General features: G+C 39.2%; 5 protein-coding genes and 1 pseudogene across 16 annotated transcripts in view; 4 read left to right on the top strand and 2 right to left on the bottom strand.

Annotated features, from left to right (window-relative positions):
- Nucleotides 1–27648: 27648 nt before the first annotated feature.
- bag5 (BCL2 associated athanogene 5) lies at nucleotides 27649–47960 on the bottom strand. 3 transcript variants are annotated; one of them, XM_062996111.1, is made up of 5 exons: nucleotides 47908–47960; nucleotides 38669–38951; nucleotides 30312–30740; nucleotides 29976–30199; nucleotides 27649–28226 (listed from the first exon to the last, which is right to left on the bottom strand). In XM_062996111.1, exons 1-5 carry the CDS (start codon nucleotides 47928–47930, stop codon nucleotides 27701–27703), a joined length of 1485 nt encoding a protein of 494 aa, XP_062852181.1. In that variant the 5' UTR covers nucleotides 47931–47960; the 3' UTR covers nucleotides 27649–27700. The 3 variants fall into 3 exon arrangements, with proteins under 3 accessions (XP_062852181.1, XP_062852180.1, XP_062852182.1); XM_062996110.1 differs by lacking the exon at nucleotides 47908–47960 and adding an exon at nucleotides 44419–44555; XM_062996112.1 differs by lacking the exon at nucleotides 47908–47960 and adding an exon at nucleotides 41024–41070.
- LOC134315129 (cytochrome c oxidase assembly factor 8) lies at nucleotides 44486–52951 on the top strand. 2 transcript variants are annotated; one of them, XM_062996117.1, is made up of 5 exons: nucleotides 44486–44541; nucleotides 50877–51074; nucleotides 51185–51248; nucleotides 52243–52333; nucleotides 52637–52951. In XM_062996117.1, the coding sequence occupies exons 1-5, from the start codon at nucleotides 44536–44538 to the stop codon at nucleotides 52758–52760; spliced, it is 483 nt and encodes a 160-aa protein (XP_062852187.1). In that variant the 5' UTR covers nucleotides 44486–44535; the 3' UTR covers nucleotides 52761–52951. The 2 variants fall into 2 exon arrangements, with proteins under 2 accessions (XP_062852187.1, XP_062852186.1); XM_062996116.1 differs by lacking the exon at nucleotides 44486–44541 and adding an exon at nucleotides 49648–49843.
- Nucleotides 52952–58515: 5564 nt separating this feature from the next.
- klc1a (kinesin light chain 1a) lies at nucleotides 58516–108865 on the top strand. 7 transcript variants are annotated; one of them, XM_062996107.1, is made up of 17 exons: nucleotides 58516–58631; nucleotides 71124–71400; nucleotides 73787–73852; nucleotides 73984–74148; nucleotides 74253–74331; nucleotides 76479–76704; nucleotides 77713–77800; nucleotides 79668–79769; nucleotides 81011–81184; nucleotides 85876–85975; nucleotides 86301–86353; nucleotides 86536–86603; nucleotides 87239–87347; nucleotides 90925–91059; nucleotides 99341–99471; nucleotides 103786–103852; nucleotides 106679–108865. In XM_062996107.1, exons 2-17 carry the CDS (start codon nucleotides 71125–71127, stop codon nucleotides 106742–106744), a joined length of 1905 nt encoding a protein of 634 aa, XP_062852177.1. In that variant the 5' UTR covers nucleotides 58516–58631; nucleotide 71124; the 3' UTR covers nucleotides 106745–108865. The 7 variants fall into 7 exon arrangements, with proteins under 7 accessions (XP_062852177.1, XP_062852173.1, XP_062852176.1 ...); XM_062996103.1 differs by having other exon boundaries at nucleotides 103756–103852; XM_062996106.1 differs by having other exon boundaries at nucleotides 90925–91086.
- On the top strand, nucleotides 105494–105612 carry LOC134315424 (5S ribosomal RNA; annotated as a pseudogene).
- Nucleotides 108866–114548: 5683 nt separating the features above from the next.
- Nucleotides 114549–123987, bottom strand: ttl (tubulin tyrosine ligase). Of its 2 annotated transcripts, XM_062995155.1 has the most exons (7): nucleotides 123352–123987; nucleotides 120153–120231; nucleotides 118053–118285; nucleotides 117190–117325; nucleotides 116811–117080; nucleotides 115787–115930; nucleotides 114549–114842 (listed from the first exon to the last, which is right to left on the bottom strand). In XM_062995155.1, exons 1-7 carry the CDS (start codon nucleotides 123524–123526, stop codon nucleotides 114659–114661), a joined length of 1221 nt encoding a protein of 406 aa, XP_062851225.1. In that variant the 5' UTR covers nucleotides 123527–123987; the 3' UTR covers nucleotides 114549–114658. The 2 variants fall into 2 exon arrangements, with proteins under 2 accessions (XP_062851225.1, XP_062851226.1); XM_062995156.1 differs by lacking the exon at nucleotides 120153–120231 and having other exon boundaries at nucleotides 123352–123508.
- A 1632-nt stretch (nucleotides 123988–125619) lies between these two features.
- The window catches only part of fignl1 (fidgetin-like 1), a 4909-nt gene continuing 4540 nt past the window's right edge, over nucleotides 125620–125988 (top strand). For both annotated transcript variants that reach the window (XM_062995154.1, XM_062995153.1), the window contains exon 1: nucleotides 125620–125700. The gene's annotated coding sequence lies outside the window, so the exon portion shown is untranslated. The remainder of the gene's footprint in view (nucleotides 125701–125988) is intronic.

Below are 125988 nucleotides of genomic sequence, written 5' to 3'. Positions count from 1 at the left end.
TGGATATTTTTGGTTGGTGGACTATTCTCAGTCCAGCAGTGACAGTGAGGTGTTTAAAAACTCCATCAGCACTGCTGTGTCTGATCCACTCATACCAGCACAACACATACTAAAACACCACCACCATGTCAGTGTCATTGCAGTGCTGAGAATGATCCACCACCCAAATAATACCTGATCTGTGGTGGTCCTGTGGGGGTCCTGACCATTAAAGAACAGCATGAAAGGGGGCTAACAAAGCATGCAGAGAAACAGATGGACTACAGTCAGTAGTTCTATTTGGTAAGTGGAGCTGATAAAATGGACAGTGAGTGTAGAAACAAGGAGGTGGTTTTAATGTTATGGCTGATCAGTGTATATTAAATAGATCATATTTCAATATCCATACATATAAAATTGAAGTGTTTCTTTATTTCTTGTTATACACTGATTTAGCTGAAGCATAATGACCTCCCTCAAAATTAGAAATGGCAATGACTAATGTGCAACAATCGTGAATGATCTGGTCAGGGATATATTCAATGATAATAATACTACTTATATTGAATGTGACGGGTATAAGCAGATGTAAAGACTCAATGTGGCTTTAACAAGGGCCAAACTGTGATAGGTAAGCAATCAGAGAGGTGCTCGTGGGCAGCTGTGGTGACTGCCTACTGAAATTGGACCACTGTGTGTTGGGTGATCAAAAATGATTAATTCCAGAGGATAACGAAGGCTGTCCTCTCTGGTATGGTCAATTTAAATAGTGATGGGGAGGAGGGTCAACACACTGCATCAAACCCTTCTGTGTATGCAGCTGCATAATCATGGGCCAGTCAACCTCTGTCATCTGTCAAAAGTGGTGCAAACAGAGGTCAGTACTGGACATTGGATCAATAGAAGAAGGTCACTTGGTCCATTTATTTAATTTTATTTATTTATTAGGATTTTAACATCGTTTTACACACTTTGGTTACATTCAGGACGGGTAATTACTAGTAACACAACCAATTTCGTTCTCCAAGTCACCTCACTTGCATGTCTTTGGACTGTGGGAGGAAACCCACACAGACCTGGAGAGAACATGCATACTCTATGCAGAAAGGACCTGGACCACTTTACCTGAAAATCGAACCCAGGACCTTCTTGCTGTGAGGTGATAGTGCGACACACCAAGCCTCCAAAAAAAATCATGTTTTTCCCTAGATCAGGGGTGTCAAACTCGTGGCCCGCGAGAGGTTTAACGACTGTAGGATTGTTGTGATGGTTCGAGTCGTTACAGAGACGCGCTTATAATTTAATGCGCTCCTGCGCCTTTAAGAGACAACCGTGACATCGTAGTCATGGCAACTAACTTTAACCTTTCCTCAGAAGCCATGTGACTTTTACTGCAAAAGAACGCGGGGTAGCGTAGTCAGAAATGTAAACAATAATAAATAAATACAAATAATTATATTGCAGTATAATACAGAAGCATCGTCTGTAAGTAGTGGCGTTTATATTCTCATTTGTTAGTAAATGTTTAGTGAGTATATCACAGCGGTTTAGTTACAAATTTACCGTCATTAAATACAATTGTTACCGTTACTACTGCAATTAGTATCTGTACACAACATTTTAACTCGTTATTTTACGTTTGGTTAAATCTCATATTGTACCAGATGTAACACTTGACTACAGCTGTGTGCTTTTACTGTATTAAGTTCTTTATTGTTTTTATTGTTTGTATTTTTACTCTATTTTGATGCACACAGTGTATCACACAGCTGGGGAGCAAATAAAACCGACTGTGTTCTGAAGAGAGCTGTCTGTCTGTCTGTCTGTCTGTCTGTCTGTCTAGCTGAGAAAGGGGGATAAACTATTAGTGAGGGCAGAATGATTGTCTTAAAATACACTACATAGCCTGCAGTTCTCAAAATGCATGCTAATTTTATGAACTGCAAAGTGACACATCCCACCAGTAGATGATGTTAAGAAATATTTACACATAATCCCAAAATGTACAAGAAGATAATTAAGAAAATTAAGCATAAGGAGGAAATGTAATGAAAGTGAAAACAAGCTTGTGCTTCAGGAAGAAAAACCAGTGCGTCTCTTGTGTTATGAGGCCGTGTCTGTGGTAAAGTATAACAATATAAATGCAGAAATCAGCCTCCAAGAAAAACAACAGACTGAAATCACAGCAGGATACGTTACAATCGGCCCTTTGAGGGCCACAATAATGCCGATGTGGCCCTCGGTGAAAATGAGTTTGCAGTGTTGTGCGTGAACGAGTTCAAAAGAACGCGTTCATTGAACACGCTCATTTTTTCGTGAACGTTGAACTGAACGCAACACATTTTTAATAAAGAACTTGAACGTGAATTAGTTCACATTATGTGTCATGAACGGCAGACATCACTGTAAATGAACGTTGGAATTTGTTTTCCATTGAAAACTGAGTGACATCTGTTTTCTCTTTTGAAACGCAACGAGAGAAAGTTCCTCCCTCCTGTATTCTCGCTGGTGCCGCTTAAATCATGTATCACCAGACAGAAATGGTTTTGACATTGTGTGCGCAATGCATCGCAGTTTCCTTAAAAATAAAGTTTTTTGTGCCTTTGAGTTTTGCCTTCATTACCTTCATTCAAGAGTTTCATTTCATACACACACATATGTATATATAATATCATATATATCAAATAATATATACATATTTCATATTATATATTCTTTTTTTAATTAAATGCTGGTAGATTTCATTGCACTAAGTATAGAACTGGTCTACCTTGTCTGTACTGCTGCAAGTTTCATCACCTGGTAAGAAACCCACAATTGCAGTGTCATGAGCAAATGTCTACAATGAGCAGTTTCAAAGAACGTATAGTGATTTCTAGCTTGTAGTGTGAAAAAAAGTATTTATTTGAATATCTCACGAAAAAAGTAAAATGAACTGAACTTTGAACTAGTTCAGAATTAAAATTGTGAACTTTGAACGTGAACTGTTCACTTTGAGCATGTATGAACTGAACTTGAACTAGTTCAGAAAAGCTGTGAACTGGCACAACACTGTGAGTTTGACACCCCTGCCCTAGATCATGTGGATGACTGGGCACGTGTGTCATTCACCCGGGAAAAGATGGCACTAGGGTGCACTGCAGGAAGGTCCATACAACCGAAATTTCTTAAAGGTCCTAATAGAAACGTCAAAGTTCCATATGCCATAGGACATCATAAAGGTCTTGTAATGTCCATGCATTGATGGGTCCAAGTTGTATTACATCGTAATAGGCAGGTGGTCATAATGTTTTAGCTTACCACGGTAATGGCTTCCAAGTGTTCTTGTAAGTCTTCCCACAAAATTTTGCAATGAGTGGAATTTGCTGATCTTACTTGGAAGTGCTTTATTCTCTAGACTGTCTTTGTATCGTGAAATGGGCGGCCTAGCCCAAACTATTAGTAACAGTCCATTATTTTTCCTCTGTCAAGCTGTACAGTTGGCACTCTGCATTCAGGCTGGCAGTGTTTTCTTAAGACATAATTTATTACTTCAAAATAATTTTAACTGCTTCAGATCCTATTACCAGTGTGCTTTATACACTCTGCATTATTATATTGGTTGTGTGTAAATGCTCAGCCCTAAGGTGTTGCCAGATTTGTGAACATCATACAAAGATCACAGCCCTCTGTGGTCTGGTTCAGTAAGCTTGTGACCTATCACTTTTCTACAGATGAGCTCTTGTTGCTCCTAGACATTTACTTTTCACTGTGAGATGCTTCTGCTGGAGATTGTACATGGAGATTGTGTGGCTGTATGCCTGACGTGAGGATCTTAGCAGTGGCTGTTGCTGTGTAGCCAAATACACTAGTTATAAAGGCTGTGGAGCTATAAACACACTGTAAAGCACATTCCTGAACTAGTTTATAATACAGTGGTACCTTGGAATACCGTTTCCATTCAGTAAAGGTGCATTCACATGAGAAGCGGCAAAATAGCTTTTGCGCTGGCTGTACTAAAACGAGCAAGGAATTTAATTACTGGAGAGAAGTTGTGAGCAGTACTAATTAAGAGAGGTTTAGTGTTTCTATGTCGTTCTTTTAATACATTGTCATGTTTAGCTTTTTTTTTTTTTTTTTTTTACCAATTTTTCTCCCACTTTTAGTGCATCCAATTTCTACCCGTCAATCATCCTCTCACTAATGCTGGTCCCTGCTCCTGATTGGGGAGGACGAGGTGTGCACAGCAATCGAACATCTTATCACCCACACTTGACAAGCGCAGTGCGGTACAGCACTGTGTACGGAGGGCCACACCCCCTACCACACTCCTTTCCCATCTTCGTGCAGGCGCCACCAACCTGCCAGCAGAGGTCGTAATCGCACTAGTCTGAGAGAGAGTCCCCATCCGGCTTTAATCCCTCCCCTTATCTGAACAACAGGCCAATTGTTGTTCATGTAGCCACTCAGCCGGCAAGGCAGAGCCGAGATTCGATACAATGTATTCGAGATCTCAGCTCTGGTGAACAGCGTGTGCTTTTACCGCTGCGCCACCTGAGCGGCGTTTAGCATTTTTTAATGATGTGTTTTAGACTCTCAAAATTCTTACAATTTGTAACGTCTTACTGCACCACTCAAGCCAAGCACTGAACAAAGCGGCTGTTTATTATTAATTTTTTTAATTAAATTAATACTTTTTTTTCTTTTCTTTTCTTTTTTTTTTTTTTTTTTTTTTTTAAAGCTGAGCACGTTGAGTTTAAGGTAAACGTCGAGTTTAAGGGTATAAATTCCTCCACAAAGTGTGTTGAGTTTCAAAGATTTTAAGTTTAGAGGACGTTGAGTTGCAAGGTACCACTGTATATTAACCCATCATCATGTCCAGTCTAATAACAATGGAGCTTGTCTTGCGTACTGGCCTCCTAATGGTTTGAGGCCAGTCCCGCATTTGTCAAAGTAGGGTTAGAGAAGAGGTGATCTTTGTGTCAGCACTTTTGGATTGAGTGGTAAACATGGTATGCCGAGATCCATTTACATCCATTTGTTCTTGAAATCTATAATCAGTGTTGACAGAAGGGTTTGAGATAGATGTAGCTAAAAGGGCCTGATATGTTTATTATGAATCATGTGCAGGTTGTCTGGTCTATTTTGGTGGGTGCTGTGTAGTCAGATGTCCCATAGATGGGTGTGTAAGGAGGAGGAGTGGATAAACCCCCCCCCCCTTTTACTCAAAAAAACTCAAGATAAAGCAAATTAGTCACCAGTCATATAGATATTAGAAGAAAAAATGACCTGGGTTTATATTGGTGTTACAGAAGTTTGTAGTATGTAAACCTTGCAGGGTACAGATGGTGGTTTGTGTTTTTATGTTAAATTTCATGAAATAATTAAATACCCAAGGAAGATGGGGTCCCTGCTGAGTCTGGTTCCTCTCAAGGTTTATTCCTGTAATTGCCTCTGTCACCCTTGGCTTGCTCAACAGGGGTTTTTGGTCTGTTGGTCCTGGATGCCGTAAAGTTGCTTTGAGGCAATGTCTATTATAAAAAGCGCTACACAAATAAATTTGACCCGACTAGACTCGAAATACTTGTGCATACCTTTCTAAACAGGGTTTAGCTATTTCAGCCACATACAGCTACAAAAATCAAACACACAGCAATGATATTGACCACAAAAAAATTATCCTGATGAGCTCATTGTAGCATTGTCATAAATTTACCCACCAAGATAGGTTATCAAATTTATGGCTTGTTAGAGCTGCCCCGGGAACTGTATTGCTTCTATTAAGAATTTTGGATATTCCGCTAGCACACCAGCGCCGAGATTCTGAACTCCTCGTTTAGAAACTCGGCATTGCCACCGGTCGGCTGGGTGCCATCTAGCGGGCATAATTGGCAGTGCCTGCAGCAGACACGGTTCTGCCAGGGCGGGATGACCAGACTATGTGGGTGGGGTCTTCAAACGCTGTGTAAGGACTGCACACGGTTCGGAGGAGGCGTGAGCAGCAATATACCCACCTCAACTGCAATCAGGGATCCCCCAGCAGCGGAAGACAAATTGACTATGCTAAATTGGGAGATAATGGGAGCAAAATGTAAATTACCCTGCTTTTCCCAGACGAAATATGGTGTTCTGATCCCCCCTTTTAATCAAAATAAAACAGCTGTTAAGCACAAGCGGCTGTGAGCTCATGAAAATAAAATAAGGCTGTTGGCAGCGGCGATTTAATGCACGGGCTTACCTGGGCTTCAGCCCAGGGGCCCCGAATAATTGAGGGCCCCGGATTGGCTGTTTTATGTTTTATTTATTTTGTTATGAATGGGGAAGCTTACAAAAGATTTTGTAAATCATTTACACGTTATTCATATTTCTGACTGTTGATTGGCCAGATAAACTCTAACGAGCTGCTATAATTCTGATTGGTGGTTTCAGTTAAGCAACGTGAACATTAGAGCTAGTATGTGAGTGACATTCAGCTCAGCCAATCAGAATGCAGCACCAGGTTTATACATGTGCATTCGGACGTTCTGTGGTTAGTTTTGTAAATGAGACTCGCATTATGGTCCCAGCATGGAAGTTGGGGTTCTGGAACTAGGCGATCTAAAGTGCTGTAACGCTCATTGAAGTCCTGACTAAACAGTTAAAGTGACTCTACCCTGTCGTGTGTGTTTATTCCCACACCTCCACCACCGCACAGCAAAAGACCCGTAACATCCCCACCGGACAGCGGCTAGGTGAGCCGACCCTCTACGGTAGCAAGTGGCTAATGCTAGCAGTAAAGTGCTGCGATAGCGAAAGTATAAACATGACAATATTTTCGTTAAGTAAAATATAAAAATAACTAAAAGACAATGAAATATCAGAATATATGTAATCACAATACACAGTGAGTGCACAACCATACAACACCTATATACAGTGTATCACAAAAGTGAGTACACCCCTCACATTTCTGCAGATATTTAAGTATATCTTTTCATGGGACAACACTGACAAAATGACACTTTGACACAATGAAAAGTAGTCTGTGTGCAGCTTATATAACAGTGTAAATTTATTCTTCCCTCAAAATAACTCAATATACAGCCATTAATGTCTAAACCACCGGCAACAAAAGTGAGTACACCCCTAAGAGACTACACCCCTAAATGTCCAAATTGAGCACTGCTTGTCATTTTCCCTCAAAAATGTCATGTGATTTGTTAGTGTTACTAGGTCTCAGGTGTGCATAGGGAGCAGGTGTGTTCAATTTAGTAGTACAGCTCTCACACTCTCTCATACTGGTCACTGAAAGTTCCAACATGGCACCTCATGGCAAAGAACTCTCTGAGGATCTTAAAAGACGAATTGTTGCGCTACATGAAGATGGCCAAGGCTACAAGAAGATTGCCAACACCCTGAAACTGAGCTGCAGCACAGTGGCCAAGATCATCCAGCGTTTTTAAAGAGCAGGGTCCACTCAGAACAGACCTCGCGTTGGTCGTCCAAAGAAGCTGAGTGCACGTGCTCAGCGTCACATCCAACTGCTGTCTTTGAAAGATAGGCGCAGGAGTGCTGTCAGCATTGCTGCAGAGATTGAAAAGGTGGGGGGTCAGCCTGGCAGTGCTCAGACCATACGCCGCACACTACATCAAATTGGTCTGCATTGCTGTCACCCCAGAAGGAAGCCTTTTCTGAAGTCTCTACACAAGAAAGCCCGCAAACAGTTTGCTGAAGACATGTCAACAAAGGACATGGATTACTGGAACCATGTCCTATGGTCTGATGAGACCAAGATTAATTTGTTTGGTTCAGATGGTCTCAAGCATGAGTGGCGGCAATCAGGTGAGGAGTACAAAGATAAGTGTGTCATGCCTACAGTCAAGCATGGTGGTGGGAATGCCATGGTCTGGGGCTGCATGAGTGCAGCAGGTGTTGGGGAGTTACATTTCATTGAGGGACACATGAACTCCAATATGTACTGTGAAATACTGAAGCAGAGCATGATCCCCTCCCTCCGGAAACTGGGTCGCAGGGCAGTGTTCCAGCATGATAATGACCCCAAACACACCTCTAAGACGACCACTGCTTTATTGAAGAGGCTGAGGGTAAAGGTGATGGACTGGCCAAGCATGTTTCCAGACCTAAACCCAATAGAACATCTTTGGGGCATCCTCAAGCGGAAGGTGGAGGAGCGCAAAGTCTCGAATATCTGCCAGCTCCGTGATGTCGTCATGGAGGAGTGGAAAAGCATTCCAGTGGCAACCTGTGAAGCTCTGGTAAACTCCATGCCCAGGAGAGTTAAGGCAGTTCTGGGAAATAATGGTGGCCACACAAAATATTGACACTTCAGGACTTTTTACTAAGGGGTGTACTCACTTTTGTTGCCGGTGGTTTAGACATTAATGGCTGTATATTGAGTTATTTTGAGGAAAGAATAAATTTACACTGTTATATAAGCTGCACACAGACTACTTTTCATTGTGTCAAAGTGTCATTTTGTCAGTGTTGTCCCATGAAAAGATATACTTAAATATCTGCAGAAATGTGAGGGGTGTACTCACTTATGTGATACACTGTATATATATATATATATATATATATATATATATATATATACACACACACACACACACGTGGGGGCCCACAACCAGCCGTAGCCCCTGGGCCCACAGGCAGGTTAAATCGCCTCTGGCTGTTGGTGCTCTCCTCCAAGTGTGTTCAGCTGCTGTTAGGTTATACAATCAGCAGTTGGGGGTGACTGTCTTCACATGTTTTAAAAAAAAAAACGTGTTAGCACTTACCCCTCCAGACACAGTTGTTGCATGATAAAAGACTTGGCTGTTAGGTGTAGATTACAGAAAATGATACATATGTGTGAATTTCTGTCATTGTGTTTGATATTCTTTTAGTCTGGCACTTCCTGTCTATCCATTATTCAAGTTCTGCTCTAATTTCCCTTTACCCCATTTTCATTTCCTCTATCTCACAGCCCCAGTGAGAATTTTCTCCTTTTGCACAGTTGCTTAATAAGCAGAATATATCTAACCATCCCTCACTGACTTGGACTGAAATTGAAACAGCCTCAGCTGTAATGCTGCACTTGTAATTTATGTTTTAGCTTCAATTCAACAGGATTAGATCAGGTTTTTTTTGTTTACTTTCCAACTCATTTAGAAATCACTTCCCAGCTTTTACCCTGATGATCACCTACAAATAGCAGTATGTTCTCTCTCTCTCTCTCTCTCTCTCTCTCTCTCTCTCTCTCTCTCTCTCTCTCTCTCTCTCTCTCTTTGTGTTTATAGATATAGATATATAGACCACACTGATGCAAAGCCAACTGTTCAAACACCACTCAACAGCACAAAGTGCAACTCAGACGTGGTTTCTACTTCAATAAAACAATAACACTCAAGCCAGCCATTAGTAAGTGTAACGTTACAAAAGGGCACAAATACGAGAATGTGGGTAGAGGGGCAGAATTGTAACGCATGCTAATTTTTAGGACAGCTAACATAAACACACACATAAGCATTTAGAGGCTTGCAGAGCCAGACATGATTTTAGGAACACATGTCTGATTCACTCATGTCCTGTGTAGGTTTTCTTCTTATCATCAATAAATGTTAGTTACATTTTAATTATTTAGTTTTATATTAAAGTGGTAAAAATAATTTGTGAAACCTAAAAGAGAATCAAAATAATTTGAGGCTGCTTTGCTCCCTGGCCTAGAAGGTTTACTTTTATTTTTAAATCTCTTCACTATACGTCAACCAGCCTTTTAGGAGCTACAGGAAATGTTACATAATTTTTAGGACAACTGACATAAACACACACATAAGCATTTAGAGACTTGCAGAGCCAGACATGATTTTAGTAGCACATTGTCTGATTCCACTCATGTCCTGTGTAGCATCACTAAATGCTAGTTAAATCTAAATTAGTTCTAAATTAAAATGATAAAAATAATTAGTAATGTTAACATTTCAAACCTGAAATGTACAACCCCAGAATCAGAAAAAGTTGGGACAGTATGGAAAATGCAAATAAAAAAAAAATGCAGTGTTCCTTACATTTACTTTGACTTTAATTTGATTGCAGACAGTTTGAACCCAAGATATTTCATGTTTTGTCTTCATTTCATTTGTTAATAAACATCCATTTCTGCATATCAGGCCTGCAACACATTTCAAAAAAAGTTGGGACAGGGGCAATTTAGGGCTAGTAATGAAGTGACAAAATGAAATAATGATGTGATTCCCAACAGGTGATTGTAATCATGGTTTGGTAAAAAAAAAAAACAGCATCCAGGAAAGGCTGAGTCTTTGATGAGCGAAGATGATCAGAGGATCTCCAGCTTGTCAACAAATGCGTGAAAAAATGATTGAAATGTTTAAAAACAATGTACCTTAAAGAAGATTGCAAGGGATTTGCATATTTCTCCCTTTACAGTGCATAATATCATTAAACTATTCAAGGAATCAGGAGGAATTTCAGTGCGTAAAGGCCAAGGACGCAAGCTTAAGCTGAATGCCTGTGATCTTTGATCTCTTAGATGGCACTGCATCAAGAACCACCACTCAACAATAGCTGATATAACCGCATGGGTGAGGGATTACTTTGGCAAACCTTTGTCAAGCACTACAATACAGAGTTACATGCACAAATGCCACTTTTTTTTGCACTTTACTGTGCAAAGAAGAAGCCTTATGTTAACCATGTCCAGAAGCGGCGTCGACTTCTCTGGGCTCGGAGGCATCTAGGATGGACATTTTTGAAATGTGTTGCAGGTCTGAAATGCAGGAATGGATGTTTATTAATAAAAGAAATAAACTTGAGCAGACAAAACATAACATATCTCAGGTTCATCCTGTCTGCAGTCAAATAAAAGTCAAAGTAAATGTTTTTGGCATTTTCCATGCTGTCCCAACTTTTTCTTTAGGGGTTGTTTTTACTTCACAAACATTGTACACATTTTAATTACAAGCACCTTTTTAACCTTTCATTGGTCAGAAAGTATGATGTGTGCATGCAATCTCTGACACACAACCCCATCTCTCTTAAATATAATTTGAGTAAATCAGTTTTGCTTAATACATGTGGGATAAGCAAATGTGCTACCTGACCACACTATACAAGTGTACCAAGGTATTATGAGTAGACACATTTCTAACAATGCATGGTATACTGTATATAGCACCTGAATATAATTCAAATATTTTAGATGGTTATAATCTAAAGTTATTTTTCAGAATTATGTTACACTGTAAACTGCTCAACACTATGAGGGCTCTCGAGGTGCTCTTCAAAGCTAGCTGCAGATATGTTTGACGGCAGACACTGCTCTCCATAGTGGTTTCTAAAAATGAATACAGTGAATAATGGATGTGTGTATGTGGGTGGTCAGCCGAGTGCAGGATAAGGGAAGGGGTTTGTGGATGGCAAGATGAAGGCATAAAGCAACTGAGGGAGAAGGACAGGGCTTTTGTTATCTGCCATGAGAATGTCATTCACTCTGCGTTTGGAATGCTGCCCAACTGCCCAGCAGCATGCTAATGAGCTGAGCTTCTGCTGTCCCTTACATTTACATTGGATCCTTGCAGTTTAAAGGATTAAACCAAAGGCATGCTCAGGCTAAACTCATTCTAATTTTACATCAATATTAAGAGATTATCTACCTTCTCTATTATCTCATCAACTTACCTTTTTCAAAAACTGGGACTTAGGTAATTGAGTAACAAAAATGCATTAATATTACAATAACAATAATATGTAACATAATCTGTTCAAAATTAAGTTTATAAAAATGTAGGTTTCAAAAATCCAATATGCACAAATACTTAACACAAACAAACATATGCACTTTTTATTTTTTAACACATACATTTAAAATTCACAGTCCAGTCCTAGGTATGTGAAACCTGAAAGAGCAGCAAAATAATTTGAGGCTGCTTTGCTTTCTGGCCTAGAAGGTTTACTTTTATTTTTAGATCTCTTCACTATATGTCAACCAGCCTTTTAAGGAGCTACAGGAAATATTACTTCTGCTAAATAAGGTTCTACTAGTTTGTAAATGCAAGGGTTCAGATAATCTTTCCGGAGATGTGACTGATTAATTAATTTGTTGAAAAAGAACAAACATTGGTGTTTATTTTCATGGCTTTTATAAAGATCAGATGCAGAAGTCATTAATGCTGAATTTGGGTAATCCTGATGGTTCACAAACCTTTGCAAGCTTTTGTTATATAACAAAGGTAGGTATGAATAATATACTTTCCTTAGGCGTATGAATCATGACTCCCACATATGTATGTACTTTTAGGTTTTGTCCTGTTCTATTTAGTTTACTTATTTTGTCCTGTTCTAACAGTTATTTTAGGATTGCAGTAACCTTCATGCAGTACTATGGGACATCATGCAGACTGTCTGTTGCCCCCTTTATGGCTGATCTCATAATTGTGAGATAATAAATTCTATAAAACCCTTGAGAAATCTTATTCAAAGTAGGAAACACACAGTAAGAAAATTCAGTCACGTATTTCCTGGTTTATATGCAAACAACTGAATTTATGACCTTGTGTGTTTGCATGTAAGCACATGCCCGTGTGTACATAGCAAATCAAAAACAAATCAAAAACTCTGTGGCAGAAGTGGTGCTAAAACACACTGGGTAAAAATAGCTTCAGCTGGATGCTGAAGAAGGCAACCTTGGTTATTTTTTTATTTTCTACAAGGAGCAAACTTACATTATATTTTTCTCCACATCTGAATGTCCATTTCATTTTTATTTGCTCAATTTGATTCTTTAAAAAAGATAAATTGTGCAAAAACTTGGTAACCGTCTAGTTTATCAACAATTGCGACTTTTTGTGCTATGATTGATACACCAGGCTAATGACAATTCCAGATATAAAACAAATTTTCAGAATGCCACTGAATGTAAAATATAAATGGCTTTAATAAAGCAAAGCAAACGAATGTCAAAAAAGCTTTCTGCTTGTAATTTTGACTAACCAAATTGTCTTTAAAAATGAACATTTTGGGGGTCTGTTGAATCAAACCAACATTGTGGTTGTGTAGCAGCAGTTGCAAAGAAAACCCTTACAGAAAGAGGGAGGGCTAAGTACCAACAAGTTCTTTTTTTATGCATTTTCTCCCCATTTTCCTCCCGATTTAGCGCACTACATTTTTTCCTCTGCTGCTGAGAGATACCAGATTGCATCCAAGTGTACACGTGCACAGCCCTCCTCTTTTTGCCCCTGCATTCTGCACAGGCATCTCTTCCGCCAATCAGGGTCCTTACACAGCATATGAAGACCCACCCACCCACACATAGTCCGGCCCCCACCCTGCAGATATGGTGGCCAATTATGCCCGCCAGATGGTGCCCAGCCAACCGGTGGCAACACCGGGTTTTGAACCGAGGAGTTCAGAAACTCTTAGACATAAATGTTTGCATATGGCATATCTGCTGTTTGATGTGTTAAGTTCAGCAAATATTAAATTTCCTTGGGGGGGATTAATAAATTATGTCTTATCTTACTAAATGTTATAATGTTTACGTTTTCTCCCTGCAAAAAAAATGTCAGACATTATTATTGGGAAATAACCACATTGTGATTTTACCACATTTTTGCTGCTATGCAGAGCAGCTTTATGCAGATTTTTAAAACTAACACTTGGTAAGATTCATACGTGGACAAACGCAGACTTCTCTTTTTTGCTGGCTCTGTGACTCTGGTGTCACGCGGCTATTTGGAGTAGATAAGCTTAGTTGCGTTAGTGTTAGGCTTTGACCTTCACTCTCTGGTGCCTGGCACGTACAACCACAGTCAGAGTTTACAGTATTTGACTCAACTCAGCCCATTAAACAAAATAACTGTTATTGGATGTTGTATTGTCTTTTTACTTGTATTTTTATAGAATTCAGTTCAAATATACAGTAGTTTTAGATTAAAATGATCTTTACATATTTCAAAGAATGCGTTAGTATATATTTCACATCATGTAACATCTTTTAAATATACTGTATAAAACATATTTCAAGAGTCAGTAATAGTCTACAAGTAAACAGTAAATGCTTTATTTGGTTAAATTTGAGGCAGTAAAACATTCTGTTATTTCATTCACTCATTCGTCTTTAGTAACAGCTTTCCAGAGTGATTAGATTCTATCCTAATTTAATCCTGATGACAATGTGGTAGGTCAAAAGTCATCTATAAACACTGTGCTCCAGGCAGTGCTTTGCATGCCATCAGACACTCATCCATTCAGTACTCACACCTAGATGCAATTTAAAGCAGCCAATCCCCTTTCTGCAGGTTTTGGAAAAGTGGAGGATAACAAGGAAAATGCTACATCAACATAAAGAATTAAAAATCAAAGGTCCTCAATATTGGTTTTTGACCTTTACTGTCTCTGGATTGTCAAAAATGTGTAATTACGTTATGGAATGTAGATAGTAAAATCCCTACATTTCATGAAACAGGGCATTAAGAAACATTAAATTGTTTGAGCATTCATCCAAGCAGTTTTTAAAGTTGTGAACCTCGCCTCATCCTAGTTGTAATGACTAAACCTTTTATTAATGTTCCTTTAACAAATTCCTTTTCCTACCCTTCTCCCCTTCCCCCAGAGCGCATGCAGAATGAGAACAGGCAGTGTTATGCTGAAATAACCAGGGACTTCAGAGGAGAAGGAGTGACCTTGAAGGCAGCTTATGTCTCTCTAAAATCTCTATATACTCCTCTGCGTCATCAGTACCCTTTATGTGTATGCAAGTCACACATGCTGTGGGCACTGAAACACTCCCATACCATTACAGATGTTGGATTTTGCACCTTTGCTCATAAAAGTCTGGATTGTCATTTTTTTCATCTTTGGCGTGGTGAGCTCACATTTTAAGTGCTGAGTTGCTTAGTACATAAAAGTCTCCAATGCTCTGCTGACTCAATAACTGCAGAGTTCGTCTGGCATGAATATCAGCACAAAAAACGTGCACCAGGAGCTTCATGGCATGGGTTTTCATTGCAGAGCAACTGCAAGCCTTACATTGCCAAACAACGAATTATGTGGTGTAGAAGAAGATATAGAAGATATACTTTATTTGTCATATATACATATGTACAGTACAATGAAATTCTTTCTTCAGTTATCCCAGCTTGTTTAGAAGGGGGGGTCAGAGTGCAGGGTCAGCCATCGTACGGCGACCCTGGAGCCGACAGGGTTAAGGGCCTTGCTCAAGGACCCAACAGTGGCTGCATAGCAGAGCCTGGATTTGAACTGCACATTGAAAAGCTCTACACATTAGGCTGGAGCACTGAAAATGTGTTCTGTGGAGGGATGTATTATGCTTCTCTATCTGGCAGTCTGATGGACGAGTCTTGGTTAGGTGAATACCAGGAAAACATTACCTTCCTGACAGCATTGTGCCAGCTGTAAAGTCTTGTAGATGAGCGTAATGCTATGGGGTTGTTTTTTAGAGGTTGGCCTGTAAGGTCTCTTAGTTCCAGTAAAAGGACATTTTAATGCTGCAGTATAGCATTTTGGACAATTTTGCTTCCATCTTTGTGGAATAGTTTAGGGAAGACCTATTTCTTTTCCAGCATGACTACTGTACCCTAGTGCACAAAGCAAGGTTTGGCATGGTTGGGTGATTTTGGTGTGAAAGAACTCACACCCACACCGAGCCCTGACCTCAATCCCATCAGACACCTTTTGGATGATTTAGAATGTACGTAGATTCCAAGCCAATCTGTCTTGTCCAACATCAGTGTCTGATTACTTATTGTACTCTAGATTTGCTGTTCTACAAAATATACATTTTGCACCCACAGACTGGTCTGTGGATCCCAAAAGGTTAAAATGAAACAGAAACAAGACTTTCTGTACAAAATCAGGGAGTGGATAGTAACTTTTGCAGCTGTCTGGTCTGAATGATGTAATCAGCTGGCTAAAGTTGAGCTTCGGCTTGCCATAACCGACATTCCAGCAGCTGTTGTGGCGACATCAGTACATTCTAAATACAGACCTGTGCAAGCCAAGCCTTTGTGGAATTTCATTGTTTGAAGGACAGAGAATTTTTTTTAAATAACCTTAAACACAGTGTGCTTTATAAAATACTGAAAATGATAATCAATTACCTAATATATTTATTCATAGTTGTAACAGATTAAGAATTAAAAATGGTGTATTAATCATGTATGAAAATAATGCACTGACCTGCTTCTTGTGAAGCTTTTAGAAAAAGATGCTTGACGGTAAGTCCTATCTCCCTTCCCTGATTTGTGTCTGTGTTTGTGAGATACACAGTAATGGAGGCAGGGAGAATAGTGTTGCATAACCCCTTTGTAATACCCTGCACATGATAGAACACATATTCTCTTTTCCTGGGACACAGGAGGAAAGGATAGAAGACTGTATTAGTGGTGAGCTGAGTGGGGGTTGGGGTGAGAATATATTTAGTCATACAAGGGAAGGAGTAAAATAGGCCATATCATTACAGGTGACCTTCAAACATTTAAAGGTATGCCCTTTGTGTCCTGCATACACTTTTAAATAATAATGTCTTAATCTGTAGAAAAATGGATAATGAGTATATTGGCATATTATGGAACAGATACATAATAATGCATGACTGAGGGATTACATTAAAAATTTATTTATTCTTCTTCATCAACTGTTTCTATTAACTAATCCTGATCAGGGTTCCATTGGGCCCAGTGTTACCCTAGATAAAAGACAGCATAAGGCATTCATCTAGACAAGGCATTTATTTTTTGTCATGCGCAACACAAATTTGCAAATTGCATGTGTAAAGCCTGAACCAAATCTAGTGTCAAGCAGGAGGTGGAACAGCTGGTGTGGTGATGCAGTCGAACAGGAGATAAGGGCTGTGGATTATTGACTTTAGGAGAAAACCCAATCTCTGCTCCATATAACACTCACTGGTTCAGCTGTCACCATACTACAGTTTTTTACATTCTTTAAAGACATCTCCTGGGATGTCAAATGGGGGGGCACAGATACAGTCATGAAGGCAATGCTGCAGAAAATGTCTACAACTTTCTACAGCATTAAAAAATTCAAGCATCAGCAGATATGCCCTTCAGACTTCTACTGAGCCTTTACAGTGTCTGTTCTGACATAATTTCTCAATGTCTGGTAACAGTCAGTAATAAAGGTTGTCATATTAACTATACATTGTACTTCTGTAAACCCCAGTAGGAACAGTATAGCTTCCTCCTGCGTTCTTACCCTTAGAGTCTAGAGTCAAGACAACAGACAGTCAAGACAAAACCAGGAAATTTACAGGAACAGTTGCTTCCTCTAACATTTCAACCTTTGCAAGCAACAACTGATTAAAAAGACCTTTAGTGTTAACAGCACAACATACACTGATCAGCCATAACTGTCCATTTTATCAGCTCCACTTACCATATAGAAGCACTTTGTAGTTCTACAATCACTGACTGTAGTCCATCTGTTGCTCCACGTACTTTTTAAGCCTGTTTTCACCCTGTTCTTTAATAGTCAGGGCCCCCTTAGGACCACCACAGAGCAGGTATTATTTAGGTGTTGAATCATTCTCAGCACTGGTGGTGTGTTAGTGTGTGTTGTGCTGTTATGAGTGGATCAGATACAGCAATGCTGCTGGAGTTTTTAATTACCGTGTCCACTCACTGTCCACTCTATTAGACACTCCTACTTAGTTGGTCCACCTTGTAGATGTAAAGTCAGAGACGATCGCTCATCCATTGCTGCTGTTTGAGTTGGTCATCTTCTAGACCGTCATCAGTGGTCACAGGACGCTGCCCATGGGGCGCTGTTGGCTGAATATATTTGGTTGGTGGACTATTCTCAGTCTAGCAGTGACAGTGAGGTGTTTAAAAACTCCAGCAATGCTGCTGTGTCTTATCCACTCATACCAGCACAACACACACTAACTAACACACCACCACCATGTCAGTGTCACTGTAGTGCTGAGAATGACCCATCACCCAAACATGCCTGTTTTTTGCATGCCTGTTGGAGCTTATATCTGTTACTTTTAACTGATTGGTGTGATGTAATGAGACAGTGAGAGACAGTGTATCAAAGCATGTGACCAAAGATAATCTGATAAAAAAAAGCTCTCAGAATGTCCTTTTTCAGTACAGCACACCAGGCAATGTTACCATGTCATTCCTACTGTAAAAGCATCTGTAGATGTAAGCAAGTACGTAAACACGTGAGTACATGTTGCTCTGTTATGGATTGTCATTACTTGTTCGCTGTATTTCCAGCTGGCAACAGACCCACCACAACCTTGAGCATGATAATGTGATTAGCAAAGTAAATAAATGATAATGTTCTCGTTCTTACATTAGGCCCCAAACACTGCTTTTAATTTTGGTCACCTCAACACAGGAACTCACCCTGGACAGGACACCAGTGTATACCAGGGTAAAAAACACACACATACACTCATCTAGAAGTTATTCACAGTAGTCAGTTTACCACTGCATGTTTTTGAGACGTGACAGAAAACCGAAGAACCCACAACAAATGGAAAGAACCAAAACCCAGGTTTTTAGGAACTGGGCCACAATGGTTTTCTTATTTATGTGTCTTTTTACGGTATATTCTCTATTAATTCTAAATATGTAACTCTTTTTGCATTTCAAATGAATACTTTTTACATTCATGACTTTGTATTTAGAATGTAGCAACAAAGAAATGGGGGGTTTGCCCATTCCTGAATAGAACAGATGGCATGACGTGTTCATAACGCTTGGGCGTTGGTGTCAGTTAAGTCTATCGGTATTTGCTGCCATCTACTGGTCAGGAAAAAAAAACCGTAGCATAAGTTTACAGTCTAGGTCTATGAGCATAAAACAGATTAATAATAATAATAATAATAATAATAACAATAACAACAATAATAATAATAACAATAATAACAATAACAATTATAATAATAATAATAACAATAATAATAATAATAATAATATTTTAAAAAGATGCCTGGTGAGAAGCCCCCCACTCCCCCAAAACAACCCTAAAAATAGTTTTTAGTCAACAGAATTTAGTCAACCTTGTACATAAATAAATTAATCACACTCATTTTATTCATTTACTATAAACTTGGGTGGCACAGTAATGCCAGCAGGCAGTGTGGGTGCTGCACAGCCCCTGGCTACACTGAATTGCCCCTAAGTGGGTAAATAGGTGAGTGTGTGATATCCCGCTCTGTACAGGGTATATTTCTGTCTTGCACCAAGTGTTTCCAGGTGTGAATTATTATTATGTTTGCTTACATAAGTTTATTAGGTAACCTATAGAGAAAAAAAACTTTTTCAATGTAGCAATAAAAGTGGTAGATTTGAAAAGGTCTATGGTATACATACAACAACTAAAGTGGGTTTTACTTCTTTACCAGCCTGAGAATGGATTTCTGTTGTATGCTACATAAATCTATTAAATACGTGGGGGTATCTGTGTAAACCTTCAGAATATGACTTGTTTTCTTCTTATCTAACAGAACTCAGTGCTCTTGTCTCAGAGCACTGGTTTTTCTGTGAATATATACTGTACATGTACGGGGCAGTGGTAGCCTAGTGGATAGGGATTTGGGCTATCAATGAAAGGTTGAGAGTTTGAACCCCCGCTCTGACATGCAGCCACTGTTGGGCCCTTGAGCAAGGCCCTTAACCCTCTCTGCTCCAGAGGCACTGTACAATGGCTGACCCTGCGCTAACCCCAGGTTCCAAACAAGCTAGGATATGTGAAAAAAGATTTCATTGTACTGTACACCTGTATATACAGTATATGTATGACAAATAAATGTATTCAGTTCTAATTAGTCAGATTTCTGGGCAGTTGTAGCCTAGTGGTTAAGGTACTGGACTAGTAACCGAAAGGTTGCTGATTCAAGCCCCAGGTTGCCACTGTTGGGCCCTTGAGCAAGGCCCTTAACCCTCAATTGCTTAGACTGTATACTGTCACAGTATTTGGATAAAAGCATAATTGTGTGTGTGTTCATATCTGCATATAAACATGCATTTGAGTGTCATTTCAAGTTGTGTGTCGGATGATAAATCCAACCACTCCCGCAATTTCGTGCTCAGGAATTTGGCGAGAGTCATGGTTCCCTCAGCTTTCTCTGGTATGCCCACGATTCTAATATTTTTGTGATGTCCTCTGTTTTCCATATCATCAAGTTTAGCCTGTAGCTGTGTGATGTGGTTTTTCATTGCAGAGAGTTGTCCCTCGTGAACTTGTGTAGTATCTTCAGTCGCCGAAACTCTGGCCTCGGCTTCCGTTAGCCTAGCTTCGTTCGACGCTACTCTCTCGGACAATCCGTTAAGTGATATTTGCACAGATGATACAGACGATTTGAAATGGTACTCAATCGGGAGCTGACCTCCTGTATTTCGGTGAGGAAGTCGCTGGAAACTGTAGGTTGCGGCGCGGCCTCTTCGTGGTCAGCGATCTTTTTTTGGTACTTCTTTGAGGTGTGGAGGATGTAAAACATGGAGAATCTTGTGTCTCTTGTGTGTCCGACATATTGGCTTTACATTAGTTGGAGAACAACTTATAATAAAAAGATTGCAACAGGGATTTAACTAAGAAATAAAAGTTAACTGGAGCGTGGCTCGCGTTTAGGCAGCCATTTCTCACATGGTCACATGACACCCCCTGCATTTGAGTGTTATTATATGTATAATATTATTACTTATAACTAATACACAATTATAATTAATTTTTGCAGCATTGCGATACTGCCTCACTCCTGTACACAAATTAATTTACCGAGGTAACGAGGGTCTCTCTGATGGACTTTTAAAATTCTCTGATGAATTTTAAAACCCTTTATAAATTTTCATTAGGATCTAAGTCAGGAAATTGTCTAGGCCATAGAGGCAACTTTAATTTCTATTTAGAAACCAGTCGTGGGTTGCATTAGCTTTATGTTTGTCTTGTTAAAAAGTCTGTTTTCTCCTTAAAATCAGCCGCATATCATGATGCTCCCACCTTTATATATTTTTTTGTTTGTTTTTTTATTAGGATTTTAACGTCATGTTTTACACTTTGGTTACATTCATGACAAGAACGGTAGTTACTCATTACACAAGGTTCATCACTTCACACAAGGTTATATCGAACACAGTCATGGTAACAATCTAGTATCCCTAATTCACCTCACTTGCATGTCTTTGGACTGTTGGAGGAAACCGAAGCTCCCGTAGGAAACCCACGCAGACATGGGGAGAACATGCAAACTCCACACAGAAAGGACCCGGACAGCCCCACCTGGGGATCGAACCCAGGACCTTCTTGCTGTGAGGAGACAGTGCTACCCACTTAGCCACCATGCTGCCCACCTTTATACGTATTTCATGGTGGGTATGACGTGTTTCTAGGTATTATGACAGTGTGGTAAGCCATCAAGTTTTACTGATGCATCACCTAATCACCCTGTAAATTTACGATTTAGACCTACATTTGCATACTGAATTTGCAAATGATAAATTTGTAATATTGTTTAGTACCGTTTTGTAGCTTTTTGCCGTTAACAATACCTTAAATAGGACAGTACATTATCAATTTTCTAGATGTATAATTTTAGGGTGTATTAGTAGGCCAGTGAAAATACTTTAAAACCTATTGGAAGCACATAGTTCTTTAATTACTCTTACTGACTAAAATAATGTAGTCTGCCATGTGTAAACATCACCTCCTTATCAGTGCACTGACAGGCTGTACCAGGGTGCAACAGATTAAGAGAAGTATGAGTACAGCACTGGAAAATTTCAGTTCCATGCTGGTAATCCTACGGTTCTAATATACTGAAACTGTTGGCATCTTTTCTTTTAACACTGTACCTGCGATTATATTTCCAAAGGGAAGCATTGCCATAGAAACAAGCTTATCGAGGTACAAATGAACAACTCATCAAGCATAGTAGTGCTATTCTAATTCACCTTTTATTCAGCGCTATAGAGATAAATGAAATGCAAAGGATGCAATCAATCCATACATTCGTACAGAAATTCAAAGTAAAGTGTTTTTTGTGTACATACTCCCAACGGCACAGAACGTAAGCCTGACACAATCCTATTACAAACTGTATGTGACATGTAAAAAAGGCATTCTGTAAACTTAATCACAGAAACATGTTTTTCAGCTGGTCTGACAAGTCAAAAGAGACAGAAGAGATTTTTTTTTAACCTTTTCATTAGTCTCTGCTTATCACACAATTAAATATTCAAGATTAATGACAGGGAAGACCCCAGGAAAACTTTGGTATGACAGAGAGATAGGACATTCTTCATTACATTCTAACTGTGAAATTCTTATTGTTGTTTATATAATGTACAGGTAAACATTTTCAGGTTGGTACTGGAGGTGGAAATGGACAAAATGAAACAAATACACTGAACACTGAATAGTTTTATAGATAATTTCATACTTTTGTTTTATTATTTAAAATATTATTGATTTGGTCAATTGAATGGTCAATCCACTACTGCTAGACAAACCAAAAATCTCTCACTGTATTGTAACGTAGCTCGTGTGACTTTCCAAATGTAAGATTTATAAAGGGTGGTTACCAGTCTTGTGTAAGCTAGCAATTAAGAGTTCTCTCATCTGGGAGTCTTTAACTGTACCTCAGACATATCGTCACTCCAGAGCACACCCACCATCCCCTGCTGCAAACCCAGGACTTAATTTGAGATTCCAGTGCTGCTTATCTACTTTAAATAAAGCAGACTGGCTGGATACTCTAACAGACATGATTGGCTGTGTCTGAGGGAGGCAAGGATAGAAGAGGTACCACTTCTGTAACGCTGCAAAAATACTACTACTGTCTTGTCAGGCTGCTGGCTTGAGTGGCAGGGGGAATAAAGACAGAAAGACATGGTCCATTGTACCTGCTGAGGACCAGGTTGTTAGGCTGCCAGTAGAGGCCCCTAGAGTACAAAGGGAAACTAAATATATCCAAATTGGAATAATGCAATAAAAGATGGAAACTCACAGAGACTAAGCAGAGTAATAAGTTGTTTCTTTTATATCCAAGACATTAAAGGGTATATCCGCCCACAAGTCCTGGAAATGGTTAGTTACATTCATTTATTTCATTATTCTGTTAGTTATGGTAATAGATTAAATAGATTATGAAAACATGTAAAACAATATTATCTGCCCAATTTTATTTTCTTCCTTACAGGTTTATTTGATTATTTTTTCTTTTGTTTCTGAAGTGACCATGTCCCAATTCTTTTTTTTTGTATTATATATATTATGTTTGTGCATTTTCTCCCCTTTTTCTCCCGACTTTTAGCGCATCCAATTGCCCGGTCACGCTTCCTCTCCACTAATTCCGGCCCCGGCTCTGATTGAGAAAAACGAAGAGAACCCACGCCCCCTCCGACATGTGGGCAGCAGCCGTATGCATTTTGTCACCCACACTAGACGAGATCAGCCGCGGACCAACTCTGTGTACGGCGACACACGACACACCCTGACGCACTCCTTCCCCGTCTCTGTGCAGGTGCCATCAACCAGCCAGCAGAGGTCGTAGTTGCATCAGCCATGAGAGAGTCCCTATCCAGCTTGATATCCCACCTCTATATGAACAAAGGCCAATCAATGTTCATGTGAGCTGAGACTCAATATGATGTATTCGAGACCCCAGCTCTGGTGTGCTAGTGTGTGTCTTCACCGCTGCGCCACCTGAGCGGCCCCATGCCCCAATTCTTTATGCAACAGGGTTGCATATCATCTCAAGTGTCAATTGAATAAACTGGACTGCAATTATTTAAAGTCAAAATTTGAAAAACAGACAGTTGAAAAAAAGAAAAAAAAGAAAGGAAAACATATTTCATATTCTTCCTCGAAACAGAAGTGGATTGCAGCCATGTCTAATTATAAAAATGAAGCACTAGGTTCATCTGATTTAAATGTTGTGGGTTGTTTGCTTTCAGAAGCAGTAACCTGATATAACCTTTCCAGCTGCTGGCACTGGATAGTTCTATCACATTTATATATGAGCAATAAGTGGTTCACTCAGACTCTCTAAACCTTTAACAACTTGCACATGCAAATATTAGTCTGCTAAATATTGGAGATTATAATTTATTAGAACTTTCCACAGCCCTGTTAACTATAACTTACTACAACAGAGTCTGCAGTTACTCGGCTCTAACCTTACTGACACCGCCACCGCAAACTACATCAGACAACACCCACAATGACAAAATGCCAATATGAGAAAAACAGACTACTAGACCACAACAAAGCCCAAGGGAGTTGCTTCATCTGACCTGTATTTCTTCCTTCTTCTGTAAAACATTTTTTCTTCTCTAAACTGTTTTTTGCTGTTCTGTTGTTTCATGGAATCAATTTCTGCTAAATGATTTGTGGATGCCCTTCAGCTACTCTTCATTATCATTTTAACTGCAAATGCTTTTGTAATTATTCTTGTTCTTTTTTTTAATACATAGTGCAAATCTTAAAAGCAACAGTCCTAATACAGTACACCCACCTTTGTGCTAGCTCATGGAGTGTCTGTTCTAAGGCTTAAGTCCAACTTGCTTCCAAATTATTAGCTATCATGTCATCCCAGTCTCATGAGTGTGATTAAAAATGGAAACTCATACAGCACAGTCATCTGTGATAATGTGATAATACCTCAAGATTCAAAGGTTTTCCGTATGCAATGTGAGTGTAGGTCAGGGCTATTTAGAGAGTTTACTGTGGGGGCCAGAATTTAAAAAGTTAAACCACCTTAGGGGCCACAAATACCCTAACCCTAATTTTCTGTCAAAGTAAACGTCTTAAAATGCCTTTAGAATAAGGGTTTACACCGATCAGCCATAACATTAAAACCACCTCCTTGTTTCTACACTTACTGTCTATTTTATCAGCTCCACTTACCATATAGAAGCACTTTGTAGTTCTACAATTACTGACTGTAGTCCACCTGTTTCTCCACAGGACCACCACAGAGCAGGTATTATTTGGGTGGTGGATCATTCTCAGCACTGCAGTGACACTGACATGGTGGTGGTGTGTTAGTGTGTGTTGTGCTGGTATGAGTGGATAAGACACAGCAGCACTGATTGAGTTTTTAAACACCTCACTGTCACTGCTGGACTGAGAATAGTCTACCAACCAAAAATATATCCAGCCGACAGCACCCTGTGGGCAGTGTCCTGTGACCACTGATGAAGGTCTCCGTCTCCGACTTTACATCTACAAGGTGGACCAACTAGGTAGAAGTGTCTAATAGAGTGGACGGTGAGTGGGCACGGTATTTAAAAACTCCTGCAGCACTGCCGTGTCTGATCCACTCATACCAGCACAACACACACTAACACACCACCACCATGTCATTGTCACTGCAGTACTGAGAATCGTCCACCACCTAAATAATACCTGCTCTGTGGTGGTCCTGTGGGGGTCCTGACCATTGAAGAACAGGGTGAAAGCAGGCTAAAAAGGTTTGTAGAGAAATAGATGAACTACAGTCAGTAATTGTAGAACTTCAAAGTGCATCTATATGGTAAGTGGAGCTGATTAAACTTTACAGTGAGTGTAGAAACAAGGAGGTGGTTTTAATGTTATGGCTGATCAGTGTATTTGTGACAAAGCACTATGATTTCATAGTAAACATGTGCTTTATTCCCTGGAACAAGAACATTCCCAAAGAGTTAATAAGAACCAGTCAGAGGCCAGTAAAATCACTAAGCGTCACTAATTAGACAGCCTGGTTTAGACAAAATTAACTGGGAGAAATGAGTGAGGAGTGTCTGAGTAAAAGATAGAAATGGAAAACAATGATGGAATGGAGAACTGTATAGTCTCAGTGAGAGACCAGAGCTGATGTTGATGATATTTTTTTTTACCTTCCTGTGCCTGTGTACTGTGTCTATGAAGAATGTTCTAGAAAGGCCTTGTCTACTCTAATAACAATCATGCCCAGAAATAAACACACACACACACACATCCTAAACGGCAGTGAGACACACTTTTCACCCTACACAGACAACCACAAAAATGAACCTTTACTCATCATGCTATTTCTTCACTAACTTGTTTGAAGACACAAAAAACAGCTTTTCAGGAGTTGACAGCTGAACAGATTGTTTAGCTCTCTCTACACTAATCATGCTGTAATTTAATTCAATTGCACTGTCTAAAGCTGTTCTTTCTGATGAACATCAGACAGCAATCATTCTACTCCCACACCACTAGTGGATTAGAAAACATTGTGTTTAATTAAAATTTCCCTGCTTACATCATATTGTATTTTCAGGGTGTTTGGATATGTAGTTTTTAATGTAGCTTGTATTCAACACCAGTACAGATACTGCAGCGTTTCCCAACCTTTTTTGCACCACGGACCAGTTTCATATAAGATATATATAGCCCGGTGGTTGGGGACCACTGAGATACTGCATATGCAGTGTGACGACAAAAATGGCAAAACTGCCCAAAATCCACATTTAAATGAATATTTACATTTAGCTACCTAATACAACTGTATTAAAACGTGTTTCTGCATTTTTCTATTTGACCAAATGATTCTTGCTATTAAAAAAGAGGTCTGAAACATGAGGTCTGAATTTGGTCATGTCATTTACAGACTAAATGTTTTATGCCTTTACTTTTTATTATAGAACACTATATGGATAAAAGTATTGTGACACATTCCTCATAATAATTGAATTCTGGTATTTCATTCAATCGCATCACCACAGGTGTATAAAATCAAGCACCCAGCCTGCATTAATTTAATTCGAGCGTGGTGCTGTAATAGGATGCCACCACTGCAACGAGTCAGTTTGTGAAATTTCTACGATCAACTGTGAGTGGTATTAAAATGTAAAAGCGTTTAGAAACCACAACAACTGGCAGACTATGGAAAGTTACAGAGATTGGTCATTAAGTGCTGAGGTGCATAGTGCATAAATGTCGCTCTGCTTTCCAAATCTCCTCTGACATTAACATTAGAACAACAACTGCACAGAGAGCTTAATGGCATGGGTTTCCATGGCCCACACAGAGCCCTGACTTCGACCAGTGTGTTTGTATACTTTTGCCTTTAGTGTAAACATAAAATTTTTGCATGATTTGGCCTTCAGATTTGGGTGACATTGGGTGGGTTATGGTTGGGACTGAACCGAACCTTGCAGGAGATCTTTATAATCCGACCAGAAAATTCAAATACGCACAATTTCTATCTTTCATTAGTTTTACATAACTGTGTAAATCACATAGTTAAGCACTTTTACACTAATGAGGGGAAGTCTACAGCCTGTTGTTGCAATCACACTGCACATCGACTTTTGGACATGCTCCACTCAGACAAGTGGTCCACTGAGTAGCAGGTTTTTGGCAGCAAAACAGGGTTCAGCACCACACCACACCGAGCACAATGTAAACTGAAAGGAAGATGCTTTCAAAAGCACGAAAGCAAATCTCGGAGTCACTACTCTAATTATAACACAAGAACGCAGTTTGCTTGCAGACAAATGTATTAAACATTAAAGCAGCTTATGGCCTAACTACTGGATTGATGACCACACACGCACACAAACAAAATGCAGCACTACCATTGCATGTAGGGTAAGAGTTCTACAATCAGGAACAAAGTATTGTATATACAACTATAAATATCACTTGTGCAAGTCCTCTCCATCATGCCACAAACTAGGCACAAAACAATTTTCAAAGCACTTAAAACTTTAATCACTTTCCACTGGTTTTCAACACTTTCTCAGTATTCCCACTCATCTGTTTTCATATCTAGGTAGCTCAAAATGTTCTGGGCATATTTGACCGCCTGTTTGCGAGCCATTTTAGTTCCCTGGTCCCCCTGAGGGTCCACAGCATCAAGAGCCAGAAGCTGTTTGGTTAGTAACTCCTCCAGAAGCATGTAGCTCTTATCGACTCTCTTTCCATCAAACCCAAGCACCTGAGAGTGCAGGTCGGAGAGGCTGGCGAGGACGTGCCACACAGCTGCATGAGGGAGTGGTTCATCTGGTCCAGGACTTCGGTGTCCTAGGGCTTCCCGGAGGTCCAGGTAGGTAATGACAGCCTGGATTTCCAGGACAGCCCTTCGTCTTGCTTCTCTGATGCAGGGGTTCCGCCCTGTGTCCACCTGGTCCAGACGAGTAAGAAGACTCTGCAGCTCTGGGCCCTGACCCACCACACCCTGTCTGAGTACCTCTCCCCGCAGCACAGACACACGTCCCCGGATGGTCTCAATCTCACGGATGGAATCATTGCGCGTCAAGTCATACCTGGAAATAAAAATACATTACATCCCTATGCATTTTACGAAGTATTTGTTTTGTACTTGAAGTTACAGTGTGGCAGATGGATACCATCATTACACCATCATTAATTCACACAGCTTGTTTTTCTGGTTTATTTACTTATAAATGGAGTAATCTACCATTGCATAAACAACAAAGCATCCACAAAATACATTTTATTTTATTTACAATGTTCCTGAAATACGTTTATTTGAATAATTTGCCAACATTTTGACAACTAATTAATATCTTATCATTCACTTCTATTTATAAGGCACAAGTATTTGTATTCAGGCTCATCGATCATATTCTCAAAATGTGTAGCAATGGTATGTGTTCCTTTATTAATTACATATAAAAAAAAGAAGATAAAGATTTTCTAGATTGAACTGATGTTAAGAATAATAACTTTTAACAAGTACTAATAAATCATCCTAATCTAAATGATATAAACTTTTTCTCCCAATTTAGTGTAGCCAAATCCACTGCTGGAAACCCTGATGGTGTCCAAGGAGGGTGTATATTCTCCCATAGATGCCTGAGCAGTCCACCAATCCCTTCTTATTTTCCCATACTTCAGTGGATTTGCATGTGAGGTCAGTTTCACACCCTGATATCTGCTCTCCTCCACTTCTTTACACGCGCACTGGGCAACCAAGGTTCTTACACAGCGTTGAAGACCCCAAGCCTTATTAGTCCTTTCTTTTCCCACACAGCAGACTAGAGGCCAATTTTGTCTGCAACAGGCACTTGCCTGTTAAGGAATGGCCAGCCGACCAGTAGCAGAGCTAAGATTCGAACTTGGCGAGTTCAGAATCCCAGCACTGGTGTGCTAGGAATATCCCGCCTCGCCACCTGAGAGCCTGATTTACACGTTCTTAAAAGTATTTAGGATTCCCCCTTAAACAATCTACTGAGTACAGACCTTCTACAACTACACAAATTTGTCTGATGGCAAACATATCAAGTTTCTAGACACTCTGATCAACTTAAAAAACTACAGATCAGCTAGTAATCTTATCTATTTTAATAATTTGTGAAACAATGCTCAACTTACATATTTGTGTAACAGCGTATCTATAGCTGTCAATTTTAAAAACAATAATTATTTTATGCATTTCCCCTTTTCCCCCATTCTAGTCCATTTACCTATCTAGTCAATATCGTATAGATGTATAGTAGCCAACTGCTTCTTTTCACCTGCACAAGGTGGGTTCACACAAAGATCATTGTTGTGTACAGAGTGTCGCACACTGCTCTCCATTATGCCTCAATTTCCTTCGGGATTAATAAAGTATCTATCTATCTATCTATCTATCTATCTATCTATCTATCTATCTATCTATCTATCTATCTATCTATCTATCTTTCTATCTATCTATCTATCTATCTATCTATCTATCTATCTATCTATCTATCTATTATTCACCATCTCTGTGCAGGCGGCATCAACCAGCCAGCAGCAACAAGGAACCCCTTTGGCCCGCCCTCCCTTAAACATAGCCAATGGTGTAAGTGTAGGTGCCCAGCCAGCCAATGGCACAGCCGAGATTCCAACGCTAGGGCTGCTCCACCCAAGCGCCGCACTTTTATTTAGATTTTTATGTAAATGTTCACATTATTTTAGCAACATTCTTATTAAGTATTTCTATTAAGTTGTATTTTCATATTTTTTAATTTGCCAATTTTTCCTTTGTAGATTTAAATCACTAAAATAACTGTACTGCGGGTTACCTGCGAGTGTCATCTCCTTCCCCCTCCAGGTCAATGTGTTTAAGAAGACCGTTGATCTCCTCTACCACCTGCTTTCTATAGTTCCTGACGGCTGAGTTACTGGAGACATCCAGAGAATCCAGCTCCACCAACAGCTCAGTGAGAACTCGAGCTAGGTGAGTGCAGCTGTCCCGTCCACTCAACCCCATCAGCAAAGCCACCAACTGGCAGCGAGCACCACTCACCTGAAAAACAACCATCAGTCAGTGACTTAATCTTCATGCTAATAAAAACAATTTAATTTTAAGCTTAATTATTGACAATTAATGAATGTCTCATCTTTCTGATATCACTGACCTGCACCATTACTTGATTAATGCGCTGCACGGCCTCATGGGTGTCATCCGACAGAGGCAATGCAAGTGTGTGTGTACGGACACGGCCCTCCAGCACTTCTTGTACAGCACAAACACGAGTAAGGGCACGGTAACGGGCCTTTCTGAGGGGCACGCTGCCTCCTGTCTTAACTTGGGCCAGACGCATGGCCACATCTTGCACAGCCTCCACCAGCTCCTCACCGGTCTCACCAGTATCCTCAGCCTGGCCCTGCCGAAATGGAGCCACCACCCCTGCCAGCAGGAGCTTTTGTGCCTCTTGTCTTAGCTCCTCTATCACTAATCGAGATGGGTGGGTGGCATTGCCCTCCATGTAGCGTAGCAACCCCTCGACCTCCCCTGCTGCCCGCTTTCGTGCTTGCTGCAGGTCGATGCGCCCCTCTGTCTCCACCTTGAGGTAACAGACACATATACATTAACCACTAATCAACATAAATAAACATGGTAGTAAAGCTGAAATAAGATTGAATAGTTTCATCCTAGAGCTTCCAAGGAAAGTCACTAACAAAGTTTGAAAATGGGTTTTTATGCTTTTAATTATTTTAACCACATTTCTATAAAAACAACATTAAAAGATAAAAATAAGATTAAAATGGAGGGGGGGGGGGGGGGGGGGGGTTATTAAATACAACTAACTTTTAAGTAAACAAAAAAGAACTTTAACACAAGTTCAAACATCACAATAAGGAATCTAAAAAACAATCATCAGCACATATACACTGATGAGGCATAACATTATGACCACCTCCTTGTTTCTACACTCACTGTCCATTTTATCAGCTCCACTCACCATATAGAAGCACCATATAGAAGCACCTTCTGTTTCTCTACATACCTTTTTAGCCTGCTTTTACCTTGTTCTTCAATGGTCAGGACCCCCACAGGACCACCACAGAGCAGGTATTATTTGGGTAGTGTATCATTCTCAGCACTGCAGTGACACTGACATGGTGGTGGTGTGTTAGTGTGTGTTGTGCTGGTATGAGTGGATAAGACACAGCAGAGCTGATGAAGTTTTTTAAACATCTCACTGTCACTGCTGGCCTGAGAATAGTCCACCATCCAAAAATATCCAGCCAACAGCGCCCTGTGGGCAGCGTCTTGTGACAACTGATGAAAAACTAGATCTACATCTACAAGGTGGACAACTAGGTAGAAGTGTCTAATAGAGTGGACAGTTAGTGGACACAGTATTTAAAAACCAGCAGTGCTGCTGTGTCTGATCCACTTACACCAGCACAACACACACTAACACACCACCACCATGCCATTGTCAAGTGTCTAATACAGTGGACAGTGAGTGGTCCTGTTGGGGTCCTGACCATTGGAAAAACAGGGTTAAAGCAGGCTAAGAAGGTATGTAGAGAAACAGATGGCCTACAGTTAGTAATTGTAGAACTACAAAGTGCTTTTATATGGTAAGTGGAGCTGATAAAATGGACAGTGAGTTTACAAACAAGGAGGTGGTTTTAATCTTATGACTGATCGGTGTATTTATAATTCTTCAGTTTGATTCTTGGCGAGTCACTGGTCTGGCCATGCACAACAGACACAACTGACAGTGACTGAAGGAGGGAAGGCGGGAAGTGAAGTTCATCATTTTGCTGCTGCATCAGTGACTCATACTGTTTGGTCGTGGCACCAGCGAGGAAATATTGGGTCCTTTGTACGTGCTCAGACTCTATGTAAGAATTCGGTAATGGTAGGCGGTCTAACTGGTCGGAAAAGAAAGGTGCCGTGCAACAATCGTCGCAAAGGTCTACCAATGCTGAGATTTGGAACTTAAATCTTAGCTTTGCTATCGACATGGCCGTCCGTCCAGTAGGCACAAGTAGCAAATCAGAAGAGCTTGGGTAATTTCTTTACTTAAATAATAATACATGCTATGCCTCCTAGCAAGCAGGGATGGTGACAGTGATATAAAGGTACTTAGACAGCGAGGCAAATAATTTATAATTCCTTACCAGACAAACTGAATGAGAGAGCAGGACCATAATGCATGTGTGTACTGCTTCACATTGCCAGACAGGTCCTATTTATGTTGATATGATGTTAAGATTTAACAGGTCTGGCAGTAATCATGTCATGTGAGTGAGTCATGAGTGTGGCTAAAGCAATTAAACCCAAGTGTCAATAAAATTTGGTTAACTAGTTAATTTAGTAGCTAAGGGAGCAATTACTTTTTTCATCACACAGTGCCAGGTAGAGCTAAACAGCATTTTCAGTCAATGAATACAATCAATAAAAGCATTTGTGTTTACTTGGTTTATCTTTTTTTTTTATATTTTGGTTTATGCATTTCCTTCCTCTTTTTTCCCCGACTTTTAGCGTATCCAATTACCCAATTGAATTACGCTTCCTCTCTACTGATGCTGATCCCTGTCCTAATTAAGGAGAGCAACACTGGCACTCCGTGCTGCCGACTGCATTTTTTCACCCGCACGAGGCGAGTTCATGTGCTTTGTGTACGGAGAGCCACATCCTTATCAATGCATTATCCCTCGACTCTGTGCAGGCATCAACAATCAGCCAGCAGAGGTCACAATTCCCTCAGTTATAAGGAGCCCCTACCTGGCTCCCACCCTGTATGAACAACAGCCAATCGTTGTTCATGTAGGCACCCAGCTACATGGCAGAGCTGAGTTTCGAACAGACGAGTTTGAAATGTCAGCTCTGGTTTGCTAGCGTGTTTTACCAGTGCGCCACCTGAGCACCTTACTTGGTTTATCTTTGTCTAATATATATATAAGTTTCTCCCACTTTAGCGCATCCAATTTCTACCCGTCAATCATCCTCTCACTAATGCTGGTCCCTGCTCCTGATTGGGGAGGACAAGGCTGCTCCACACCCCCTCAGAAAAGTGCATAGCAATCGAACATCTTATGACCTACACTTGACGAGCGCAGTGCGGTACAGCGCTGTGCACGGAGGGCCACACCCCCTACCGCACTCCTTCCCCATCTTCGTGCAGGCGCCACCAACCAGCCAGCAAAGGTCGTAATCGCACTAGTCTGAGAGAGAGTCCCCATCCGGCTTTAGTCCCGCCCAATCAGAACGTGCTCAATGAAATTATTTCTTTCAAGGGTAACCAATAATTTTGTCCAAGCTATATTCGAATACCTTTGTGGAATAGCCAAGAATACAGCAATTTTTAATTGGTTTAGATTGAAACCAATGCTAAACAAACACATTTTTATAGATAATAAAAAAATGCTTTAATTTTAACTCATGTGGAAGTAAACAGAGGTTTATTCAAATAAAATGCATGTTTTTTTAAACTACTTAGAGGCATTTCAGATCATTTTATCTTAAAATGTAATAAAAACATTTAAAAACACAATAGCAAATACTAAGGACCATCCTGTAATTCTAAGACAACAAAGTCCTGTTTTCTGTTTTCGGGCTACATATACCTACATAAATGGTATATAAAAATCCAGTTACACTATTTGTAAATTTAAAAAAACTTTGAATAATTTGATTAGATCTTACATAACCAGCTTTGAGCTGTAAGCTTTGTTAAAGTGAGTGACAAACTGGCCTCAGTAACTAGAGCTTAATTGGCCTACCACCCTGCACTGCAGCTCTGTCTTTCAGATTATAGGAAACTGCATTTTCTTATAAACCACCACCTCGTGCATTTATCAGATACACACACAGAGCGCTAAACGACATCAAGGAACACATGCAGAGATAATGTCAAGCCCCTGTAAAATTCTGGGGGGAAAAAACAGAGCCAGACACGGGTACGATACATACCAGACTAATAATACCATTCAACAATGCAAGGTATGAGACTCTCTAGGTACAGTTCAGCTTTACACATATTTAATCTGCTTATTTACATTAGTGAAATATCTGATTATAATATCTATGACCAAATCTAACACAGGGAACATGCAGAAATAGCAAAAGCTACAAAGATCAGGCATAATATTATGACCACCTCCTTGTTTCTACACTCACTGTCCATTTTATCAGCTCCACTTACCATAGAGAAGCACTTTGTAGTTCTACAATTACTGACTGTAGTCCATCTGGTTCTCTACATACCTTTGTCTCTGACTTTACATCTACAAGGTGGACCAACTAGGTAAGAGTGTCTAATAGAGTGGACAGTGAGCAGTGCTGAGAATGATCCATCTCTTAAAGGAATTAAGGATAACATTTTATGACAATATGTACACTGCTGAGCAAAGGTCGTAATCGCACTAGTCTGAGAGAGAGTCCCCATCCGGCTTTAGTCCCGCCCCTTATCTGAACAACCGGCCAATCGTTGCTCATGTAGCCACTCAGCCTCAGCCGGCAAGGCAGAGCCGAGATTCGATACGATGTGTTCAAGATCTCAGCTCTAGTGAACAGCGTCTTTGTCTACTATTAATATTAAGTAGTTTAATAATCTGAAACATGTAAGTGTGACAAATATGCAAAAATAAAAGAAGTTGAAAGAGGGACAAATACTTTGTACAGCACTGAGTCAATCACAGCTGTGTACACACCCGGCTAGCGGATAGCACAGCTGATGTTCAAACCTGGATCTCAGAGGTTGTGAGCTACCGTAATATAATGCTGCACCACCTGAAAGCCCTGATAACATTAGTGTATATATTAAGATAATAAGCAGATAGCACATAAAACAACCACAGCAAAATGTTTTATACAGATCCGCATGTGCGGAGTTTAACATGCAGTCAGTCTGACTCAAAACTGATGCAACTGGATTCAATGTTTGCGATTTTAAACCATAATAGTTCTGTCATTCATTATTTAAATATTATAAATGCATAAAATGTTTTCCTGTCTGGCTTGGAATTACAGAAAGCGGCTTGTAAACAGAGTTGGCGTGTGCACACTGAAGGTGGGTAGGAGTTTGTTTAAAATTGGCACTCATGCCTCTTTTCTGCTGCATTGTAAACTATGATATGTTTTTAAATCCATTATGCGACATGAAGTGGTTGTTTTCATTGCTAAGTCACCTGTAGTTGACCTACAAATGCGTACAAAATCGCATACTTAAACAGTACGTTCCAGATTCGAGGAAGTACGCACTGCTCAGCCGGTAAAACAGTAGTACACAAGTAGGCATACTTCAGACATACTACGTCTGCCATCCTACCAAAGTCACGTGATGCATTACATCACGCAGTTATAACAATTTTAAAAACAGACAAAATTAATTCTGTAGTTCTCCACGAAGCTACTAATAACGTTAATCAGGGTTGTATGCAATAATAACATTTTTAATTTTTGTCTTACTTACACTTGTAAACAGCCAACTCTCTGCTTTCCACCATCTATCAGCTCCAGTTGAATTATGGGATACATTAGCGGACCGCAAGTGTGCATGGTTTGCATACTCAAAAATGGCTGCCCATGAAGTAGGTCATCCGGGTACTCTTTAATGTATACTACGTATTTGGACATACTAGCCGCTCTCGCGTACTGCTTAGTATGGAAATATGCGATTTTGGACGCAGCTCAAGCGTACTAAAATAAATGAAACAATGATTTATTTGTATTGACATCCCTAGAAGACACATTAAAAATAATAAGTTAGACGGAAGCAAGGACGGGATGGTGGCACAGCAGAGGTAGTGCAGGTACACACAGCGTCAGGGTCCCAATGATTTGGATTTTAATCTCTCCTTTGGTTACCATCTGGGAAGAGGTGTTGGTTTTCCACAGGTTTACTCCCACATTCAAAACATGTTTGCAAAACATGCAAAAGGTGGATTCACTGACCTAAATTGTTCACTTTGGCTCCTCTTAAGTCAATATGTGAACTTTTGAGACACTTTTACAGATCTGTGTATTCATGTTGTTACTGCCAGCCCTTTCTGCATATGTCTTTTCTGTTGCAGGAACCAGTAACAATTAAATTCTTAGGAATGTTGCTAGGAACTATAAATTACTGGGGCAAAGTTTGTTGTTTTACATATCACTGGTCAAACAAAAGCTTTAGAAAGAGAGCAACCATCTTATTCTTTTATTTTAAAGTTTATTAGCAATTAGCCTGCCTGCTGCTGGTAGCCTGCCTACATGCTTTCCAACTCCTGTACATTCTATGCAGCTCACTGTAAACTTTGTAGCATGCTATAAAGCTAAACTGTTAGTTGAGTGCTAATTTAAATTTCATAAAATTGTGTGTATTATTAAAATATATTTACATTTTTTTTTATTATTATACTTATGCATGTTCTTTTTTTCTTACTATTTAGCTTAGCCAGTTGCATCCTAGGAGAGTATATTTGCCTGACACATGCTTCCTACAACTCACAGATTTCAGAATCCAAGCGCTGGACCTGCTGCACAACCCGGGCGCCCTATATTTATAGATCTGTAAATAATTTAACAGATAAGGGGAAAAAAATCAATGATTTAACTAGTTATGCCACTTGACCAGCAGCTCCAAAATGCAATGACAGTATTTTAACTTTATTGTGCCCTGAAGCAGCAAAGCAACCCCAAAACATCACGGAGACTCCTATATGTTTTATAAAGGACAGTGTACTGTAATAATGTACTACTGTGGCATAAAACCGCAGGGAGAGTTGTTCCCTTGTTTTAACCTTAACATAAGTGATAAGGCTGAAACCACTAAAAAAGCCCAATCAGAACGTGCTCAATGAAATTATTTCTTTCAAGGGTAACCAATAATTTTGTCCAAGCTATATTCGAATACCTTTGTGGAATAGCCAAGAATACAGCAATTTTTAATTGGTTTAGATTGAAACCAATGCTAAACAAACACATTTTTATAGATAATAAAAAAATGCTTTAATTTTAACTCATGTGGAAGTAAACAGAGGTTTATTCAAATAAAATGCATGTTTTTTTAAACTACTTAGAGGCATTTCAGATCATTTTATCTTAAAATGTAATAAAAACATTTAAAAACAAACAATAGCAAATACTAAGGACCATCCTGTAATTCTAAGACAACAAAGTCCTGTTTTCGGGCTACATATACCTACATAAATGGTATATAAAAATCCAGTTACACTATTTGTAAATTTAAAATAACTTTGAATAATTTGATTAGATCTTACATAACCAGCTTTGAGCTGTAAGCTTTGTTAAAGTGAGTGACAAACTGGCCTCAGTAACTAGAGCTTAATTGGCCTACCACCCTGCACTGCAGCTCTGTCTTTCAGATTATAGGAAACTGCATTTTCTTATAAACCACCACCTCGTGCATTTATCAGATACACACACAGAACGCTAAACGACATCAAGGAACACATGCAGAGATAATGTCAAGCCCCTGTAAAATTCTGGGGGGAAAAAACAGAGCCAGACACGGGTACGATACATACCAGACTAATAATACCATTCAACAATGCAAGGTATGAGACTCTCTAGGTACAGTTCAGCTTTACACATATTTAATCTGCTTATTTACATTAGTGAAATATCTGATTATAATATCTATGACCAAATCTAACACAGGGAACATGCAGAAATAGCAAAAGCTACAAAGATCAGGCATAATATTATGACCACCTCCTTGTTTCTACACTCACTGTCCATTTTATCAGCTCCACTTACCATAGAGAAGCACTTTGTAGTTCTACAATTACTGACTGTAGTCCATCTGGTTCTCTACATACCTTTTGAGCCTGCTTTTACCCTGTTCTTCAATGGTCAGGACCCCCCACAGGACCACTACAGAGTAGGTATTATTTCGGTGGTGGATCATTCTCAGCACTGCAGTGACACTGACATGGTGGTTGTGTGTTAGTGTGTGTTGTGCTGGTATCAGTGGATAAGACACAGCAATGCTGATGGAGTTATAAACACCTCACTGTCACTGCTGGACTGAGAATAGTCCGCCAACCAAAAATATCCAGCCAACAGCGCCCCATGGGCAGCATCCTGTGACCACTGATGAAGGTCTGGAAGATGACCAACTCAAACAGCAGCAATAGATGAGTGATCGTCTCTGACTTTACATCTACAAGGTGGACCAACTAGGTAAGAGTGTCTAATAGAGTGGACAGTGAGCAGTGCTGAGAATGATCCATCTCTTAAAGGAATTAAGGATAAAATTTTATGACAATATGTACACTGCTGGTGAGCTTAAAATTAATTTGCCTGAAATTAATAGCAACCAATATCAAGTAGTACTACAGAAAATGCACTTGCCACTAGGAAACCCAAGCCGCATCCCTGAGCGCCAGATATTATATAAAAATGTTAAAAATGGATGAAATATTTCGAAATAAATTAAATGAGCACATATTACATTGTAGCCTCAGGAAACTAAGCACTCAAAATAAAAATAAAATACTTTCAGTCTAATAAAAACACCCTGCCTACCTGATCCACCTCCAGCTGTAACTGTGCCAGGTCACGTTCCAGTCGTCTGTACTCTCTATCACTCTGCAAGCCGCTAAAAGAGCACACTTGCTGCCCCAGTGTCGCCAGCTCCCTCTGCAGCTCGTCAAGTCGCATCAGGGTGGGGTGGGGCCCAGGATATGGACCCTGGGGCCCCATGTAGGCCTGGAATGGCCCTGGCATGTACTGGGTCTGCTGCTGCTGTTGTTGCTGGCTGCCATGATCCATATTCCTCTTCCCACCATCAAAGGGCTTCCCAAAGAGGCTTTGAGAGAGAGAAAAGAGAAAGAGTGGGATTGTGTGGGTGAAAGACACAGAGCAAGAGAGAGAGCGAGAAAGACGTGGTGGTAGTACAATTATCAAAAGGCAAAAATATGACAGATATGACTGCAGTGATTAAACAGTGTTTGACTGAATACTAAATAAACTGTCTTGTCTAAGCAAAACTGAGCAAAATTTCACTTGTGTGCAAATGAGGTTCTCTCAATTAATAATGCGTTTGTTTATCTGGATTTTAACGTCATGTTTTACGCTCATGACAGACACGGTAGTTACTCATTACACAAGATTCACTCTCAATGAAAAAAGCAGATTACACTGTAACGTATCTGATGGCTTATGACAAATCCAAAGGCCCTGATTTAAAAGCAGTTTTTTTTCTTTCGATTGCCCCCATATTGTAGGGTCGTTACAGTGAATCTAGTCCGTTTACCTAATTTGCACAGTTTTTGTGCCGGATACCCTTCCTGACACAACCCATGTATTTTCATTTGAGCTTGGGACTAGCACTGAGAGTGCACTGACAGCTGCCTCCAACTGTCTAGGCTATCCTGACCAAACCAACTCCTCAAGGACATTAGCCAAACATTATTTCAGACGCTGAGATTCAAACCCCAGATCCTCAGATCTCAGTGGTAGTAGGCTAGTGTATTTTTCTGTGCACACAAAAATGTTTCTTTACATTTTTCAAAATGATCATATTCATATATTTATATTTATAGCACAGAGGCCAAGCATCATTAATTCTTTCAGTTTCTCTAAATAGTTAATTTACCAAAATCCTTGGTCTTAAACTATTATCTTTAAAAAAGAGTAGGATATGCGTATTATTATTATTAGTAGTAGTGGTGCTATGTCTATTAAAAAGTACCAACTATATACAATATATTTAAGCAGTGTTAGCAGTAACTGTGTAAAATGTAAACACAAATATATTGTTAATATCTGAATACTGCCTTTTCAAAACGTACACTACAATCAAATACTATATTACTACACAAACCCAAATTAAAGCCTGCACGACCTAAAATCGGGGCGGCACGGTGGGTAGCATTGTCGCCTCACATCAAGAAGGTTCTGAGTTCGATCCCCAGGTGGTGCGGTCCAGGTCCTTTCTGTGTGGCGTTTGCATGTTCTCCCTGTGTCTGCGTGGGTTTCCTCCGGGAGCTCCGGTTTCCTCCCACAGTCCAAAAACATGCAGTCAGGTTAATTGGAGACACTGAATTGCCCTATACGTGAATGTGTGTGTGTGTGTGTGTATGTGCATGTGTGTCTGCCCTGCGATGGACTGGTGCCCCGTCCAGGGTGTTACTGTCTGCCTTGCACCCACTGAAAAGCTGGAATAGGCTCAAGCACCCCCCCCCCCCCCCCCCCCCCCCCCCACGACCCTAATTGGATAAACTGAAAGTGAGTGAGAGTGAGTGAGTGACCTAAAATGTACTAAAAAAACTTCATTAGTCTTTAATCTTTAATTATTCTACATCGACAAAGGGTCATGACACAAACCCCAGTTTACAGGACAAGCTGTGACAGGATTTTTTGCATCTTTGTGGATTCTATGCATTGTAGCACAAAAGACTTCTGGGTCTTACAACCACCTGCTCTATTGTAAGACAAAAGCATAAATTTACAACAACACCGTAGTGGCATGAAGCATTCTCTGGGACTTTGGAATATAATCTATAAAAAAACAACTAAATGGGCTTGTAAACAGAACATCCGGACAGGCTGCGACCAAACAGCCAACATGAAAATAAGAGGGTTTAATGTTTAACTCTGACCTAAAGTTGTCTTCCAACTCCTGAGTTAAATCAATTAAGTTTATGAAATTAAATGACTACAAAGCTGTGTTAGATGTCTGACTGCAGGAGTCATAACATTGTATCTGGATCTCTGGTATCAAATGACTTTATATATCTTGTGTACACTGAAGAAAGCAAACACTTGCGTTATTTTAAAACAGCCACATCATTTAAAGAAAAAGGTTTTTAGTTGAGTTTGTTGCCTGAAGTCAGTGTACAATCTGATTTGATAAAATAATAGAGCAGAGGTACTTACAAGCCCGATGCAGTGGAGTAATTCAGTCAGAAATAAATGCCCTTAGGAATCAGCCTTGTTTACAGTGAAAATACAGCAGGTTTTGGTTTCTACACGCTTTCCACAGATTTTAAAAACCAGCAACAGCATTTGTTGGGCAGCAATGAGCTGCTGCTACTGTTCCACAGAGATGTGTGTGTGATCTCACGGTAGCAGACGCAGGTTAAATTCTGGAATGTTAAAGGGCCAGCGTCTTGCTCACGGTCTTGAAAAGTAACGTTACACATGAAACTATTTAAACTATCAACTCACTAAACTAATGTTCAGTAAAAAAAATCCTAAACACTTTGTGATAGTTTTGGTTTTATTGCAGAGAGATTTGGTTTTATTCTAAGTGCTATACAACTGTCTACATATACAGTGAATATAGAAGGTTTAGACCTCTTTTTTGCACTGAATTGTGTTGTGGAATTGATTTCGACTTGACTATACTGTTTGTTTTAAATAACCATGAAATTGATTGGACATTGTTACACAGGTGGATTTATAAGAATCCAAAATTTGGAGTCGCAGTTAAATATTAAGCCCTCTTATTTTCATATTGTAAATGACAACCTTGGAGTCTAACAAACTGACTGTGGATGTCAAATTGTGCAAAGTCAAAAGTAAAGCCAAGGACATAAAACCGTATCTTAGGCTTTTAATGTTCCCAGGACCACAGTGGCCACAATAATTTTGAGATAGAAGAAGCTTGGCATAACCTTAAACCTGTGTTGCTCACTCGTCCAAATTGGGCATCTGGTTAAGAAGAACCTTGGTCAGGGAGGTAGGAAACAATCTACTGGTCACTCTAAAAAAGCTCACCTGCTAGCAATGGGTGTGGATAAAACACCTGAACTCAACAATAATTAGAAAGGGGTCTCAACACACCCTTGACCAGATCATTGACCAGATTTTTTTTTCTATTTTATTTATGCATTTTCTCCCATTATTTTCCAATTTAGTGTAGTCAATTTGTCTTCTGTTGCTGGGGATCCCAGATTGCAGCTGAGGCGGGTATATTGCTGCTCGCGCCTCCTCCGACCCGCGTGCAGTCCTTAGCGGAATCCTTTTTCACCTATGCACTCTGCACAGGCGCCTCTCTATCTGCCAATCAGGGTCCTTACACAGCGTTTGAAGACCCCACCCACACAGTCCGGTCATCCCGCCCTAGCAGAACTGTGTCTGCTGTAGGCACTGCCAATTATACCCGCTAGATGGCACCCAGCCGACCAGAGGCAACGCAGAATTTTGAACTGAGGAGTTCAGAATCTCGGCACTGGTGTGCTAGCGGAATATCCTGCTGCGCCACCTGGGCACGAGCAGATTTTTAAAAATAAACTTGTATAGCAGATATGGCAACCGTATAAGGCTATTAAAAAGTTCTATAAGAATCTGTAAGAAAAATTATTCACATTTATGTAGTCTGGCTAACTATGTTTGTTAAAGATCTCAGATAGAAGCAGAGGGAAACCAGTGAAAACAAACTGCTATAACAAGCAACTCCTTCTGTTGGCTTAAGCAGTTATGACTATTACTAAGTAGGCGTCAGCTGGTAAACTCTGCTGCTCTGTCTTTAATATTTCCTCACATGATTTAATATCTATTGCAAGTGGTTTCGAATGCACATCAGAGATGTCTGGTCACCCTACATACACTGATGAGCCATAACATTAGAACCACTTGCCTAATACTGTGTAGGTCCCCCTTGTGCCAGCCAAACAGCTCTCATGCCTGGAGGCAAAGACTCCACAAGGCCTCTAAGGTGTTATGTGGTATCTGGCACCAAGAAGCAAATCATTTAAGACAGCGGTCCCCAACCTTTTTTGCACCACAAACCGGTTTCATATAAAATATTATTTCACAGACAAGCGGTGGTGGGAGGATTTAAAATAGAATAACTATACTGCTCACAAATGAGCTTTTTTCGCTGCAACAAGACACTGCTTCCACCTGGGGGTGATATGAGACGATAAACACCCGTGTGTTGGAAATGGAAGCAGTGTTTTCTTTGCTGATGTAGCAATCTGTAATTATTTGTTCTTTCTGTGCGGCCCAGTAATAAATGACCCACGGGCTAGTACCGGTCCGCGACCCGGTGGTTGGGGACCACTGCTTTAAGACATTACTGATGTTGAATTATTAGTTCCTCAAATCATTCCTGAACAATTTTGGAGTGTGGCATTAGGGAAAATTATATGCCATAAAGCGGTGTATTTAGTCTGCAAAAATGTTTGGGTAGGTGGTTCATGTCAACTATGCGCATCAGTTGGGCACCCATGACCCTAATGACAGTTCACCAGTTGTCATTCCTTCTAGGTACTAATCACTGCATGCTAGGAACATTTTTATTTATTAGGATTTTAATGCCATGTTGTACACACTTTGATTGCATTCATGACAAGACAGGTAGTTACCCATTACACAAGATTCATCAGTTCAAGTCTTTAAAGTCAAACACAGTCATGGACAATTTTGTATCTCCAGTTCACCTCACTTGCATGCCTTTGGACTGTGGGAGGAAACCGGAGCTCCCAGAGAAAACCTACACAAACACATGGAGAACATGCAAACTCCACACAGAAAAAGGGCCCAGACCGCCCCACCTGTGAGGCAACAGTGCTTCACACCAAGCCACACCCCCCAGGCGCAAGACATACTATTTTGGAGATGCAGTGACCCAGTTGTCTAGGTGTCACAATTAGGCTCTTGTCAAATTTGCTCAGATCTGTACAGCTGCCTGTTTTTCCTGTTTTAATTAACATAAAAGCGTGCAAAGAAATGTGCCAGTTTAGAAGAAAGATCTGACAGGCTTTTTACTTTTTTTTTTGCTTAAGGCCTTAACAAATGACAGCATGTGTTTGGTGTTTGACAATGCATGCACATAGGCTGCACTGATTACATACAATGACATGTGTCTGTTACTGGCATCAGATTATGAATGCACTATTGAACATGTGCACAATATGACAGCGTTGGTTATTTGCTGGCTTGGGCGAGGCTGCCAAAAATGCATGACATGCCCAAATGTGTTACTGAAAAGAGAACTGTACCTACATATCCCCTGGTGCTGGATATATTAAGCAATTGGGACTTAGCCCAAACCACAGTTGTATAATAATGTAAATTCAGTACAATCAACATTATCTGCAACATTAAATATGATCCACATGCCAACTACAATACAAACGACAGCGCATGGTCATACAAACACACCCTCAGTGGTCCTACCAGCTTTAGCATTAAGGTCTGGAGAGGAAGACATTGTGCCAGCTCATGCTCAGAAAATTAAACGATGGAGCATTTTATATATAGAGCTCAACGCTAGCCACGGCCAATGTCACACCATCTTCAGCGCCATGCAGCCTATTTCTCACCTTTTTAACATGCCGAAGACATTCGCACACATTTCTGCAGAGCTCCGTTTCCATAAGATAAGCTGCTAAAATAAACCGTTTCAGTACTTCAGTAATTAGCAGCAGACGTTGCCGCTGATGAAGGTATGTGCTTTAAGACGGACTGAGTCGATTCTTTTGACTCCACGTACTCCACAAATCGAGAGTCGACTTTAACTCTTTGGAGTCGATTCCTTACAATGAATAAACGAATTGAAGGTAAATAAAAAAAAAAAACCCGGATAAATACAATATGTTAATGAATAAAGAGAAAAGCAGTTTGAATTCCTGAAGCTCTCGGTAATGGTTTTATTCGTTTTGTTTTGTTTTTTTTTAAGTTGATTTTTGTTGCGACATGCAAATAGCATGGTCAGAATTAGCATAATATGCGCCCGTAGTGCCTTGTGTTAACTGTGCAGGCTGCTACTGATAAGGTAATGTGAGGTGAATATTTTCTTGGCACATATTCTGCCCTTTAATACCAGTAGCATTATCTAAATGCTACATTCACAAATATATATTGCTGATAACTATGAGATTCCTTTATGACACAATTAACTAACCAATCCAAAAATGGCAATTTCTAGCATGCCAATGTGTCATGTCACCAAGCCCATGTAATCTCAAATTGGGTTCATTTATTATTATTTTTTATTTATTAGGATTTTAATGTCATGTTTTACACACTTCGGTTACATTCATGACAGGAACGGTAGTTATTCATCACAAGATTAATCAGTTCACAAGGTTATATCAAACACGGACATGGACAATTTAGTGTCTCCAATTCACCTCACTTGCATGTCTTTGGACTGTGGGAGGAAACTCACGCAGACATGGGGAGAACATGCAAACTCCACACAGAAAGGACCCGGACCGGCCCACCTGGGGATCGAACCCAGGACCTTCTTGCTGTGTGGCGACAGTGCTACCCACTTAGCCACCGTGCCGCCCACCAAGCCCATGTAATCTCAAATTGGGTTCATTTATAATTATTATTTATTTATTAGGATTTTAATGTCATGTTTTTACACACTTTGGTTACATTCATGACAGGAACGGTAGTTACTCATTACACAAGATTAATCTCAAACACAGTCATGGACAATTTTGTATCTCTAGTTAACCTGACTGCATGTCTTTGGACTGTGGGAGGAAACTGAAGCTCCCAGAGGAAACTCACGCAGACACAGGGAGAACATGCAAACTCCACATAGAAAGGACCTGGACCGCCCCACCAGGGGATCGAACCCAGGACCTTCTTGTTACGAGGCGACAGTGCTACACACTGAGCCACAGTGCCGCCCCAATTAACTAACTAATCTTTAAATGGCTACTTCTAGCATGCCAATGTGTCGTGTCACCAAGCCCAATCTCAAATTGGGTTCATGATGATGATGACACTGAGGTCAGCGTACTTATTTAATACTTATTTTTATGGATCTTTCATTTATACCCAATCATGTTTCCCTCACCTTTTACCTATTCACCTGCTTATTGTGGAATGGAGTAACTTGAATATTCTATAAACTTTTCATTCTTATTTTGCTTCTGTTTTAACTTTTTTGTACAGTCAATGTGTTTACATTTACCAAATACAATGAAGCTGATCAGTGAAAACATTGGAAATCATTTCTTATTACTTTTGACATTTAAATACAGATTCAAGAGAATAAACAAATCACAGATTCTTTATTAGTGGGTTGTCCCACAGCCTGACCAGTATTCAAAACCCTACTTTTTAAACTGCTGTTCTATCAGCTAAAATTCTTCGGTTATATTACAAGTAGGGTTGCCATCCGTCCCATAAAAAACGGAATCGTTCCTTATTTGGAAACTAAATGTGGTGTTCTGTATTGAACCGATATGGAACGCGCTTTATTCTGTATCTTAATGGGAGAGAAATGCTGCAGATTAGACTGAGACTTCCACACTGGAACAAGCTGAACTACAGCAAAATTACCCTAAGAAGAAATCTAGTTTGGTTATCTAAAATTACTTTGTGGAAGAAAATATCAAATTGACAGTGATATGAAATTCTAACAAAATATAACACAAAAAAGTAACATGCCAGCAAAAGATGCCACACAGCTGAGTTTATTTCAAACAGTGCCCACTGTAATACATAAACTAAACAAGACAAAAAAAACCCCAAGTATTTATGAAAAATTGTGAGAAATGTTCAGCATTTTTTATAATACCAGGTCTGTTTTATTTTTTTTTTAAAGTGAAATTTGCAATAGATTGCACTATTGAGAAAAAATGTTACATGATGTTCTTCATGGATGTTGTTTTGCCTAAAATATGGTTCTGATTTATTATTATAAAGAGCAAAAATAATATATGTTAAACAGCCTATATTAAACATTTTGATAATGTTCCTATGACGGTGTAAGACCCGTAATATTTTTTATAGTTGTAAACACCTGCCTGAAAGTTGGCAACCCTAACTACAAGATTACACAGTGATGCAGCTGATAAAGTGGGCAACATAGCAACATTAGTCCTGAGGACCTAGGTTAAGCCTGGCTCTGTTAACTGGCCGTAGAATTTTGAATGTTCTGTTTCTTTCTAAATGTTTTATTCGTGTAGTCTTCTTATCTCCCAAAACATGCGTGAACTTGTCTTAAGCATATGTAAATTAACATGGGAGTGATTTGCCCTGTGATGAATTGGTGCCCAGTCCAAGGTGCATTCCTGCTTTGCAGTGTTTTCTGATACCCACCGCGATCCTGATCAGGATAAAGCGGTTATTAAGAAATAAGTTGGGTTTCTCATACTCTAAAGTGTTTTAAATTGCAAATTAATTTAAACAGTTTAAATAATTTGTGGAATCGACTTTTGGAGGTGACTCGATCGATTCCAGACACCTGGAATCAGAATGTGAGTCGATTCCGTAATTTCTGGAATCAAACCGATCCAGTTGAAGACAGCGCCCCTACCATCTAGCGGGGGAAACCAATGTACACAGAAGAGGAGAGCAGAAGAGTTAGTAAAGCCACTTGGATCTAGTCCTATTGATAAATAAAAAAAGCTAATGAAACAGCATGCCATGTTTCCTACGAATAAAAATGATTTGAACTAGTCAGAAAAATTCTCCTTCTAAAACAAAGTGCGTTTCTCTTAAAGGTACACAAGCTAGCTTAGCTAATATCTGTATTGTTAGACAGTTAGCTGTGTAGCTAGCAATGTATCCATCTCCTTAACGGTCTGAACGGACAATCTTGTATCTCAAACAAACATCACACATTCAAAATAATCCGCTTATCATAAAAAAATGAACAGTTTTAAAATCTACCTTTCACAAAAAAAGCTTTCACTCAGATGGGCCACCTTTGAAAGCGCATAAAGCTAAATCGTGCATAGTCAGCCACTGTACCAAATCCAACAATGTATTACTGATTTAAACAAAGTCTCAACATTTTAACACGACAGAGGATTTAAGCAATAATTCCGCTATTATGTACCTACCTGCATAACCATCGTACAGCCATCAGAGCGCCTGTAAATGAACACTGCCACAGACAAACTGAAGCCCAATACCAACTAACACCACCGGGGACATCATACACTTTACAGTACAGGGCACAAAACTGCTGGTTTTATAATGAACATGTAATAAAGCTGTTTTCCAGGCCTAATTCTTAAATAAAACTAGATTTTTCTTCACTACTTACTATGTGATCACTAATACATGTTTTGGTACTAATAAGGTGCAAGAAACACATCTCATGATACAATATCCAACCCTGTACAGTTGGGAATTTGGTACCAGAAACAATTGTACATCCTTTTTTGCAGTTTTTCAGGAGATTTTTTAGAAATAGTATGTTTTATTAATGTTTTTATACTGGACAAGTTGATGGTTTTGTTTCTTAAAGCTTGTGCTTGTGTTTTCCCCTTTATTTCCCTTTATTAATCCATTAGGCTTCTAGCACTATTTCACTTGCATAAAGCTAACTTTCAATTGCATAAAGTCAATTTAATCCCCCCTCAAACCTAGTTTTGTAGTATGTATTATATATTTAAAGCTCCTTCATGGATCCCTGTTTAACATTAAACAAAATTCAAAGATGACTGGACTGTTTGCATGGCAGCCTTTAGGTACATAGTGATGATGAGCATATTTGACCGTAAACAGTGAACTCTGGGTTCTAGCTGCTTCTAATTCAGACCACTGTTTGATGTGCTGTAATAGCCAAATTAGCCCTATTTTCATAGAAAAAGAGATGTTACAATCTATAGTCAAATATAATCACTAAAAGGAGTTAGGCTGCCATGCAACAAAGTTAAATAATATTATAGAACTAATTTGCTGCATACAGTTAATTCAGAAATTATTCAGATCCCTTGACTTTTTGTGCAGTTTTGTTGATTAGATTTTGAATGATTATATTTACCATTTATACATACATCTACATGCCATCAGTGATAAAGACAAAGTAAAAAGATTTTTAAAAATTAATAATTAAAAACCCTATTCTGTGCCATTCCAAATTGTAGTACATCTTATTTACAAACTCTAAAAACATACTTTCCTTTCGTGTGTGTGATTAAGTGTAGATTGATGGGTAAAAGGTAGTTATATTACAATGTGGGAGTACCTAATAAAGTGGTGGATATTTTGTTGCAAGAATGTGCCAGGTAGTATGGGTCCTGGAACCTGTTTTACACCCTTTGTGTTTGTGTGAGCTTTAGACCCACTGCAATCCAGCTCATGATGAAGCAGATATATATATTGTATATTAAAAAAAGATTTTATAGTTGCCCATTTCTAATTATGAATAAAATGAAATATATATATAAAAAAAATTTTTTGGAGATGATTACATAAATGATTTAAGATCCTAACAAGAATATGCATTATGAGCAGTACTGGGAAACTTGGTTTGATCCCTGCCTCCAGTCACCATCTCTAAGGAGTTTTGCATGTTCTCTTTGGGTTTCCTCCAGCCAATTCGTTGTAAAACATTGGCTACTCTACATTGCTCCAGGATGAGAATGTAATAGCATGCAGTGGATTGGTGCCCTGTCAACGGTGCATTTCCCACTTTGCTGAATGAATAACCTGTATATGAACTGTACATTAAAAAATGTGTTTAATTGTGTCCAATTGCTTTGCGGGACTTCAGCGAATTTGCAAGCAACATAAGACTTTTATTTTAAAATGTATACAGCACAGCATCATATAAACGGAAATGAGTTGATTCAAGCTTCGCTTTACCCCCCAGAGTACTTTGTAACTACCTACATAGTTGCAAATAATGATGATTTTCTAGGTGAATAATAGAAAATGAATATAAATATAGTAGGGTGTTTGTTACGTGGGGCTCAGTGTTGTACTCGTGGTTTTCTCACCGGTCCCCGGAACCACAGTGCGAACCAAACACCTTCAAATCTGCCCGAGGTTTGTAACTCTCAGTATTCTACACAGTTTTGTTTTGTTTTTATAAACATTTGACCTGTGTTATGATTTTTAACATTACTTGTATGCGGTTTTGTTTTTGCAAAATGTTTAAAAAGCTGTATGATTTGGTTTTATTTAGTAATGTATTTTGTTAAAATAGCCAAAGAGTGCCATTTATAAACATACATGAAATTATTCTGCCCTTAGCAGACGCTTTTATCCAAAGCGACTTACAGTACTGTGACAGTATACAATCTAAGCAATTGAAGGTTAAGGGCTCAACGGTTGAAACCTGGCAGAGGTGGGGCTTGAACCAGCAACCTTCTGATTACTAGTCCAGTATCTTACTCACTAGGCTACAGCTGCCCTGAAATTTTAACATTTACATTTTCAGCATACGCCTTTATCCAAAGCGATTTGCATTACAGTTACAGTATACAGTTTGAGCAATTGAGGGTTAAGGGCCTCGCTCAAGGGCCCAACAGCAGCAGCCTGGCAGTGGTGGGGCTTGAACCAGCAACCCTCTGATCACTGGTTCAGTACCTTAACCACTAGGCTACAGCTGGCCCTACTTATTGTTGGTAAGATGGGTGGCACGGTGGCTCGCAGCAAAAAGGTCCTGGGTTCGATTCCCAGGTGGAGCGGTCAGGGTCTTTTCTGTGTGGAGTTTGCATGTACTCTCCATGTCTGTGTGGGTTTCCTCCGGGGGCTCCGGTTTCCTCCCACAGTCCAAGGACATGCAAGTGAGGAGATACAAAATTGTCCATGACTGTGTTTGACATAAAAAAAAAACAACTGAACTGATGAATCTTGTGTAACCAGTAATTATCTGTCCTGTCATGAATGGAACCAAAGTGGGTAAAACATGACGTTAAAATCCTAATAAATAAATAATTGTTGGTAAGACAAATTTGTACCCCAAATATTAAATTACTGTATTTATTTTAGGACAAGTGATATAAAACATTTCAGGTGTTTGTCCAGTCTTCTGATTTAATGGTTTGTTTAATGTTTTTTTTTTATTATTATTTAGAACACCAGATTCAGCCCAGCTCCGACATCCAAATATGACTGGATTGGGCCACCAGACAGACTATCAAGTCTGCGCCCGATTATATATCACATCCCTGAGAATGAGACCCAGCTGGAGACGAAACTGAGACATCTGAGGCAGGAAACAGAGGACTGGAACCACGAGTTTTGGACCAGACAGAATGTTACATTTAGCAAGGTGAAGCAAGACAGATGAACCGATAGAGGGAGACATTACATCATACATTGAGTGATTACGAATAACGTGTACTGTATTTCTAAGGTCAAATTTCAATTATATGATTTCAGGAGAAAGACGAATACATACAATCACAGCTAAAAGCAAAGGGGTTTTCAGAAACAGACGAGAAAGGTAAGTCATCCAATTTAGTTTATCTGTGTATATATTCAAATTATAGCAGAATGTACACTGTATAGCCAGAAGTGTAGACATCCCTGTCATGTATTGAGTTTATGTGTTTTAGCCTCAATTAATGCTAACAGGTGTATAACATTATTTATTATTAGAAAAGTATTCCAACTTTATAGCAACAGTGTAAGGAAGGTCTGCTCCAGGTCCAGCAAGACTGTGCACCTGTGTATAAAGCAAGGTGTGTTTTGACAGATTGGGTGTAGGGACTCCTGTGGCCTGCTCAGAGCCTGAACATTATCCCTATTAAACAACTTTGGGATGAATTGGAAGGTGGATTGTGAGCCTAAAGCAGTCCCTGATCTCACAAATGCTCTTTTGATTAAATTGGCACACATTTCCACAGATACACTAAAGTGTACAGTGTATTACAATTTAAAAGAAACCCCTCCCAAACGAGTGGAGACTGTTCTAGTAGCAATTAGGTTGCGCAACTCCATAACAATGCCCATGGTTTTGTAATGGATGTGCAACTGGTTTGTTTGTGGTCAAATGTCAACATACTTGGTCTTAGGAAAGTGAAAGTAATAAATGCAATATGATATAGCATAAAGAGGAAAATCGCTGATTAGACACCAGAACAAAGATAATGCATATTTTTTCCATGTTGGAATGAACAAAACAACTGAAACGCTAATGCATTTACTTTTACTCTTGTCATTTTTGTGCGATCAGTTCAGCTGTGTATTAAGTTAGTAATTAAACTACAGCTTTTTATTCAAAAACTTCTATGAAATTAGAGACTTTGGCCCATGTTCGGGGTGGCATTTCTGTGCAGTGATAAAAGTATTAATTTAAGTATTTATTATTGTTATCTAAGTATCACTGACTTGACTTAAGCAAACCTGTATATATTTGCAATGGACAATTTTATCACATACAATTTGATTTGTTCTGTATTTATTAAGTTTTGTAACTGTGATGTTCTTTATTGCAGGAAGAAAACAAACTTTGACCAGTGAGGAAATGGCAGTGTTTTACAAATACTTTCTAGACAAAAACTTTAAGAAACATGCAAGCTATAACAAGTAAGTATACTTTGCTTTCTGCATTGTCTGTTTTTTAAGAGAATCAAAATTTCGAACAGGCAGTGACTGAAGGCAAGGTTTTATTTAATTCAGGACCATGGTGCTGTGTGGCACCTACAAAACATGCTGCACCAAACTGCCACTTTATTTATTGTTTTGTTCGTGACTTACCATTTATTAACATCACAATTAGCAAGTAAACAGAATAGTAACATTAATCAAAATGTTGTTGTTTACATCAACAGTTATATAAAGGTGCATCTTCACTGTCATTTTTCATCTTTAACCTTTTATTTTTTTTAGAGAATGGTACAGACGAAACTTCACCATCACAGTTCTGATGGCCAAAGTAACTCTGCAAAATGCCTGGAGGACACTAACTGGTCAAGCAAGAAGTAAAGGCAAACCCACGACAATGCCTAAATAAAAACACTGTGTAAATCAGTTGACTGTAATTCTCCCATTCAGCATGAAATGGTTTTTAACAAAATATTTCCACAACTATTTTGCCACTGTAAAGATTTAAAGATTTAAATTAAAATAAATATATCACATTGAATGTAATTGTGTGCAACTTGCCCTGTTTGAGTATTGTAAATAAAGAACAGTTAATATTTGGGTAAATGTCTTATTTTTATTTTATTCTACTCTATTTACTGTACTTACACTGTACTGGAGCTGCTTTAAAACTTGAATTTCCCCCATGGGGATTAATAAAGGAATCTTATCTTATCTTAAAACAAAACTAAAATTACAAAATAAAATTGTCATGCACAGTGTGGTTCACAATAATTTAAATTGATCCTGGTGCATCAAATGTAATTCTGTTACTATGCATGTATTATACAGTATATACACTGCTGCATAATATTTTGCTGCAGTACAGAGCATACTGCACAGGCCAATACTGGAACAGTATGTAATAGTACAGTCTATAACACAGTGCCAATATTTGGTTTTATTCTGATTGGTTGGAAGGTGTTGATTGTCTATAATACTATGATTATAGAGGTATGATACATATTGCTACAGTATACTTGAATAGTACATCTACAGTTACAGAAAAAATACTTACTGGTACAGTATATTACGATTATATGTATTGGTTTAGTATATAGTATATAGTAGGAGACGAACAGTTCATATTGATTCAATATACTAGAATAGTGAATATACTGCTACAGATGATGGTACATATTGGGATAGTACACACTAATTAAACAGGACATTGGTTAAGTATATTAGGATTGTACATACACAGTTACAGAAACGGCATACTGATACAGTATAATGGTTCAGTATACAGTATATTGTCATGGTACATATACTGCTACAGAAACAGGACATTGATAAGTTATATAGAAGATTGGGATAGTACATATATCACTGCATAAGGCAATATACTGTATACTGGTTCACTATACAGAAAATTAGGATATACAGGGGTTGGACAAAATAACTGAAACACCTGTCATTTTAGTGTGGGAGGTTTCATGGCTAAATTGGACCAGTCTGGTGACCAATCTTCATTAATTGCACATTGCACCAGTAAGAGCAGAGTGTGAAGGTTCAATTAGCAGGGTAAGAGCACAGTTTTGCTCAAAATATTGCAATGCACACAACATTATGGGTGACATACCAGAGTTCAAAAGAGGACAAATTGTTGGTGCACGTCTTGCTGGCGCATCTGTGACCAAGACAGCAAGTCTTTGTGATGTATCAAGAGCCACGGTATCCAGGGTAATGTCAGCATACCACCAAGAAGGACAAACCACATCCAACAGGATTAACTGTGGACGCAAGAGGAAGCTGTCTGAAAGGGATGTTCGGGTGCTAACCCGGATTGTATCCAAAAAACATAAAACCACGGCTGCCCAAATCACGGCAGAATTAAATGTGCACCTCAACTCTCCTGTTTCCACCAGAACTGTCCATCGGGAGCTCCACAGGGTCAATATACACGGCCGGGCTGCTATAGCCAAACCTTTGGTCACTCGTGCCAATGCCAAACGTCGGTTTCAATGGTGCAAGGAGCGCAAATCTTGGGCTGTGGACAATGTGAAACATGTATTGTTCTCTGATGAGTCCACCTTTACTGTTTTCCCCACATCCGGGAGAGTTACGGTGTGGAGAAGGCCCAAAGAAGCGTACCACCCAGACTGTTGCATGCCCAGAGTGAAGCATGGGGGTGGATCAGTGATGGTTTGGGCTGCCATATCATGGCATTCCCTTGGCCCAATACTTGTGCTAGATGGGCGCGTCACTGCCAAGGACTACCGAACCATTCTGGAGGACCATGTGCATCCAATGGCGGTGCCGTGTATCAGGATGACAATGCACCAATACACACAGCAAGACTGGTGAAAGATTGGTTTGATGAACATGAAAGTGAAGTTGAACATCTCCCATGGCCTGCACAGTCACCAGATCTAAATATTATTGAGCCACTTTGGGGTGTTTTGGAGAAGCGAGTCAGGAAACGTTTTCCTCCACCAGCATCACGTAGTGACCTGGCCACTATCCTGCAAGAAGAATGGCTTAAAATCCCTCTGACCACTGTGCAGGACTTGTACATGTCATTTCCAAGACGAATTGACGCTGTATTGGCCGCAAAAGGAGGCCCTACACCATACTAATAAATTATTGTGTTCTAAAACCAGGTGTTTCAGTTATTTTGTCCAACCCCTGTACATATAATCACTACAGGAGACAATATCAATTGATTCAGTATACAGTATAAATTAATACAGTACATTAACTGATTCAGTAGACATTGAATTTTAGTACAGTATGTTGGGATAGTACATACTGTATTGGTATAGTATACTCAGGTAGTACATATACTGCTTCCAAAAATTTACATATCTATACAATATATTGGGATGTACATATATTGCTGCAGATGACAGTGAATATTGGTATAGTATATTGATATAGTACATATTGGTACAGTTTATTGATAGAGAACATACACTGATGCAGAAAACAGTACATATTAGTAGAGTGTATTGATTATAGTATATATACTGCTACAGAAGACACATCGGATTATGAATTGTGTTATCAGGGGCTAGTCTGCTACAGGCAACACGAGACAGAGAGCATTGTAAAAAGCTGACCCATCAGTGCAGCCAGCCATTACAAAGCGTGACTGTGTATTTATGTGATGTGACATATACTGCTACAGAAGACAGTAAATATCATTTCACTGTACTGATACAGAATATTTACTGTTATAGAAGACAGTACATATTAATGTAATGTAGTGGGATAGAACGTATACTGTTACAGACGTCATTACATATTGATATAGTATACTGGGATAGTGCAGATACTGCTACAGAATACAGTACATATTGGTTCAGTATATTGATATAGTACATATACCGCTACAGAGGAGAGTACAGTATGTGTATATGTACTGGGATAGTATATATACTGCTATACTGCGACAGAATACAGTACATATTGGTTCAGTATATTGATATAGTACACATACTGCTACAGAAGACAGCACATATTAGTACAGCATATTAATATAGTACACATTCTGCTACAGAATACAGTACATATTGGTTCAGTATATTAATATGGTACACATACTGCAACAGAAGACAGCACATTTTAGTACAGCATATTGATATAGTACATATACTGCTACAAAGGACAGTAAAGTATGTGTACTTGGATAGTACACTTACTGGGTACACACTGTGATAGTACTGTAATAGTACATATACTGCTATACAGCTACAAAATACAGTACATTTGGTTCAGTATATCAATATAGTACACATACTGCGACAAAAGACAGTACATATTGGTTCAGTGTATTGATAAAGTACTTACACTACTACAGAAGACATCACATATTGGTACAGTATAATAATATAGTACATATACTGCTATACTGGTACAGAATGCAGTACGTATTGGTTCATTATATTGATATAGTACACATACTGCTACAGAAGACAACACATATTAGTACAGTATATTGATATAGTACACATACTGCTACAACAGACAGTACATATTAGAATCAGAATCAGAATCAGAATACTTTATTGATCCCAGAGGGAAATTGCAGACAGTATATTGATTAGTACAGTATATTGATATAGTACACATACTGCTACAACAGACAGTACATATTGGTACAGTATGTTGATATAGTACACATACTGCTACAACAGACAGTACATATTGGTACAGTATGTTGATATAGTACACATACTGCTACAAAAGACAGTACATATTGGTACAGTATGTTGATATAGTACACATACTGCTACAATAGACAGTACATATTGGTACAGTATGTTGATATATTACATATACTATTACAGACTACAGTACATATTGGTTCAGTGTATTGATATAGTACACATACAGAAGACAGCACATATTAGTACAGTATATTGATATAGTCCATACTGTATACTACTACAGAAGACAGTACATATTGGTTCAGTATACAGTACACTGGTATGTCACAGTATATACTGGTGCAGAACATGGTGCATCCATGGACCCTCTTCAGTTTGCTTACCAGCCTGGCGTTGGGGTGGATGATGCCATCATCCATCTGTTACACGGAGCTCTTTCTCACCTGGAGAAACCTGGGAGCACTGTGAGAATCACCTTCTTCGATTTCTCCAGTGCTTTTAACACAATACAGCCGGGGCTCCTGAAGGACAAACTGGATCATGTTGGAGTGGACAGTCACCTGTCCAATTGGATACTGGACTACCTCAGCAACCGACCACAGTATGTGAGGGCACGGGACTGTGTGTCTGATATGGTGGTCAGCAGCACAGGGGCCCCTCAGGGAACGGTCTTGGCACCATTCCTCTTCACCCTGTACACGGCTGACTTCATGTACAGATCACCGGACTGTCACCTCCAGAAGTTCTCTGATGACTCAGCAATTGTCGGACTTATAAACAATGACGAGGACAGCGAGTACAGAGGACTGATTCAGGACTTCGTGGACTGGTGTCTGCAGAATCACCTCCAGTTAAACGTGGGAAAGACCAAAGAACTGGTGGTGGATTTCCGCAGGTGCAGATCCACCTTGCCACCGGTGAACATCCAGGGAATGGACATTGAGAGAGTGGACTCTTATAAGTACCTGGGTGTTCATCTAAACAACAAACTGGACTGGTCAGTTAACACTAACGCACTTTATAAAAAAGGTCAGAGTAGACTCTACCTACTCAGGAGACTGAGGTCATTTGGAGTGCGGGGGGCACTCCTGAGGACTTTCTTTGATACAGTGGTGGCATCAGCCATCTTTTACGGAGTGGTATGCTGGGGCAGTAGCATCTCTACAACGGACAGGAAGAGACTGAACAAACTTATTAAGAGGGCCGGCTCTGTCCTGGGGAGCCCCTTAGACCCAGTGCAGGTGGTGGGAGACAGAAGGATGTTAGCCAAGCTGGCATCCATGCTGGAGAATGACTCCCACCCCATGCATGACACTCTGGCAGCACTGGGCAGCTCCTTCAGTGATAGACTGCTTCACCCTAAATGTGGGAAGGAGCGGTACCGCAGGTCCTTCCTTCCTGCTGCTGTTAGATTATACAACCAGCACTGCTCCAGATAGATCACACACACACTTTAAATCATTATTCATTACAATGTGCAATATTCTCACGTGCAGTTATTTGTAAATATTTGTAAATATTTTTCAGAGTTTTTCTGACTTTTTATTATTATTGTTATACATTGTACTATTTTTATTTTTTATTGTCTATTTTTTGTACTGAGTGCTGTACTATCCCTTTGCTGCTGCAACAATGTGAATTTCCACATTGTGGGACTAATAAAGGATTATCTTATCTTATCTTAATATAGTATATTGCTATAGTATGTAGTGTATGGTGGTAAATAAGACGCTGTTCAACTATATAATCACACTATAAAAGTGTATCATGGTAATCAAAGACTGTTTTGTGAATGTCACATTTGAAATCAACGTAGTCTAGGTTCGGGCAGATCACACAGACTGTTGAACCAGCTTCCTCTGTAAGAACACACACACACACACACACACACACACACACACACACACACACACACACACACACACACACACACACACACACACACACACACACACACACACACACACACACAGAGAGAGAGAGAGAGAGAGAGAGAGAGAGTGGTGTCTCACCGGATGGGCTGCCTACTCACAGTCCGACCTAAAACTACCATCTAAATATCTTCATTTAAAACAGCTTGCGCTGGTATTAAAGGAATCTACGGCGACGACTGGATGTTTTACATCACTGTAAGTGCTGTTTAATTAGTACGCTAATTGATTGTAATGTTAATTTGTGGTTTATAATCGCAGTTAAGCCACTGACTATGCTGAGTGACTGGGAGTGCCTGACTGCTCTCATGTCTAATGTCAAATCCCGAGCATTAGCTAGCGGTTTAAGTACGAATGCTAGGTCAGAGCTTAATTTAGCAATGTGCAGACAGTGAGATCTACTTACTGAGCACCAGCTAGGTTAGTTAACGTTAGTACGAGCACTGTAAACTAGTAACTGATAGAACTGGCTAAGCGAGAAGCTAGCAGATTTGGCTAGCCAGCTTGTTAGCCGCAATGCAATTCGTTCTGCCAGACTTGTTGGTTGATTGTGGTTACTTAGTTACTAGCACAGGATGTACCACTGACTTTGGGTGGAATTAAAGAAGGCAGGCTGCACTGTTTGTGGAAGTTATACTAAATTAATTTAATGTGTTCTTGGCTAAGTAAACATATTATCAGGGTAGGCTATAAAACCGTTCCCTAATTGGTAATTTAACTCAAAGCTGACTAGCCAACTAGATATATACCTATACATTGTTAAACCTTACATATCAACAACACTTTCCTGTTTATTTCATGTTTTATTCACGTTTGAATGTCTAATGCTGGTTGCCTGCAGACGTAAACAAGATCCACATGTTCTGTCTTCTTATATTAAATGAATTCTGCATATGGATGCATAGAAGATGTGGACACAGTTTTTACTCAAAGTCGAAATCATTTAATAAGCAAATTACACATAACAGAGCAAAGTTAGTTTAAGCACGTGTATCCATGTAACAACAACAACTGGCTGCTTTGGTTATACTGGTGCATAGTTAAATGGTGATGCAGTTCTGCAGTAGTCACTGTTATCTAACAGTTGTCTCTTTAAATTGGTGGATGATGATCTTATCTGGGTGGCACGGTGGCTCGGTGGGTGGCTCTGTTGCCTTACAGCAAGAAGGTCCTGGGTTTGATCCCCAGGCGAGGTGGTCCGGGTCCTATCTGTGTGGAGTTTGCATGTTCTCTCCGTGTCTGCGAGGGTTTCCTCCCACAGTCCAAAAACATGAGATTAATTGGAGACACTGAATTGCCCTGTAGGTGAATGGGTGTGTGTGTATGTGTGTCTGCCCTGCGATGGACTGGCATTTGACCTTTTTTCCATTCTGATTTGTGCTGTCATATGAGAAGCCTTTCTAACTTTAACACCTGGTCGTTTTACGCATCCTTAGTACCGGGATATTATTGAAATAATACACCGAATATTAGTTTTTGCAGCATTGTGTCTGTGTTAGTTCATTCCTTTTAGCATACTGTCTTTATTTCTCAATTCTTCCAATTAAAATACAATTTAAAAATGCTCCATTTATCTTTAATAAGAATCAAGTCAAGAGATTGGCTAGGCCTAGCACCTTCACCCTCTGTTGAGCAATCTTGAGTCTATACGCTCTTTTGCATATTGTGCCTCTGGTTTTCTTCACTGAGGAGTTTTCACCGCTGTATTATTACTGCTGTATTTTGGTCATCCTTTAACTCTTTTTGAGTTACTGCTCTGGAAGTACATTAAACAGAAAACGTAAAAGTGTTCCTCATTTTTGAATGTCTTAAACCTGTTCACCCTCTCGAGGTTAAAGACTGCAAGTCGAGACTGCTGTGCCAACAATGCTGTTCTACTAGATGTGATGGGATGTGGCATGTTTGCACCAAAAATGTCCAGAACTTACAATGGGCTTTATCACAGACTGGACTGAATAATGAAGAACTTATTTTTTTGCTAGTTATAACTTTCAGTTCAGTTTATAGATTTTTTTTATAAAATTTTGTGTTTGTATGATTTGTGTAAATCCTATTTATTTAAAGTATCCTCCAGGCCACCCAAGAAGAATGAAGGTCCCTGCTGAGTCTGGTTCCTCTTAAGGTTTCTTCCTGTAATTTTAAGTGAGTTTTTTCTTGCCACTGTCGCCCTCAGCTTGCTTAATAGGGGTTTTTGGTCTGTTGGTCCTGGATTCTGTAAAGTTGCTTTGAGACAATGTCCATTGTAAAATGCGCTACAGTGCCTTGCAAAAGTATTCAGCCCCCTTGAACTTTTCAACCTTTTGCCACATTTCAGGCTTCAAACATAACGATATGAAATTGTAATTTTTTGTGAAGAATCAACAACAAGTGGGACACAATCGTGAAGTAGAACGAAATTTATTGGATATTTTAAACTTTTTTTAGAAATAAAAAACTAAAAAGTGGGGCGTGCAATATTATTCAGCCCCTTTACTTTCAGTGCAGCAAACTCACTCCAGAAGTTCAGTGAGGATCTCTGAATGATCCAATGTTGACCTAAATGACTGATGGTGATAAATAGAATCCACCTGTGTGTAATCAAGTCTCCGTATAAATGCACCTGCTCTGTGACAGTCTCAGAGTTCTGTTTAAAGCGCAGAGAGCATCATGAAGACCAAGGAACACACCAGGCAGGTCCGAGATACTGTTGTGGAGAAGTTTAAAGCCGGATTTGGATACAAAAAGATTTCCCAAGCTTTAAACATCTCAAGGAGCACTGTGCAAGCGATCATATTGAAATGGAAGGAGTATCAGACCACTGCAAATCTACCAAGACCCGGCCGTCCCTCTAAACTTTCAGCTCAAACAAGGAGAAGACTGATCCGAGATGCAGCCAAGAGGCCCATGATCACTCTGAATGAACTGCAGAGATCTACAGCTGAGGTGGGAGACTCTGTCCATAGGACACAATCAGTCGTACACTGCACAAATCTGGCCTTTATGGAAGAGTGGCAAGAAGAAAGCCATTTCTCAAAGATATCTATAAAAAGTCACCTGGGAGACACACCAAACATGTGGAAGAAGGTGCTCTGGTCAGATGAAACCAAAATCGAACTTTTTGGCCACAATGCAAAACGTTATGTTTGGCGTAAAAGCAACACAGCTCATCACCCTGAACACACCATCCCCACTGTCAAACATGGTGGTGGCAGCATCATGGTTTGGGCCTGCTTTTCTTCAGCAGGGACAGGGAAGATGGTTAAAATTGATGGGAAGATGGATGGAGCCAAATACAGGACCATTCTGGAAGAAAACCTGTTGCAGTCTGCAAAAGACCTGAGACTGGGACGGAGATTTATCTTCCAACAAGACAATGATCCAAAACATAAAGCAAAATCTACAATGGAATGGTTCACAAATAAACGTATCCAGGTGTTAGAATGGCCAAGTCAAAGTCCAGACCTGAATCCCATCGAGAATCTGTGGAAAGAGCTGAAAACTGCTGTTCACAAACGCTCTCCATCCAACCTCACTGAGCTCGAGCTGTTTTGCAAGAAAGAATGGGCAAAAATGTCTGTCTCTCGATGTGCAAAACTGATAGAGACATACCCCAAGCGACTTGCAGCTGTAATCGCAGCAAAAGGTGGCGCTACAAAGTATTAACGCAAGGGGGCTGAATAATATTGCACGCCCCACTTTTCAGTTTTTTATTTCTAAAAAAAGTTTAAAATATCCAATAAATTTCGTTCCACTTCACGATTGTGTCCCGCTTGTTGTTGATTCTTCACAAAAAATTACAATTTCATATCTTTATGTTTAAAGCCTGAAATGTGGCAAAAGGTTGAAAAGTTCAAGGGGGCTGAATACTTTTGCAAGGCACTGTATATAAATACATTTGACTTGACTTATACATATTGAGTACCACAGTTGCATTAAGAGATTATTAACACAAACAGTGCATTTAACAGTGCTTTCTCAGCTCTACAGTCCAGATAAAGAGGACATAAACAAACAGGTCCTTTAATTCTTTCTCTGAACAGTCAGGTCAATATTCAGTTTTGACATGCTTCCTGTTTTTGCACTACCAGTAGCGTTGTTTTTTTTTTGCTTGCTGTTAGGAGTAGAGTCAGTTATAGGCGTTGAAAATGTAAACAGCATCACATACAAAAAGTCTGAAATACAGTTCTCATGTACATTTGTGTGTGGTGTACCTCTGAATTTAGTTCATTTAAGTAAAAAAAAAAAAACAATAGATAACCAGCATTGTATGTTTGTATCATTACAGATAGTGGAAGACTTGTTTCTGTTTGTCTTTTTTAAGTGGAGTTAAAATAATCCTAACCTATCAAGAACTTTTGTTGCATAAGATTTGTTACAAAAGAGGGCAATTCCAGAGTTGTGACAGGTAAACATGTATTGATTTGCGAAGTGTTTTACTGCCTACACAACCTCAGCATCAATAAGACAGTTTGCACATTGTGCCATGTGACCTTTTAGAGATAATTCAGGTTTTATTTTAAAAAGTACCATATTGCAGACATATGGATGAGTTTATCAGTATTCGTGACGTGGCTTCACATGGATTGAGTCAGTGGTATTACCACATGCTGGGATCTTTACTAAACACACATAATAAAAGAAAATTAAATAAACACGAAGCATAGTTTTAATAATAATACTGTTTGTATACCATCCAGAAATCTACTGTTATGTGACATTTTATTGATGAAGATTTGACATTCTGCAGAAGGCTTTTGGAAACACTGTCCTATGTAAATATAAAGGTACAAGCACCTGTCAAAGGTGCAAATTAGTATGTACTGCAATATGCAAATGATTAATGCACCAATGCAACACTTAGTATTGGGTTTAAAGAAGTGGAGAAAGTGGCTTTTAATGGTGCAGTATAGCACAGGAATTATGATTGTTTCCAAGTCCAGCAATACATTTTTCTCTTTAATACATTTCTGTACAAGGACCCTAATTGCATATTTCACATCAGTCACACTAAATGTATGTTAAAGGGGCAGTTAAGTAAGCTTACTGACAGTGGCAATCATCTTGGAAGAACATTTTAAAGTTAGAGCTTAAAATAAACCAACCATTCATGAATATAAAACTGAGGACTCACATATGAAGATAAATAAAACAAAAATGAAACAAGAAAGACTATGACTTGGAAAAATATATAAATAAATAAAAAACTTCAATGATCCTGCCATGAATGTAACCAATGTGTTAACATGGCGTTAAACCATAAAATACACAAACAAACAAAATTGCTTAAAATAAAAAGTGTGTATGTCCCAGAAAATCATACTTGGTTATAGAAGTATGCAGAAAATAGGCTTGATTGCTGTAGAAATCAAAACCTTATTTTAGTATCACAGTGAAATTAAAGGTAAATCCAGTAATGTTATGGCAACAGTTTGGGAAAGATCCTTTGCTGTAACAGCATGACTATGCCTTTGTGTACAAAGCAAGACCTTTAAAGACATGGTTTCACAAGTTTCTTATGAAGGAATTCTAGTAGCCTACACAGAGCCCTGACTTTAACCCCATTTATCACCTTTGGGATAATTTGGAACATTGATTCTAAGTCAGCATCTGTGCCTGAACGAAAAAGACTGTTTTGACTGAATTGCATAAATTCCCAAAGACTTGTGGCAAAGCTTTCCAAAATAGTGAGGACTGGTCTAGTTGTTTTGGGTGTAGGGACTCCACATAAATACTCATGGTTTTGAAATGGGATGTCCAGCAAGCTCGTGGTCAGGTATCCACATAGGTTTGGCCAGACAGTCTAGATCAGGGTTTTTCAAACTTTTTTTCAAGCCACCCACATTTTGTCCATGATGTTTTTACGTGACCCAGGCAACACAAACACTGCATCCTACTGTCTCTGTACAGTCTGGTCCCACTATGATTTACAAGATGTAGCATAAAGCCTCCACAAGGGGGTGTTTGCGTATATGTTTATTTAATTATTATTATTTTTCTCTGAGACCCATTTTTTTCGGCTCATGACCCAGGGTTGGAATAGTACTGATATATTAACAGATTGTTTCCACATTTTCTTGTCTTTTTAATTCTGTTCTGTGAATGTACAGCCTTTGGAACTTAGCTGTGTCAGGCAAATCATATCTCGATATGTGGCCATGTAATCACTAAATGCTGTTTTTATTCATGTTGTGCAGGCTCAGTAAACAGTATTTAACAGCACTAACAGATTTAGGGGAGATATGGGTAAAGGTTTTGTAACATCAGAGACAGAGATGATAAACGTTATACAGAGCTGAGCAGTGATCAGTGTACACATACTGTTATTCCTACCATATCTTGCCCCTTGTGAGTTAGCATTGTCTCCCTTCGATGTTGCTATGTGATGTCATCGTCCCCAGCAGAGAAAGTATGCACGAAGGTGTTATCACAGTTGTTAGCATTCACAGTTTGTCCCCTCCTGCTGATGAGTTCAGAAGAGTGTTTCCTGGTGAACAGCTCTGTGAGCTGTGAGTCACGCTGCAGCTTGATCAGATTTACGCACTAACCATTCCTGTATGATCATTATTCCTACATCCGCTCCGCTCTCTCTTTCAACCTCATGCTTTATTCTATTTAGAATTATATGAAGTGTTATAACAGTTATTAGGAATAAATATGCTTTAAGTATTCAGGCCCAACATTATTTTTATATTCCATTATTTCAGTTTGCTTACATAAAAGATTATTTCCCTATAAAACAATTTTATGTGCATTTAAACTAAAAGACCAGCCCCTTTATACAAATGACATTCAGAACATGACTCAGAGACTGAGTCGTTTAACCCCTTTTTACTTTCCTGCAACACATTACCTTTCCAACACAATCGGTTTATTTATGGTCAACATCTGTGTAAGACTTTGTGGATTAGCTGTTTTTAAATTCCCAGGATAAGCAGCCATGCTTTGGTTTAAGGTTTATTACTGTTTTTAGAAAATGTGCTCTAATTAAACTAAAGCAAGAACTGTTCTGCCTGAACTCTAAACAGCATGTGTAGTGTAAATCAAACAAGGCACATCACCCAATAATTTCCTTTCTCCCCCCAGACTTAGCCAAAAAAAATGGAAGAAACTATATTAAACACTTTATGGCCAATAACTACTGTATTTGAACATCTAAACATGGGCTTGTCAGACATTTCATTTAAAACACAAACAGTATGTCTGTGGGAATTTGTGCCTGTTCTGTCAAAACATTTGTTTGACTGGTCAGTGATGTTGATCAGGAAAGCCTTAATTGATGTTTGCATTTGTTTGCAATTGTTGTGGCTGAAACACATGAATTCAATAAATAGATGTTGATATAGATATAGATATAGATATAGATAGATAGATAGATAGATAGATAGATAGATAGATAGATAGATAGATAGATAGATAGATAGATAGATAGATGGTAGGGATGTAATGATGCTCCACAAGACAGTTTAAAATCGGTGCACAGGTGCCACGATTCGAATTGGTTATTCATTTAAGATGAATCGATATTCACTTTAAACAGCAGGGCACTGGCGCTATTCACCTCGCCTGGTTGACGGCACTTCACAAAGTTGCCAGGTAGGGGATTTTCCTGCCAAATGTATTTATGTGAGGATACTTTCTTTATTTGTATTATTCATTTATTTTTATAATGTTGGATTTGTCTTAAAATTTCATTTCAGTTTTTTACACAGTAAGCATTATTTGGCATAGTTTGTACCTAACTCAGAAATAAAAGAGCATTCATTATTTAGATGAATAAAAGATAAGCACAAAAAACTCATAATTTGTCTTCAATTTCATTTTGTTTTAAAAAATCGGGGGAAAATCGTATTGTGAACCCAGTACCGTGAATTGTATCGCATCATGGGTAGAGTGTATCGTTACATCCCTAATAGATAGATAGATATGAATTCTTATTCAAGGCTGCTGTCTAAATCTAACTTTGTAGAGGCTGAATAAAGAAATGTGATTATGTTGAAGATAATAAAGGACAAATACTAAGCTACTTTATAAAAGAAACAAATGTCTGTTGAAAGCAATAGCATTACGTATTGGCGTGGTCCTGCATTGTGCCAGCTCTTGCTTTGTCTTGTTCTTTTTGACATAATGCTGTCATTGTGTCTGGAGGACAGATCAGATATACAACTACTGCAGATTTTTAAAGACCAATTCTTAAACCTTTTAGATCAAATCAAACCCAAACCCCAAACCATTAAAAATTTACACACATACACACACAGTAAGCACTTTTAGTATACTAGTTTTGGTTATTTTTTAAATTTGTTATAAGCTGGCATTGGCAATAGTTAATCCTCAATCTCAACAGTCATGTCTAGTTAATCAGTGATCATGACACAGTCTGTGTTCTATAATTATGAAATTATACTCAATTTCTACAATAAATAATTTTTGGGGCTACTGGTGTACACTAACCAAGCACTTTATTAGTTACACGTTTTTTGAACTTACATTTAGTGGGCAATTTTTGAGACAACACACTGTACCATACCCTGTTAGTCTAATTGCAATGTTGAGAGAAATTCACAATCCAAATAATATACAATAGGGTGGGCGGAGTCCTTTAATAGTTTGCCTGATTGGATTAATACGACACAGACTGGCTATTGGCAAATCAAGATTGGAGGAAATGGAAAAGATATTCAAATGTAAGGGATAGTCTCTCATCCAAAGATCAGCATTGTTTAGACTATGGTCTGTGGTATGTAAAAGCTGGTTTACATATACAGTGTATCACAAAAGTGAGTACACCCCTCACATTTCTGCAAATATTTCATTATATCTTTTTATGGGACAACACTATATAGACATGAAACTTGGATATAACTTAGAGTAGTCAGTGTACAGCTTGTATAGCAGTGTAGATTTACTGTCTTCTGAAAATAACTCAACACACAGCCATTAATGTCTAAATGGCTGGCAACATAAGTGAGTACACCCCACAGTGAACATGTCCAAATTGTGCCCAAAGTGTCAATATTTTGTGTGACCACCATTATTATCCAGCACTGCCTTAACCCTCCTGGGCATGGAATTCACCAGAGCTGCACAGGTTGCTACTGGAATCCTCTTCCACTCCTCCATGATGACATCACGGAGCTGGTGGATGTTAGACACCTTGAACTCCTCCACCTTCCACTTGAGGATGCGCCACAGGTGCTCAATTGGGTTTAGTCTATCACCTTTACCTTCAGCTTCCTCAGCAAGGCAGTTGTCATCTTGGAGGTTGTGTTTGGGGTCGTTATCCTGTTGGAAAACTGCCATGAGGCCCAGTTTTCGAAGGGAGGGGATCATGCTCTGTTTCAGAATGTCACAGTACATGTTGGAATTCATGTTTCCCTCAATGAACTGCAGCTCCCCAGTGCCAGCAACACTCATGCAGCCCAAGATCATGATGCTACCACCACCATGCTTGACTGTAGGCAAGATACAGTTGTCTTGTACTTCTCACCAGGGCGCAGCCACACATGCTGGACACCATCTGAGCCAAACAAGTTCATCTTGGTCTCGTCAGACCACAGGGCATTCCAGTAATCCATGTTCTTGGACTGCTTGTCTTCAGCAAACTGTTTGCGGGCTTTCTTGTGCGTCAGCTTCCTTCTGGGATGACGACCATGCAGACCGAGTTGATGCAGTGTGCGGCGTATGGTCTGAGCACTGACAGGCTGACCCCCCATGTCTTCAACCTCTGCAGCAATGCTGGCAGCACTCATGTGTCTATTTTTTAAAGCCAACCTCTGGATATGACGCCGAACACGTGGACTCAACTTCTTTGGTCGACCCTGGCGAAGCCTGTTCCGAGTGGAACCTGTCCTGGAAAACCGCTGTATGACCTTGGCCACCATGCTGAAGCTCAGTTTCAGGGTGTTAGCAATCTTCTTATAGCCCAGGCCATCTTTGTGGAGAGCAACAATTCTATTTCTCACATCCTCAGAGAGTTCTTTGCCATGAGGTGCCATGTTGAATATCCAGTTGCCAGTATGAGAGAATTGTACCCAAAACACCAAATTTAACAGCCCTGCTCCCCATTTACACCTGGGACCTTGACACATGACACCAGGGAGGGACAACGACACATTTGGGCACAATTTGGACATGTTCACTGTGGGGTGTACTCACTTATGTTGCCAGCTATTTAGACATTAATGGCTGTGTGTTGAGTTATTTTCAGAAGACAGTAAATCTACACTGCTATACAAGTTTTACACTGACTACTCTAAGTTATATCCAAGTTTCATGTCTATAGTGTTGTCCCATGAAAAGATATAATGAAATATTTGCAGAAATGTGAGGGGTGTACTCACTTTTGTGATACACTGTACAGTATATCCAGGTGAGTCAAAATTATGTTAACACTTGAATGGCGGAAAACATTTATTTACAAAACATACTTCATATGTGTAAGATGATTTAAAGGACAGTCTCAACCTGTTCGCCATCATGTTCAACACACAAAAACCAGCGAGCGACAGTACCATTTAAAGCCCGGACACACATTTCGCGGGAAATAGATCCATTAGTGTTGACATAATTTTGAGTCACCCGGTACTTTTAAGAGTAAAGAGGTCAAGCAAATGGATTCTCAACCTAATCAAACTAAACCTCTTAGATAACCAACCTTTTTCTATTTATTATTACATTATGAGAAGAACCAATGCAATGTTTAATATTATGTTTGGTAGGTAAAATAGAACGTCCAGCAACATAATGGAGGGATTATCCATTATGAAGCCCGAAGACCCAAACAGAACAAAGAATGATCTGGGAAACACTATTGATATGGTGCCATGATTCAGAATTGACCTGGTGACACTAATAATAATACTACACAATAATAAATGTGTCCATGTGCGTGCATGCATAAGGATTCTCTCAGCATCAGCCTAATGAAAAAATATCATATAGTAGTAATACCAGAAGATGACTTCCAACAAAAAAGCCAATTCTGATTTACAGCTGATCCCACCCTCCTGTCTCTATGTCTGCCCGCAGAATTCAATAATATATTAAATAATGTTGCATATGCCGCTCAGATGGCGCAGCGGTAAAAACACACACTGGAACCAGAGCTGGGATCTCGAATACATCCTATCGAATCTCAGCTCTGCCTACCGGCTAAGGCTGAGTGGCCACATGAACAACGATTGGCCTGTTGTTCAGATATGGGCGGGACTAAGCCGGATGGGGTCTCTCTCCCATGACTGGTGCAATTACGACCTCTGCTGGCTGATTGATGGTGCCTGAGATGAGAAAAGAGTGCTCTCAGGGTGTGTCTTCTCCGTACACAACGCTGAGCTGCACTGCACTTGTCAAAGTGCAGGTGATAAAATGCATACGGCATGCTGCCCACGTGTCAGAGGGGGTGTGGGATAGCTTCGTTCTCCTCAATCAGAGCAGGGATCGGCATTGGTGGAGAGGAAGCATGACGCAGTTACCCATTGGACGTGCTAAAAAGGGAAAAAAAGGGGAGAAAATGCATAAAGGAAAAAAAAAAAACTGTCTACATTTTTGTAAACATATACTGCCCAGCTCTAGTCAGATGAACAAAATATCCCAGTGTACCTTCAATATCATCACGTTTTTATTTTGATTGAAGTAATTAATAGTGCTTTTTGCTAGGTTCTTTGCTTCTGTCTGTTATTGCTTAAAGGTTGCATTATTCCCTGTTGATTTATGTGTGTGTGTGCACAAGCGTGAAACCCAAGTGTTCATTAGTAACACAACTCTCGCTGGTGCTTCCTTTCCAATGTCCGTCACATGTCTGACTAGCAGCCCTTCTCTGGGTCACATGAATCTCGGAGTGAGCCGAACTTCCTATTTCTACTCGTGCAGGCTAATGCTGGGTTTATGAACATGTCTTTTACTACTTAAGCAGCAGTCAGGTCAGTGTGCTCTTTTGTGTAAGAAGTGTAAGAAATGATGCTGTATAAAAGCAGAGATTAATTCAATTTAGTGTTGTTTGCTGACTAGAAAGTACCTTGTGTCCTGTTTATGTTATTGCCATGATTGGATGTGAAATGTTAGGCTCAGCATATTATCTGTTTTTGCTTTTTGTTTTAAATGCCTCGCAGCAGGAAGCCTGTTCCCCGTTTCTTAGCTGACTTTTACATTACTTAGATAACAGCAGCTTGGTTTAGTCTAAAAAAATTAAACTCTTAAAAGATTGTGTTGGGTTTGTCACTGCTGAAGTTTTGCTGTGTAAAAAATCTTGCCATTTTCTCAGCATGTGTGAAAGTTCAATCGCTACTTTTATTCAAAAGTCACTTTAGTTTGGCAAGGTTGTTGCTAAGGCTAAACCTTACAAAGGAGTTATTGTTGATAAAAAGGTTGAGTGGGCTAACTACCTACATGCCAGAGATGTTATTGGGTTTACTGATAATGCCATTGAGGCAGAAAAAGAGAAAGAAAACCCACAGACAACTTGCAAAGAAAGTGAAATGTACTGACATTTAAATTAAACCTGTAAAACCAGAGTATGAGCTACACACAAAGCACGGGCGTGTCTTTCACTCACTTGGTCGCGTGAAAAACTAAAAAGGCTGCCGATGTATTAAACAACACTTGGTTCATTAAATCCCGGTAGTTGGGATCAAATTCTAATAGCAGGTCAGTTTAAATGCTCAGCCAAGTGGTAACTAATCATTGTGGTAAATATTTCTGTTTGTGTGTGTGTAGGATGCGTGAGGACATGTCGAGTTTGGTGTGTGTGAAGGATGTGGAGGGGCAGGGAGACCCTGCAGACAAGCTGTCCCAAGATGAGATGCTGTGTCGGACACGTGAGGTAATGCAGGGCCTGGAGGCTTTGCGGGCTGAGCACCAAGCCATCCTGGAGGGGCTGATGGGAACGCTGCGCTGCCTCAAACAGACCCAGGAGGGTCGCGGTGTGGAAGAGAAGACTGTGATGATTCAGCGCTCTCTGGAAATGATTGAGCTCGGGCTCAGTGAAGCACAGGTCAGAATAATAAAGGTTCTGAAAAATGCTGAAAGAATTAATAGACAAAAAATTAACTTTGTTTTTTATATTTTGTTTATGCATTTTCTCCCCTTTCTCTCACGACTTTTTAGCGCACCCAATTGCCTGATTGCGTCTTGCTTCCTCTCCACTAATGTTGTTGTAGTTGCTTTGAGACAATGTTCATTGTAAAATGCGCTATATAAATTAATTTGACTAATGCCGACCCCCGCTCTGATTTAAGGAGAACGAAGCTAACTCACGCCCCTTCCGACACGTGGGCAGCAGCCGTATGCATTTTGTCACCCACACTAGGCGAGTGCATATATGCGAATCAGCCTTGTGTACGGAGAGACACACCCTGATCCACTTTCTTTTCCCGTTACGAGGAGTCCCCATCCGGCTTAATACCCCACCCCTATATGAACAACAGGGCAATCGTTGTTCATGTGGCCGCTCAGCCCAGACGGATGGCAGAGCTGAGATTCATTACAATGTATTCGAAATGCCAGCTCTTTTTACCTCTGCGCCACCTGAGCGGCCAAAAAATCTACTTTGAATACATTCTTTAAAACATTCTCTCTTAGTCAACATTTCCAGCTAATGCAACATCATTGGGCAGATAAGCGGGCTTCTATATACTGTACATAAGCTCACAAGTGTCCAAGACTTGTCACACTTATAATTAGAGTTTGACTCATCAGCCATCAGGATAATACTGATTGCCTATTCATCCAAAGACAATTTACTATAAATAAAAGGCACCAAACACGGTCTAAATTGGTGTATGAATAATTAAACCAAATGTTGCAACAGACTGTAAATGAGTGCATCCCAGTGTGTGACCACAAGCATGCCATGATGCCATCAAATATCTGTTACATGATGTGTGTTCAGTTAACCTTGTCAAATGTGCTATTTGCACGTGTTCTACACTGATTTAAGAGTGTGTTTATGTGTGTGCATGCAAGTGTAAGGATTCTCTCAGCATCAACCTAATTAATAAATATCAGATAATAGCAATGACATAAAATGCCTCCCAACAAAAAAGGGCAATTCTGATTGACAGCTGATCCGACCCTCTCGTCTCTATGAATTAAAGGCAATGTACTACAGCTAAAACTTAAAATAGAAACATTTTCATTTCATTTTTTCATTTTATTTTCAGCAGCCACTTTATCCTGGTCTGTGTCACAAATATCCTGGACAGGGCGTCGATTTATTGCTGGGCTTCGGCCATCCACCCTGCCCCAATTAGGTCTGTGTAGATACCCGGCTGTCTGATAGCGGTCCAGATTTGAACCTGGATCTCAGCATTAGTGGGCTAACTGAACACCAAAAAAATCTCTAAAAGTAAAATAATAATTAAAATGTCACACTAAAATCTGAATCAAACAAATAATTGAATGGAATCAAAATACAATTAATTTTTAAATGTACAGTTAATATAATATATTTAGAGTATCAGAAATGCCCACTAACAGTATGCAAATGAATGAATAAATAATGTTCATTTATTTTGGAAGAAATTAGGTAGGAAATGTATAGTTCTCCGTTTCAGTACATTATGCTTTTATTTACCTTGAACGTTTAGAAGGTAGCTTGTTCTTTACATAGAAGCACATGCTGAAAAGCCTGATTGTCAGAAGCTCTATCAATTTACTATATTTGCTGTCATTGTCTATTATACACCGACTAGGCATAACATTATGACCACTGACAGGTGAAGTGAATAACATTGTTTATCTCTTTATCACGGCACCTGTTAGTAGGTGGGATATATTAGGCAGCAAATTAACATTTTATCCTCAAAGTTGATGTGTTAGAAGTACAAAAAATCTCCAAAACAGCAACTCTTGTGGGGTGTTCCCAGTCTGCAGTGGTCAGTATCTATCGAAAGTGGTCCAAGGAAGGAACAGTGGTAAACCAGCAACAGGGTGGCCAAGGCTCATTGATGCATGTGGGGGGGGCGAAGGCTGGACCGTGTGGTCTGATCCAATAGATGAGCTACTGTAGCTCAAATTGCTGAAGAAGTTAATGCTGGTTCTGATAGAAAGGTGTCAGACTCCATGCCTCGACGAGTCAGGGCTGTTTTGGCAAAAGAGGGACCAACACAATATTAGGAAGGTGGTCATAATGTTATGCCTAATCGGTGTTAATGTGCTCATACAAAAAAGAAGTAATTTATGAAAATGTTTTAAACATTAAGTTTTTACCTAGATTTTTAGATTATACAGTAGGATTTACAATGAAAAACACTGTATTCACTTAAAAAAAAGACATTTGGTTGAAGATTAGGTGGAAAAATGCAAATGTTTAAAAATAATGTGTTGTTAAAGCACTTTAAATATGATCGTTTGACCTCATCTTATGTTATATTTTGCAGGTAATGATGGCTCTTTCAGGACACCTCAGTGCAGTGGAGGCTGAGAAACAGAAGCTGCGGGCACAGGTAAACATGGACACAATCACAACGACTCATGTTTAATCTTATCACAGCTTCCAGAGATGCACATGCACACTTTCTCTTTGCCTGTCTGGCAAAGTCTGCAGTCTGTGTGTAACAGTGTCTGTGTGTTTTAGGTGCGACGGCTCTGCCAGGAGAACCAGTGGCTGCGGGATGAGCTGGCAGGCACACAGCAGCGGCTGCAGAAAAGTGAGCAAAGTGTTGCCCAGCTGGAGGAGGAAAAGAAGCACCTGGAGTTCATGAATCAGCTTAAAAAATACGACCAGGATCTCAGCCCAACAGTGAGATTCCTCTAAACTGTCGGAACTGTGTTTCTTTGCTGTTTTAGCTCCCTGCTTTTCAGTTCTGTCTTTTTATATCTATTTTATTTAATGCTTTCTTTCAGGACGACAGAGACTCTGACTCCAGCAGGGAGACTCTGGATGATCTGTTCCCTGATGATCCGGATGAGCCGGGAGCTGGCAGTAAGTACCTAAGGAAGCTTTCCCACCTGTTGGGCTTCTTGCCTAGTCAAAATCTGTTTGGTACCATTTGATTTCACTCAGCACAGATGCAAGCAGTCCAGAAAATATTTGCTAATGGGCATGTGTGACTGAGCAGTGTTAAAATGCCTTTCAGTCTTTGCTCAAAAACACAACAGAAGTCATTCGACCGTGTATAACACTCCTAAATAATACATAAATAATTAAAAACTTTTGGAATTTGTCCTTGATGTCGAGTATTTTGGGTTTTTTTTCTGCTCAAATATCCAAAATACATTTTACCTGTGCGCCTCGCAAGAGTCTGTGCTTTGATATAGAGCTGGGTGATATGGCCAAAAATGTTATCACGATAAATTTGTCTATATTGATCAATATTGATAATTATCACGATAAAGATTTTGTTAACATTGTCACAGTTTTTAAAGAATAGAAATCGAATTGTACTGTTTTACAATATTTTAATATTTATTATAAGAACATAATATATTTCGTAGGTTGTAATGGCAGAAAAACACGCCACAACTGTTGCTTAAAATAAAGTCCACTGCTTGATAACCGACTAACGACACTGCTAGATGGCTGGGTAACAACACTTGAACGACGTTTTATTTTACTTTCTGTTTGCTCGACTCAAATTATGAAATAAATTGGTAGCGTTTCTTGATTTAGTACCAAACAGTGATATATTTTGCATTCTGGGGTTAACTGCGCTTTGTCAGAATTAAGAAATCCGAACCACTGGCCTTTCAACAATGGCCTGGGAACAATGTCATCAAAAACAGACAGCTTACCTTTGCCTTCTCTTTTGCTTTCGGGTTTCTCTCCACTGCCCATCTTCCCGTAGCAATTCAGCTTGCAGCCTGATTGTGCTGTTGTGCCGGCTTTACGCCTAACCTACGTGCTGCGTGATTAGGCTGCTTTCTGTGCTTTTCTGCGCTAGTGAGAAGGAAAAATAGAATCGATAATATGCCCAAAGCTTATCTTCGTAATCGAGGAAAGGTTTATCGCCATACATATCGATGTCGTTTTATCACCCAGCTCTACTTTGACACATTGATTTTGTCACAGTAAATACGTAGCAATTTATCTAACTGGCGTGGCAGAAAATGTCCCGTAGCCCATAATCCACATAATTTACTTTGCATTTTACTGCAGTCAAACTAAACTATGGTTTGCACCATAACCACTTTTTGATGTTATTTTTCTGCTTTTTTTTTTTTTTTACAGTCTTGTTATTTTCAATACCTGATTGTGAATCCACTTCAGCTGGCAAAACCGACATGTGTCGAATCTGTGCCCTTTCTTATCACCTTTCAGTGTTTGGTTTCAATACAGAGCCATATTGCTTAAAGAAAGCCAACTTTCTTTAAGCAAGAAAGACAACTCGTGCAGACACTTGGCCCAGTCCTGGAGATCTCATATTCCCACTTGTGTTTGTGTGGATGCCCAGCTAGAGTGGTGGCTCTGCTGAGATTCACACTAGAGAGTGGTGTGCAAGCGCGTTGGACCTCAGTTCCACCCAAGCAACATTGTTTATTTATATTTTTACTTTGTACCCCGGTGTTATTTCTCCTGGTGGCCAAACCTTTGATGCATTCTTGGGCAAAGACATACATAATTGGACATCTGTGTCTGAACTCTGCTTGAATTAAACATAGAGCATCAAGTTTTCTGTCTCAGTATAAAATATTAATACGATAAGTAAGACTATCACTCTTTTGAAGGCAGGGTCTCCCTCCACCCTCTTCTGTTTTTTTAATGAGCTTTAAATTGGTGCAGAGTAAAGGGGGCAAAAAACAAGGTACATCCAGCACAGTGTTGTTGAATATAATCCAAATAAAAGTGTTTTTATTAGTAGTTCAACAAATGGAAGAAACTACTTTTGCTGCAAGTATAATCTTGTTAAATTTTTAGGTTTGCAACAGTAGAATATTTCTTCAAAAAGGTTTTATGTACAAATAGGCAGTGATGTTCAATTCAGAGCTGCTATGCAAATACAGTCATTTGATTCGACATTAATATTTGTATATTTGCTTTGAAAACAATACTCTATGCTTCCTGTACTTTATGCTAAATGTGCTTGTGCCCATCAGTATTAGATAATGTTTGCTTTCTTTTTCTTTCTGTAGTTCAGCCTGCGCACAGCAGTGCAGTAGCAGCAGCACAGCAGGGTGGCTATGAGATTCCAGCCAGACTTAGAACCCTGCACAACCTTGTGATCCAGTACGCCTCTCAGGGTCGGTATGAGGTGGCTGTGCCGCTGTGTAAACAGGCTCTGGAGGACCTGGAGAAAACCTCAGGCCACGACCATCCTGACGTCGCTACCATGCTTAACATCCTAGCTCTCGTCTACAGGTTTAATAAGATACACACACACACACACACACACACACACACACACACACACACACACACACACAAACACACACGTATGCACAACTGTTTATCTGCTGTTTGATTGGCATGGACGCACAAGAACACATGCAGTGTAATGTATCTTTTGAAACTCAACGCCCTTCATCGAGAAATGTGTACCCTTAAACTCAACGTTTCCCTTAAACTCAACGTGTGGGTGACTGCCGCTTTGTTCAGTGCTCGGCTTAAGCTGTGCGGTAAAACGTCATCAAAGTGCGAATATGAGATGAATCTGCATCTGTGTGGAATAACCGTCAAATTCACTCTGAAAGCATCCACATGTATCTGTGTTTAGCTGAATTTTTCTCCTATTTACTTTTAAACTTGTGTTATAACTCAGGGTGCTGAGAAATCGTAAGAATCAGCTTTTCCGAGAAATTCTAAAAAGCTTATAGTTAAAAAACAAAAAGCTTGTTGTGACTTAATGTAAAAGAACAACATAGAAATACTAAACCTCTTAATTATTACTGCACATAAGTTATCTCCACTAATTAAGAAACATAAGAAATTAAAGAAGTAAAGGTATAAAGCAGGTTTGATTTTTAACTGTTTTTAATTGTATTTTAGTGTTTTTATATTATATGTGTGTTATTTTAGTGTGTAATTGTTAAAAACAACCCCATTATTTGACATAAGCCCAAAATAAATGCAGTTCCACGGGACCATAGAACGCATTAACAGGCTTCCCATACATCCTTATGGGGAAAAATACCTTAAAACTCAACACCTTTCAAACTCAACGCCACTCCCAGAACCAATTGACGTTGAGTTTCAAGGTACCACTGTACTTTAATACTAAAACATGTAGTTAAACTAATAGTTGTATAGACACTATTGACAGAAACCAGCGTAATTTCTTTTAAAAGAGTTCCTATTATAAACTGCAGATTAAAGATTTTTTAAACTGTTTTGTTACAGTTTTTAAAACAGCATTTTATTTGTATTTAGAGACCAGAATAAATACAAAGAGGCTGCAAATCTTCTGAATGATGCACTTGCTATTAGAGAGAAGACACTGGGAAAAGACCACCCTGCGGTATGTATGTGTGTGTGGTGGAGGTGGGGTATACGTAATGTGACCAAAAGTTGTTTGTGTGTTTATGTGACCAAAAGTTTTCCGACAAACTTAACAACCTGTCAGTTTTTGTCCCATAAGCAACAAATGGATATTTACTGTTAGACAACAGGCAGTTAAGGACCACCCTAAGAGGTGTATATTTGGGAAGAAAAAGGATTGGCATCATACACTGTAAATGTTTACAGTTACTTTGGTAGTATTTACTATCTTATGTCTATGTTTTTACCAGGGCCGACATCCTCTCTGTGTATTGATGAGGTCAGACTTCATCCTGCATTTCTCTGTCTTACTGTTTCTTCTTTTGGAATTGTTATATTGTTCACATGCATTATGTTCTACACAAGCATGGGGCTCAGGTGCACACCTCAATCAAAGGCTGATGATTATATTCACTGTGGACTGTTAATGATTGTAGGTCTTGTCACCAGTAATAATTCTTATGTAACTGATCCTGGTCAGATCTTGCATTCCTGTAAGCTTTGAAGGCTTTGAATATATTGCCCTAATCAAAAGATTCAAAAGATTCTGCCCAAATCGAAGATTCAAAAGATTCTGTCCAAATCAAAAGATTCTGATTTAATTTTTTTGAGTGCTGCTGTTTTATTTTAGTGATTATGTTTACATGCACACACAATCTGATAATGTAAAGTTTTAGCTGTTGTGGTAAAGATGGCTTGTAGTTTTTATTCATAAATTCAAAATTGTTTGTATCACCGTAGCAACTATAGGAGAATGGTAATCTTCTCACTTTATTATTTATTACACAGGTTTTTGGACAAAACTGTATACTCTGTCTGTTTAATACTTTTTCTTATTGGCTGGTAAATCGATTTTAGTGCAATTATTCTGCCTTATATTTTGTCTAGTCTTACATATGTGGCTGTTCGCGCCCTCATGGTGTAATACTGCTCATAGCTGCAATCATGCAAAGGTGTGCCGTTCTGTCTAAACAGCTGTCAGATCAAGCTGTTAGATCAATGTTAGTGTGAGGTTTGGATCACACTTTCATCAGACACTTGGAGACAGCATCATTTGCAGTTTGGAACCATAAAAGACTCAAATGAATAGTAGACATTAAAATGACTTAAAGCAGATGTATTAGTGGCCAAACTCAAGGCAGTTGTGCTTTTAATTAACCAACATTAAGTAATGTAGTTCAGCTAGTTCTTAGCTGCTGACTGTACAGTTACACTCTGAAATATTCACCCCCCCCTTTAAAAGAAAAGGTGTTGAAATCTGTACAATTTAGCCATTACCATTTTGGTGCAATGAAAAGATCTCTCATTTTCACCGTGGTTGCAAAACACATTGAACCCATCACCCCACACATGAGTGGTGTTTATATAATACATCACAGCTGATGCAGATTAAGGGTTATTATTGATTTCCAATGGTTTAATCATGCTGTAACCAAACTTTAGGTCACACAGACTAGCAGTAAATTTTATTAAAGCAGGGCAGTATTAACACAGTATCCTGCTACATTTTCTTTGCTCATTTGCTGCATCATTGAACTGATTAAAACTTCATTAGAAGCAAAATCGAGCTCTGCAGAAGATAGTTTAGAGGGTTTTTTTTTATTTGGGAGGCACAATATTTCTGATTACAACTGTACATATTACTACTGGAAAGTAAACTCTCAGCCTCACATTTTGTAAAGATGCTGCTAAATAGACTCTTGTTCTTGACTCACAGACTCATATTCTCTATTATCAGATTACTTAAGTGCATGTAAAGTCACTAAATTATTACCAAACTGATATTTTGCAGCTTTGCATCACATCTGGTTATATTGTTATTATAACACTCTGGGTGTTCCTCGTAGGTGGCAGCTACATTAAATAATTTGGCAGTTCTATATGGTAAGCGTGGGAAGTACAAGGAGGCAGAACCACTATGCAAAAGGGCACTGGAGATCAGAGAAAAGGTAGGTCAGAATTTGAAGGTTAACTGGTAGCACCGTGGGTATTGGAAAAGACTGTTTATTTTATCCTATGCTATTATTAATAAACTTTAATTTTGTACTGTACAAATTTCTAAATTTAATTGCTTGGCTGTGAATTGTGGGAGGCAGTGAAAAGGCAGCTGCAGACGCCTATGCTTATTTTAGACTCTTTTGATGACATTCTCACACACATGCAGGCTTGGAAGCATTTGTTCTTCCTCACATACTATTTTACTGCATGCACCAGATTATCTGCTCTTCTATTTCTGATCAAAGACCTTCAAGAACCTGTGCTTAACTCTTAAAATCCCCAAATCACTGTTGAATACTAAAGAAGTAGAATACCGTTTGGATTAGAGTCTAGTATTTTGAGTTTTGCTCTTCTAGCTGTTTTTACAGTTTTTTTTCCTTCCGTCTTCTTCTCTGAGTTTTCTTTTTTACTCTTATTGGCTAGCTTTTTACTCTGCTTTTTTTAAATTTAATATAGACTGTTGAATATCCAATACAGATGAAGACAAGTTCTGAAGCTGCTTTAAATTTATTTATCATTAAAATCATTTATATAATTACATTTTAGGGGACTAAATTAATTTTTTACACACAGAGCTTTTAAAACCCATGCACACTCATTTTAGTATGACTTCCAGGCATTGCCAAATTTTGGGGAGGTGTAAGTGCACTCTTCTAGATGGATGATGCATTGTTTTCCCTAGTGATAAATCATGTGTGAGCCAGCCACCTCCAAAATCATGCAGTGTAAAAACGCATTCTCGCACCCACTAACACACAGTGTCTGTCTTGATCAATAACAACCTGCCTCAGTCTGCATGGTTTCCCACCCTGATAGCTTTTAAATTAGCATTTGCCCAGCCAAATGGAATGATGGGTGGGGTGAAGAGACATACACGAAAATGTACAACAGTGTAACTGTCAAATGTGGTTTGAAACTAACGTAAAAGCTCATACAACATTTACTGCTTCACATTAGCTTTAAACAAAGATTATAAATAAATAAAAGTACCTGGAAGAGTGCTTTCTGTGTAGATTGGTATTTCGGTATTTTGGTACTGCTACAGAAAAAAAGAACCCTCTTTTGCAGATTAGTTACTTTTTGTAATGTGAATATTTTTAGTTTGGTTACTTAAATACATGCTAACTTTTTTTTCTTTTAATAAAAAACATTTAACAATTGCTAACCAGCTGAATGTCTGTTTGTGTGTCAGGTGCTGGGAAAGGGCCACCCAGACGTGGCAAAGCAGTTGAATAACCTAGCCTTGCTGTGTCAGAACCAGGGCAAATACGAGGAGGTAGAGTATTATTACCAGAGGGCCCTGGACATCTACCAGACCAAGCTTGGCCCTGATGACCCCAATGTAGCAAAGACCAAAAACAATCTGGTAAATGAACCACTTCTATTGGAGTCTGAATTATTTTACTAGTAAAACTGGCATAGTAAAATGTCTTATGGGCTAATTTTTCCAATTTGCTGTAATACACTTACCCAGTAAAATCCCTCAGTAAAAATAAAGAATAACAGACCACTAATTATTATTATAATAGAAAGCGCCTAACTAAACAGAAGTCACGTTGCTGAACATCACAGCAGATTTATTTGCACACAGGTTTGTGTGTTCTGTAGTTCAATATGTCTAATACTGTAAGGTCATATGACATTTCTAACTCCGTATGTACCAGTGGCGGCTGCTGGTCTTTCAAAGAGGGGAAGCTCATTGTCGGCTTACATCATAAAATGTGTCAATTTATTTATACATAAATTCTGCCCTCCGTTCCTTTTCAAGAAAATGGCCTGTGATCCTATCGTACCTAGTAGGCGTCTTTTCCAGGGACTTGACCAGTGTCCTGAAACAAATACTATGAGTGTGTTTTATTTACACAATGAACAATGGAAATGGTCAAGTAATTTCACCAAGCAAATACCAAGAAATGGGTTGCAGTTTGTCTTTCGACTTCACTCGCAAAATCCGCGATGGGACTGAAGCTCCCAGTGATTAAGTGACGTGTAGATCTCAAAATAGCTGTCAATCAAAACGGGATTCAGCCTTTCGACTGATCCTCCAATCATCTTGCAGAAGCGCCGCGTCCAGACCCGCCCACAGCTCCATTCACCCTCAGAGACGCTCAGCGTCCGGAGGCGGGACAAAATCGTGGCATTTATCCAATGAAGTGAATAGATGCTCAGCTTCTACGGGCAAATGCACTGACGCTAACAAAATCGAGTCAGTCGATTTGTGACAAGTAGCTGATTCTGAACGAACTCGTCTTCAAGATGAACGTGTTCTAACGCATTTGTAGTCAATGAAATGTTAACACAACTGTACATATTTAACCATTTAATTTTTGACATTTTAGGGGAAGCTGAGCTTCCCTTGCAGTCTTAGAGAAATCGCCACTGATATGTACTTAGTTTTCCTCTTTTCTTCATGTTGTGATAGTTGGAGTTAGGTACAGGTATTTAGGCAGTTTTGGCCTCCAATAAATCATCAATGCCAAGTCAGATGTCACCACCAAAATGTACCTGTAACAAACGCCAATTTCATATTTTAAAAAGAAAAATTATTTAAACATTATTTTAAGTTATTACATTTGCATTAATTTATAAATCTGTTTCACATAGACAAACAGGAACTTAATTCCCCAAATAGCATTTTCACTAGCAAAACATGCACCTTTTAGCTTACCATTTCCTAGAGATCAGACCTGTGGGAGAAAGACTATGGTGGGATCTAGAAAACTTTCAGAAAAGAGCAATGCTAAATGATACACAAAGGAAAACCTTTCCCCCATGGGACCTTGGAAGTCCTTGCATCTCAGAAACCTTCACAAATTTCCCCAAGCAAACTACGAGCCCTGAAATAGCACAAAGTATATTCAAGGAATTTGAGGAAAGACAAACAGGCTACTTGTTTATTTACACAGATGGGTCAAAGACACCTACTCACACCGGAGCACCCTTTAACTCCAAGACAAAAAAACAAAGCATAAATATCCCCCCACACAGCTCCATTTTTTCTGCCGAAGCACAAGCAATTCTAATGGCTATAACATATTTCCAGTGATCAAGTCACCAGAAGGCTATTATATGCACAGATTCAAAGTCATGTATTCAAGCCATCAAATCACTAAATATTGACCACCCCATCATTGAAGAAATACTGCATGAACTGAAAGCACTGGAAGATTCAAACAAAATTCTGAGGTTTTGTTGGATACCAGGCCACAAGAGTATTAGGGGAAATGAGGAAGCAGATACCATAGCCAAAAGAGCAGCAGAAGAACCAGTCACACCAATGTACATCCCACCAACAGACCTAAGACCCCTCATAAAGAGCTATGTACAAGAAAAATGGCAGGAGAACTGTGACTTACAAGAAAATAACAAACTCAGGGAAATTCAACAAAATGTACAACCATACAAAATGAACTATACCCAGAAGAGGGGGGACCAAGTAGCCCTCACACGATGCAGAATAGGACACTCAAGACTTACACACGGACACCTACTAAAAGAAGAACAGGCCCCAAAGTGCCTTCATTGCTCAATCACCCTAACAATAAAACATATGTTATGTGAATGCGAGGTTTTTACCCAGGACCGAAATCTGTACCTGATGGGATCGAACATAAAATATATATTTTTTTAAACGGTTCCTTTTAAGATTAAAAAATTTCTGAAAAGCATAAAGTTAAAACATCTGTTGTAATCTCAACCTCTTCAAACACCTTTCTTGTAATAAGAATGTTCTAAAAACATACAAATGGCACGCCATAGAGATGGCTCTAAGTACAGAGCTTGTAATGGCGATAAAACACAACACAACCATTTCCTAGCTTATTATGTACATTGATTCTTGGGAGTTCTGCTACTGTGTGATTCAGAGATAATCATCTAAGTGGTTTAGTTTATTGTGTTTACTCCCCTCACAGATATAACATATTAAAAATATAAAAGATTGCAATTTTTTTAAAGCTCTTGAATTACAGTAGCTTTTTGTGATTATAGACAGTAGTCAAACTTGACCGTTCTCCTTGAATAAGGGGGCAGACATACACCGATCAAGCATAACATGACCATAGCATGACAACCTTCCTAATATTGTGTTGGTCCCCCTTTTGCTGCCAAAACAGCCCTGACCTGTCTAGGCATGGACTCCACTAGACCCCTGAAGGTGTGCTGTGGTATCTGACTCCAAGATGTTAGCAGCAGATCCTTTAACTCCTGTACGTTGCGAGGTGGGGCCTCCATGGATCGGACTTACAGGGGTTGGACAAAATAACTGAAACACCTGGTTTTAGACCACAATAATTTATTAGTATGGTGTAGGGCCTCCTTTTGCGGCCAATACAGCGTCAATTCGTCTTGGAAATGACATATACAAGTCCTGCACAGTGGTCAGAGGGATTTTAAGCCATTCTTCTTGCAGGATAGTGGCCAGGTCACTACGTGATGCTGGTGGAGGAAAACGTTTCCTGACTCGCTTCTCCAAAACACCCCAAAGTGGCTCAATAATATTTAGATCTGGTGACTGTGCAGGCCATGGGAGATGTTCAACTTCACTTTCATGTTCATCAAACCAATCTTTCACCAGTCTTGCTGTGTGTATTGGTGCATTGTCATCCTGATACACGGCACCGCCATTGGATGCACATGGTCCTCCAGAATGGTTCGGTAGTCCTTGGCAGTGACGCGCCCATCTAGCACAAGTATTGGGCCAAGGGAATGCCATGATATGGCAGCCCAAACCATCACTGATCCACCCCCATGCTTCACTCTGGGCATGCAACAGTCTGGGTGGTACGCTTCTTTGGGGCTTCTCCACACCGTAACTCTCCCGGATGTGGGGAAAACAGTAAAGGTGGACTCATCAGAGAACAATACATGTTTCACATTGTCCACAGCCCAAGATTTGCGCTCCTTGCACCATTGAAACCGACGTTTGGCATTGGCACGAGTGACCAAAGGTTTGGCTATAGCAGCCCGGCCATGTATATTGACCCTGTGGAGCTCCCGACGGACAGTTCTGGTGGAAACAGGAGAGTTGAGGTGCACATTTAATTCTGCCGTGATTTGGGCAGCCGTGGTTTTATGTTTTTTGGATACAATCCGGGTTAGCACCCGAACATCCCTTTCAGACAGCTTCCTCTTGCGTCCACAGTTAATCCTGTTGGATGTGGTTTGTCCTTCCTGGTGGTATGCTGACATTACCCTGGATACCGTGGCTCTTGATACATCACAAAGACTTGCTGTCTTGGTCACAGATGCGCCAGCAAGACGTGCACCAACAATTTGTCCTCTTTTGAACTCTGGTATGTCACCCATAATGTTGTGTGCATTGCAATATTTTGAGCAAAACTGTGCTCTTACCCTGCTAATTGAACCTTCACACTCTGCTCTTACTGGTGCAATGTGCAATTAATGAAGATTGGCCACCAGACTGGTCCAATTTAGCCATGAAACCTCCCACACTAAAATGACAGGTGTTTCAGTTATTTTGTCCAACCCCTGTATTTGTCCAGCACATCCCACAGATGCTTGATTGGATTGAGATCTGGGGAATTTTGAGGCCAAGTCAACTCCTCAAACTCATTGTTGTGCTCCTCAAACCATTCCTGAACCATTGTTGCTTTGTGGCAGGGCACATTATCCTGCTGAAAGAAGCCACTTTTGATAGATACTGACCACTGCAGACCGGGAACACCTCACAAGAGCTGCAGTTTGGGAGATGCTCTGACCCAGTCGTCTAGCCATCACAATTTGGCCCTTGTAAAACTCGCTCATTTTTTCTGCTTCTAACTCATTAGCTTTGAGGAAGGATAAAATGTTCACTTGTTGCCTAATATATCAAACCCACTAACAGGTGCCGTGATGAAGAGATAATCAGTGTTATTTACTTCACCTGTCAGTGGTATTAAAAACACACACAACAAAAAGTATGATTCAAATCAGATTTTAATGCTTTAAAATATTTTTTTCATTGTTGCTTTAATAGTCATCATAAGACTTATATAGCTACTTTACTTTTGCACACGGAACTGATGGGAAATATTTCTCTCTTTATCTCACATGTAGGCCTCATGTTATCTGAAGCAGGGAAAGTTTAAGCAAGCAGAGACTCTGTACAAAGAGATCCTTACACGAGCTCATGAGAGGGAGTTTGGTTCTGTAGATGGTAGGTATATTGAACTTTCTTTGTCTCATGTTTAATGCTTTAGTTACAAGCTTTTATTGATTCCTGGCAAATGTACAATTGCCCTAATTCAAATCATTGCCAAATAAAATCGAGCCTTCATTAGTGAAGGGGAAGAGTGATGCTGTTGTGGGCAGAGTTTACCTGCAGAGCTTTTCTGCTTTAACTAAAAGGTCAGGCTTTTTATCCGAGTGACCTTTTAGTGTCATCATTACCACAGAACTGCCCTTTAAAACAACGGAGTCTAAGTGTTTTAAAAGGAGCAGCACAATACAGGGTTTTTTTCTCATTTTCTGTGTTTGTGCAGATGAGAACAAACCCATCTGGATGCATGCAGAGGAGAGAGAGGAACAGAGCAAGGTGAGGAAATGTTACACATCCAGAACACGTGTGAATGTACAGAAAACAGTAAATATAGAAAAACTTGGCAACATTGGCAACTTGTCAGCATTCTCTGTTACACGCCTGAATATCACACCAAAACATTACATTACAGCAAAAAATAAAATGTTAGTGATTTCACATTTTTTGCTGTGTTTTAGGGGAAACCGAAGGATGGCTCTCCATTCGGGGAGTATGGTGGCTGGTACAAGGCCTGCAAAGTTGACAGGTTTGAATAATGTTATACTTGTTCACCTTCAGTTATTTTTTTCTCCATTTATTTATGCATTTTCTCCCATTTTCTCCTGATTTAGCATAGTCAATCTGTCTCCCGCTGCTGGGGGATCCCTGATTGTATTCCAGGAGGGTATGTTACTGCTCACGCCTCCTCCGACACGTGCGCAGTCCTAGCGGACCCCTTCTTTTCGGCACAGGCTCATCTATCTGATTACCAGGGTCCTTGCACAGCGTTTAAAGACCCCACCCACAAAGTCCGGGCATCCTGCCCCCTAGCAGACACGGTGGCCAATCAGTGTCAGTGCTGCAGGCACTGCCAATTATGCCTCCCATCCGACTGGTGGCAGCGCCGAGTTTCGAACCGAGGAGTTCAGAACCTCGGCGCTGGTGTGTTAGCGGCTTATCCTGCTGCGCCACCTGGGCACCCTCACCTGCAGTTTTTTTTTAAACCTGCCAGCCTACTAACTAATTAATGTGATTATAAATCTGAGCCAGTATGTAATGACAATTCCATGACTCTTTTAAAACATTAGAAGAACCACGAAACCAGACTTTCTCAATATTGGACACATGCACATTACTTTCTTTTCTGCTTTAATAATGGTTTATTTTCTCTCTGCCATGTAGCCCCACTGTGACAACAACACTGAAGAACCTGGGAGCTTTGTATAGACGGCAGGGCAAGTTTGAGGCAGCTGGGACACTGGAAGAGGCTGCTATGCGTTCCCGAAAACAGGTTTGCATTATTAAACTATGCGCGTGCACATACTTACTGGACCATCGACAGTATGTCATACTGTGTTAAACTTTAAAGACACAATAGTAGGCTTTTTAATTTTACATAGAATTTTTACTGGGTAAAAAATATTTGTAGTAATGACTATGAAACATTAAGACAAGATGAGTCACATTTACTTGTTAACATTACCATTAATGGCCCTGTTCTCAAAACTATGATTTTTTAGGACAAATGAGTCACCACAGTGCAGAAGTGACGTTTCTCTGGCACAAACTAGCACATACAGTGGGGCCAAAAAGTATTTAGTCAGCCACTGATTGTGCAAGTTCTCCTACTTAGAAAGATGAGAGAGGTCTGTAATTTTCATCATAGGTACACTTCAACTATGAGAGACAAAATGAGAAAAGAAAATCCAGGAAATCACATTGTAGGATTTTTAAAGAATTTATTTGTAAATTATGGTGGAAAATAAGTATTTGGTCACCCACAAACAAGCAAGATTTCTGGCTCTCACAGACCTGTAACTTCTTCTTTAAGAAGCTCTTCTGTTTTCCACTCGTTACCTGTATTAATGGCACCTGTTTGACCTCGTTATCTGTATAAAAGACACCTGTCCACAGCCTCAAAAAGTCAGACTCCGAACTCAACCATGGCCAAGACTAAAGAGCTGTCGAAGGACACCAGGAAGAAAATTGTAGACCTGCACCAGGCTGGGAAGAGTGAATCTACAATAGGCAAGCAGGTTGGTGTGAATAAATCAACTGTGGGAGCAATTGTAAGAAAATGGAAGACATACAAGACCATTGATAATCTCCCTTGGGGTCAAAATGATCATGAGAACGGTGAGCAAAAATCCCAGAACTACACGGAGGGACCTGATGAATGACCTGCAGAGAGCTGGGACCAAAGTAACAAAGGCTACCATCAGTAACACTACGCCGAGAGGGACTCAAATCCTGCAGTGCCAGGCGTGTCCCCCTGCTTGAGCCAGTACATGTCCAGGCCCGTCTGAAGTTTGCCAGAGAGCATATGGATGATCCAGAAGAGGATTGGGAGAATATCATGTGGTCAGATGAAACCAAAATGGAACTTTTTGGTAAAAACTCAACTCGTCGTGTTTGGAGGCCGAGTTGCATCCCAAGAACACCATACCTACTGTGAAGCATGGGGGTGGAAACATCATGCTTTGGGGCTGTTTTTCTGCAAAGGGGACAGGACGACTGATCCGTGTTAAGGGAAGAATGAACGGGGCCATGTATCGTGAGATTTTAAGCCAAAACCTCCTTCCATCAGTGAGAGCATTGAAGATGGAACGTGGCTGAGTCTTCCAGCATGACAATGATCCCAAACACACCGCTCGGGCAACGAAGGAGTGGCTCCGTAAAAAGCATTTCAAGGTCCTGGAGTGGCCTAGCCAGTCTAAATAATTATGGAACATTTTCAAATGTTTGGCTTTCACTGACGGTTTTTGGGAATCTTATAATGCAAACTGAGACTAAAACTGAGGCTGAAATCCCTTGATCAGTGCTAATCAGTGTGATCAGTGCAAATAGTAGTTAGTGGGCTGTCGGCCATGGGTGACATAATGCAAAAGTCAGATCTTATCGTCTGATTTAATCACAGTCATTTCTGATTAGTTAAGCAAAATGAGGTTGGTTTAACAAACACCTAAGCCTGCAGTGCTCTCCTGGGAAGAATGCTGCACCACAAATGATATAGCAACGCGCATTGGATTTAAATGAGCCATAAATACCAGCAGATTAAAAATTCATGTTGACATAAAACAAGTGTTGTTACCCTGTGTATTGTAAGCACTACCAAGGCCTTTTAAGCAGGGCTTTTGCTTGATGGTGTAAATAGAAAAAATGACACTCAAAGTAGACTTTTAGACCGCTTTAATTTAATAAATGGGTTATTAAATTAATAGTAACTCAGACTTGGAATGCTAATGGTGGGCAATGACAGTCCAGTTTTTTTTTTCTTTTTCTTCAATTTTCCCCCCAATTTTCTCTCCTAATCTAGTCGTATCCAATTACCCTGATTTTGTTCCGCTTCCGATCTACCGATACAACCCTCCACTGCTGACTGAGGAGCTTCTCAACTGACTCACCCCCCCTCTGACACGTGTGCAGTACCAACTGCATCTTTTCACCTGCACAAGGCGAGTTCCTATGTGAATCAGCCTTGTGCACGGAGAGACACAACCAGCATTATTCCTCAACTCTGCGCAGGCACCATCAATCAGCCAGCAGAGATCGTCACTGCACCAGTCATGAGGAACCCGGTCCGGCTTTTTCCACCCTGTAAACAACAGCTTTGGTGTGCTAACATTCTCTTTTTACCGCTGCACCACCTGAGCGCCAATTCGAGCAAGCTATAGCAATAATTATATAATACTCACTTAAGTGCCACAAGAGGACAAGAAAGTGAACAAGCAGCATTTTGTTTTTATTCTGGTTATTTATGCTAAGTAGCTTTGCCATACCAATACTACACTACAGTCCAGACAGTACACTTCTGCACAGTTCTGACCATTTAAATAAAGAAAAGGTGGTGAAAGAAAAGAATCAGCAGCTTGAATGAATCACAATTACAAACCTAGCTGCAAAAGAATGTAAGCATGTAGCAGCTAATGATTTTGCAGCTGTCTTTCAGCGACCCTTTATATCAAAGTAGCATAATTTGTCAGGAGTTAGGAGAGCAAAATCTGGACCCTTGTGGAATTGAAATAAAGTAATTATATATGTCTGCTTTTTTTCTCCATATTTATGATATATAGTCACATTTGTGTTTAAGAAAGCAAAAGAATGCCTTCAAACCACAGTGTCTGCTGCCAGCTTTTAAGTACAATAGGAGATTTATAATGATATGGACAGCCATTGCTTAAAAATCATTAGATCTTATAAATTGTTAGCATAATTCTATATCAGAAATGAGACAATGATACAGGACCAGATTTTGAAACATATGATCATAAATGTTAAACAGAATGCAAATTACAGATAACATAGTTTAACGGATGCATTTTATACATCATATACAGCATTATTTGCAAAGATGTTGATAAAAATAAATATATAGCTGTTCTGCGAGTCTTGTTTGAGACTAAAAAGGCATGGATAGTGGTAGCAGTGGTAGAGCTTTGGGCTATCAATCGAAAGGTTGAGAGTTCGAATCCCAGCTCTGCCATGCTGCCGCTGTTGGGCCCTTGAGCAAGGCCCTTAACCCTCTCTGCTTTAGGGGCGCCGTACAATGGCTGACCCTGCACTCTGACCCCAACTTCCTAACAAGCTGGGATATGCGAAGAAAGAATTTAGTTGTACTGTACACCTGTATATGTATATATGACAATAAAGGCATTCTATTCTATTCTATCAGAAATATTACTGGTGGAAACAGAACAGTTTATAAACTATAGCAATTAGGTCATAGTGGTATTATAGCAGGTTTGTTCTTTTTCCTAAATGTTTTTGACATTTGACACGAATGACCTAACTATGCACAAACTGCAAGCAACATGTGTTTGCCACTTGTTTCACTTCATTGTATTTATGTGCCTTAAAAATCTTTTTAGGGTTTGGATTCAACCCAAAAGCAGCGTGTGGCAGAGGTTCTGGGGGATCCGGAGGTTCGGGAGAAGCAGCGCAGCAGAGAGAGTTTAAACTCTGACACAGTGAAGTACGAGAGCGGTCCTGACGGAGAGCAAGAAGTGAGTATGAGCGTGGAGTGGAATGGGGTAAGTGCAGCACACACCGCCCAGCCACACATACAAACGCATACTGTCAAATCATTTGTAAACAAAGTGAAAATTTGGTTATAGTAATAACTACAGTGCATTTAGAAGAAATCATCTGGGGTTGTTAGATTAGGGTGAAGTAGTATCTCTTTTACACATGGATATCACCTCAGTAGGCTTTTATTTGTAACTAATTTGATAAATGATGGTTTAGAGAAAATAGTTCCTATCTGAATATTTTAGAGGCAGAAAATCCATTGGAAAAAATTACAGCTTGCAAAAATAAAGTTTGCAATTATCATAGAACCTTTTTTAGTTACAACATTACAAAACAGTATTATGTTGCTACATTAGGGAGGAGATTATCAGTAATTGAACATTATCCTCATCCATTGTGGGCCATATTTATAAAAGTAGTTAGAACAGTGGTATTCTCACTTTTTGACATAAATCCACCCAACAAGATGTTAGGCTGGCACAGTGGTAAAATACTCTAGCTCACCAGTTCTGAGATCTCTAGCTCTCAAGTTAAAGTATAAAAAGTTAATATAAATGTAATTTAAATGCATTTAATAATTATAAAAAATAATGCATTTTTGGAGACTGAAATTTATTTGTACATAGTTAAACAAACAGCAGTTATTATTAGCAATTTGATTTAGCAATGTGAAGTGTAGCACAGCATTATACACTGATCAGCCATAACATTAAAATCACCTCCTTGTTTCTACACTCACTGTCCATTTTATCAGCTCTACTTACCATAAAGAAGCATTTTGTAGTTCTACAATTATTGACTGTAGTCCATCTATTTCTTTGCATGCTTTTTTTTTTAGCCTGCTTTCACCCTGTTCTTTAATGGTCAGGACCCCCACAGGACCACCACAGAGCAGGTATTATTTAGGTGGTGGATCATTCTCAGCACTGCAGTGACAATGACATGGTGGTGGTGTGTTAGTGTGTGTTGTGCTGGTATGAGTGGATCAGACACAGCAGCACTGCTGGAGTTTTTAAATACCGTCTCCACTCACTGTCCACTTTATTATACACTCCTACCTAGTTGGTCCACCTTGTAGATGTAAAGACAGAAACAATCGCTCATCCATTGCTGCTGTTTGAGTTGGTCATCTTCTAGATCTTCATCAGTGGTCACAGGACACTGCCCACAGGGCACTGTTGACTAGATATATTTTTGGTTGGTGGACTATTCTCAGTCCAGCAGTGATGGTAAGTGGAGCTGATGGACAGCGAGTATGAAAACAAGGAGGTGGTTTCAATGTTATGGCTGATCGGTGTATGTGCACACAAACTCTGTGACCACAAACCATTTCAAAGGTCATTATAGATTCTTACTTTGCATGTCTTTAATTAGACAGATAGCCAATTATATGTAAACATGTAACATACTATCCCTGCATACATTGATAACTTTTTTAAAGAGAAGCTGGGGTTTGATTGTTTAATATAACTGTAGTCATAAAATGTAGTTTAACTACATTAATATTAAATCTAAAATCAATATGTTTATTACTGAATGCTTAATTGTATAACTAAATAGTTGACCATGCTCATAAAACAGAGTTAATGTAAACTTTATCCATCTGGCTATTTTAAAACAAATGCATTCTCTTTTAAATGTAGAAACAATTTGCATTACTTTCTGTTAGATCAAACAGTTCATATGAAAATGTATTCCTCTCCCAAACCCTCAACCCGTTCATCTGAACCCCCTAGTGGGGCCTGCCTCACTGTTTAAATACCACTGTGTCAGAATTATTATGTTTAGCAAGTGTTTAACCAGTGTTGGCTTCCTACACAGAGCTGTATTGCTGATGTTTTTTTTTTTTCTTCAAATTTACACAATTTGCTATATATGCATTACAGAAAATGCACAGTGAACATATAAAAGAAAAAAAATATTTGGAGAGTAGTATGTGTTTCAATCTTTCGGTCACAGAAAAAGGAAAGTTGCAGAAATAAGTAAAATTATAAGAGTGCCATTACATACATATATCTAAGTGCATTTGTATCTGGTTTGTTTTAATGCTTTACTCTTATAATACCTTCTTCTAATGACTTTTTATTTAGTCTGTAGTGCTTTTTAACCCTTTTTAGACAGTCTGTCGTATTTGATCATAAGATATACACTGATCAGCCATAACATTAAAACCACCTCCTTGTTTCTACACTCACTGTCCATTTTATCAGCTCCACCTACCATATAAAAGCACTTTATAGTTCTACAATTACTGACTGTAGTTCATCTATTTCTCTGCACGCTTTGTTATCCTCCTTTCATGCTGTTATTCAATGGTCAGGACTCTCCCAGGACCACCACAGAGCAGGTAATATTTAGGTGGTGGATCATTCTCAGCACTGCAGTGACACTGACATGGTGGTGGTGTGTTAGTGTGTGTTGTGCTGGTATGAGTGAATAAGACACAACAGCGCTGATGGAGTTTTTAAACACCTCACTGTCACTGCTGGACTGAGAATAGTCCACCAACCAAAAACATATCCAGCCTATAGCGCCCCGTGGGCAGCGTCTTGTGACCACTGATAAAGGTCTAGAAGATGACCAACTCGAACAGCAGCAGTAGATGAGCGATCGACTCTGACTTTACATCTACAAGGTGGACCAACTAGGTAGGAGTGTCTAATAAAGTGGACAGTGAGTGGACACGATATTTAAAATTTCCAGCAGCGCTGCTGTGTCTGATCCACTCATACCAGCACAACACACACTAACACACCACCACCATGTCAGTGTCACTGCAGTGCTGAGAATCATCCACCTCCTAAATAATATCTGCTCTGTGGTGGTCCTTTGGGGGTCCTGACCATTGAAGAACAGGGTGAAAGTAGGCTAAAAAAGTATGTAGTGAAATAGATGGACTACAGTCAGTAATTGTAGAACTACAAAGTGCTTCTATATGGTAAGTGGAGCTGATAAAATGGACAGTCAGTGTAGAAACAAGGAGGTGGTTTTAATGTTATGGCTGATCGGTGTAGATTTTTCGAATAAATTGAAAATATAAAGATAAAGTAACGTGTCCTTACCTTCCATTAAGGTAAATGATTTAACATAGAACTATAGATGTAAACATAGAACAACACCGTATTTAGTTTTAAACAATAATTTAAATATGACAAACTATTTACTAACTATTCTTGTAGAAAGCTTTTACCAAAGGTGCATTTGTAGATCTGCATTTTCTTAGTTGCCTTTTTGAACCTCATACCTCTGCTGTAGTCTTTCTGCAATTCTGTATCCGAACTCTCCTGCTTCTCTAGCAACAGCAGTGTGAACACCATCACTCATCGGTGCAGCTCCTCAAAACTGATGCATAGACACTGTAGACTCTGAGACTCCGTCCTCACACGCTTATTCTCTCTTTCGCTTAAACTCTTGTCCGTCCTGCTTAACTTTCACATTTATATGTTTTAAACTCATTGCTGTATTATAACAAACTAACCCACTAAATAAATACATGAAAATAATTTGCTTAGATGTGAACAAGCATTTTTGTTGACCTGTGTCTTGCACATGCTTTGGATGTACATATTCAGTAAGCTCTTTCTGTACATGTTAGGGTCACTTACAACATGCTGGCATGGGCTGTGTGTTCTGTACTCCTAAATGTGTTGATCTATTATCTTTTTGTGTGCCTGAATCTGTGTATTTGTGTTTATGTGCTTGGGTGAGCAGCGTTTTGTTCTGTACTGTTCTTATTTAACAAAAATGTTACTATTAATACCTTTCATTTCATCTTCTGCTTTCTGGTCATTGTCTGTTTTATTTTATCTTTGTGCAATCATCCTTAATTTGTTGTCTTCTTTGTTCAGAAACTCTTTACATCTATATGATTTGTTAGTTTGCACCGGTTATATTTCTTGTGGTTTTGATGGCTTTATGTTCCCCCAGTGGCTGGTCAGGCTGATTTGTAGTTGCTGAGAATAGCATTTTAACCCTGAGGGAAGTCTCTTTAAAAGAGCCTGGCAATGCGAAGCATAATAAATGCCTTTAATAAAACGGGTCTGTCAGGTTTTGTTTGTATGTTAATAAATGAAAACATTTAAGATAGTTGTTTATCCAAAACCTTGGGTATTAATGTGTAGTTGCCCCCCTTTTTTGCAACTGGAACACTTTTCTGGAAAGTCTTTTCACACAGACAAGTGTGTATATGTGAATGTGTACCCATTCTGTCAAAACATACCTAAGGTCAGGGATTGATTTTGTCAAAGGTGTTCAATGGGGTTCAGGTCAGGGATGTGTAAAGGCCATTGGAGTTCTTTTTTCTACACTGGGGCAGAAAAGGACCTCACACAAATGATTACCTTAAAGTTGGAAGCATATAATTTATTGTACTGTATATATCTGTCAGCAATGGGTGTGGCTAAAACACCTGAACACAAGTCTTCGTCTTGTTTTTAAAGCAAAAGGCCTAAGCCATCGATTTATGTTTTAATGTAAAATGACAAAAGATACGTTAGTACAACGGTCCCAAACCTTTTTTGCACCACAGACCTATATAAGATATAATTTCACAGACCGGCGGGGGCGGTATGATTTAAAATAAAATTATATGACAAGCATAATAAAAAAACACATAAGTGCATAACAATACTACTCACCAATGATGGAAAATCAGTGGGAACTTTTTTTGTTGTTGCTCATTTTAGTTTGTGGGCTTAATTGTTTACTGTCATGTGACTAAAATAGGTACATGTCAAACGCGTCAGACGAATGTTATTAAAAGTGAATCAGATTTTTCAAAATAAAACATCTTTCAGTGTGTGGTACCGGTACCGGTCAGTGGCCTGATGGTTGGGGAATACTGCGTTAGTTGACTACTGTTGGCCATCACAAATCACAAGGCCCTACCACTCCTTCTTTTCCACTTTCACAAATGCCGTTTATTTTCAATCCTCTTTTCCTTCTTATGTCCCATATAGTTTTTGTTTGTAATTATTTTTTATTTTAATTCACTTTTTCTTCCCATGCCCTATGCTGTGTCCTCTTAGTGATCTCTTTATTTCTACTCATTTTTCAGCCTTTTTACTAATATGTCTCTCTCTCTCGCTCTGCAATCGGTGTCCATCGTCCTATTGACCCTACTTCCTTTCTTTGCCCCCTTCCTCTCTGTTGTGTGGTTATACAGGTGTAACTCCAGATGCCTTGTTGTGGTTGTAGAAAATATCTTCTGCATGATGGACACTCACCTCGCCTTCCTCTTTGGCTTTGCTGTTTATCATCTGCTCTCTACAATTGGTTCCTTTCTTCTTCTGCCTATCACTCCTCTGGGCACAAGCGGGCAAAAGCTCTTAAATAGGTTTAAGCGAATCCTATGTGGGACAGTCCAGGCATTTTCTTTTTGCCAGAGGTGACTCAAGTGTATAAAAGAAGTGTATAACCATTATCTATGTACTTGGTCCTGTCACTACAGGAACATGTGCTTATCTGTGTATCTGATGCTAACATCTCTCTGATAATTCGATGTTCAGTCTGTCACAGTTACCCTTCTATAATTATGTGACTTGTACAGCTTTTTGGCATGTGATATATTCAGACATATTTTATGGCATATCTTTTTTTCACCTGGACTTTTTTTAGTGTAAATGACAAAAAAACACAGCATCACAATTTTTTATCCCATATTTTATCTAATTAAAACCAGATTTTTAGCCATGCAACTGAACTACTCAGTTAAAATTGAAAGCACTCAAAAATTGAAATGATGAAAGCTGAGCTGGACTCAAAACAAGCCCCTAGCATTAGCAGCTAAATAAAATGAGAGACAAAACCAGTGTCTATCTGCTGGCTGTTATTGTCATTTTTGTTGGTTATTGTCATTTCTCTGGGCACATGATTAAATATTAAACTAACAGGAGGAAAGAATTGGACCGAGCACTATTTGGGGTTAAGCCAATGTATACATAACAAGAACAATAGCAGTAATAATATTTTTTATAATTCGAATAATTGGAACATTATCCATTTGTTATTACTGTAACAACCTTCAATGCACAAGCAAAAATCCAGTGTGCAAATAGATAGATACAGATATCCCGAGGTAAATTTTTGAAGAACGTCATTTTAAAATAAATCTGATTCGTCCGGCTGTCTGTACATAGCCTACAGCACATTCAGTGTTTTGTATATATCTCACATATCTCACAGGTCTTAACTGTATATCATTGTGTAAATATATGAATGTCTCTATCACTTACTCTTTCTGCCTGCCATCTTAAAACGCTTAAATCTGATCATTGAAAGTTTAATCAATGTCTTGTATCAGTGGCAATAGACAGCATAGTAGTTTAATAAGATCTGTGTTGTATGATACACCGATCATTGTGCTTAGCTGTGACTCCAGTGATGCTTGGTTTCTGTCAGGAGCCATTTGATCCATCTCTTTCTCAGAGGTGTGATTGTATTTCGAAGCTGCCATCTTAATTTATAGTGTAAAATATTGATGATCGTCCATGCACCTTTTCCGTGGTATGTAATGAGTGAATCAATAGAAAAAGACTTCATATGAAATGAATATGGGCATGTTTGTGAAAGATCATCATAGGAACCTTTTCTTTTTCTTACTAATCCACTATCTGGTGTTTCTGCAGCTTGTCTTTCTAAACTTCTAATAAATTAACTGTGTGCTCACCACAGGCTTTGTCTGTTTCCTTATACTCTGTTGTTCTCACATCTGTGTATGAGTGCTTTATTATGTGTGTTTGTCATAACTGAGGTGGTGGTCAGGTCTTACCTATTCTGTTTCACTATGCTTTCTTGCTTGTCTATGTTTTGGTCCTGTTCTTTGCATCACCTCACTGAGCTGTTCGGGTGAGGAATTGTGCTCGCAACACACAGAAGAGGAGACTGCAGCAGAGTGAAGAGGGGTAAACCAAACAGGATTGGTACCAAATTGGTGCACAAATGTCACCTCTCAGAATATTCGTGTTGTGGCGACAAAACAAACTGATTAAGCCTAATGTGATGCACAAAGTAATTTTACTCAATATTAAAATCACTATTATTTGATGCTCTGTTTAGGAAAATAGCTGTATTATAAATAATAAATTTTTTATTTGATTTACTTTATGATGAATTTGCTTTAAATCAACAAAATCGAACCTTTTTACATTGTGTATTATTAGCCTGTATTCTTGTACATGTTTAAGAACTGACACGACTCTTTCATTACCACATTATTACCAGGTCTCAAATCTTTTGACTGTTTATTTTTGTTAAACCATTTATATATACAGTATAATGAATAATGAAATAGTGAAATAATAAAACCTCACTTTTTTTTTATTAACACTTGCTTTAATATTAGAAATAAATTTTAATGCTGTAATTGCATTTGTCAGAATTGTTTGGTAAAATATAATAAAATATATTACATAAATTATTTAATGTAATATGTAATGTATGTAATAATTTAATGTAATTAATTAAATTATTTTATAATAATATAAGGGAACCCTGATTGAATTACTTAAAGATAAAATTATGATCAAGATTAAAATACAAGAATACAATAGTTGTTAATCCCTACTAAGTAAACATTATTTTAGCTTTAAAAATATTTAAACATTATTTTATTTATTGTAAATTTAAAGGGAACAGAACACTACTTAAAATACTTTTATAAATAAAAACCTTATCAGAAATTGTAAAGTGTAACTAAAGCATATTTATGTTTTACTTACATTTATCTTGATGTCTATTACCTCATGTGAAAAACATTCCCCAAAACTCATAACTGGCATTAAGTACCAAGAGTGTTTTAGATAAATCTGACTGCCTCTGCCAAAAAGCAGAACCCATAACTGTCATAAATGGATTTTCCATGAGGACGATAATGCAAAATCTACATCCAGCTTCACACAAAAATAATTAATCAAACAACCACAAAATCAAGCTTTTGCTATTTCCTTCTCAGCCCAATAATTCAGGAACTCACTGTTCTTCCTTATATTTAAATTCACAGCCCTGTTTCCTGATATAGTGTGCTTAGAAACATGCAAATGATCAAGTTGTTCAAATGTATACATTTAAAAAATAGCACTGGCATTGTGTCTGAATTATTTGCTAACATTCCTTTGTATTACATTGTTCTCACTGCATTCATTATGATCTTAAATTGTTTTAATAACTGTTACTTCGTCTATGTATGTTTTTTTAAGAGTTGATGTGTACACAGCTTTGTGGTATATGTGAGTAACACTGAAGCCTTTCTGTCTGCAGGATGGCTCGGGCTCATTAAAACGCAGTGGCTCCTTCAGTAAACTCAGAGCATCGATCCGCCGCAGCAGTGAAAAACTAGTTCGCAAACTCAAAGGAGGCAGCTCACGAGAAAACGAACCCAAGAACCCTGGGTAACTATCAGAACTTAACCCTTTCTATACAGACTTTATCCCAGCCTATCAGGCCGTGGACCAGGACTTGGTAGGATGCAAGCTTAACACTCAAATTGGCTGGAGTATTGTTGTCAAAAGATCCACTCACATTTTAATGGGCGATTATGCTAAGTTGTGGAGGAGGTTGAGACGGTTGAGACTTGAGACTTGTTTTATTTAATTCTAGTGGAGGCAATATGCTACTTCAGCAGTTCCTCACTTTAGAACAGAAGGAAATGCTGCTGTATTAGTGATTAAATAGACAGGAATAGGGGAAGTGATCCATAGAAGTGCAGTGTTGTAATGTTTTAGTACAGCAAAATGAAGTGAATAGGAATAGAAAGTGACAGCGTTTATAAAACTTTATTTATCTCATCTGTCACTCGTTGTGCTTGGTTGAGGAGGGCTGAGATAAGTGTACGTGGTCAGTAAGAAAAAAGCCGAGAATGTCAATAAGAATCACAGTTTAGTATTAGAGTCAGGTCAACAGTCCAATCTTTTATCTGCTGTAGTTTGTTTGAGAGCTGTGGATTTTATGTACTGTTCTCTATAAATTAAATTCATAATTCTACACAGCTTTCTGACAGAAAAATGATCTGAACTTTGCATTATAAAAAGATACTTAATATTTCTTTACTCCTTTCTGCTCTGTACTAAACACTGGTTGTTTATGAATGGGTTGATTTGAGTTGCCTGCAGAACCTTAATGTATTCAGAAAACAAACAGTATTTCTAATACATTAATGATGCATTACACTGTAAGGCTGCCTTCACAGAGACATTTGTAGCATGTATTGAAAAAGGACATTTTCCATTCATTTTAACCATCCACCTTTATTGGAAAATTTGATGTTGATTTAATATAATGATAACCTCTATGTAACCATGCATTGGGCATTGACAGATGGAGCTTCAGACATGCACATCACTGGTAAGCAGTATGTAGGAACAACTCTTATCCAAGGCAGTTCAATTAGCCACTAATAGTACGGCTATTCATTTAGTAGCCTGTAAGCCGCCTGTAGCCATTGCTTAAACTTTCTTCTTTAAGATGTTTTAATCACACTACTGGGTGGTGCAACAGTGTAACTCACTTGCATATTGCTGACCAGTTAACCGTGTTTATGGGTGGAAAGGACGGATGGGGTCTCTTCCTGCTGCCGCTGTGATATGCCATCTCTGAGACTGGACCGGGTGAATGTGCGAATGTTGGGTGGGGTCAGACGGAGCCTGAAATCGGCTGGAGCATTGTTGTCAAAAGATCCACCTGCAGCCATTGCTTAACTTATTTACTTTGTCTTTAAAGATGTCTTAATCACATTACTGGGTGGTGTAGCGGTAACTCACTAGCATACTACGGGCCATGTTTAAGGGTGGAAAGGTCAGACGGGGTCTCTTCCCGCTGCCACTGCAATATGCCATCGCAGAGGCTGGTCGGGGTGACTGTCCGAATGTTGGGGCGGGGTCATGGAGCCTTGTGTGGCTCTGTTTGGGGACCCAACACTGACAGCTGATAAGAAGCAGCTTCAGATTGTTCTAACCAGCTAATAACATAAGTAACGAATACATCATCACTTTTTACACAATTGGGTGTCATTGTTAACAACCAGTAAATATCACACAGAGCTATGTGAGCCGATAAAACCAAGCACACTATTAGTTCCATCATGCTGATTAGCTGCCTGTCTGTCTGTTGCTATTAAAAACAGATACATGATATGGCTAAAAGTATGTGAACATCTGATCTCTTGGACATCCCATTTAAAAACCATGGGCATTAATTTGGAAATGCCTCCCATTTACAAATAAAACAGCCTCCCACTTCTAAAAATGATCTTGCCTGGTCAGTCAAAAAAGCATTTATGAGGACAGATACCACATTCCAGTTCATCCCAAAGGTGTTCGGTGGGGTTGACGTCAGGGCTTTGTGCAGGCCACTGGTGTTCCATCACACCAAACCTGTGGAACCATGTCTTTCTGAGCCTTGGTGTGGTATGACCACTTGCTAGAACAAAAAAAGGCCTTTGTTGATCTGTTGCCATGGGGAGTGGTGTCCAGGTACTTCTTGCTATTTAGTGTATACAAACAGTGACTGGACAGAAAATGACTTGTTTGTTGACGTTGCTACAAAGTCTATGTGATTACTGTCCAGTGAGAGACATTTCAAGACAACCACCCAACTTTGACACAAAAGCTTCTGTATTTACGACCCCCCATCTGCTATTTTTTGTCATCTGGTCCCTGTTCTAAGTGTTGCATCGACTATGCTTTGTCAAGTACAACCATGATACTAATTAGTGTACGCATGGTTTTAAACTATGACCACAGTAGATGGTTTAATATGTGACTGAATGTCCCAGTGAAATTTTAGATGCTAAAATGTTGTCCATGTGAATGCAGCCTAATACCAGCTTTCTTGCTGAATCTTGCAAAAAATGTCACTAACTCGTATGCAGTGTCAGTTCGTCTCTCTGTAACAAACTGATGTCTTATTTATTAAACTCAAAAAGAAAACAGCTTCTGTGTGAAAGTTGATTTGGGCATGATGTGCATGCTATTCCGTATTATCACCCAGGCATGACTGTTTTCTTTTTCAGTTTATTTGTACAGCTTGTTTCAGTGTGTTGTAAACTCTTTTAATGTTATGTTTTAATTTATTTTCTGCATTTATTATGTGTGAATAAATGTTTTTTTTTATTTGCTTTGTTTTGTTTTGTCTTTTGTCTGCATGGGTTTTTATGTGGTTTGAAAAAATGAAGTTTTTATTTTTATTTCCTTACAGCAATAAAGTTTTTATGCAAGTCTTTTATAGAGAGCATGTTCTCACTGTCTTCCTCTTAAGTGTTGTGTATTCTGCTTATTAGTTTTTTGTTTTAATTTTTTGCCATTTTCCAGTTTATATGACTTTTTATGGTGCCATGGTCTTATTTTTAAATATCACATACTTCTCCCTCCTCTTCATTCTTCTGTCAGCTTGTGTTCAGACAGCACATTTACATGTGCGCAAGATTGTTTTTTTATAAAAAATGCATAAAAAAGGCATGTAATTGGATCACCAACCATGAAGAAAGCACCCCAAACCACATAGCATACTACTAAAGATCGTTTAAAAGTAGTAGTCATATGGGTGATATAGCAATTTTGACATGCTATCAATATACTGTCAATTTATATGTTTTGAGACCTAGACTACCTACATTTGTTAATTGGTTGGAAGCACAACTTGCCTAGTATACTGTTGCTAACAAGTTACCTGGGATCTGATATTGTTTGCTTTACTATGAAATAGATAAAGATGTACAGTTTATCTGTGCTTGCAGATGTAGAAAAACAAAACAGTACAACAGGCTTACTCTACGATAACAGTGTATGCAATTCATATCATTTCAATAACCTCACAACTGTCAAAATATTTTATTTATTTTTGCTGATGTAAATGCACTTAGTTTTGTGGGTCCGATTGTCAATGCAACAGTGTTTCAATGGATACACGTTTATACCAGTTAGGGAGTTGCCCAGGTTAACCCAAACCCTAGAACTCAAGTGAACAAATTGCAGTGAACATAAATATGCTGTAAATATTTTAAGATTTGCTGAGTGTAGTGTTTAGGGTCACAGAGATGGGGTTAAAGCCTGGATGTGTCCTCTAATATAGAATAATTTAATTTTCATGCTTCAGCACTGACATCTGAATAACACTCTATATACGAGGCATCTTTAAAAAGTTTCCGCACTTTTATATTTTGGTTGGAAATGGTGAGGGAGGGAGGAGTAGTAACTGGTTGTGTCTGAGAGACTGAGAGACACTTATAGTCCGGATTTAGCTCCATTTGATTTCCACCTTTTTGGATGCTCAAGGAAGCTTTAAGGGGAAGATTCATTAAGATTTTCATGTGATGATGTGAAAGCAGCGGTGCTTCAGTGGCTATGCACTCAACCAGAAAAATATTTTGCTGATGGCATTAAAAAGTTGGTACGACACTGGGAAAATGCATCAGAAGATGACTATGTAGAAAAGTGATGTAATTTGTTTTTGAAATTCTTAATAAATAGAGTTTAAAAAAGTGCAGAAACTTTTTGAAGAACCCTCGTACATCACTGCATGCTTTTTATGGTGTTCGGTTTGAGTCGACACGTTCTGTACAATAACACTAACTTGTGTATGACTTTATTATGTTTAACAAACGCAACATTGTATCACAGCCATCACCACCCTCCACACACACCCTTAAATCTGCCCTTTATATTACACACAACTGACAGTGTGCTTGCATGTGGCTCTCTTGGAAGCAGCATGAAGAGGGCCAGCTCTCTCGGGGTTCTCAACGATCCAGACAAACCTGTGGGAGAACTCTTCAAAGTAAGAAATGCTTTCCCTGCACTGTCTATCTCTCTATCTTTGTTTTTCACTGAATTCTGTCTCTACATCATTTCACTGATATGGACAGCACAGCATTCCCTTTAACTATTGATTGATTAGTAGTGTGTGTAACATCACCACACATACTAACAGCTCAAATTCCATTGTGTCTACCAGTTTGCACAATAACCTTGAATATCATTTAACTGTATTCTAATTTCACACAACTGGGCTTGTTCTAGATGTTAAATGTAAAAATGTTAAAGCTAGGAAAACCTTTAAAACATGTAAATAGGTTGCCTCCGGTCGGCTGGGCGCCATCTAGCGGGCATAATTGGCAGTGCCTGCAGCAGATACCAATTAGCCACTGTATCTGCAGAGTGGGGGCCAGATTATTTGTGGGTGGGTGGGTCTTCATACGCTGTGTAAGGACCCTGATTGGCAGAAGAGACGCCTGTGCAGAATGCACGGGCGAGAAGAGGAGGGCCTGTACACATGTCGAAAGAGGCCTGTGCAGCGATGTGCTCTCCTTGGATGCAGTCCGGTATCCCTCAGCAGCGGAAGACAAATTGAGTGCATAAATGCATTAAAAAAAATAATAAAATAAAAAACATGTAAATAGTGAGGAAAATGCTAGAAAAAAAAGAATGAAACAGTAAGAAAATGAGGATATGATGCCTTTGTAATTTCATCACCATTTTCTGGTTGGTTAAAACACATCTGGAGACATGGCCAAAGGTTTTCTATGTAACCTGGCTGTTAGGTTTGTTTAATTACACACTTGAATATATACCTTAAAGTAATCAAGTAATAGATTAACAGAAAGCCCTACACAGTGTGTGCTAGATGCTAGTGCTGGATTACCATTAGCTTAAACATTGGCATGTGTTCTGCAAGTGTCTGAAACTGTACTAGATGGATGAGACACTATTTCTCTTAAAGGTATTTTCCTAATTGGTGTTTTTTTTAATCAAAAATAATTGCCTCCCGATTTAGCGTACTCAATTTGTTTTCCGCTGCTGAGGGATACCCGATTGCATCAGAGGAGAGCACGTCGCTGTACACGCCTCTTCCGACACGTGCACAGCCCTCCTCTTCTCGCCCCTGCATTCTGCACAGGCGTCTCTTTCGCCAATCAGGGTCCTTACACAGCGTATGAAGACCCACCCACACATAGTCCGACCCCCACCCTGCAGATACGGTGGCCTATTAGTATCTGTTGCAGGCACTGCCAATTGTGCCCGCCAGATGGCGCCCAGCCGACCGGTGGCCACGCCGAGTTTCGAACCGAGGCGTTCAGAATCTCGGCGTTGGTGTGCTAACGGAATTTCCCGCTGCGCAACCTGGGCGCCACCCTAATTGGTGTTTTAATGATTTTATTAAAGAGTGTTCTCAAAGAAATTACACAAAAATTTCCATACGTTTTAGGTGGGTTAAAATCTAGAGGCTGGTAAACACAGCTTATTTAAATGTAGACATTTGGCAGACACTTTTATCCAAAGCAAACAACATACAATCCAAGGAACTGACAGTAAAGAGAATTGGTAGAGTACAGACAGCTCACCAGAGACTTGAACCCTCAATCATCCGCCCAGTACTTCAACTACTGAGCATTTGTACTCATCAAACTACTTGCTGCACGCTTAAGGCCATACCACCCTGAGAACGCCTGATCTCGTCCGATCTCAGAAGCTAAGCAGGGTTGGGCTCAGTCAGTACCTAGATGGGAGACTGCTTGGGAATGCTGAGTGCTGTAAGTGCTGCTCAAACAAGCAAACAAAAAATACTTGCTGCACAATGCCACATGTGGTGGCATCATCCTTTGGGAAAAGACTTCTATCAGGATCCATGGTCCATCGTATAGATCAGGTAATTAGTTAAAATAGCTTAATTATTTACAGTGACCCTTTTATATTGGGGGAAAAAGTGGACCCAAATGCTATGGAAATGTCCCCACTGCATAACAGAGTCACCAGCCCCCTTTACTGAAGCAGGGCAGGGGCAGTTGTAGCCTAACAGTTAGGACTAGTAAGTACTGGACTAGTAAGTATAAGGTTGCTGGTTTAAACCCTACCACTGCCTGGTTGCCACTGTTGGGCCCTTGAGCAAGGCTGTTAACCCTCAATTTCTTAGACTGTATACTGTAAGTCACTTTTAATAACACATTAAGCAATTGATAATTGTGAATCCTGCAATTTGTATAACAAAACTAAACCATCTTCCAAGGTAAACCCCATCTTTTTCTTATTCCATGGCTGAAGCCCTGCAAAGGATTGGCTTCCTGTCCCTGGTATTTCTATCTCGCCCGCCATAACCCTGACCAAAATAAAGCAGTTGATGAAAATGAAAGAAATGAATGAAACTGTTGTGTATGGTGTATGAAGAGCATTATTATACACAAAAATATGCAATAACCCTGAGAATCTGTTAGTTATGAATAATATTTTCTCCATTTACGTTTTCAGCATATAGCAGACGCTTTTATCCAAAGCGACTTACATTATACAGTCTAAGCAATTGAGAGTAATTGCTCAAGGGCCCAACAGTGGCAACCTGGCAGTAGTGGGGTTTTTGAACCAGCAACCTTCTGCTTACTAGTCCAGTACCTTAACCGCTAGGCTACAACTGCCCCATAATGGGGCAACTTCTCCATAATGGCCTAGCTAAGAACATAACTTTATAAAGTTAGTGGCTACATAAAATTAGTGGCTGTGTTGTAGAGCAGGCAGAAGCTAAAGCATTTAAGGAATTCTTTACTCCCAGTATGCCTGGAAGATTTACCTCTGTAAACACTTTGTGTTTTCTTTCCATCTTTGTCATGGACAGGAACGAAATAATCGTCTGAGGAAAAGTCGGGACCTAAGCGCCAGCCATACAGACCTGGCACATTAAAGCTCAGCACTGCACACCCAGAAGGAGAGAAGATGTTACTGTCAGGTCATTGGATGGGCACAGTCACTGCACCTTTTGCCCAGCAAACATATAGACACCATTTACATTTACCCTTCATGTTCTTACTTTTTTATTTTAAAATTTCAAAAGGTTAAAAATCACCCATTTTATGAACAGCTGTTAAATGTGTTTAGCTAACAGTCCTGCATCCTCAACCTAAAGATGGATAGTAAAATGCAGTTTGATCTGTCTAGCTGCTAATTAAAGGATTGAAGAACATTTGATGCACTCCTAAACCAATAATAAAGGTTTTATTACAGTTAGTATTCTGTACTTTATTAGTTCTAGATGTCACTATCTAGTCTGTGTGTGTTTTAATGAAGAAAACTGTAACATTTAGACTGATTTGGCTGCCTGTCTACAGGTGTGGAAAGTCAGGGAGGTTAGTAATTTTTAGTTGAACATTTTTAATAAGTTCTCCTTGCATTCCAGGAACCGACTATAAAATGTATGTTAGAGGTAAAAATGGACTTGTTTGTTTAGTGATTCTGGTTGCCACAAACAGAGGTAAGCAACAAAATCCAACCAGTAAATATTGGGTGGCATGCCATATGCCTGTTATGTTTAAATGTGTTAATGCCGTGGTCCCCAACCACCGGGCCGCGGACTGGTACCGGTCCGTGGGTCATTTATTACCGGGCCGCACAGAAAGAATAAAAAAATTAGAGATTGCTACATCAGCAATGAAAACACTATTTTTTTTATGGGTGTTATTGTCTCCAGTCACCCCTAAGTGGGAGCAGTGTCTCGTTGCAGCGAAAAAAAGCTCATTTGTTAGTAGTACAGTTATTCTATTTTGGTGTACTTAAAATTAGTTGGAAGGAAACGTTTACATTCTTCATCTGTTACAAAAATTACATTTGTTTTGTCTGTTACATTTTTAATTATAAACTTGTACAAGCTGATGTAGATGAGCTGTTAGCTTGTACATGAGCCATTTAGAGCAAATCAAAATTAAGATGAAAAAAACGAAACAGCTAGAGGGGAGAACTATGATTGGGGGCCAACAGATGGCAATTAGCCACCTTTTGAGTTCTTCAAAATTACCCCAAACAAGCCGCTCAGGAGGCACACCAGAGCTGACATTTTGAACTCGTCGGTTCAGAACGGCTACGTGAACAACGATTGGCTGTTGTTCATACAAGGTGGGAAGCCGAATAGGGACTCCTCATAACTGCAATTACAACCTCTGCTGGCTGGTTGTTGGAACCTGCACAGAGACGAAGAATAATGCGTTAATCAGGGTGTGGCTCTCCGTACACAAAGCTGATCCACAAATAAACTTGCCTTATGGAGGTGAAAAGATGAAAAGATGGGGTCAGTATTGCTTTCCTTAATCAGAAGTGGAGATCAGCATCAGTAGAGAGGAAGCATAATGCAATCGGGTAATTGGATACAAGTAAATTGGGAGGAAAATTGGTAAAAATGCAAAAAAAATTTGGTCCTGGGTAAGCAGTAAGTCCAGCCCATTCATGCTTTAAGAGTGTCTTGATGTACATGTTGTTGAGTTATGTTACTTTTTACAGTTACATTGTTTAAAAGGATCCCAGTTTTTAATAAGAAAGTGTGAATTCTTCTCTAAAACCAGAGACCAGATTCAACTCCACAAAATTACTATACATGATAATGTCTGAGAAAATAAGTAAACTGTGTGCAGGTTTTTTTTTTAATCAACTGTTTATTTTTCTGCATCGGGCTGCATTATGACAAAGTGCAATATTGTAGTTGCTCTGTGTGTTGGTTCTTGTTTGACTTGTATAATATATTGTGCTGACAAAAGCTGCTTGGTTTGGTGTCTGTGTTAGTAAAATTAAGATTAAATTATCTGTCTTGTACATATCTGATATATCCTGCCACCTGTGTCGAGTTATTGCTGTATGTGTGCATGTTATACATCTGTATTAGTATTTCTTTTTGCTTGTATTTTAAGTGTGTTCACAGTATAATGTAAATATCATTTTTGGGGGGGTTGACTAGACATCTCAGTGGCTTTTCTGTCATGGACAATTGTGTGGAAGTTTATATGTACATATGCAAATAAAAACTAAATGACAGAAAATACTTATTTCAGAGAATACTGGTCATTCTGACTCTTTTACTACTACTAATAAAGTGTAAGTGTGATCAAAGCAAATGTATCATAGGTCTGAAATGCCCTAGACAGGATGGCAATCCATTAGAGGGCAACATTCAATCACCTATTTGATTATTTCTAGGAGGAATTTAGATCAGCCAATCCACCTGATCTGCGTATATCGATGAAACCCACATGGCAGTTTCCAGAAGCATGGATAAAACCCTGGTTTACATGACAATGATTTGCTGTGCCCACTCTATCAGCTGTGTTATTTTGCCACTTGCAATCTGTAAATATCAGATTTTATGCAACACCTACAGCGACTAGGCATAACATTATGACCACTGACAGGTGAAGTGAATAACACTGATTATCTCTGATCACAGCACCTGTTAGTGGGTGGGATATATTAGGCAGCAAGTGAACATTTTATCCTCAAAGTTGATGTGTTAGAAGCAGGAAAAATGGACAAGCATAAGGATTTGAGCAAGTTTGACAAGGACCAAATTGTGATGGCTAGACGACTGAGTCAGAGAATCTCCAAAACTGCAGTTCTTGTGGAGTGTTCCCGGTCTGCAGAGGTCAGTATCTATCAAAAGGGGTCCAAGGAACAGTGGTAAACCGGCAACAGGGTCATGGGCGGCCAAGGCTCATTGATGCATGTGGGGAGCGAAGGCTGGCCCGTGTGGTCCGATCCAACAGATGAGCTACTGTAGCTCAAATTGCTGACGAAGTTAATTCTGGTTCTGATAGAAAGGTGTCAGAATACACAGTGCATCACTGTTTGTTGTGTATGGGGCAGCAAAAGTGGGACCAATACAGTATTAGGAAGGTAGTCATAATGTTATGCCTAATCGGTGTGTATCACCCCTAAACCTAACAACCGGTTTGTGCTACCTTCAACAGCAACAAAGACACAGATGAAAGACTGATTACTACATTATTCATTAAGGATTTTCTGGAAGAGAGCAGATCTGTCAGTTCTGTCAACTGTGGTCACTCAAGCTCTGAATTCGCAACCCACTTCACACTACCAGCATCATGTTTTTTTAAGTTGTAACAAGTAAGATATTGTAATTCCAACGACACTTATTTAAATGACAAAGTCAATTTAGAGTTTAACACAGTGCCTTTCATGAAATCCTTACAAAAATAGAAAATGGCACTTTTTGTGTCAAATTAACACCACTTTATTCTATTCAGGGTCACAGAGGATAAAATTCACTGTGCAAAAGGTAGGAAACACCCCAGACACGTCACCAGTACATCAAATGGCAAACATACACACACACACCAAGGCTGATTTTAGTAGCGCCAATTAACCAGACTGCATGTCTTTGGACTGTGGGGGGAAACCTATGCAGACACGGGAACATGCAAACTCCAAACAGCAAGGACTCAGGCTGCTCAACCTGGGAATCGAACCCAGGACCTTATTGCTGTGAGGTGACAGTGCGACCCACTCAGCCACCATCAAATAAACAGTTTAAAAAACAGTCAGAAATGTTTATATTCACTTGGAACTGTTCTTTTTCTGTGAATTAATTGATTGAAACAAGTCCTTTCTCAAAAAACATCACAATGTTATATTTTTATTGTGGGTTGAAAAAATGACTGGGTCTAATATATACATACATTAACATTTGAATTCTCAAATTCAATTTTTTCAATTCTTTTTTACTCTAGATTGTAAATTTTATGTGTCCATACAAAAAGTTCTAGTTTGACTACAACTAGAGAACATGAAACAAATAAACAAAAAAAATCATAACTGTCACCACACGCTGAAAGACAATTTCTCAGGCTTCTCAGATCATACAACAAATTCCCATGAATTTAAACACTGATACTTTCAAGCAAATCAGATAAGTTTCAGATTGCCATGCAACGTCTTCTGTCTGATCAGCAACACATTTTATTTAAGCTTTTAGGTCAAAGCAGATACCTTTGTTTGCATATGAATGTCTTTAAGCCATATTTTAGCAGCTTGAAAAACAGTTGAAATAATCATTACAACTCACAAAACTGCTGATTTACATGACATGGTATAAAAAGTATACACACTCCTGTTACAGTGGCAGGTTTTTGTAATATAAAAAATAATGGCAGGTGTCACTGACTACTATTTATTTATTGGGATTTTAACGTCATCTTAACATACTTTGGTTACATTCATGACAGAATCTGGAATTACTCGTTACACAAGAATGATCAGTTCAAGTTTAATGTCAAACACAGTCATGGACAATTTTGCATCTCCAGTTTACCTCACTTGCATGTCTTTGGACTGTGGGAGAAAACCGGAGCTCCCGCAAGAAACCCACGCAGACACTGGGAGTACATGCAAACTCCACACAGAAGGGACCCGGACCACCCCACCTGGGGATTGAACCCAGGACCTTCTTGCTGTGAGGCGACAGTGCTACCTACTAAGCCACCATGCCACCCGGACTACTATTTAACACGGGTTTAAATGTAATTGATTTTCTTACATTTATATTACAGGTTTTTGGTAACTGTGTGATGTATACAGGTGTGAGTGAATGAGGCTGGATGTTCTTTTCTGCTGACAGGCTTGCTAAGATCCTGGGCACAAAGCAGGACGTCTACAGCTCTAAAGTGGATCTCTCAAAACCTCAGAGCTATTGCAAAGGTCAGAACAACCTTTTCATTGTTAATTTGAAAAATTATGGACAAAAATCTAATGAACAAACCACATTTTAGACAAAAAGGTAGCAAAAAACAGCACATATTACACCATGATTTAAATCAGATCACAAATTACACAATGTTTGTAGCTGTATACAGTAATTACATTGAGGAAATGTGTGTAGAACAGTCACAATTATTCAGTATAAAATAAAATAAAAACCAGACCAATTCTTTGGTTTGAAGAGGACTGTTGAAAAAAAGTGGTATAGCACAATAGACAAAACAATAAATACAACTAACCATTATAATAAAACAATAAATACAACTAACCATAGACAATTTTAGACTAACCATTAAACAACAGAAGCATATTTATCAATCTGAGTAAACTGTCCTCTCAGTACATGTGTTTTTTATTATTATAAGGCACCCTTACTTTTTCATGGACATTAAAAAGAAACATATGACAACACAGATCAAGTTTAGACATTTTCCCAAAACGAACAGTAATGTAATACTGATATAATACCTAATAAAAGCAAAAGGTTAAAACATAGTCATTTTCTCCATAAAATATGTTTATTACACATTATGACTGTACATTAATGCATGTATGCAGCCTGCATGATGCTTTTCACCACTGCTTTACCCATTTCCTTCATTAAATCAGTCAATCTTCCTTAAAAAGATCTTCTGAATGAGCGTACCAACTGCAGCATGTCAGGGTCAAATTACACTTATTTCTTTACATAATTCCTAATAACTACATGTCTGGCAGTGGTTTCAGCTCAAGAACTGATGCTAAACAGACTCTTATTTGACATTCTGACACTCTGCTACAGGAAAAGCTTGATCTAAGGTTTAGTGCATTTTTCATTATATAGACAGATAAAGCTACATTAGGAAAACACGAATGCCAGTCAATGAACACAATACTAGTATAAAGACAGACACACACACATACACTTTTTAACTTACTTCACTTTATAAAAAAAAAAAAAAAAAAAGGAAATGAGATTGTGATAATGCTGATAAATGAACAACACTACTGGGAGGAGTTAGATACCTGTTCTGCTTATTATTTTTAGATGTGAAGGATCTTGAGAAACTAACATCATCTCACATTTAACTAATGTGGGTTCATACTGTCTGCAATAAAATAAAATGTAAAAAACACTACAGGAGATTTTAATTCGCATGTTCCATACTGCCTCAAATCTTTCTGATTTGGGTTGTATTTAGTTGCAAAAACTGTTAAAAATGTATTACTGTAAAGACTGCTTAAATTCTCTTCCAGCAAACTTAAACATTTACAAAACCAATATAACATATCTAGTCTACAATATCACAGTAGACTAGACCAGAAAATGTCTATTGCTAGTCAACAACAATCTGATCAAGAACACCTTACACAAGCACACCAGTGCTGATGTCTCTAATTTGCAAGTTTAAATCTCAGCCCTGCTGCTGGCAGGTTGGGCACCAATACAGACATTAAGTTCAATACAGTCCAAGGGTTGAAATGCTGTAAGAGATTCCTCAATCCTGCCGCAATTACGACCTCTGCTGGCTGATTGATAGTAAATACACAGAGATCGGTGAGTATATCTCCATATACAATCTCAGAATTTCACTCTGTGCAGGTAAAAGTAAAAGTGGTCAGTCAATGCCACATGTGTCCGAGGGGGCGTGTGTTAGTTACGGCCCTTCTTGGTCAGGCGTGGAGGTCAGCAGCAGTAGAGGAAGCAAAATGTGATCGGGTTATTGGATACGACTGGATTGGGAGGAAAATTGGGAAAATGCATTAAAAAGATCAGTTGGTTACCAGAACTTGTCCTCTAATTGGTGCATTTCTGGAACAAACAGACATGGATGAATACCTGGAGTTTAAAATTCAGTCTATGACATAATAAGCTATATGTAGGACATAGTACATACTACACACAATGTAACTGATAAAACACAGAAGTATTTCCTTCACATACAAAATATGACCACAACTATTAAACTAACCTTTTAACTATTGAATTAAGCTATTTTAGCCACATATTGCTAACAGGTGTTTGCAATTAATTATATGCTTTGTTGCACAAAGCAAGAAGAATAAAGTCATGGTTTGACAATGTTTGAGACCTGACCTCAAGGCTATGACATACCTCTGGGATACATTTGAAAGTATTTGCAAACCAGGCCTTTTTGTTTAACATCAGTTCCCACAGACACACTTTAAAATCCTGTTTAAAGCCCAAAAAAAGTAAAGGCTACAATAGACACATTGGGGCAACTCGTTGTTTATACCCACAGTTTAGGAATACGATTAAGCTGATGGTCAGGTTTTAGACATTCAAACCTTTAAGTTAAAATAATTTATGCACACACTGGATTACCTACAGATGACTTTACTCATACCGAATAATCAAGTTTTGTGTTTAGTTTATGTGCTTATGCTTTTATTATGATTGATTACTTTATTGATCCCCAATGGGAAATTGCCATATTGTGTATTGTTAGGGAGAAGATATGTTCTTTAGATGATAACAAAAAGGGCTTAAGCATGCTTAATAAGCAGTCAGAAGCCTGAAGCACAGCCTATAGTAACAGTGAAATGCTCTACTTCATCCTTACCAGAACTGGGATCACCTCTTTTAAAATCCCAATGCAAAAACTTCAACATTTTAACATAAGCTCTCTGATGGTACCACATAATGTTTCTAGAACCTTCTGTTTGGTGTTATATGGTAGGTGGATATAGAAATGTAAGGCACTAGAATATGTATTAACATAAAATAAATTTAAACAAGTCTAAATTATATCAAGGTGCCATAAAAATACTGAAAATGTGCTAAAAATTCTGAGATTTGACATAAATGGTCTACAGTTTTCCCATCAAAACTGTTCATCTGCATTCACACCTGCCATAAACATATATGAGAGTCAGATATCATACATGCTGTTGTGCTGCCAATGTGCAACTTTCTATGGTCAGTTCACACTGGCTAAGAACTGTTTACTCAGTTGGATCTTCAGAAGCATGCGGTAAAAGAAACTAAAGGTCGTTTAATAATGCTTTTGGATTAAGAGTTTGTCAGGCAGTCCTTCCTCAGGAATACAGTACAGAATCATGCTTACAGTTTGATGAATGGGCCAAAGTGTTGTGGTGCTCTGATTTTTGGTGAGGAGCAGACGTTGGTGGACAGAGATGGAGAGGTGGAAAATGGAGGGGAGGAGGAAAGAGTGTCTGCATTTAAAGAGAACACGGTGGAAATGGCCACGTCCACAATGCCCTGGCACAGTTCTGGATAGAGTTTCCTAAATAGAACAAAAATAAAGAATATTTCACAATGCTTATGATTACAATTACCTTTTAAAGAGAGATTGAACAACAGAATGGGAATACCCTCTGCATGCAAAAGAAATATCTCCTGCATTCTACACTCATATTACTGTGTTGTATTAAAATAAAAATAATAAAATGTAATTTTATCTTCTATTTATTCATTGTTCCCTTTTCGCCCAATCCGTCCGTGTCCAATGGGAGCCTATCTTTCTTTCACATGCCCCCTCCGACATGGATGCAGCTGCCAAACACTTTTTTTTCACCTACCAGGAGTGGGGTCTTATAGAGTGCAGCATCATGTGCGAATGGGCACTGCCATCTGTGATCAGTCGCCAATCGGTGCTTGGACGGTCGATAGCACAGCTGGGATTTGAACTTTTGAGGTCAAGATCACAGCCATGGTTGGCTAGCCCATTAGTAGTATTTTTCATGGATAACATGATTCAATTTTTAGAGAAATTTACTATAGATCATTTTCTAAATGAATTTCTCCTGCCAGTACAGAACATAGTAGAACAGAACTTATTGTAACTAAAATAGAAATACTTCAAACTACAGTTTTTCACCTCCTACAAATATGGGGAAAAAATGGGATTGACTACTCTCAAGTTACCCTTGGGTGAGAGTGATTGTGTGATGTCCAGGATACATCTCTGGACCCATTGCGATTAATCTGATTAGGATCATGTGGTTATTGTAGATAAACAAATAACGTTACAATATAATAAAATAAAAATCTTTTGAAGTTCCCATGAGTAAATTAAAAGCTATCATGTGCAAGAGGAGGGGTCAGACAAGCAAATCTGTAAACCAACTAGCAATAACCAGCAAAATCTGTAAACCAGAAAACTAGCAATTAGAAAATTATATTTCTAAAGAAGGTAGAGAAGACATTCAAAAAAAGAAAAGTACTGACTGTGCACAGGCGGGTGCTCCATTAATCTCGATCAGCCACACTTTGAAGCTGTCGTCCAGCATAAAGTCAAAACCAAAAAGCTGGAAGCTCTGGTAGGGCAGGTGCTTAGTGCTGATAGCTGGTTCAATACACGTGAGGCAGCTCCTTTAAAATGAGATAAAAGAGAAATGTAAAAATCAATGTTATAATGACTAGAGACAGGCCAATAGAATATAAAGCCAAAAGTATATACCAGCAACAATATTTCATATAATTCGCTTGTCACTAGGGGGCTCTTCCTGGCCAAAGTTCTAATTTTCAAAAACAATATATTTTTTATGTACCTCCAGGTGTGAGCAATGCCCCGTGCAGGGGTGCCGTATGGTGGTGGTGGAGGACATGGGCCCTAAAAAACTATTAAAACATTAGCTGTTTTGTTTCAATATTCAATTAATAAACTATCATTTTTGCCTTTGGGTGTATTGCACTCCCTCCTTTCTATTTACATAAAATGGTACATATAAGAACTGAGTGAGATTTCCATTCAAGAATTTTCCCACTGAAGTTACATATAACATGTAAAACAAGGCCTTTTACACTTTCCTTATAGAGAGTACTAATCCCACCTCCACGTTTGATTTTAAATCTCAGCTGTGCTATCCCAGACGTGCCCACACAAATACAATTGGCTGTGTCTAAGAGGGAAGATAGTTTCCTCATTGCGGCTGGTTAAGGGGCCTGTATGAGGGATGACAGATTCACAAATAGGAGTGCCCGACTCTCTGTACGTGATCCTGCTCTCAGTATGACTACTTCTCTGACAGGAAAAAGAAGCAGTCTGTGACTGTTCGTGTTTCGGCAGGGGCGTGATATTTCCTAACTTTCAGCTTTTTTAAGTAAGCATGACTAAATGTATTCAGTCCACCTAGACACCTAGCAAACAGCATTGTTGCTGATTTTTTGAAAAAAATCATAGGAAACAGAGTTTTGCATAAAATAAGTGGATATATAAAAAAACCAGTTTGTTAATTTAAGGTCTATATACCTTATTATCTGCTTGATCTGTGGTAAGATAGATGTCTCCAAGCAAACATTGTGAGCACTCTGTAGGTACTGTCTAAACTCGTCGAAGAACATTTCATTTCCCTCCTCATAGCGGCCGTAGTTTTGCGAGTGCTCCTGCTGTATGCAGTGATTGGTCAGGTGGCTGGTCATGTCCTGGAGGTCAGAGCTGTTGTATGGCTCAGAGGATGTCCTCAGCACACCTTCTCGGTACAGGTACATGTTGTACTGATGGTCGACTAGCACCCAGCTCCTGAACACAGAAGATTCACATACAGCATGACATTGTTTGCATCTCATACTTTAAGTCATGTTACAACCAGAACACAAGACAGATTTTAATAGTGGTAGATCTGCTTTACCTTATATCAAATTTGCGATGACCAGGCTCCAGCAGCAGTGGGCGCTCTAGGTACTTCTGAATGACATGAACCTGTCCCTGATTATCAATGAACTCAAGCAGTTGGTTTGCATCTTCAGATATCAAGATTCCAGCCCCTATTTAACATAAAATATCATCTTATAAAGATCATTATTATTTTTAATAGCATATTAGTAGTAGTATTATAACTCTGTGATGCTTATATTTACTGTTTATTTACATTTTACATTTTCAGCATTTAGCAGACGCTTTTATCCAAAGCGACTTACACAATGAGCGGAACACGATGAGCAATTGAGGGTTAAGGGCCTTGCTCAGGGACCCAACAGTGGCAACTTGGTGGTGGCGGGGCTTGAACCGGCAACCTTCTGCTTACTAGTCCAGTACCTTAACCACCAAGCTATCACTGGCCCTGTTTATGTCTTTTTAAAAATATATTTATAAGGATTTTAACCATGTTTTACACACTTTGGTTACATTCATGACAGAACGGGGAGTTACTGGCTGCACAAGATTTATCAGTTCAAGTTTTTTTATTTCAAACTCAGTCATGGACAATGTTGTATCTCCAATTTAGTTGAAGGAAACTGGAGCTCCCGGAGGAAACCCACACAGACACGGGGAGAACACACAGAAAGGACCCAGACCGCTCCACCTAGAAATCGAACCCAGGACCTTCTTGCTGTGAAGCAACAGTGCTACCAACTGAGCTACTGCACCGCCCCTTTTAAAAATAATTCTAATAGCAAATCACCTTAAGGTTACATATTATATTTCTCTTCACAGGAAAACACAAGAAAAGACAATCATTGGTAAGTTGCAAGATCTGTTTAAAGCTCTCACCTTTTGCGCCAGCAGATGATTTAGCAATCCACACTGTTCCCTCTTTATTTTCCTTTTTGGAGTTATAGGATGCGAGAAAGACCTCACGCTCATCTGTCTTTGGATTGCTTTTCAGATGGCTGATGCCATTTGTTGCAGGAGCCACAGGAGTGTTGAGGTTGGTTGGGTATATGATGTAAGATTCAGGAAACCAGTTACAGGAGTCCTTTAGCTCTGGGCTCATCTTTATTAACCTATAGGTGAAAAAATAAGCTTAGATGAAACTGATGCATTTTATTTTAAACATTGATATGAGGTTTGAAAATAAACAACTACATACACAAGGCATGAATTAAATCATGCAGGACAGTTATAGGAGATAAAAAGTGAAAGCTTTGGACATTTTTACACCAGTACTATTATCACAATTTTAATGCATTGCATGCCACTATACATAACATGTACAGTGCTGGCCAAAAGTATTGGCACCCCTGCAATTCTGTCAGATAATACTCAATTTCTTCCAGAAAATTATTGCAATCACAAATGCTTTGGTATTAATATCTTCATTTATTTTGCTTGCAATGAAAAAACACAAAAGAGAATGAAAAAAAAGTCAAATCAATTATCATTTTACACAAAACTCCAAAAATGGGCCGGACAAAAGTATTGGCACCCTCAGCCTAATACTTGGTAGCACAACCTTTAGACAAAATAACTGCGAACAACCGCTTCCGGTAACCATCAATGAGTGTCTTACAATGCCCTGCTGGAATTTTAGACCATTCTTCTTTGGCAAACTGCTCCAGGTCCCTGAGATTTGAAGGGTGCCTTCTCCAAACTGCCATTTTGAGATCTCTCCACAGGTGTTCTATGGGATTCAGGTCTGGACTCATTGCTGGCCACTTTAGAAGTCTCCAGTGCTTTCTCTCAAACCATTTTCTAGTGCTTTTTGAAGTGTGTTTTGGGTCATTGTCCTGCTGGAAGACCCATGACCTCTGAGGGAGACCCAGCTTTCTCACACTGGGCCCTACATTATGCTGCAAAATTTGTTGGTAGTCTTCAGACTTCATAATGCCATGCACACGGTCAAGCAGTCCAGTGCCAGAGGCAGCAAAGCAACCCCAAAACATCAGGGAACCTCCGCCATGTTTGACTGTAGGGACCGTGTTCTTTTCTTTGAAGGCCTCGTTTTTTTTCCTGTAAACTCTATGTTGATGCCTTTTCCCAAAAAGCTCTACTTTTGTCTCATCTGACCAGAGAACATTCTTCCAAAAAGTTTTTGGCTTTCTCAGGTAAGTTTTGGCAAACTCCAGCCTGGCTTTTTTATGTCTCTGGGTCAGAAGTGGGGTCTTCCTGGGTATCCTACCATAGAGTCCCTTTTCATTCAGACGCCGACGGATAGTACGGGTTGACACTGTTGTACCCTCGGACTGCAGGGCAGCTTGAACTTGTTTGGATGTTAGTCGAGGTTCTTTATCCACCATCCTCACAATCTTTCGTTGAAATCTCTCGTCAATTTTTCTTTTCCGTCCACATCTAGGGAGGTTAGCCACAGTGCCATGGGCTTTAAACTTCTTGATGACACTGCGCACGGTAGACACAGGAACATTCAGGTCTTTGGAGATGGACTTGTAGCCTTGAGATTGCCCATGCTTCCTCACAATTTTGCTTCTCAAGTCCTCAGACAGTTCTTTGGTCTTCTTTCTTTTCTCCATGCTCAATGTGGTACACACAAGGACACAGGACAGAGGTTGAGTCAACTTTAATCCATTTTAACTGGCTGCAAGTGTGATTTAGTTATTGCCACCACCTGTTATGTGCCACAGGTAAGTAACAGGTGCTGTTAATTACACAAATTAGAGAAGCATCACATGATTTTTCAAAGGGTGCCAATACTTTTGTCCACCCCCTTTTTTATGTTTGGTGTGGAATTATATCCAATTTGGCTTTTTGACAATTCTTTTTGTGGTTTTCCATTGAAGACAAATTAAATGAACATTTTAATATCAAAGCATTTGTAATTGCAATCATTTTCTGGAAGAAATTGAGTATTATCTGACAGAATTGCAGGGGTGCCAATACTTTTGGCCAGCACTGTATGTACAAAAATATGCATACTTGACCAGAGATGCTTTGCGACACAGTTTGTCAGCTCCTCTATAGTAATTCACTAGTTGCATTAGTCCTGGCTCATGCCCTGTTAAAGAAAAAAATGTCCATTCCATTAAAAGCCACACAGATATACTGCTGACACCATCTTTCTAATATATGTTGCTTAATAGGTCAAGAAAATGTCACAGAAGCCATAATGTTCCAAATGCTAATGTCACATACAGAGCATGACATGTTCAGAGGCTCTGAGCCAGGGCATCCTAGATAAACATGGCTTTTGTCTTGAGGGTTAACAGGGCTCTAGACTAACGTTTTGCACTGGTTGCACTGGTGCACCTAACTTTTTTTCTTAGGTGCACCAGCACAAAAGTTAGGTGCACCCAAATTTTCGACCGCATCACATTTAACACCGCAGTTTTACAGGTTCACTTTTTTTTTTTTTTTTTTTTTAATCACTGTCCATACAGGCAATATTGACTTGGAAATAACTAACAATCTGGTCAACATGGCCTCGTCTGATGATCTGTTTGCTGCTGCCTGACAATGAAGGGCAGTGGGGAGAGGGGACACTTGGGCAGTGCATTTATCGTGGCATGTAATGTGTTTTATAGATGCATTGGGCTTTTTCAGCCTTTCAATTCGAAATGTATTAGAACCAGTCACAAATACACTATTGCCGGCCATGGTCTTCCCATGCTCTTTACAGTTAATTATAGTATTACAGACTAATTATAGCACACTTATAAAAATTATAAAAATAATAGAGTAAATGTGTATGTATGTGTGTATATCTATTTATATGTGTGTGTATATTTAAAATTATATGTATATGTTTGTGTGTGTGTTAGAGTGTAATCTTAAATGCAGTGCATTATATTATCGGCTTTACTGAATCTTTTACACAGATTCCCAAAATCGCTTGCGGTGCACTCACTGTAATATATTGCAATATATTTTGGTCTTTTAGTTATTTTTATATTTTACTTAACGAAAATATTGTCGTGTTTTTACTTTCACTATCGCGGCACTTTACCGCTAGCATTAGCCCCTTGCTACTGTAGAGGGTCGGCTCACCTAGCCGCTGTCCGGTGGGGATGCTGCGGGTCTTTTGCTGTGCGGTGGTGGAGGTGTGGGAATAAAGGCACATGGCAGGGTCGAGTCACTTTAACTGTTTAGTCAGGACTTAAGTGAGCGTTACAACACTTTACACCGCCGAGCTCCAGAACCCGAACATTCATTCTGGGGACATCCGGCGAGTCTCATATACAAAACTAAACTTACTGCAGAACATCCGCACGTGTATAAACCTGGTGCTGCATTCTGATTGGCTGAGCTGAATGTCGCTCACATATCACCGCTACAATATTGTCCCGCCCTTCACTATCTCTGATTGGTTTAGACCATGATATTGGCCTAATGTGTATCTGTTGTTTTTTTTTTCCCTCGGACGCCTGGTCGCACCGGTGCGACCTGAGATTTTTTTTTGTCGCACCATTGAGAAATTAGGTCGCATGTGCGACCAAATTGGTCGCACTCTAGAGCCCTGGTTAATTAACTGGTCCAACTTTAGCAATGTCATACCAGAATTAAGAAATAAATCTAATAAGCAATACAAATGAACAACACCACATTTCAAATAAAGACATTCAAGAGATTCAGTGTGGCACGATGGCTCAGTGGGAAGCACTGTCATCTCACAGCAAGAAGGTCCTGGGTTCGATCCCCAGGTGGGGTGGTCTGGGTCCTTTCTGTTTGGAGTTTGCATGTTCTCCCTATGTCTGAGTGGGTTTCCTCCTGGAGCCCCAGTTTCCTCCCACAGTACAAGTGAGGTGAATTGGAGATACAAAATTGTCCATGACTGTGTTTGACATTAAACTTGTGAACCGATGAATCTTGTGTAATGAGTAACTACCGTTTCTGTCATTAATGTAACCAGTGTGTAAAGCATGACGTTAAAATATGTGTTGTTTTGCACAATTTGTCCAATAATAGACAGACTAGAAATGGGTCATAATTTCTTAGTAGATTCAATGCCATGTTTAGACACTCATGGCAGGACGGTAATTGATCAGATTTCAAAGTTAGTCAATTTATCAGTCGATCTATGGTGTGGATCATTAAATGTGTTTTCAGTCCTGTTTGGTTAGGAAATTTGAGAACTTTCTGGGTATATACATGTTCAAAGTCTCTTGATGCATGCTCAAGAATCCAGGTACACTAATCCACAAAGTTGAATCAGTTCATCTGGACACAAGTTTGGTGTAGAGATACGTTTCGTCACGCATCCAATCTTTAAGAATCCTACGGCTGATCCATGCTTAGTGCAGATAGAATTTTAATGTGACAAAGCGGAAGAATAGATTCACTGTCCTGACAGACCACATTGAGGTGAGAAGACACACATAGACAGACCACGGGTTAATTATGATGCCTTTAATAAACTGTTCACCAAATCATATTTCAAACTCATACAGGCAGTATATCATGTGGAAACAATTGAGAACTTCTTGCACAGTTGGCTGGGAAGAAGTCACCTGGATGAGTGACGAAACGTATCTCTACACCAAACTTCTGTCCAGATGAACTGATTCAACTTTGTAGATACAGGTTCAAAGGTTTCTTGTATAGTCTTTGGTATTTTCAGCAAATGTTTTACACTTTTGGTTACATTCATGACAGGAACGGTAGTTACTCATTACACAGGATTCATCAGTTCACACAAGGTTATATCGAACACAGTCATGGACATTTTAGTATCTCCAATTCACCTCACTTGCATGTCTTTGGACTGTGGGAGGAAACCGGAGCACCCGGAGTAAACCCGCACATACACGGGGAGAACATGCAAGCTCCACACGGAAAGGACCCGGACCGCCCCACCTGGGGATCGAACCCAGGATCTTCTTGCTGAGAGGCGACAGTGCTACACACTTAGTCACTGTGCCGCCCTTGTTGGGTTTGTAGTGGGTCATAAAGAGGCACAGCTGGACAAGTCAGCAGTAATCATTCTTTCTGATCTATTTGGATCTTTGTTAGTTGCTTCATTTTGCTTTACTGTTTCAACCTAAAGGTCAACCTAAAATAACAGATCTGTGCAGCTGTGTTTATAATTGTGACTGAGTCACTTCTTTTTCCATGTGCTGTCTTCGTTACTTTAAATAGCTGTGTATAAGCACCGTGTAAAGTTCATGATGTTCATATTTACCAAGGCGTCCAAATGGTAGCCGGTTTCTCTCTCCCAGCATCAGGTTGAATCGAGGATTGTCCTTCTTGAGTCGTTTCCATTTCCCAGTAGAGATGAGGATTTTGGAGACTTCAGCATAAACACTGCTGTTATCATCTCTTAATACAAACGTGTACATGGGTGTAGTGCTGCTCATACCAGTCTGCAGTAAGACACTGAGGAACGGTGCCCTGCCTTTTTTTACTCATACACCGGGAACCACTTAGCACGTTAGCCTGGTAGCTAAACAGCTAGCTAGCGTTATCTATTTCCACCCTGCGGAACAAAACAATGCTGTTTCATGGCTTCTGTAGAGAGGCGGGTTACCTTTAACACAACTAACAAGCTAACAGTAATCCCTGTCTGTCTCTGAGACTCTGCAGTGATGTACTGAGTGTTTGGGTGTGACTATCCTCTGCTATTACAGGATTTCTGCTCACTAATGTACTGAGAAAACACAGACTGTCCAGCTGAGTCCTGCTGAATGTTTTTGAGGTTGAAATTTGTCACTAAGCACTAAACACTAAGATAATTGCTTAAATTCACCCAAAACTCCGGTTTAAATAGACTAGATAAGCAGTTGTGTTATCCCGGTTGACAGTGCAGACATCCCTGAGATCTCTTTATCCCAAACACTCTCACTGTGTGACGTACAGCCGCAGCCATGGAGCGTAAAAGATGCTTCTTCATGTGCTACCAAAATCTTGGTAAATTTAAGTTCTCGACCTAACGAATCCATACTGGAGACCTCTAAGTCGTCACGATTGTTTTAACTTCTGAATTTTCACCCGGCTGCTAACCATTAGCATTTTATAATTATGTATTAAATGACATTTTATCAGTTACTTGTGCTGTGTTTTTGTAACTTTGATCTGTAAGAATAGGAAAAATGCTGGTTGTGGCATTTCGTAAGTTAGGTTTGATTTTAATAATAATTATATTTGGGTTATTACAATTATTAACAATTATTCGTTCTTGTTTCTTCATCACCACTTAAGAGATTATTGTTTTTCTACTAATGTAATGCGAGAAAACAGACTGTTGGGGCGAAACCTGTTGTTCAGGTGCAGTGATGGTTTGCTCGTGCTCTGGTCGTTTCAGTTGACAAATATCCACACATCCAAGAGTTTAAAGCGTAACCATACCTTTAATTTCACACTTTCCACTGTTATATTCATCAAACAAACACAACTGCACGGTAAGAAAACCGTGTGCACCTCTTATTCCCAATCTCCTATAGAATCACGTGTCTCTTAAAGAGACAGTACCCATTTACACTAATAGTTACAAAAAAGCACATGAACAACCATTTATCTATAATTAACTTAATTGGTACACAAACGGTAATATAAGCAATATTACTCCAATCTGTAATATTAAACTAATTACCAAGACCTTAAAACTTAAGAGATTATTGTTTTTCTACTAATGTAATGCGATAAAACACCATGCATAGTGATGTAAACATTAATCGGCGCTGAATGAATTGCTGTTAATAAAACCAATATTTTATACAGAGATTTTAGTCTGTTATAGAGCGAAATTACACATCTTTGCTGAGTATTCAACTGAGTGTTGATTTTTTTTAAAGAAACGTTCGTGTGTACGGAAACGTGTATTTACGACAAATTGTAATGCGTATGAAGAGAGCATTGTCCAATGCTCACGAACCGCAAAGGACTATGGTTGTTGTAGTATCATGACTTATATTTCTGACAATGTATGCACACACCTGCCACCAGGTGAGGGACAGTGGGTGACCATGTCTCTCTCACACACACACACACAACAAATGTTTATTACTACCTAATTAATGTAAATGTCACCGTTTTTATTATAATTTTATTCTATTTGATATTTTTGCACCTGTAACTATTTTCTATATTTTTGTTGTTATTGTTATTTTTATTATTTTCTCTGTAACTGAGCTTTGGCAATACGAATGTCCTTATTTGTCATGCCAATAAAGCTTCTTTTGAGTTTGAGTTGAGTATGCAAGTATTCCTCACACCACATGGTGGCATTGTGAGTTTACTAAACGACTGCACAAACGCGCTAGCGTGGAAACAGATATACATTTTTTTACACCCACATTCCGAAATACTTACTTTTCAGCCTCATGATTGGATAGCAGAAAGCACTTGGTGCACTATTGGACACAGCTACATCAATCATGGTTTAGCAGGCGGGACTTGTAGGAATACAGGAAGGTAAAACAGACGGCGGGAAAGTTCAGTCAGAATTGTTTACATTTTTATGTTTGACGCTGTACATACATTACAGTACTTAAATAAATGACCGTGATATAAAAGTAACACGTATTTCCCAGAGGTAAGTGTTCACTCGCGCAAGGCGAAATTAAATAAGGCATGTATTGTTGAGAAATATTACTTAGGTTTATATGTCAAGTTTAACACCGGTCACTTCTAGTAACGTCACAGTGGTCACCAAGAGTGGGAACTAGACACAGTCAGCAGTGGTATTTATAGTCCGAGTCAAAAGGTTCAGTCTAAGGGTCAGTGGTTTCTGCAACTGTTATTTGTGACTGAAAAAAAAAGGCAATGTAAATTTGCTTGACTGTGGACACTAGTGGTGGTAAATTCGGTTCATTTTATGGAC

The sequence above is a fragment of the Trichomycterus rosablanca genome, chromosome 5 (assembly GCF_030014385.1).
Source record: "Trichomycterus rosablanca isolate fTriRos1 chromosome 5, fTriRos1.hap1, whole genome shotgun sequence".
NCBI lineage: Eukaryota > Metazoa > Chordata > Actinopteri > Siluriformes > Trichomycteridae > Trichomycterus > Trichomycterus rosablanca.
The sequence above is the reverse complement of the archived record's forward strand: the minus strand, read 5'-3'. Positions and strand labels throughout refer to the sequence as shown.

Coding starts and splice junctions, on each gene's coding strand:
- bag5 (XM_062996110.1), bottom strand. CDS start 44,450: ATGTGTGCGAATGTCTTCGGCATGTTAAAAAG. Junction 38,952..44,418: donor GTCTTCGGCATGTTAAAAAG/GTGAGAAATAGG, acceptor TCTCTCTCAAAG/CCTCTTTGGGAAGCCCTTTG. Junction 30,200..30,311: donor TTAATCAAGTAATGGTGCAG/GTCAGTGATATC, acceptor GTTGTTTTTCAG/GTGAGTGGTGCTCGCTGCCA.
- LOC134315129 (XM_062996116.1), top strand. CDS start 49,730: ATGAATATAAATATAGTAGGGTGTTTGTTACGTGGGGCTCAGTGTTGT. Junction 49,844..50,876: donor CACCTTCAAATCTGCCCGAG/GTTTGTAACTCT, acceptor ATTATTATTTAG/AACACCAGATTCAGCCCAGC. Junction 52,334..52,636: donor AAACATGCAAGCTATAACAA/GTAAGTATACTT, acceptor TATTTTTTTTAG/AGAATGGTACAGACGAAACT.
- klc1a (XM_062996102.1), top strand. CDS start 71,125: ATGCGTGAGGACATGTCGAGTTTGGTGTGTGTGAAGGATGTGGAGGGG. Junction 74,149..74,252: donor ACCAGGATCTCAGCCCAACA/GTGAGATTCCTC, acceptor GCTTTCTTTCAG/GACGACAGAGACTCTGACTC. Junction 76,705..77,712: donor ATCCTAGCTCTCGTCTACAG/GTTTAATAAGAT, acceptor ATTTGTATTTAG/AGACCAGAATAAATACAAAG.
- ttl (XM_062995155.1), bottom strand. CDS start 123,526: ATGAGCAGCACTACACCCATGTACACGTTTGTATTAAGAGATGATAAC. Junction 118,286..120,152: donor CGCAAAGCATCTCTGGTCAA/GTATGCATATTT, acceptor TTTCACCTATAG/GTTAATAAAGATGAGCCCAG. Junction 117,081..117,189: donor CATCGCAAATTTGATATAAG/GTAAAGCAGATC, acceptor TTCTGTGTTCAG/GAGCTGGGTGCTAGTCGACC.